Source organism: Rhopilema esculentum, chromosome 15 (genome assembly GCF_057945365.1).
Source record: "Rhopilema esculentum isolate cy_ngs chromosome 15, ASM5794536v1, whole genome shotgun sequence".
NCBI lineage: Eukaryota > Metazoa > Cnidaria > Scyphozoa > Rhizostomeae > Rhizostomatidae > Rhopilema > Rhopilema esculentum.
Window position 1 is genome coordinate 4,598,348 of NC_142829.1, and position 144,179 is coordinate 4,742,526.

At 35.8% G+C, this 144,179-nt stretch overlaps 7 protein-coding genes across 8 annotated transcripts in view; 1 reads left to right on the top strand and 6 right to left on the bottom strand.

Annotated features, from left to right (window-relative positions):
* Positions 1–453: 453 nt before the first annotated feature.
* LOC135685172 (uncharacterized) lies at positions 454–41,743 on the bottom strand. 2 transcript variants are annotated; one of them, XM_065201005.2, is made up of 13 exons: positions 40,897–41,743; positions 38,298–38,419; positions 37,897–37,981; positions 37,637–37,723; positions 35,883–35,985; positions 33,400–33,474; positions 31,932–31,996; positions 29,158–29,233; positions 25,629–25,744; positions 22,770–23,120; positions 11,087–11,197; positions 1,436–8,339; positions 454–559 (listed from the first exon to the last, which is right to left on the bottom strand). In XM_065201005.2, the coding sequence occupies exons 1-12, from the start codon at positions 41,005–41,007 to the stop codon at positions 8,295–8,297; spliced, it is 1,347 nt and encodes a 448-aa protein (XP_065057077.2). In that variant the 5' UTR covers positions 41,008–41,743; the 3' UTR covers positions 454–559; positions 1,436–8,294. The 2 variants fall into 2 exon arrangements, with proteins under 2 accessions (XP_065057077.2, XP_088968995.1); XM_089112869.1 differs by having other exon boundaries at positions 1,356–8,339.
* LOC135685175 (charged multivesicular body protein 2b) lies at positions 2,941–7,250 on the top strand. Its single transcript, XM_065201010.2, has 7 exons — positions 2,941–3,068; positions 3,857–3,948; positions 4,784–4,825; positions 5,034–5,186; positions 5,576–5,678; positions 6,030–6,136; positions 6,896–7,250. The coding sequence occupies exons 1-7, from the start codon at positions 3,041–3,043 to the stop codon at positions 7,001–7,003; spliced, it is 633 nt and encodes a 210-aa protein (XP_065057082.2). The 5' UTR covers positions 2,941–3,040; the 3' UTR covers positions 7,004–7,250.
* A 133-nt stretch (positions 41,744–41,876) lies between the features above and the next one.
* Positions 41,877–83,704, bottom strand: LOC135685169 (runt-related transcription factor 1). Its single transcript, XM_065201004.2, has 4 exons — positions 82,879–83,704; positions 82,362–82,466; positions 63,884–64,051; positions 41,877–48,952 (listed from the first exon to the last, which is right to left on the bottom strand). Exons 1-4 carry the CDS (start codon positions 83,216–83,218, stop codon positions 48,192–48,194), a joined length of 1,374 nt encoding a protein of 457 aa, XP_065057076.1. The 5' UTR covers positions 83,219–83,704; the 3' UTR covers positions 41,877–48,191.
* A 27,845-nt stretch (positions 83,705–111,549) lies between these two features.
* On the bottom strand, positions 111,550–128,335 carry LOC135685259 (putative skeletal organic matrix protein 5). The gene is made up of 5 exons (XM_065201130.2): positions 128,284–128,335; positions 126,342–126,846; positions 124,176–124,203; positions 122,855–123,018; positions 111,550–121,970 (listed from the first exon to the last, which is right to left on the bottom strand). Exons 2-5 carry the CDS (start codon positions 126,687–126,689, stop codon positions 121,425–121,427), a joined length of 1,086 nt encoding a protein of 361 aa, XP_065057202.2. The 5' UTR covers positions 126,690–126,846; positions 128,284–128,335; the 3' UTR covers positions 111,550–121,424.
* Positions 128,336–128,391: 56 nt separating this feature from the next.
* Positions 128,392–132,328, bottom strand: LOC135685260 (PEST proteolytic signal-containing nuclear protein). Its single transcript, XM_065201131.2, has 5 exons — positions 132,187–132,328; positions 130,859–131,004; positions 130,252–130,329; positions 129,851–129,906; positions 128,392–128,933 (listed from the first exon to the last, which is right to left on the bottom strand). The coding sequence occupies exons 1-5, from the start codon at positions 132,275–132,277 to the stop codon at positions 128,807–128,809; spliced, it is 498 nt and encodes a 165-aa protein (XP_065057203.2). The 5' UTR covers positions 132,278–132,328; the 3' UTR covers positions 128,392–128,806.
* Positions 132,329–133,071: 743 nt separating this feature from the next.
* Positions 133,072–141,273, bottom strand: LOC135685258 (ribosomal oxygenase 2). The gene is made up of 10 exons (XM_065201129.2): positions 140,589–141,273; positions 139,153–139,527; positions 138,752–138,871; positions 137,836–137,967; positions 137,004–137,104; positions 136,465–136,585; positions 135,922–136,180; positions 135,194–135,390; positions 134,205–134,459; positions 133,072–133,671 (listed from the first exon to the last, which is right to left on the bottom strand). Exons 1-10 carry the CDS (start codon positions 140,763–140,765, stop codon positions 133,507–133,509), a joined length of 1,902 nt encoding a protein of 633 aa, XP_065057201.2. The 5' UTR covers positions 140,766–141,273; the 3' UTR covers positions 133,072–133,506.
* LOC148958446 (gamma-glutamyl hydrolase-like) overlaps positions 141,273–144,179 on the bottom strand; it is an 8,077-nt gene continuing 5,170 nt past the window's right edge. Inside the window, exons 4-5 of the mRNA XM_089112838.1 lie at positions 142,367–142,583; positions 141,273–141,532 (exon numbers count right to left, since the gene is read on the bottom strand). Coding sequence (XP_088968964.1) covers positions 141,273–141,532; positions 142,367–142,583 — 477 coding nt within the window. The remainder of the gene's footprint in view (positions 141,533–142,366; positions 142,584–144,179) is intronic.

Here is a 144,179-nt window from a genome sequence, read left to right on the forward strand (position 1 = left end):
AGATAACCAGTTAAAATGCAATAAAAACGAACCTTTGTGGCAAGGCTGCAACACAATGGAGATGTTCCTTGGCTTCAACTTCTTAAGCTCCACAGTTTCTTGCCTTTCAAAGATTTTTTCCTCATTTTCAAGCATAATTAACTTTTTTTCACCTAGGTAAATGAATGTAGTGTGAAAAACACATTTAATCCTGAAGCAAAGCAAACCACATCTTTTGTGCATAATTCTACTGAATAAGTGCATGAAGCAAGTACTAATTCTAGTGTTTCATGACAGGGCGAGGCTTTCATGAAAACACAGGGCTTTGGACAAATGAGGCACTATTCTAGTGGAACCCCGAATTTTTCTTATTATAGCATACAACTGAAACCGCTTGTCAATCTCAATATGTTTCTAATATCTTTAGCTATTTAGAATCGAGAAAGCTACTTTTTAAAAAAAAAAAAAATAAAATCACCTGGTTTAGGAGGCACTATTGTCAAAGTATTCCCGCAGTGGGTTTCTAGATCATTAATCGTCGATCTCGATCGGTGCTCTCGAATGATTCTTGCACCTTGACCTAGAAGATGAAGGTGAGCCATTCTTTATGAAGACACATGAACACAATTTGCTCAGTTTCAGATCCCCTTACCAAAAATTATTTCTACACAATACACACTTATTGAAACTAATACTAATCTTCCTTTTCGCATGACGGTGGCACAGATCTAAATTTTTGCAATAAACAAACAAACTTGACAAAAGGCTGATGGGTGACAAATTTGTATTGGCATTGCACTGGCTAATGACAAAAATATCAACATCATCGAGCGACATAATTTGTGTTTAAAAATAAGAAACATCTTGTAAAAAATCATAAAGGCCAATGAAAGGCTGATAGAGGGGACTAAAACTTTACATGCTTGATATGATCCACCTAGGCAAAGAAGAAATCGAAGAAAAATAGGACACGAAACTTAAAATGGCACTGCATTCCTGGAACAGATGAAATTTAAGCGAACGATATCCTTCCGACAGAACCCGAGACAAGTTTAAAATTAGGATGAAATATACAAAGGCCTACAAAAGATTTTTGTTCCCGTACTAAAAAGATGGAGGCTTTGACAACAGACCCCATCAAGGTCTTCGGAGGCGGAGGCGCAAAACATGCAAATTAAATGACAGCTACCCCTTATCTGAACTATCCAGCTATTTGTGCGCTGAATAGTCTCTTCAGGGACTTTGCTAGCATACGAAACAGAGAGGGGGCAATTTTCCTTCTAGATCTGGTGATAAAAAACAATAGACTATGACCAAAAATTCCATTGAAAAACATACAATAATTTTGGGCATTAAAAGAAATGGCCTGTAGTTACCTGTTTATCCTATTGCATTTAAGTCTGTCCGTAACGATTTCGTTCATTTGCTATCCATAATTGAAAATGTGTATACTCACTTGTCGAGACTGTAACCAGAAATACTTGAAAGAATAGGCAATTGCAAATCCCAAATGCATCCATTTTTAGCATTTACTTTTCTGAGAGTATCTGCGGAAGCTAAAGATGATCTTCCGGTTTTTCTGAGAGAAAACAAAATGCTTCCGAGTTCCGATAAATTTACCAATGAGGCTACTGTTTTTCATATATCGTATTTCGCTGCAGGCAGGATTGTCCGTAAAATACAATATCCGTGGAACTTTGGAACGTCACAACAAAATAATGAAATGATTTTTAGTATATCAAGAGAAACAAATGCACAATTCTCTAAACCCGTCCAAACTAAAACGATAATATTAGTCACTCTCCCATCATACAGGTTATGGTCACATAAAAATTTACACCCAAATTTGCAAACTGTTCAATTTAGCTGCGTTTGCAGAAACACCCCGTTCACAGTTACAAGTTTTCAAGCCACATTTGTTGTAACGTTAACCAAAGTCTACTGAATCTTAAATAAAGGTTAAAAGGTGCCCTCTCCTCGACTACAAAACTTTCCAAAAACCTCGTGAAAAACGCAATAAAGCAGACATTTCAACCTAAGGCTAAAGATATTCAAAATTTGGAGTTTTTTTAATAAATTCCCTTGTTAATATTCGAATTTGGTCAATCCACAAAAGATAACACCCGCGAAATTTGCAAAAAATCTCCACAAAAATAAATTCTTGTAAAAAATAATTCCCTTAAAACTCTTAAATATAAAATTATATAATAAAATAGAATATAGACTAGAAATGAGACATGTTCGCTGTTACTCCGAGTTTCGTGCTTGCGCACTCATCAGACAGACTATAATGATTATAGTCTGTCTGATGAGTGCGCAAGCACGAAACTCGGAGTAACAGAGAACATGTCTCATTTCTAGTCTATATTCTATTTTATTATATCTATTGCTCTGTGTTTTTGCACATCGAGCACTGTCACGTCAGAATAGACAACGCAATCTGGAGTAAATATAAAATTATATATTTCATCTTGCTATAGTGAATCCTGTATTTCATGGAAAATCATTTTTGTTACGAGTCAACTTTTTATAAAAATGTTAAAACAATTAAGACTGAGGAACATTTGAAAATAGAACTTGAGAATGTTCGATGTTGTAAGTTATACAAGGAGACTTACAATTTTGCTGGGAAATTTAACATTTAGCAAATTTAACATAACAAAAGATTTTGTCCTCCGGCCTCCCTTTGTCGTAGCGGAGGTCCTCTTACATGAAAACATTTGTTTTCAGTGATGAAATTAAGACAATATATTTCGTCTTCTAACACCCTGCAATTAGGGCTCTGAGGGTTTTTCGTGTTGGAATGTCTACATCCTTTCAAAGCCTTGCTTACAAAAATGAGGGAATTAAAAAATAAGAGGAATATATTTTTTTAGTTTTAGAACCTCTTGAGTCACTCTAAATATTTATCATTGCGTCATTCAACAAAGGTTAACAAAAAAACTGCTTGCGTCAGCAACAACAACATTACAAAAGATATAATCATGGCGGAAGCTTAGCGTCTGGCAAAAGTTGGGCTTGCTACAGAAAAGTGTATTTTGAAAGGCAATCAGAACCGAAAATGTTTTCGAAAAAGCCAAATCCAAAAGGTAATTCAAAGTTTTATCTACTAACAATTGTTTATAAATTGTCAAAAGTCTGGTAATGAATGAAGAATTGAAAATTATTTCCAATTCTTATTTAGGCCAGCCTATATTGACGTTGGCAATCTTCATGATTTATTAGAGATCCAGCGAAACATTTTTCTGGTTATCTTTCATTTCATTTTATTTTATTTCAAACTTCTTTACCATGGTAATCCCGCCAGAAAGCCGGTTTTTTTTCAGGGGACTGAACCATATGAAATCCAATCTGATTTTTCTTTTGGAATTTATATTTATATTTCCAGAACTAAATGTGCAAGTTAGTTCTGGAAATAAGAAAAATGCAACAGTGCCTGTGAAATTCAGTATATTAGGTGCACAATTTACGTGAACTTCTATTGCATGTCAAGTATAAATCAATTATCTGAAGTGATTGTTAATTTTTATTTTGTTTTCATGCGTTTTAAGTATAAAGATATAAATTTATAATGATTTAAAGAAAGAGTAAAGATAATTTTCCCTTTCTGTGACACAAACTTACAAGCTTCTGATATCTTGATTCTGGATATTTATTATGCATGTAACTTTAAGTTTTTCTTAAATTGCGCTTTCTATTTTTCTTAAAACCCCATTGCTGGCAGTTTCATCTCATGTGCGAGGCTTGATTTTTCAATCATAAATAATAGTTTTAAACATATAGAAATTATAATTAAATATGTTTAAAATTCTGTAGTTTCCTTAGCACACAGAGAGGATAACACTTTGCTCAGTGAAAATTTAATTTTATATTTTAGAGCAAGTGAAGCAGCAAAAACGGCAGCTTAACAAAGTCCAAAGGGAAATGACACGGGATAGAGGTGCACTTGAGAGGCAAGAAAAGCAACTGGTATCATGAATTTTATTGTCTTACATTGCATGCAAGTTTCTTATTTTGTTAAGATTTTGTTTTATCAAAATAAATATAAATTGTTGCTTCTGAAGGCTGTGTTAATCTTCTTTGGTTACAAAATGCACTTCCCTAAGCAATAATTTTGTTTGTGTAGACTTAGGGCACATAAGTATGGAAAGAGTACTAGTCATAAGTGAAATTTTGCAGTGACCAAGGTCCTAAGCTGACTAATTTAAAAACAAATTGTTAGAAAACTTTGCATCAATTCTTCAGAAAAATTCCGGAAACAATGATCAAATGATTCACAAACAATTATGATAACATTTCTGTTAGTGCTACATTTCATTGTGATATTTTACAAATCCTGCAAAAAATTTTTACAAAACAAGTTTGAAGCTGTGGTTAAAAGTTTTTCTGAATCTTTTCCTCAAAACAGCAAACTGAACCTTCAATTTTGTTTTCAAAATGTGCAAAAACTCTATAAGATGGCAAATGAATTTACCAGACATGAGCAGCGGTTTCCAAACCCCTTTACCTAGTTGCCATTTCAACAACCATGCTTTTGTACCCCAAATGTACCTGAATCAATTCGTTATAGATTTAAGACAAACAAAAAGAATTCTGTATTTGCTTCACTTTAAACTAAATTGTGAAAATACATAAAGTATTGCATTTTTTTAAATTGTCCTTCTCATAAATACCAATACAGATATTTTATATTACATAAAGTGTTTTGATAAAAATAAAGAAGAACAGTAACAATTTCATGCATAATATTTTTTTAATGTATGCTCAAACCTTACCTTATATGATACTTTTTCTGAATCTATAGGAAAATGAAATTAAGAAGGCAGCAAAGGCTGGAAATAAACAGGTATTTGACTATTTATTTGTCTTTTTACACATTTCAAACCTCTGATTATACCAAAAAAACTCTGCTATAGTGAACATCAAAGAGCTCATGACATGCCACCCAAAGGAAGTGAAAAAATATTTTAAGCATTACATTTGTAATTTCCTTTTGACTATTTGGTATAGATATGGCTGTATAAATTGTTGTGCAATATTTTCTTTTCTTGTAGCTTGCCACAACATTGGCAAAACAACTTGTACAACTTCGAAAAACAAAGACACGCAATCTTGCAGCCAGTGGAAAAATAACTGCTGTTGGTCATCAAGCAACAGCCATGCATGCTACTCATAAAATGGCTGGATCAATGCAAACAGCAACTAAGGTTGGGAAATTGTTTTTTATGAGTTCTCTTGAAAGAAAAAAGATGGGTTTGTTTGGTAAGAGCTGAACATTTTTGGTGAGGTTTTAAGAATCCAGGTATTCAAATGGTAACAGTGGTTGCAATAAATTTTAATTTTACCAACTGTATGAACCACCTTAAAAAATTTCATTGTACATCACAACAAATTTGATAAGGAGTCACTATGTTATGACAAGGAGCAAATACCTTGTTTGTAAAAAAGAAACATTTTCAAAGAGAGTCGCTCACCCTCCAACATGCCAGAGAGATATATCACATGCCAGACAGATATGTCTGTTAGTCTATACCTCAAAATATGCATTTAATTATTGAGTGAAAATCAATATTTTCTTGTATATTGTAATTTTCAGGCAATGGGTGCCATGAATAAACATATATCACCACAAGAACTGGCTAGAACACTTCAAGAATTTGAGAAGGAGTCTGCAAAAATGGATATGTCAGAAGAAATGAGTAAGATGCTGTATTGAATTATCCTACTCTATTTCTATCTGGTCTTAGTTGATACCCAATATTTTTTTCTGTTATCCAATATGAATTGAAAATATCTTTCTATTCATTAATTAAACATTTTGTTTTCAGTCAATGGTATTTTGAGCCAATGATTTTGTGAGACCCTGTGTGTTAAAAAACAAATTGCGTTTAGGTAACTTGGTACCTTTATTGAGTTTAAAAACAATAATCAAAACCACACAATGATCATAATTTGTTCTTTGAATTTTTGCTGCCCTTCTGTAAGTAAGTATTGATTGAGATCTGATAAATAAACATTTATATTTTCATCTTTTTATTTCCTCTTTATAGTAAATGACACATTAGAATCAGTCTTCGATGAATCTGGAGATGAAGAGGAACAGGATGCCATTGTCTCTCAAGTTTTGGATGAAATTGGTATTGAAATCAGTGGAAAGGTAATGTGAAAATTTCTTTTTTGAATAGCTTGCTGTAAGGGACAACGTAATGATTCTAAAACAAACCCCTTAAGATCATGAAATTAAAAAGAAAATAGATGACTCTGCAATAAGAAATTTAGCTTTCGTTCCAATACCTCTGCTCCATTCACAAATAAAAATTTATCAAAATAAGTCAGGTTTTGTTTTAAAAAACATTGCAGTGCACAAATATTTATTTTTCATCTGAATGGCAAAAGTTAGAGCTTTTGATGACACTGAATAAAGATGGATTAAATTTGATCCACAACTGGTATATCTTCTAACTTTACATTTTCGGTAATTATTGCAATGTTTTATACTCTGAGAAGAGTCAGTTCATAAGCTTAAGGATAGCTAAATTGTTTGCTTGAATTCAAAGCCATTTTTACTACTTTTAAGTAGGCTATGATTAATAGATTTCTTTGTAATTTGAGGAATGTCTTTGTAACTTGAGGAGTGTCTTAGTAATTTGAGGAGTGTCTTATTATAACTTGAGAAGTGCCCCCATTTACTGTATTTTCCCCTACTCATTTACTGCAACAATATATATTTGGGTAAAATTTCCATCCAAACTGGAACTGCAACAGAAAATGTCACAAATGTTTATGAACTGGACCCAAAATGGTTTCTAAATTATATTATGTGTCATTTAGTTGAAGAAAGAGTGTGCAAACATTTACAACCCAAGATAGCTTACTTTTTATGGATACAATAACATCACTACCTTACATTTTTCAGCTGGCAGGTGCACCAATGGCTTCAAAATCATTGCCTAAAGCTTCAAAGGCAACATCAGATGAAGACAAAGAAATTGAAGATATGCTTGCCAAATTAAAAGCTACATAAAAATAACACTTATTTAAAACCATTTTTTTTAAAAAAGACACTTTTCCTCTTTTAATAACCATTTTTTTTAAAAAGAAACTTTTCCTCTTTTAATTTTGTTATATTTCTGTCAATAGGTAAGTTGTTTAATGAATTGCACAAAGTACTAATTATCCTTTTGCAAACTAATAGATAGAATAAAATTTTCAGGTTTTGCTGGTAAATTGTATGTGTGTCTGAATACAAAGAATCTCACTGATAATTGAAACTTTCATGCAATATAATCTCACCTTAAGTATGACAAAAAACTGCTTGGTAATTTGAATGTTTCCTCTTTTGAAAACAAAACTTTTCCTTTCATAATTTTTTATGTCTGGGCCATTTTTGGCAATTCAAACTTTAAACAGGTTAAAAAGATTCTCTTGAAAGTTCCAGTTATTTGACAAATAAAGGTGAATCTGAGCCCTGTATATGATTGGTACAAGGGGATGTGCCTGTTAGAAAGGTCACTGTCCTGGGCAAAACAGGGACTATATGATAGGGTAACCAGTTCATTTCCGTGAAACCCTTTCACCTCCAGATATCCATATATCATGTTGCCATCAGATATCCATTTGATTGAATGTAACCACATTGATGATGTTTATGTTTTTGTAGTGTTTGGTTTAATTTTGCAAAAACGAACTATTAGCCAATAAAATCATTCCATGACTACTAAACTGTTTCTAAATAATATATTGTAATGTCTTGAATATCTACAAAGTATAACAACACAAAATATGTTTCATCTGCTGTGACACTGCTTATTGTTTAGAAAAATATTTACAGGAAACCTCACAAGCATAAAGTACTAAGTTTAAAAACATCTCTTGTTGCATGAGTTATACAGTAGGCTATTGTTGCCATTGCTTACCCATAGCCTGACAGTTACACTGATAAGAAATTGCTCTCTCATTCTCATTTCAAAGTTTAATGGCTCTTTAAAGTTTAATGGCTCTTACTCTCATTTTAAAGTTTAAAGCCAACATGGAACATCATAACAAAAATCCAATATCGTTTATGTTTTAATAAATGAGGTTGGTCTTATCTTGGAGTATGATCAAATGTTTCATTGCCTTACATATACCTTGTTTTCAAATAGGCCTGAAATTTTGCCAACAAGACCTCTCAAGGAAACTAAATACCTCCAACCTTGGTAAGGTTATGCTGGATTCCAGTGACTATTGGTTTCATTTTTTCTGGTTTCCCATTTTTTGAGCTGGTGCCAGAAGTTCAAAGTACAAGGAATCCACCATATTCTTGAAAAAGAGGATTATAAACACAGCGTCCTTTGGCCCAGAGATGGTCTTGAATTACTCTGAAAGAAGAGAATTAAAAAAAGTTACCAAAAAATCTCGGCATTTAATTTTGTATTTCATGGAATATTTAAATCTAATAATAGTTCTAAAATGTTCAAAATTGCAGATAGCTGCTTGTAAGGCTCACAAAGAGATGAAATGTTAATGTTCAATAAACAAATTCCATGCTGATAACTAATTTTGGTAAGATAAAGTCATGTTAGGGATAGGCTCTGATATAAGAGAACAATTAGGTATTTTATTTGCCAAAATCTTTGCCAGATCAGAAGAATGATATCAATGAAATATTCTATCATTTTACATGATAAGCAATGAAACCCCAGTGTATCAAGCCAGCTGAACTTTTTTCTTCACAGGATAGGATATCGTGCCAAAGACAGGGGACGAAAAATCCAGGGAATCTAGTGAAATCTATTGTTTTTGGGTTATTTGATTTTTTTAAGGGATGTCTCCACATTTGGAATAATTTTTGCCGGGAATGGTTTGCACTGAGATTATTACACAGGGGTGTGCAAAGCAAGGAAGAACAATACAATGCAACAATAAAATACTCCAGCATACTGTCCAGTGAAAGAACAAAAAGCAGTTGACAGCAGGTGATTCAAGCATGCCAATATTATTAAAGACACACTCGTCCATGAACTTCGGATGTAAACAACAAGATTCTAATGTCCTACACGGCCTAAAAACGTCCTGGAGACCCACAACTTTTGTATTGAAACCTTGGAGACCTATCGAATTTGTTACCAAAAAGAGATAGCTTAGCCTCTCCAAATTTGTCCATAACATCTAAATTTGTTACAGCACAAACATACCGCTTGTTGGGTAAGAATACTAGAATACAGCATTCTGTGCAATTAATGAAAGTAAGGTAGGTCTTTAAATGAGACAAGGAAACAGACTGATTGGCGTAATTTTAGGGGAAACTATAAAAAATTCAGTAGTGGGAAACTATAAATTGTGACCATTGAGTAAGGTTATACAGATTTTATGGCGCATTACTCCTGGAAAACAAATTCCTCCTTCATTTCAATTTTACACTGACATACTTTCAGATGTCATTTCCTAAAGTTTCCTTCGTGCATCATTCACTGCTCCTTTGCTAGAGTTTAGAACTTTTTCTACATTCATTTTTCCGTCTGCTTTCATGTGAAAATCTTGGTAAAGGAAATTTTTTATCCGTGCTTTTCTCATACACCCAATGCTTTTTATTTAATTCCTGCATAATATAACTAAATAAAACAACTAAGTCAACTCTTCATTAATATTTTAACGGAGCTCGCCGATACCGATGTTGGATTGCGAACATTGTCTCATTTTTGTCGTAATATTAAAAACCCGAACACTTCGGTACGTGTCGTTAAATACTGGATGGGCAACGAATCAAATTCCAGGATCTGCGCATAAAAGTATAGAGAGTCGGGAAGCTAGCATAGGTGTGCACCAAGGATGCATTCTCTCGTCATTTCTGTTCAGCACCTACATTAAACGTGGGGGAAAGATTTTATGATGCTTAGAAAAAATTCTTGGCTCATGAACTGAAAGTTTTGGCAGACATGTTTTTTAAGATTGAGCAACGGTAACCAGTAAAGATAGCGAGTAGCGACCTTTAGAGACTTGATGCGACTGGACTTATTCAGTGGAAAAGGAACATTCATATCGAAGGGAAAACTGGTTGAGCAGCATAGTTAGCATATGTGCCAGATGCAAAAAGAAAGGAAAATTATGAATAGCAATGGCTGACCAAAGGAAAAGGAAAAGGAAAGGAAAAGAATAATAGACGGTTAGTACATTGCTATACGGAGTAGAGACGAGGACGCTATGCCAAGAGCATATACAGTGTAGAATTATGTTGCTCATGCTTAAAGCAATATTGTAAGACACTTTAGGGTCTGAATAGTGTTCAACAGTATAGTGTTTTCTAGGTAATGATTTTAAATTCTGATTGTAGTCAGCTTGTCCTCGCATTCTGTTAATAAGATGGATTTGTCTAAGATTGAACCTGCTTGCATAAGATAGGCTTTGTTTATGTATACCAAGAGGTTCTAGATAAAGTAGACAGGGTTTTAACAAACAAAATCTAGGTAAGAATCGGTTGAAAGGGATCCATCATACATATAATCAATTACAGAAAGCATCAATTGATAGGACATACATTTAGACATGAAGACGTGACTCTTTGGTATACACCAATGAAGAAAAGATCAAACGTTATCACTTTTAAGAAATACTTGGGGCTCAATCTCTTTGGTCAGTTATGTTGTTATTGTTTCAAGGTTTGTAATGTATGCAGCAATTCTCTCGCAAAAATACAAATATAATTTGAACGGTATGCGTGAAAAGAAACAATTTATTGTCGAGAAATAAAGATACAATTTTATTTTATTTTATTTATAATTCAATTTATATTGATAGATTAGAGTCTTAAGCTAAATTATATCAGGGGATCCTCTGAGAAAAAACTTACAGTCAATCAAAGTTCCTCTAGTTTGGTTTTAAGCAAGGCATGATATTTGCATGGTTCTCTAAAATCGTTTGGTAAAAGTTTACTGTTAAGGTTTGCAAGCAGCATAATGCTTGTTAAATCTTGTTATAGAATTTAGAGTCATTTATTCATCTATAAAACATGTTTTTGGTTATGAAAACTGCCTTGTGCGAGGCCCCTGTGTTCTATTCGGAGTACAACATCCCTGCTTTGTAAGTACATGAAACTTCGAGCTATGTTAAAGTGATTCGCATAACTTACCGAAAAAGGTGTCATGGCGCCGTGACTTTGGAAATAGCGGCGCATCGCCTCTCTAATGTGACTGGGTTGTATACTGTCTATGGTTGGTTCAATACTGCTTGCGTAACCGAACTACGAAAAAACAAAACCGCATCAGTATGTTAATCCAACAGGTCCGGAATATCACTAGACAATAATGCAACATTTTTAAATACTGATAGAAATCTAAAGCTAATTTTTTCATAGATCTTGGAAAGCTCCAAATGACTGCAGAAAATTGCAATATACTTGAAAATTTATAAAATTTATGGACAAACGAACACTAGTAATCAAACAAAAACCCTAAAAGAAGAATGTCGGTCTACAGAAGAAAATTTGTGAACAAGTAAAGAATGCAAATATATTAAAACGAACATAGATAGAAAGCATTGCAACAGAAGTGCAAAGAGAAGACATGCATAAAGCCAGCCCTGCAACATGAGAGGTCGTTATAGGGACACTTGAAAGATGAAAGTGACACCCTGCATAAAAATCCAAGCTAAAACAAAGTCATGCTATATGAAAAAGAAACAGAAATGTACTTGACAAACAATACAGCAAGGGTTTGAAAAAAGCAGAAATTTTCCAGCATACTTATAGCCTTTTCGTTTGATACACCTCAGAGAATAAAACCTCAGAATAAGGTTCCAAATTAACAAGATGAAAAATATATACAAAGTTGTGCATCGAAATAGGCCAATCAGAAACATGCAAGCACAAGACCGGTATAGTTGCCCAATCAGTACCGCGTGCCTATAGGAAAATCAACATTGGAGTCCGAAATTGAAAACGACCTCCTTCTGTCTACACAATAGCGGTTTTTTTATTTGCATGCAGATCGATTCCAAAACTGCTAGATGAAAAGGCGACAAGGCTCTGCCAATTATTGAAAACATATTGTCATTATAAACTTTGGCAAAAGATATCTAAAAGATGTTGTCCGATGGCAGAATCACTTGTTTTAACGGTGTTTCTAGTGCAGCTTTAAAAACGGAAACTAACAGAGCCAAAACAAATGAAAGTCTTCTTGTTACTTCGCTTATGAAGCTTCGACAGTCTAGCACGTATTGCAAATACTAGATTTCATTGAAGTAAATAAGACGTTTGCACAAAGATTCATTTCAAAATAAAACTTGAAGACATTCTTTGATAAATGAAGATATTGAGTCAAACAAATCAAACTCATAAGCTGCAAGTTAGATTGGTCTTATCTTCTTTTCACTATTAAAGGCATATAACAAGATTACTTTAAGTATGTTAACGATAATTGTAATTTAACGTTCCAATGTTAATTGCCGAATGATGTCTAAAATTATCTCTTGAAAACAGATCTATACTGTCAAAATCTTGTCAAGTTGATCAGTAAATCAGAGATCCTCCAGGCAGTGTTGTTAATTTGAAAAAATTGTCGCTCAGTTTGCAGATAGAAATTGCTAAAAGATGTATGCTGTCAAACTCAATCTACAATGCCTGCCAAAAGTACTTGGAACACCCACCAATTTACGCTGCATTTGATATCTTTCATTCCTTTCATGAAAAAAATTTGCTAATTCCGCCCCCTTCCCCCTCAAACAATGTTGATGATTTAGAGAAATATCATAAAAGAAGCGCAAAAGAAAGTGCTTCCTAAAATCCTAATCCGTTTGATAGTAAACCAACATTGTTCCGTGGGGGAGAGGGGGATGATTGGTTTTGACCTTGGAAATTGATGTCAGTGTTCCAAGACTTTTGGCAGGCATTGTACGCAACTATTATGCCTAAAGGAAACTGGAAACATATATGGAATACGCGATGTTATCACGTTTCTGGGGGAGTGGGCGAGCTCAGCGTATAGGATAACTTTTTCAGACTGTTCTTCCGCCACGTGGCACATCTCCTGGCACCAAACAAGGGCCAGATAACACAAAAAGAAAATTCAATGCGCTCTCAGAAAGCAAGGAGGTAGCTGTCCGTTATTCTTTCTACCTGTTAAGTACACCGTATGCGATGGAATTTCACACAGCTCCTATCACGTTTAAGGAGTGTGTGAAAATAGGTATACGTAATAGCGATTATCTTCCCTTTTACGAAAAACAGCAAGAGTTTATAATTCGTATAATAACTTTCCGCGAGTGCCATGCTTTCCTGCTCCTATGCGCCTCATTGAAAAATGCAAAGGGGCAGTTACCCACATGGGCACAGTGAACATTCACATTTTGTTGGCTTACGATAACAATATCTGACAAATTCAGAAAAAGTTGCCAATTTTACGAAATTTTCTAATAAATTTCAAGGTTCATGGTTGGAGAAGGATATACCCCCTGACCTCAGCCACTGCCGCCCATTAAACATTCCGCACCCTTTCCAACATTGTTACATACGTACAATAGATTTCAAGAAAACAAAGAGTAAGCTACTTTCAACAATTACATTTTCCTCTAGGCCTTAGGCACCTTTGAACCCCAGTCTAATTTAATGACCTGGCCATAAACACATTTGCGAAGCACTAAACCATATGTACTGCCACGGTTTGGTAATGTCAACCATGAAGGAACAGCTGCTAAGGTAATCACAGTATAGTTAAAAAGATTATCGTTGGTCGCTCACTGGGATAATTTAACAGTTCAAATATTCTGCTTAACATTCAATGGAAGGAAAATGTGATTGGTTTTCAAACAGTCATTTAAATGTTATCGAGGAAAGGAAATGAGATAAATGAAACGAGATGAGAAAACAACCAAGGCGACTGGAGCTTGCCACGGTAACGAGGAATGTTTGAGAAAATTGTCTTCCAGCACTTATTAAGTGTTCCAGCACTTAACTTCTTTAAAGGCTGCAACTGACAACAGGCTGGTATTGTAAGAGTGAGCTATGTATAAAATAATGCAAAGACCTTGCGATGCCTGCCTCTGCTTGGTAAGGTTATATGAATTCTCAGAAAGGTCTACTAGCATAACCCCTTTGCATTTATTCGTCTGCATTATGGAAGACCAAAACGAGCAGAAGATTGGTAGAAATATCAATCTAGGGCATAACAAACAATCTGCTTGGTAATAAACTACGCCAGAAGACAGACAGCAAGTGAGGCAAGGAGAAAGAATGAAAATGAAACCTCTGACAATTCACTTATACCGTTCCAAACAGGCTTGGAACTTCTTATTACATATTGATGGTCGCCATCTTACCTCCTCGTATTAGAAGTCCGAGACTTAAGGGGGCTGGGACCTAATGACTGCAACTGCAGCACTCATTTGGTGAGCCAATAATTATTCGTTGCAGAAAAGATCTAAAACTGTCATAGACTGATTCACCCTGGCAAAACAATTGCTGAACACAGTATAATGATAAGAAACAAATTGGTGCGCTTGAAAGCTGCCTTGTTCGGTACAGTTTGACAAAATCTAGGCTGGCAATTTCTTGGAAATAATATATGAAGATTTGTTGCAAATCAAACAAAACTCGTCGTGATCTGATTGGCTGGAAATCATTCGACGCGGGAGCGTAGAACTAGTGCATCTCAAACGCAGTCGCGGCAAAATCACTTTGATGGTCAATTCGCCACGTGGAAACCCACTTTGATATTGAAGAAATTTTCAAAATTGTTCTAAGATTTGTGGTTTCAAACCACATTTTCATTGCGATTATCGAATTTAATGAATGCTAGGAAATCTTTGAGGCTAAAAGCGTGCCCTCCAAGAAAACATTTATCGGCAAAAGCACGTGTAAATCATTTAAATTTGCCGGTAATCACTACATTATGCCACAACTGATAACCTCTTCTTACAGAGACTTATTAGGCCCATTTCAAGGTAAAAACCAAACTGTCAATTACCTACACGAGATTAATAAACGCTCCCACAAAATGGCGTGTGGCCGACTCGAAAGATACTATACGTTACATATACATAAACCACTAGACATCAAACATCTTAACAACGCTTTGTCCTGTCGTTTTCTCCAAAGCAACAGTAACTACGAACAAAAGTCTGTCTATCAGGTTCTTCTTTCAAAAACGATTTTTTTTAAATACAATGAATAGACGCCACGGTAAAGCCAGTTACATTCACTAGGAAGGCTATTGTGTAGAAGGAGTTTGTTTTCACCTCGTGCTCCAGTGGTAATCTTTCTTAAGGCACACGGCACTGATTGGGTAACAACACCGGTCGTGTGCTCGCGCATTGTTGATTGGCCTATTTATTTCGATCCATATCTGGGTTTATATTTTCTTGCTTTAGTTTTGTTGTAAAATGTTTGCTTTTTCCAAGAACAGTTGTAGTCTGTAAAATTAACCATTTTTTACTCAATTAAAATCAAGAGATTTATTTACGAATGAAACGTAGCAAAAATATTCTTTTTTTATAAGAACCAAAATCGCGTTTAACATGCAAAACCTCGCAGTCAACAGGCTCCACGAAGCATCACCAATCAAACTGAGCTTTCCTATCAGACGCTATGGCCAATTAACCTAGGTTCACCTTACCATATCCACCTTACCAAAGAAATGAAGCCACAAGAAACATACCCTTGGAGCACGCACAAAGCGATTCCTGAAAACTCTTGATCAGCGGCAGCAAAAAACATGCGCAATCAGCTGAAGAAAGCTAAACATCACTAATTGCTCGACAGGTTTTTCAATTTCCTAATATAGTGCCTTCAAAAGCTGAAAAGCCAACTCATAGAATATAAAAAGACCGAGCTTTACAGATAAACTTAAGATGAACATGTATACTAAAATTCATAACATTGTAAAGTCGATTTGAGATTCAAAATTTTATAGAAAAATGTCACAAAGGTTTGATAGGGCCAGAGCTTGTGTTCATCTGGACACATCTCAGCCAATTCGTAATACCTTTAACTGATTTTGCAGATTTAGAGGTATTTCATGATGCTCTTTCAGGATATGGGAACAAATTTGAAAATCATGAAAAAAGGTTTTTGTGACATCATCATTTGAAAACTCTATCAAATATAGCAAGGTTGATAGCCAGCTTTAAGGTTGTTTGCGAAATAAAAAAATCATTTATAGATCGGAGATCAGTAAAAGTTCAGAAACAATTTCTACACTTGAATAACAAAACTGTTCAAAGAAATCTGCTACTGCTATCCGAAATATGATTCGAAACTAGTCACAGAAATACTTTTTGAGTCACTTTTTCCACCGCAGCCGTCTACAATATCTACAATACTTCATCCCTGGATTCAGCTCTCGTACCCAGGGTAGAAATCTACGAGATTCTAGACACACACTAAGGCAGCCTTTCCACTAGCCCGGGTTAAAACAAAAACGGGTTAAAAGTTATCCGTTTCTGCGTCGCGTTCCCACTAACCCACTTGAAAAACAAATAAGTTTGAAAACGGGTCTCAGAGTGGGTCAGTTTTAACCCGGGTATCTTAACGCCGAAACCCGGATCTGACCCACTTGCAACAACAGCAACGTTTAAGAATTGAGATGGCGCCAAAAATCAAAAAACAAAATCCTCGATGTCGATGCTGCTTCCGTTTGCCTACAACAATGGAAATTGAAGGATTATTGACGCAAATACTGATTTCTCTCACAACTCTGTGTGCGTTTTCGAATATTTCACCCTGAATACACTTTAACCCGGCTTAGTGAGAACGATAAAAAACGGATTAAAAACGGGTCGAAGAAAAATGCCGTGTCAATTGACTCACTTTAAAAACGGATAACTTTTAACCCGGTAATGTTTTGACCCGGCCTAGTGAAAAGGCTGCCTAAGGAAAATCTCAACGTTAACAGTTACAAAAGTACCACTTGGGCAGCTCCACAACTTTTTAAAATATTTAATATCCATATATTTGATAGTCAACATAAACATGAGAATTATGGAGTCAAAAATCGTAAAAATCGAGAAGTATTAACATGTATATAGAAATTAAGCGGTAAGAGCTTTTTTATTTCCACGTCAATCATTATGATGGTCATGAATAATATTACAGCCAAAATCAGCGGTAGGAAAGATTTGTGAAAGAAATCACTGTTTTGTACGTCACAACATTTTGGAAGCCTTTGTAGGCATTTTCTTAATAAACAATGCAATTATACATTAGTTGGAGTATTTCAAACTTAATGTAATTATTCTGACAAACAAATTGATGACGAAATACAGAGCTTAATCCCTGGAACAGGTTACAATATCCTATTCATTTCAAAGTAATTTCCTTTCATAAACATTGCTTTTATTACGGCCTACTAAAAAAGCTAATCTAACCACTTACTGATTGATGTACACGTTACTCTCTTCTTTTTCCCAACCGTTTTCAAAAATCCTGTTCTAAAATTTATTCATCCAATCAGATGTACATCAATCCACTTTATTTTTCTATGCTATCACAATTATTCGATTTTGTTTTCATACATATCGTTTCCTTCCTTTTCACATAAGAAATTAAGTAACTCTTCCAATTATCAATTTGATGTTATGTTATACTACAGGTTTCAGTTCGTTCATTCATTAGTTTATTAAAGTATAATATAATACCTGTTTATGTAAGAACAGAGAACATAATTCTGTGCAGAAAGAAATTGATAGAACCCAACTTTCGCAGTTGTTGAAATAACTTATTGATAGAAAGAGCATTTGTCATTTCGATCCATATAAATTTAAACATATATATTAACTTACATTCTTTTATATAAGGCGAATACTAATACTTTCTGTGTTTATCCTTGCTAAGACTTAACAAGCCCAAAACGCCTATCTATCACTAATTTAAAAAATCATTTTAAGAGAGGCTTCGAGATAACCTAACATAACAAAATGGTGGTTCATCTACAATCATTTTCAAAAGTACTTGGAACACCAAGCAATTTGCTTTGTGTTTTTGTATTTTTCAATTATTTTCCCGGGTACTCCTATTTCCGCAAAATATCATTAAAGAAGCGCAAAAGAAAGTGCTTCCTAAAATCCTAACCCGTTTCATAGTAAACCAACATTGCTCCGTGGGGAAGAGGGGGATGATTGATTTTGACCTTGGAAACTGACGTCAGTGTTCAAAGACTTTTGGCAGGACTGTAGTTCTAGCAAGAACAAATTATTCAAAGGAACATTGATATTATTTCAAGATATGATAATTATATACTATCTCTATTCATACTCATAATATCTCTAAGAACTAGTTTCTCAATACTGACTTCTGATTTAACTAAATTATATCCCACGAACTCAGTATAATGCAAGAGAAATAGTTACCGTATTTCCTCTAAAGAACGCCGCGGCGTTTATTACAAACTCCAAATTTTGGATGCGGCGTTAATAGAGGGCGGCGTTCATCAGAGAGCGGCGCTCATTAGAGGAAATACGGTAATTGGTTCGCAACAAACGTCTTCCTGTCAAAATAATATGTTGCATTGCGTCATCAGCTAGAAAATGTTACGTCAGCATATAAAACAGACATGAAGCCAACCAAAATAATAGCTAAATATTTCCGCGACGTAAGAGACGATATTCCTGTGTCTTGACAATCTTGTGTCTGATTGGGGAGGTCGGAAATTCCACAAAGCGTTTCCTGGATTGGATGCATTCTTGTAAGGGCAAAAGTGACTCATTAAGTGCCAGGATCAGTAGTATGGTATTTCTAAAGGGCTAAATTTGAAATTCTGAAAAGTTAAATGCCTTACAGACATTGGCAAACCCCAGAATGAATAATTGGCAATTGCGGGTCAAACAGTAATATTGGATCAAATGGCCAAAAAACCTAAATCTATTTAGAAACTGTAGCCTAAGCAAAAACATTAAAGTTACTTAGGGTCCAATTAAGTGAACAAACTAAAAAAAGTGTTTAGCAAATAGAGCTAATTCAGTCTGAAATGCATGCAAGGTTCTGAAAAGAGTTATTTATACATTGAAAAATGAATACAGCTTATGTCCCAATGAGTGTCTTTGATACAATGTTGTTTTTTGGAATCTTTTTATGGTAGTATTGTTATCATATTTCAATGCTTAGTTATTATGTCAGAGCTTGCAGCCTAATTTATTGACGTTCAGCCATCATAGACAAAACAGACTGACTTCAAATTTTAGGATCCAGTGACCAGGCTTTTTGTATGCAGTTGCAAATTCAAATGGAAAGTTCTAAGAGCTAAGAGAAACTGTGGCCAGTGTGTTTTTATAAAAGGAACAAAGAATTTAAAGAAACGAAGACAGATTTAGTGTTGCACCTGAGCGCTATGCAAAGAGCTCAAAAATTAGCTGAAACACCGAGCTTTTTGCATAACTCCAATCATTTAGGATGAGTCACTGGATATATAGAGGGCGGTGTCATATGCGTTTCGGTAACCTTACGCATCTCGGTCCGGGTACACAAATTCGGTCCGGGCATGGCAATTTTGGTTATGCAAAAACGTACCCAAGCACCTAAACAATAGGGTACCATAACAAATGGTGGAATTTAGCATGCAAAATGGTCTAGGTACACGAACGAATGGCGCCGACTACAAACCCAAGGGCCTGTGGTCCGAGTCCCTGGCATGACCAAACTTTCGACCAGAGTGTGGAGAGTCGCCAGATATCTGTAAGTCCAAGCGTAGGAATCACGAGGTGCGGTCAAATCGAGAGGAAGGACCATGACACTACTCGATAAGCATAAGCTTCTCAGTGTCCTTAAAAACTACCTTCGGGTGCTAGGTAGAAACAAATACAAATAACATCGCACTACGATGAAATCACACGATTTCAAACACATTGCGTTTCACAGTGTTGTACTTTTGCATAGGGTACCAAAACGCATTTACACCGGCAATTGCTAAGGCCGTTCTGTTCGCGCGCATCGTGCCAGCATCCTCGTGTGCGCCAGGTACGACTAGCCTCGCACACGCTGGATGCAACCAGCATTACGAACCGCAAATAGGAATTTAAAAAATCTTCCCCAGGCAAGAATCTTCTTCCCTGTCGGTAAATGGTGTTTTATCTTAAACTTAAAGGATGTTGACTGGAATCCCTTAAATTTCGTAAACAAAATGAAAAACACGATGTGTTTAAGAATAGAGCGTGGCAAATTCATTTCACGGAGCTAAAAGATTTAAACCGTTTCCTAGTGTATTAAAACCCTGCAGATTATAACAAGCTTAGAATAGCAACAGAGAATTTGCTTTGTTTTTAACTCATAGGCTTTAATTAAATACTTTTTCATAAACTAAAAGCCGTTTATGCGTTTGGTATTAGTATGCTTCGAGACATGCACTGAATAACTTCGTTTTATTGTTCCGAAACAAATCTCGTTTCTACATGAAATTCTGCAACAGCTTAGCTCACCCAATCCAAGAAAGATTTATCGATTTTGCTATAATGCAATCGATTAAGCACAAATGCATTTCCTAAGGATTTTGTGCCATTGATAGGATTTAAAAACCATCAGATCCTATACCACAACTACAAAGAAGTAGAACAAATTTAAGTACAGGATCTTGAGTCTGACGTTGTTATTATACGCAGTTTCTGAACATCTCCTGGTTTTTTAGATAATTCCAGTTATGTGAAACCTTAAAATGGGCAACAGAACAGTGAACAAGTTATGTCGATAAAATGAAGCAAGAGCGAGGTTTCAGGGATGTGTTGAGTTATGGGGTGGTGAAATCCCCTGATTTTATATTGTTACAAGCTTTTGAGTACATGAAAAACTTGATATTTTCGTTATTTTGAATAAGCACTACACGAGTCACTAACAAAAACAATCCTTTTAACAAAATTGAAAAAATCCTAAACAGGCGATTTTGAGATTTCGCATCATACATTTCTACCTAGATACAGTGCCTTTACAATTAAAATGCACACAGGCGCCACAGATTTGAGAAGGTGACACGCTCTGTATATGCTCGCAACTCAGCGATTGCTTAAGCGTTCCTCTAACAACTGGATCAAGGATGGCACTCGCGCAATTGGAGACAAAAGTCAGAGAAAGCTTGAAAATAGTAAGAGTAATCTGGTTTGGGATAGGTGGGGCTTGAGTCAAAACGGCACAGAAAAGAATAGCCAAAAAATCACTGAATTCAATTTTTATAAAAGAAGGGAGATTTGGTTAGTGAAAATGAGAGGTAAATGTTGCGAAATGATGAAAATTAATGCTGGCAACAACAGTAATTTTCAATGAATATTGCTGGAAACAGCATATTAAGAGATTAAAAGAGGTTTGAAGTAATATGCTAAGCATAGCAGTCTTAGTTTTCTGAAATATTATGGTATAAACGTAAGAATATAAGACATCATATTATAAACTGAATCGATGCTGTATTGGAAAGCTGCAGATAAAGTCTGCATACACATTACACTGTGCATACAAAGCATCTTTGAACTAAATCGTCGAGTTTTGTCATTTGAAGGAGCAAAAATGAATTATGATCAAGAGGTACAAGGGGTTACTGAATAGAAAAGAACAAAGCAGAGGAGCAAGAGCAGAACATTATGTACTAAATTGAGACTTCCCGTTATAAATCAAACGCAATAATTTTTTTAAATAGGAGGTCTATCTGCATGATATACTGAATTTTGACAGCAACTGAATAAGCATATTTGAGGAATCTATGGCTTATTCTTTGATATTGTACCAAATTGGCCTGCATATTAAACCAATAAAACGGGTGATACATTTTGTAAACGCGGTTGCTTGCAATAGAAGCATCACCCTGAAATATATTAATCTCACCGATTATGTTTGAGAATCTTAAAATTATGTCGATGACAATTATGACGATCATCTGTCAAGATGTTACAGGATTAGCATTTAGTTTTCAGTTGCTTTATTAAATTGTATCTTGCAAATACGGTTAGAAAAGCTTATTCAGTTAGGTTTAATCCTGAAGATATAAGATAAATAATCGATTTGCATCATTCGATACAATCAGATTGTAATTAGAAAAAATCTCATCCTTACGCGAAGTGATAGCAGCCAAAGGATAAAGATATGGGTGTCAATAAATTTGACAACAAATGTCTTGTAAAAGCAACTTTTTCAATTTAAAACTGATTCGATTCACATGGCAAATTTCGAACTGATTTTTGCACCCCCAAAAAGGAAAGTAAAATGACACTGGCTAGTAATGGTAAGTTCGGGACAGGTAAGTGTACTCTGTGGCTTTTTTGTCCCATAATCATAATATTTGGCCTAATACTATATAACGCTGTTATATTGTTTCGAAGGATGGTAATATTTTCAATCATTCTCAACTACATTTTAATGAAAATGTTAAAAAGCCCTGTTATAATGAAAAATGGCAACAAAAACTAGTTTGTCCTCGCTTGGCTTATTCTAATCCACATTATTGTCGTCGTTTAATCAAATTCATAAGGAAAAATCTTGAAGAAAATACCTCACGGAAACCAGAAAAATTAAACCTTCCAGAGCCGCTTCAAATCGACTATGAAGCTGCATATGAAACTCAAAATATCGATTTAGGAACTGACAGTAGATTCAAATTTTTTCCCAGCAATTCTAGCAAGCTATTTCAAAGCCAAACAAAGTGATAAAATTTCAAAGGTTGCAGCATAGTCAAAACAGTATATGACAAAGCAAGACCGCATAGAAGCGATAGTAGTACTCGAGAAAGAGGCTACTGCTGTTGCTAGGCCAGAACCCAGAACCAGAACCTGTTGCTAGGAATGCCTTAAGTCAGTACAATTGAATTGGCATGCCAATGATTAGTGTAGACAAAAAAACAGAGGGAAAAGCTTACCTTAGTCTTCTTTTTCTTCGTCTTTGATGGCTTTATCAGGCCTGAAGAAGCAAGAGAGGCGGTTCCTAGTGACGATGCGAGGCTGCCCTGCGCAGGGGCAATTAAACTTGTGCCAGTTCCTGTTGACGATGCGTTGTTGGTGCTGTTGCCACTGTTGGCTTGTGCAGCGGTAGGAGTTCCTGGTGGTGTATGGCCTGGTGTGGGAGCAGCCGAAGTTGACAACGATTTCTGTCCAGCAATTGAAAATATTTTCATCAAGTTAGTTTCGGGGTTTATAGATGGAGGCATGGCTGCCTTGACAGGGTCTGTCACTTCTTGATCTTGTTTTACAATCAGTGCTAGGTCAACAATCTAAGGAGAAAACAATTAATCATTCAAATTCACACAGAGAGCCGAGGTTCATACCCTTCGCTTTCGTCTATAAAACAACCAGAGAAACACGACAACTACAAGCTGCTATATATTTGCAAACATGAAAAGAGTATTGTAGCTAAAGTACAAAAAATTTCATTTAAATAAGCAGGTTTGTTCATATGCTCTTACAACCCAGTCAAAAATTTGCTTAATGATTAGGATCACAGGCTACAGATTCAAGGGACTGGGGTTCGAGTCGCTGACATGACCAAAAAGGCTTTAAGCCTGGTACTCACTAGGCGATTATCACGATTATCACGATGACGATAACGATTAGGCTGTAATCGTCTTTATCAACAGTGATTACATCAAATGTAATCGTGTTATGCCCTCTAATCGTGATAAAACCATCACGATTATCGCGAAAGGATATGAACATTTCTTTATATCTATTCGTGGTAATCGTGATTCGATGACGTTAGTTCAAAATAATGTGAAGAATTTTCGAAGGAAAAGGAGTGTCCAAGGCACTGTGTCCCAGGCACTGTGTCCAAGGCAAACGAAATAGTGTGCGTTTTGTTTAGGATATCTTATCAAACATTCTGATTTCCAAATGGAGAGTGAGAGCTTGGAATTCGACGAGAAACTTTTTGAAGCTGTGAGAAAATATCTGTAATGAAATTCGCGGTCGTTCAGTCGTAGTTTTTGAACCAATCCACGATATTCGCTAAAAGATCTATTTTTGAAAATATCTCTGACCCAGAACCTTCTCGTCTTTCTCTCTCGATCTTTCACCTTTTCTCTTCTCTCCCTACGTTTACTTAAGATATATGCAGCGCTCATCATTGCAAGGAATTTTTTTACTCCTGTGAATAGCCATTTTATGTATACGATTAACGCGTTGATGAGGGCATGATTTGATAATCGTTATCGTCGTAATCGTGATAATCGTGATAATCGCCTAGTGAGCCTATCACCAGTTGTGGTCATGTCGAAAGGAAGGACCAGGACACTGCTTTATAAGCATAGCTTCTCAGTGTCCTAAAATCTACCTTTGGATGCTTGGTAGAAACAAATATAAATACAATGACCCATAGAAGGAGCCAATAGCCCATGCCTTGTCCCCAGGCCACAACGCTTCTGATGTAAATACTTATCAAGAGAAAACAGTTACAAACAGCTTTTACTCCAACTTACAATCACAGCTATGAAATGACTGGTATTTCCGCTCCCTGGGACTTACAATATTTTTGTATTGATAAAAATCGAAAATGAAGTTTTGCTGTTTTTATACTTTCATAAAAACCCAGTTTTAACACAGTTATCACTTTATTTCAGGCTTACACGAGACTAATCGACTTTTATAAAGATAAAAAGTAAATTAAAAAAACGACAAAAGATTCCTTACAAAATAATACATAACAAATAGCAAAGCTTCAGTTTCAAACAAAGAAGTACTAAGAAAACCCTCAGTATTTTACAGTGGATTTAAAGGAGTGGCATACGCGGCCTCCTTCATTAGGATAAGCTTTTTCGTACCAAGAATAACTGCTATATTGGCCGGGTTCTGTTCACATTCTGATTAAAACCAAGGAAGTTTTACAGTTAAAAGTAACCGAAAGTTTTCGTCCTTTGAAAAAAAGCTAGGACAATCCAGTCAAGCTAGGATATTGGGTGCTAGGTATATCTAACTTAAGCAGCTTTGACGTCACTTCAACAAAGTATACACTCTTTTTAATAAGAACAAGTATATCCAAGCTCAGGCTGACTGTTCTTAATTTTTCGAAAATCTGAGGTTGTATTGTTCTTAATTTGTTCTTAAATTAATAGGGTGTAAACAGTGCAATTGCTAGCTCTTTCGCTCTAGGAAGAGTGTTCAGGCCTCATCTGCCAACAAAATGAGTGAGACAGCCTTCACTTGCCTGTAAGTTTGAAAATTCACCGAAAAAGCACCCACACGGCTAAAAATTTTTTAAATTAAACGTTGTTCAAAATTGCATCTTACAGTAGCTCAGCCTCAGCTTGTTCTTAATTTGTTCTTTACTTTTGACCAATTATGAGGCACTTGTTCCTATAAAAGTGCTCTTATAGAAAAAGAGTATACTTTTTATCAACATGTTTAGACACATCTCTGGAAAGCAACAGCGATGGCCCTCTCAAGCTATCAATAGCTCCGTGTTTACGTTGAACCGGTCAGTAATACACTTTTTAATCATGAATTATACAAAAGAACGGTAAGATGCCCAATTAAAGAAACAATCCCTTTTTCATATTCATAAATCCTATCTTCTAAAAGAAACCCTTGAAAAATTCAAGAGATCACCTGAATGGAAAACAGATCATTCAACAGAGTTTTCTAATGGTAATCTCACTGATAGAGGATTAGGTTATTTTTGCATTTATTAATCACAGCCCTAACTTAATTTTTTAGAAATTCTATGTAAAAACCACAAATACCAGAAATCAGTCAGGAACTCTAGCATAAAGTTCAGTTGAAGAGCATACCTGTCCTACTGTTTCATATGCCATGTAGCTGAGAATCTCCATGACAGCTCCACTGGGCTTGACGTCAATCAAAGATGATACATCCAGCCATTCTTTGAATTTCCCAGCCTTTTTGTCTAAAAAGATAGCTTGTTATTACAGTCTAAGAACAGCCATTAAAAAATCCTGCAATCAACAATTGACTCATAACTGTGTTTGAAAATACATTAATGCCCGTAAAGCCGTATTTGTATTGGATTCGATTTTCAAAAACAATTTTGAAACTTTTCTCCAATTGGGTTAAAGGATCTTCCGAAGTGTATTTTTACCACATACCAATTTCATTTCAATGCCACCTCCATAAGAATCACTTAAAACACTGTCATTTCGTGTTCAAAAACTTAAACAACTTAACGTTGATATCGTCGAAACCTCGTTATCAAATCAAACATCATAATCTACTAACAAATATCACGGGTGAGAGAAAAGTACATCAAAGGTTTTCGAAAATTTTTGTTTATCTTTGAAAGCAAGATATAAATAGCGCAAAAAATAATATGTCTTTCTTCTATGTTACTAACGATCTTTTAGTGGTAGACAACTTAAAAATGGCTTTGAAAAAAGCAAAAATTTGAGTATACTGAAGTATTTTGTCTGACACTCTTTAGAGCATAAAACGTCAGAACATAGAAAGTAAAAAAAACTGCTTCAGCTAGGAAAACATCGCTACAAATTTAGCAACATTTCTATTTCATTAGTGAGCGGGAACTTTGAGAATTTTCAAAATTAATTTCAAGATAATGGTTTAATTGGAACAGCTTTGAAAAAAGCAAACATTTAAAAGACTATGATTGAAAAAATGTTTGAAGTGTGTCACGCGAAAAGCTTCAGCATGTCTTAAAATGCTTGTTTTTTATCAAAACAAATTTAACATTTGGTACAATATAAAATTGTTTATTGAAAAACAAAGTAATTTAATGTTTAAAAAAACAACGCGTAAAAAAGTGTTGGAAAACAACTTGGTTGAGAAAGACATAGATTTGAAAAAAGTTAAACTTGCAAAATGAAAAAAGTCACCGAAAATGGCTAAAAAGTTTAACAAAAAAGCAGCAGCAATTCGTTGGCAAAGCATGAAGCAATATGCACTGGCCAACAAGTTCTTTGACGATAGAAAGTTTATAAATCCTGGATAAATAAAATCCGTTACTAGTTGCTCTTAAAAGTGATATTAAACGAACTGTTACTTTATAAGTAATACTCTGTTCTACTTTAGGGTGTGCATTTACTATTTTATAATATCATGCTATGGAGGATAAGGAGCATAGTACTCTTCCCAATGGTATTCTTAGTTACGGAGCTTCACTTTAACTATTTCGAGGACACAAAGCTTCTTATGTTGTGCGGTGCTTTTGAGTAAGAAATTAATCAATGCTGATGTTATCCCTTGGTTTAAATTTACTTCAGGTTTTCTTCAAGAAAGACTGGTTGTTATTCTATACTTCTACTATTTGTAATAGTTCTACAACTATACATCTTTGGCTCAAATTAATTTTTGTCATTAACATGAGCTTTCAAACGGACAAACGCAATATAGGGTTCTAAAGTCATGACGTCACAAAAATCTATTTTTAGAAATTTTGAATTTAGATCCCCTATCCTGAAAGAGCACCATGAAATACCTCTCAATGTGCAAAATCATTCAATTGTGTTACTGGTTGGCAGACATATGGCCACACGAGCACAGGCTCTTGCCCCTGTAATTTGGACTTGGTTTATAACTCTTTGAACCAGGCCCGAATCAAAGTAATCCGTCAGTAAACTTTAAATCTTTCACTAGTCATATCCTATTCAACTCTAGAAATATTTCGATTGATTTTGCATATTTTAAAGTATTCCGTGTTGTTCTTTAAGTTATTAGGTTAAAATTCAAAAAATTTTAAATTGTTTTTGTCACGTTACATTTAAGAACTCACTTGCTCACTTAGAGTTCAATCGGCTCAAAGCAAACAGTAAATTTTAAAATTCATAGCCAATTTTAATAAAGAAACCATATTGCATTAAATTATATTAATTCATACCGAAAAATTATAGCGCTCTTTTGCAAAAATGTTTTAGAATGGGAATATAAAGGATAAAGGACTTGAATTGAACTGTTGGCTGTTTAAACAAAGAATAGTGACAAAAACAAGGAATTTTGGAAAAAAATTAATTGGAAGTGGTTAAGTAAAACTCCAATAATGACAGAATACACCAAACAGATACAGTCAATTAAAAGAGGTAATCAGTTTTAGCCAGTAACGATAATTACGCCAGCAGAACAGAGAGAAAAGTGGGTTCCTCTATTACAGACGGGATTAGTTCATCACTTTTGTTACATGCGAAAATGGTACAAAGACTAAGCCAAGGGTCTTATGCCTATGAACTAATGGACGTTGCAATTAAAATCACAGATATCTCTCCCTTGGGCATACAGAAAGCACAAATCTCTGTTGTTTTGGTTTCACTTGATCGACTGTACATTTTTCCCATTGTTAAATATTTAATTAATTTGACTCCCACGAAAGTCTTGAGATCAACGTGAATCTCATAAAACTGTGTCAGAGCTTAATTGACAGCCTAGAGGCAGATTCGGGGGCGCTATTTTTTGCGACTAGCAAAGGGTCTTTTGCAAAGAGTCTAATTAGCAATCAACTCGTTATAGAATGCAATAGTTGAATTATTTTCGACTTTTTCAGAAGAGGATTTCTATACGATGTGTTTAGCAATATTTTCACAAATAAATCTATTGGTAGATAATTGACCGCCACTGATTTTCACAATATCTTCCTGTATGCTTTAACGAGTGAAAAATAACTACATGAGCAGGCAAGCCTATAGATAATACAAACACGTAGGGCTAGACCTGAGGGGTTAATTAGGGTACCTCGTGTTGCTATGATTGGAGAAGGAGGTAACATCGCCAAGGATATGTTTTAGTAGTGTAAATTAAACCCCTGGAAACTTTTCACTCTAGATTTTGTTTAACAATATCTCACAGAAGAAGCCCTGCCGGTAAATCTGGAGTGTATAAACGAGAAGACTTAAGGCGTAAGTGTCTACTGGGTTAAAAGCGCAGGGACCATAGGAACCACTTGTGCTTAAGCAATATCACTGTGACGTCAAAAACGTATCATATCGTACTCTCGATGGAAAATAAGTATTTAGACAGCTCGCAAATTCAGCTGAATACCGTCTGTCACTGAGTCTTTAAAAATGTTTAATGAAGAGTCTTTGAAAATGCTTAAAGAATCTTTGAAAAATACAGTGCCTTGATTTCACGCATCACGCTAAAAGCAAATCAAGCATTGAAGATACGGTTTTGAAGAAACGGTTTAATATTGAGTATATGTCTAGCAGCCGACAGTATCAATCAAAATCAATGATACGTTAAAGGAAGAACAATTTGGTCTACTTTAACTAGTTATAAAATAAATGAAATATATAAATTCAATAAAAAATTCAATTAAATAAAGCCATTTAAAATCTTAAAACTTGGTATAGAGATACTCACTGAAATTAACTTGCCTAGCTTCTGTGTACTCGACATACGATTGGCGGTCAAGTGATTTCGCAAGTCGTTCAGCTCTCTGTGGAATTCAATATATAAATGAATGTTACTACCTTTTATTGTACCGAGCTTGGACATGAAAATTGAAAATACTGCCGTAAGATGCAAACAAGAATTTTATTTAAAAAATAAAAGTAGCATTAGATGCTGTTTTCTGACCCTTCGCATGTTCTTTTCCAAAAAATGGGAAAAGGGTTTTGCGGACAACGAGACGAGTTATTGAAAAGTGCAATGCTTTAACAACGACCAGCACTGAAATATTGGCAAAGTCGAGAAATACTTTAGGACATTACAGAATAATATAATATATTTTATAATACCATATCATATTACATCACATAATATAATAGTATATCATATTAAATTAAATACTATCATTTTATGTTAGACTTATTTATATTACACTATACTATAATATATTATATTATATTATATTATATTATAATATTATATTATAATATTATATTATAATATTATATTATATTATATTATATTATATTATATTATATTATATTATATTACATTATATTATATTATAATATTATGTTATATTATATTATATTATATCATATTATCTCATATTATATTATATTATATCACATTATATTATAAAATATTATATCTTATTTTATTATACCATATGACATTTTATAACCTAAAATCATATCATATTTCATTATACTATTTCATATTCTATTAGATCATTTATTGTTAAATTACAATATAAAATATTATATATTTAACTGAATTATATTAAACTACATTACATTGCATCATATCATATGAAAAAACGAAGAGCAATATGCAAAAACAAACTATGGCTGAGATGGTCAAATGGTTAAGAAGATTGAAATTAGACAAGAATGGACTGACGGGAAGACTAGTTGACCTCTAGCCTGGAAGTTTAGCCGTCATATCACAGTGAATAAAAATCGAGTCAACTTGCACGAGTGACACGAGTGACCCTTCCGGTCATTTCTATTCTCTGCCAATATCTACAATGCCTGCCAAAATTTCGTTGAACAACCAGCAATATGCGTTGCAACTTTCTATTTTTTATGTCTTTTCTTGAATACCGCAAATCCTCGAATTAGCCCCCTGGGGGCTTATTTATTTTTGATATTTTTGGACGGGGGCTTATTCGAGGGGGGGGGGCTTATACGAGGGGGGAGGCTTATAAAATGATTGTAGACGTTAAGAAGACATTATTAAAAGATCTTGTTTATTCTAGTAGGAATTTTTTTATGAGCATTTAATTAATTACTACCAAAAGTACGAATTTGTCGTGGTAATTCAATAAAACGCCATAGGCAACATCAGATGGCAAAATCATCAAATTGAGGGGTCCAATTCGATAATTTACGGTAGCAGTGGGGCTTATTCGAGGGGGTTCTTATTGACAATTTGTAGCTCTAGGGTGGGGGCTTATTCGAGGGGGGGGGCTTTTTCGAGGGGGTGGGTACTACTACTTTAACACCCTTCCCTACAGAACAATGTTGATAGTCATCATTCATGTTGCAAGAAAATCCGTTCTACATATCCTCCTTCATTTTTCGGTAGTCAGCTAACATTGTTTCTAGGGGAAGATGAGGATGGCTGAATTTGCCTTTGAAAACCGATGGTAGTGTCCTTCTGGCAGGGATTGTAGCAACAAGTCTCTAGCTGATCGCGAGTTATATTCCATAAAATTCATTTACCCGAGCTGACTTGTGGTAGATCTCTGGTAACACTACATTTCAAAAACAGTTAAACTATTTTCTTTATCTTTCAACAAAAAGCAATATAAAAGACATTTTTTGTGTTTTTATCTTACTGTCTAAGTTTAATGATCAACGACTTTGGAGCAGAGCGGCTAAGAAAATAAGGATTTTGTTTACTGGTTTAATTCTCCAATTTTTGGACACTTATTCAGAGGTTCATAACCTCTATGTACAACGTCACTCAACCATATCATTGTGCGGACAAATTTATCACATGTTATTCTGCCCATAGACAAGGTATCCTACTTCTTTATTCCTACAACAAAACGTCAATAAGCCTTACAAGATTGTGCACGGCTAAAGGCTACTTATGCCAGACTTTCGTCTGTCATAAAATTATCTCGAAATTTCAAAATAAAATTGTTGTTAAGCCAAGGTTGACAGAATGGATCGAGATGACTGACGATCTTAAAAGACAGTAACTTTCTTTAAATGCTTAAAAAATCTATTTACTTGAAGCTTTAATTAAAGTTCGTAGTAATCAAGAGACTCTGGGTCCTCAAAGAAAACACTTGATTCAAGGTCTTAATGTAGAGATAGCTTAATTGTTAGGATCAGAGATAACAGATTCAAGGGTCTAAGGATAGATATCCTGCCATGACAAAGCTTTCATTTTGAAAGCGGAGAGACACCAGTTCACTGTAAATTCAGGTGTAGGAATAACGAAATGTCGTCTCATCGAGAGGAAGGGCCAGAGAGTTGGTCGACAATAATAGTTTCTCAGTGTCCAATAAATGGTCAGCTGTCTGTTAATTCCAGGCATAGGAATCACGAGGTATGGTCACATCGAGAGAAAGGTCCAGGGTACTGCTCGACAAGCAAAGCCTCTCACTGCGAGGAAAACAACCTTCAGATGCAAGGAAAGAAAATAAACAAACGCCTACGTCATACGTGATTGGATCACATTGTCAATTACGTAAGCATAAGATATATAACATGTATATGCCTTTATGGTACCTCAAGACGTTCTTGTCGCACCCTATCCTCGTATCCATCTTGGTCGAACAGTGCTGTAAGTTCACCTAAAGCATGCATAATAATATCATAACTGCAAGAATAGCTAGGCTTAAAGGTAAATGAACCAGATGTCTAATTATAGTAATTGGCATATACAAAAAACTCGTTTTCTAAAAATGAAAATGTCGGATAATTTCCAAAGGTGGGAAAAATTATATCCGGATATGGATCGAAGGGTAATGTGAGAAGAAGAATGTCGCTTTTCATTGGTTCTTGTTTTTGACCAATCGGCGACAGCTTGTAGTGATTTTAATATTGTAAAACAGACCATATTCTCACTCTTTCACTGATCATGCCATCACCATAATACCTCTTACGTCGTTAACGGTATCACATACCACAAGACATTCCCTTCATCATCGTTTGCAGCTTCAGACATCTAAGTCATGCTGACTCCTTACCAAGTCTAGATCTTTCCTCCCATAATGCATCATTATTACATCATCCCAACACACCTGTAGTCAGCACATTTAAATTTTGATATTCAACGGTTATAAATATGTGTGAATTATATATACTGAGTTCGGTTAGAATTAAGACACGCAACAGCCACATCGTGTTCTCTGTACGTTAAATAAGACCCAAAGCTACAGGAATCAAGATGGGAAGCACGGCAATTCTTGCTACATAATTTCGTTCCTATAAGCTAACCTTTCAACTAGCTGATAGGCTAAGGGAGAAAACGAACTCTTTCTGTCTATACAAGTCGGGACCCTTTGTTTTGATGTAGATAAATTCCAAAACACTTACATGAAACACTTGCTTGCCCAATGATCTTAAAATTATCGTCACTAAATGTTTTGGCGCACTTTGAATAGTAGATTTGACCTACACATCTGAATCACATTTATTTGGGCATTATGATTTTTACAAAAAACACTGTGGCTGTCATTTGGACATTATTTCTGCTTTACTTTGGACATTTTCCAACATTTAGACTTCGAAGAGTGTCGGACGGATAGTATTTTCTATGATAATGTGTTATGCGTCGGACAGTAAGAGCTTTTTGCTTTTTTAGAATAATTGAAAAGCATGCCGCCCTATGAACCTTATGGGATATATGCTTGTCTGAAAGGCTGGATGGTGACTTAAAGTCTAGGATCATTGGCTTCCAATCGCAAATGCGCTCGTTTTTGTTTTACTTTGGCCTGCTGATAGGTCATAAGTTGTTTTCGTTGAATGCTATTTTTCAAAGACACTGTAAAAGGAGAAAATGTCTGCTATCAGTGGCCAATGATTGGCGAAACTAACTGTGGAGACCATCAAAGACACGAGAAAAGATTAAGCTTTTGCTTTCCGTGCTAATTTTAAATCTTTTCTTACCCGGCACTTGCTACCTCTTACACTTACTCTTCAGAATACAAAGAAGAAGCGTTCAAAGGAAAAAAATAATAAAACAATCGTTTACCAGTGTCGTCAATAGAGCTGATAAAATCGTAGGCCAGTTTCAATCTTTTGTTGTCTGATTTCCCTGTGTCTCCAACTACAAGTAATGAACAATACAGGTTACTACCATGTCAATATTATATTCTGCTAGACTTACTCTACCCGTCGCCATTAACACTATTGAATTGATGCAAGGTTGAATTGTTAGACCTATCAAGCTGTTGTAGCGTCCTTTAAGTGAGGCTATAGTGAAACTGTGTCTTCTTGAGTAGCCCTAGCATATAGCATACCTCATGTAGAGGGTCACTACTGATAAACACGTTGGGAACGGTCAGTAAGGGAAACAGTAGCAAGGCGCTCGTGTGATGGAATCAGTCTTTGAATTTAGCAGAAAGGATTTTACATAGGAATTCGAGATTGTGAATAGTACTATTGTACAGTTATTTAGCCTACTTTTGAGAAACACGACTAGGGTTGTGATCGGTCAAAATTCAACAATAGCAGGGTTGATGCTGAAAATTTAACAATAGCAGAATTAAACAACGATCGAAACTGAATCAAATACTGATGGCTGAGATTAGGATAAAATAATGTGATTGACACAAAAAACGGGTGGGGCAGAGTTAAGCAAAAAGAAAAAAATCTGGGAAGAGGAAAATTAAAAATCAAGGCGTGTGATGCAGTGTTTATAAGAAAGGGGAATATGGGACAAATAAATGCTGGAATACGCTGGAATAAAGGAAATATAAAAAGAATAAACAGAGAAAAGAATATGCAAGAAGACAACAATTTAAGAACAATCAGAAAAGATAAAATGAAATTGTTCAAACTAATGATTTCTACAAACATTGGAAGACATTCGTTCAAAATGTTTACTCTTATCAATCTATAATTAGATAAATTAATAAAAGGATAATAAAACTGAAAACTAAACATCGCGACCGCAATTTCTAGTAAAGAAGCCGCACTGAAGTATATTTAATTTAGATATTAACAGTAAACGCACAGATTCGAATCGGCAATAACCTTATATCTGGCGTCTTACTGTTTGATTTTGATGGGAACTCAATTGATTAAGAAGGAGATTTCGAGCTGAATTGTGATATCAGTGAAGTGGATTTAATTTATTCAATTTAAGGTACAAAAAGCCCAATAAAGAGAATGTAAATCACATTTTTCATTGTCTGTTGAATAAGCGACAACAGTAATTCAATCGAGCAATAAAAAATGAATAAACAACGGATAAAATAATAATAAGCAAATATAGAATAAAGGAAACATTGATATCATAAAAGCAAAAACGCCGAAAAACAGCAAATGCATTTTTGGAAAGATAGCTACTAAAAAACTATAAATATTTTATCCTAGTTAAAGAAATATTGCATTTAGAATAAATGTAAATTATACTATAAAAGGCAAAATGATACTTGTATTCATTGCACAAACATTTGATTGGAAACAAAACTACAGCTAAAAGAAGGGCACTATTCGCAACTATAAAATCCGGTTCCAAGAGGGATAACAAATGCAAAATTTATAGAAATAAAAAAACTAAAGTCAACAAAATCACACCATCTGCATCGTTATCAAATACACACAAATCATTATAATTAGCCAGTGCATTTCATCGTTTATTACTACAGGCTGAGAATACCAACGACAGAGGAAAATGGGGTAAGAAAAAAGTTGATGCTGAGTTTAATCAAGACTTACGTTTAAACTAGAGTTAAGACTCCATTAATTATACTGGCCCTAACTAAGGCAAACTATTAAGTATTGTAGTAATCAAGATTTACGTTTTAGCTAGAGTTAAGACTTCATTAGCTATACCGGCCCTAACTAAGGCAACCTATTAAGAGAAGTAGAACATAACAGGGGCTGAGGATACAAAACTAGTCTCAAGAAATACATCCTATTTCCTTTGAAATGGAATTGTCCTTGAGAGATTATAAGTTTTCGTGAGGTTTTTTCTATTCCCGTGGTCAAACAGTCATCAGGGCTTCTTAGCCGTAGATGAAATCATGTGGGAAAAATGATGGGCAAAAGGAATTAAAACACTATACTAGAGATAATTTGCAAGATCGAATAACCAGAATCTAAAACGATACAGCTGACCTGATACTGTAGCTATTCTAACAAGATTCTAAATAAATTTCTGTCTACAGATGGGATTTCCAGAAAATCTTACTCAAACGTTCTTTCAAATGAGTTCCTAACAAAACTGGTACATAGTGACCGAGGCACTAGCTTTTTGAACGAATTCACAGGTTTTATTGTATCAATTCACAAAGACTACTATACAAAACCTATATCGAAATTAAACGAACTCCCATAACGAAGATTTTCTAAAACTCCAGCAGCACTAATACTTAGGTAAATAAGATAGTTCTTCTATTGACACAAGGAGCGTTAAATTACCTAATAACGGTGTAACGAGGGAATCTAAAACTCGTTGCTAATTCAATAGAAATGATGCGAAAAAAGGAGAGCTGAATAGGAGATTACCGGCTGATTCTAGAACTTCATCTTCGTCTTGAGATGCGGATTTTGTCGCCCTGATTTTTGAGTCTCTAAAATCCAAGTAACGGATCACCCGCCTCAGCTTTTCCTAATGAAAAACATTTAAGAATCAACATCTGTTTTGTACTGTCGACACTGGTGAAAATATGACAGTTTTAAGGTCAGTTTGGAATTCCTGTCTATTATCTCAAATTGATAGCAAAAACCATGAATTCCAAAATCCAGGGCCTTTATGCCTAAATAGGTTTATCATTTTTGGTTTGGAACCTTTAAAAAATTGGCTCATTGAATCAACTAAACCAGGTAATGGTGATAATGAGCTTTATCTCTCCACTCCATATGAAAACCAGTTGACAGTCTCTTATCTGTCACTGAAAAGCACTTGATTCACGAAGTTATTATTTCCTGATGATTATTTGAAACCATTATCTAAAGCCAATAGAATTACTGTCATCATTATATAGATCACATCTCAACATTTCTTTTAACACAGGGCTAGTTTGGCTGTAAAACAAGAGCACGGTAAGAATTCAGTTAAAACCGCTTATCTAGTCTTTGCTATGATACATATCTTTTTGGCCGTTGTAACATCCTACCTTAGAGATGGGACGCTCTTAGATACCCTATATGACGAAATCAATTGACTTGTGAAGAAATGTAACTGGCCTAGACCCCAGCCACTTGTTTGTCAATGGATTGATCTAAACTATAGCTAACTGAATAACCATTTGGATGTACAAAAATTCATCCTACTTTTTAGTTGCAAAGTAATCTATTGAGGTCTATAACTACAGCTTGCATTTGATACCTGTAAGATATACTGACAAAAATTTTTATATGAGAAGACGTCTTGACCTGAAAAAAGGTAACTTGCTGCTTTAAACCACTCGCTTATTGTCCTAGAAATTTTCGGAGATTTTCAGAATCTTAGAGATTCTTACCAATGGAACAGTAGAGAAACAATTAATGTGAAGGTGAGTCAATGCTCGCCAGTATTGAAGTGTCTATACGACTTCATTTTTCCTCTTAATAGTTGCCCCTGTCAAATCAATGTCAGTGTTGAGTCAAACGGGGAGGGAGAGGGGCTGGTTACAGGTGGCTGGAAATACTTTCCAAAAATAATATTCGTAGGAGTTTGTACAAACAAGGGCTTTGAAGACTGAAAACATTAGTTTTCACGGCAAGAAAACGAAAACTTGAATTTTTTCTAGAAAGAGGAGAGGGGACAGCAACTCCTCCGTTCATCGTCATTAAAACACGTTTATCCCGCATATAAAACTTGAGTAAGAGCGCTTTGTGTTTTCTATTGTCTTATTTCTACGGCTATTTCTAAGGCTAAAAAAAATGATGCATTTTGGTGCGGCGTGACAATAATTTTTCAAGGAAACAACTTTGAAAACCTGTGAAGATTTTGTGTAATTGCTCCAACAAGTTTTGCAAGTAAATTAGCTACAAATCAGGCCCTTTTGGAATCATTTTCCTTAACAAACAGTTACAGGATTTTTTGGACATCTTTCTAACTTCATTTTATCATCTAGTGTCTAACTTCATTTTTCCTTTCTATGATTTCATTAAAAAACCTCTGCAATATTGTCACTGTTCTTTCTCATTCTCATCACTTTTGCCAACATTTATAGCTAGTGGATGGTTGGAGTTACTTTCCATATCCAAAATAACTATCCAACATTAGTGGTAATTAGATGATAACATTTACAATTCAGTACTTTATGAGAACTAACTTTGTTTCTTTTCAGCAGGAAGAGTATGTCATCAATGCTCATGAATTTTCCTCCTCTCATGCTGGTAACATCTGCAGTCTGTACTAGCTGTGGAAAAGTGCAAAAAATGATGGATAACAATCTAGGACGAAAAACCATCTATGAACATAAGGTCCTGTATGTAACCTTATAACTTCTATTCTGTGCTGTGAAGAGAAAAGCTTATTGCCGTGCTTCAAATAAGAATATAAATACAATCATGTGCCAATTTTTATTCTTACCAAATTACTCATCTGTTGTCGTACAATATCCTCAACTAAGGCAATAGATTCTTGGCATGGCTTTCTGCAATCACCAAAAGCATACCTAAGAATGAATTATGAAATTGCTTTGGAATCAAAGAAATTTGACTAAACAGTTAGTTTTCAGTGTTAGTTCTACCATCAGGCTAAAAACAGTATCTAAAGTGTGACATCATTAATAAATTTTCTTACTTTTGACCACATAACTCGATGATGAAAATTGCTAAATATGCAATATCAGTTAGACATGTCACAAACTGGGTAAGTTGAAGAGACAAAGTTTGTGGGGATTGTTGTTACTGTGGCAGTTCATTAAGTTTCAAATGATAAAATATTATTGTCCTAACTTATATAAACATGTAAACAAGCTTTTTACTTACATCATGCTTGATATCTCTGCTTGAAACCATAGCTTTGTTGCTTGCCTGTTTGTCAATGGTGAATGGGAACTCAAAGAACCAGAGCCACTTGGAGACAAGGGATTGTCACCTCCTAAAGGCAGCTATAAAATTTTGAAACCAAAATCAAATTTAAATGCAATAACAAACAATATTCAATTTCAGCTTAGGTTGAATTTCAAGACCTATACAGAATTGATGTCAAAGCAACAGTCTAATGAGGCAGTCTTCAAAATCAACGTTCTCAAATTGGGCCGAGCCTCAATCTCAGTTGTAAAAATTAATTTCATTTCATGAAAGCTGAACTGACAACCTAAACCCAAACTGAAGTCAATTGAATGATTTACCTCTTGTATTTACTGTGTTAAAAAGGACCTACAAAAGTAAAAATGATGCACATGAAGTCCAGTTTTTTCTCTATTAGCAGGCTTAAGATTTTGATCTATCTAAATTTTTAGTTTGTACACAGGCCTTGTGAGAATCTTAATCTTTGTAGAGCCTCAACTGAGCACTTTGGAAAAATTTCTTGTTAAATTTAAGAGCTTACTAGTTCTATCAGTGTTAAGTGGTAGTTGGAAAACTAAGGTTTGTTTAATTGAAGTGTAACTGGCATTTTCGTTAAAACAATAAGATTTGTCAAATGCATCAAATGCTTTGAACAATAGGAGCATGCCTTTAAAATTCTAAATAAATGTTCAGAGTTGCTCAGTCAATAAAAAATGATTTATTCTTTATCATCATCATCTGTTTCAAAACGAAATTGCAATTGACAACAAGACAAGAACTTTGCATGTCCATGGCCCACCAATGAACGCCACTCAAAAGTAAAAGAGGAATGGCTGCTCACTACAAAAAGAGAGGCTGCCACCATGTGGCAAGTGAAAGTGGTAAGAATTTCATGAACATCTGCAACTCAGTTTATAGAGTGACAAATAGTAATAGAATACACATACAAGACGTAATGAATTACAGACCTTATTTATGAAATTCAAATTACTAGTGCGTAAGGACAGGCGCCCGATTACACCCTACAGGCAGGTGGGAGGGGGGAGCAACAGTAAAAATTCCCTTTTAACTTTTCAAAAATAACACACTAGTGGTCTACTTAGCAAATTTCTCTAACTCATAAAAAGCAGCAGTTAAAGTTTAAATTTCCTTAAAACCGGTGAGAGGTCATTAGCCTGCCATTATTCTAAAGAAAAAATATTCCTCAAAAGAAGTCCAGCCAGCATATGCCAGTTTTCCAGCCTGGACTTACTTGTTTTGTTTTTAAAGAATTGATCATTCACAATAATTCTACTAATTTTCAAAGTCTGTAAAAATTGCAACTTTCAAGTGCACCACAATGGTGACCAGCCTAGATTTCATAAATGAAAAAAACCAGTTGTTCAACTTGCTAATATAAAAAGTTTTGTCAGACAAATTTCTGGTGGAAAAAATTTGTCAAAAAAAATTTCAGACACCTTCCCAGAATTTCATTGCGAAAAAATTTATTTGTGGATTTTAACACAAAGATAACAACATATACCAAAAAACTTAAGAGGCAAAACCAAACAGGTTGCTTTATTTCAATTCCATAGGTACTGACTTCTTAGAGACTTGAGAACACCCATTCAGAATTTTGGTCAATCTGTAAGCAGCTTTTCAAACAGAACAGCATGGCAGGAAAACCATTTTAATGTTGCATATTTATTCAGATTATGCGAAGTTGGGGTCAAAAGAGATGCTTCCAGTATTCAAAGAATTTCTATGCTATATCTATATGGCACCCTATTTAACACCAGAAAAAGCCCTTTTTAGACAAATTTTTTTGAAGTTTGAAGGGGGGAGGTGCTGCTCCCTCTTGTCTCCCCCTCGCTACATCACTGAATTCAAACTATTTTTATTGAATGATGGCAGAAATTAAGTTAGTTTAAGAACCGACAATGATGATGATGATGATGATGCCTAAGATTAAGATAATTATAAAGATGTAAATAACGTAAAATGTGAATGAGTTAAATGACTTAATTTACATTGAATAGATTGAAAGGATACATCAATTTGAATAGTTTTTCTACGCAAATTCTCAAAAATCTTAAATGCAAAAATTGTCGTCGTGAGCAAATTTTGTCTCATTTTGAATTTAGTCGAAGAAAATTTCATCAAAATATTTGTCCCAAATTTTTCACGACAAAATTGCTTGTAGTTAATGTACTAGGAAACTGTTTTGAATGTTGAACATGGATCCTAAAGGAACTGAAAGCCCTCATTTGGAAAACTGTAAATGGTACATATTCTTTTTATACGTTGGTAACAGACTTTTTAACAGTTTAGTGCACCAAGAGGGCGAGGCCACTCTATAAGGACAGTCATGCGCTCGTTACACATTAAACTAAACGCCTTTGGTGACTCTTACAATTTAAAAGGGTATCTAGTGTGCACTTTACTGAAAATCTGAGGTTGTGCACGAACTTGTGCATCCAAAGAAGTGTACCTAGGCACATGTGCCGTGAACATAGCTTCCATTTCACACTGGATGCCATACGCTGACTGAAACGACCCTAGAATAGGGGAAAAAAGTACGGTGCAATTTATTCACCTTCACTTTCGGAAGATCTCCAGCAGCTCTTTTTCCACCAGCTCCTTTGATTGACTTTGCCTTTTCAATCTTTGCTCCAGGGTTTTTGGCTGCTTTTGCTGATTTGGTCATTTTTACTTCTATTACTGAACAAGTCGGAACGAACGACAGTGACTTCTTTAAAAGTGTAGGCCCATGTTGTTGTCTCGATGTGAAAACGAGGCAATCAATATAACTGTACGTTGATCGTTATTACGATAAAGTGTCCTTGTGATACCCTGACAACCGCGGTTATTATTATGAAGTTTCCGTTTTTCTTGCAAAATTCAGACCTTCCAAGTCTCACGCATTTTGCGTGAGACACGCATTTCGCCCTTAACTCACGCTCACACGCATCAATGGAGAACTCTCACGCATTCTACTAACATTTTTTGGTGTCTTCAAATTTTTCATTTTGTTTTTCAAACTCAAGCCTAAACCTTTGTTTCTAAAAAGGTTTGGCTACGGGATGGAAAATGACTCCCAGTAGGGTGGCGAACACAGCAAAGCGGACCCGACCTATAAGGTATTTGCTTTTTTCAAAACTTACTCATTTCAAAAACTGAAACATGACAGGTCTGAAAATTTCAAGAATGACTGCGAGAAAGTATCGTTGTACTTGCTTGAGCAAATTTATTTTTATTGGTTACTACCTAAAGCTTACTCTTTTTAAGATTTGGTACTTTCCTGTACAAAAGAAGTTTGAAACATTATTTGTAAAACGAGGCAAGCTGTTTTGTGGTATGGAATTCTCAGGACAATGAAAAAGTTCATACTTCTAAGGTTTCTGTCGCAATCGTAGACTTTGAATGAAATGAACAAATTTTATCTTTGGATAAAACAGCGAGTTGTCAGCATTACAATTATACTAATATGCCTGAGAAACAAAAATTTTCAACTTTCCAGAACAAGACAAGGTAAACAACTCTTGCAGACACTATCTAAAGGAAAAAAAAAGATAATAACACTTTAATAAGTTTTCCATTTTTCATTTACTTCAAAATTCAAAGTCAAATACCTAACAAAAAAGAGAACGATAATATAACAAATAGAATAAGGGTGATTATTTCTCACTGTTCATTACCCTGATAATGTTCAAAACTGTTATATATAGCAATACATTTTGCAAGCTATCTTTACCATGACGATAATTAAAATTCTATAAAATTTGTAATATTCAATGTCAAATATTGTTGGTCCCTGTCAAAGCATACATATACATATTAATTAAATTGCTTGAAACACATTTTATCAAATGTACAATGCCATACGCTGCTAATATATACAATAGCATACCATTCTAGCACGTCTAAAACTCTAGTTTAATGTATTTTGAAAGCTGACGCTTTTTAGAGTCCATAAAAGGAAAACTACCCACAGAGCGAAGAGACCTAGCAGAGCTAAGACAACAATACACCATTTTACATGATTTGTTCATCAAACAAAAATCCGTAAAATGTATGAGATATGGCTCCTATGTCTATATTTTTAATTATATAGCCTTACCAACGCTGCTGTTATCTATCATTGCGACTACATAAAAATTTCTTAGATTACAACGATTCATAGACTACAAAGGTCTGATAAAGGAGTAATAGTGTTGTTTTGAATCCCCGTCTGCTCAATTTGTTTTTCTGTAAAAGGACTGGTTGTTACAAAGGCCATTAGAAACTTGTTGATAAAGAGATATTTCAATTGAGCAAAAATGTCGAAAATTTAATGTGCATGCCCTTGTTGAAATTGAAAATCGTTATCGACAAAGCTAAGTGTTAAAAGCACGCGAACACTTTTTGTCCCCTTAGAACATGCCAGAAATGTTACTGCATGAAAATTGAAGTGGCTCTCAAAATATCTGTTTAGGTTTAGCTGGATAAATTAATGAGGGGTTTCTAAAAGACCTTCAACCTTGCTAGGCGTGTTAGGTTTTATCAGGTTGACATTATACAAAAGCCACCGTATGGGTAAGATCGATTTCACCTGAGTGAAGCATAGATCTACATAATAAGAGTTCTATCAGTAAGGGATCATTACAAGAAACCAGTCTAAAAGACCTTTGTCCAGACAAGAAAAACAGACTCATTCATTTAGATAAATTGGTTATAAGATGAAGGCTACGTATTCATTAATCAGTTAAGGGGTAATAGTATCAGACTGGTTTTGAGCGTCAATATGTTTCTAAATTGGTGTTACTATCAAAGACAAAATTCTAGGAAAAAATTTACCAAGACAATTATCTACGTTCTGTCTTACATACATCTTCTAACGAAACGAAAGTGCCATGAAGAGCTAAATCTAAATCCTACAAACAAAACATAAGTTTTATTTAGGCTTTGGTGAATTTCAACGGACAAGGACTGGTGGCTGAATGATTTTTGGGACAAAGAAGAAGGGGATACTGGTTTTGGCATAGTGACATCAAAGGTGTATAATCTTTTGCTAAACAAGCAGCAGGCTACATAATGGCTAGGAAAATTTTACTAATAAAGGGAGTAGCATATAATGTATTGGAATGTTCTCAGGGTAGGTCTTGCGAACAATTTACTAAAAAACAATAATATCAGTCCTTCAAAAGTCTATCTTCTTTATCTAAATGAGAGATAGTATTTTATCTCAAGATCATTCAAGATAAAGTGGTAGTAATCAGAAGGACAGAAGTGGTAGTATCAGCATTCAACGGTGCTTGACCGGTATTTTAACTGTATTATCTATGCAGAATTTGATTCCAAATGCTTGTTATGCCTTCTTGAAGTATGTTTCAATTTTCTATGATATGAATGCACCCAGAATACTAAGCCTCTTTGGTTTCAAATTTTCGATTCAAAACGTGGCTAGATGTATTAGCCTATTTGTTCTAGGAAGCGTATTTACAGCTGAAGATTTTTGGCAGCAGAAAACATGATCCTAAAACCGTGTTGTGGTGGGCTGGCTCTTGGCTTAGTAGGGCAAAGCTGTCGTCTAAATTTCTTAACCTTTTTATATTTAAACAGAAGAAGAAAATATGGATTCTACCACAGAGGTCTTACGATCATCCCGAATGGCTTTACTAGAGTTATAGAGCTAGCAAAATGGAAAGTATAAAGGCTTTTTACATTTTCTTCTAAAAAGCGAAAAAATGACTGCAAGGCACTTTTAGCCCATAACTTCAAGATTATCAATTTCATCATGGTTCTTGGACTGGAGAAGACAAAGATGACTTGTTGGCCAGATTTGGTTCTCACTAACAAGATGGTTATTTAATTCTGCATGAATAGAGAAACGAAGGACGAACCTAATTCCTTGTCTTTGAATTAATTCAACATGATACAAAGAAATAAACTTTTATTTAAATAGTAAAGAAACTAATGCCAGGTTAAACCAGATATGCAAGCGAACAAACAGTGAAGATTTGGCCCTTCAGACACGCTGGATTATAATTTTGGTTTGTATTTCATTCCAATTGTGCTGTATTGAGTTACTGTTGGCTATGGGCCACACAGTGAATACTATAGCAGGAGGATGCTGTCAACGTTGGAAGAGAACCTACATAAAGAGAAGAGACAGGTAATACCTAACGGTATCAGCAGGTCTGTGTTGTCAGTTAGAAAAAGCAAGAGGCAGTTGTTGAAACTTTAAAAGATGTCACATCAACAATCAGACTGAGTCTTAAGGCAGAGCCTTTTCAGATGACAACTTTTCTACAGCATGGGTTATGCCCGCCTCAACGATAAAGCAAAGAATTAGATACAAGAAATGGGTTATGCCTATTTAGCAGATCGCATCTATCGATATTAGCACCATTATTTCATTAAGACCAGAGAACCGCAAACAGTAAACAGTGCAAAGGCCCTCCCAAGATTTGTCGCTGGTGACTAATCCTGAAATATACCAGGAAAGCTGCTGAATAATTCTGGGGAGAAAACAGAATTTTGGCGATCTCTGGTAATCTAAAAAGAATCCTTAGATGTGTAAAGGCCAATGCTGTGGTTAAGAGTGTAAACACGAACCGTTAGTGGAGGTTACATTCATAGAAGACTTGAGGATTAGACGGTATAAAACCAATGCAAACTGTACTTGTTAATAGATTACATTCTTTGACAGAAGCTAGGCTTGAATTTGTAGGGTTGACATGTTGAGGCGAAGATGACAGAAGGAGGTTTGGTAATATGACAATAGATACGAAATTGTTTCGCTAAAAATTGGGTTCATGGCAGGAAATGTCTTCGTCAGCGTTTAGGTTGTGATTGCAACATAAGGGATTATTAATCTAGTTGGCAACGTATCACCTGCAGACTTTTCAACCATTTGGTCCAAAATTCCCGGTCTAGTTTTCTCTTATGAGTTTATGATTCATCAAACAAAAGGCAGTTTTGAATGTTAAGGAAGAAAATGTTATTTCCTTACAAGATGACTCTCATAGCTAGATACTTCAAGGCAGATATACCCCGTATATAATTGGTGACTTCACTATTTTAAGTATAAAGGCATTTGCATTTGCACCTCTTCATCCAAACGCCGGTGTACAGCCGACCAAACGAATGAAATGCGGATGATTTACGCAGAAAGCGAATGTATCGGGAGTAGAGCGTGTGAACAATGCATGGACGAAAACAGGAGAAAGTAATAATAAGCTGCAAATCCTTTGAAGTGAGAAAGGCCAGAGTTTATTATATTTAGCATGTTTCACATCTTTCAGCGATGTCCATTCTTGGCCTCACCGTGTCTTTGTCAAGGCGTTCCTAGAGTCACGTGACGGAAACAAGGTATCACTTACGCTCCTGAGATGAAAGATCTTACAAGCGCTAAGACTAAAATATCCATGTCTTTAACTAGCCTCAGCCATAAACAGCCTCTAGCTTTCAATTCTTATAGGCTGAGCTGCTGGGTTGAGGGTATTGTAGACCTAAACTAAATATAACTGGTTTAGCTGTACGCCTTCATAGAAAGTGATATCACAAAGACCATGCTGAGAAAAACACAACCACAAAGATTCAAATTCAGTACAGTGGCATGTATATTGGTTGAAGCTGGAATTAAAAATGGTTACAAATCCATTAGTAAGGAAATATGTTTGCAATGGTCTCCGTAACTTAAATCGTTTAAAACAAAGGGTTTCATTGACTGTGCAACCGACCGACCCAAATCGTTTGTTCTTACACGCATGCCCACTTGCGCGCTCTGTAGGTCAGATCTGTATATCTCCTGGGCCATTTAATAAGAAAATTACACTATATATCTTGAAAGTGCTATAATAATTAAACTTTGTTTCAAGATCCAAAAACAGAAACCGTTAGCTTTTTGGCCTGTGGTAAATTTTGCGTGAAACCAGGAACTCTCTGTTATATTTTTAGCTTTGTCAATGTAACTTTCATTCAAAACTTTTCATGAATGAGAATAATGGCAGCCAATACACAGGATAGTGGCTCATTCTTATTCCGGTTAAGGTGGGCCACGTCTCTACCGGATTCATGTGTCTAGACATGTTTTGGTCAAAAACCGAGAAAATCAATTACTTCAAGAAATTTGTCTCTTTGTAATATCTCATAAAGAAGCTCCTTATATTCTAATATATTATCAGACTTCCCATCAGCCATTGCGAGGTGTCAGCGATATCATTTGAATGGCTATACTCCATTAAAAGAGCTTCTCCGGGATATAAACGTGTTAGAGGCCTGGTTCCAATAAGTTCTTTATGAAATGTCTTCATAACATTTCCGCTTTTGCACCCAGAAGAGGTTCTTGCATTAAAGGAGGCTGTCAGTGAAGTAAGAAGGACCTATCATTTATGTTCAATTTTGTCCCACTAAGGGCCTGATCTGTGAGAACTCTGTGGTAGGATACATTATTTAAAGAAGAAGAAGTTGCATAATTCTTGTACGCGATAGACCATTCCACTGAAACCTGAAGCAAAAGCCTGAGTTTTAGTGTTTTATTCTGTTACAAATGTAAGTTGTTTGTGACTGCTGTCAGACTCAAGTGTAAATGACCAATTGTTCTGGCATCTGTTTAGGTGACTTTATTAGACACTGTAACACTTACGCAAAGGGATAGATAATTCAAAGGTAAAAGAAGGGAGTTATTGAAACAACAGGCAACAAGCATTTTGGAATTTGCAGTTCAAATTGTTTGTCTTTGATCAAGCATGTGTAAAACAACTAACTTGCATTAAGCAGCACGGAAGCAGTAGGAATCAATGATTGATTGGAGCTAAGAATACAAGATACATTTTTCCCATAAATTCCAACCAGGTACTAAAATTTCACCAAAATTTGGTGCTATAGGGTAACTACGAGCCACTGCCCCCAGCCACTTTGCCCCTACGAGAGAGCTGTTTTTTCACACGTCTTGTCTCGACACTAATTGCACAATAAAAGCTAGTAATTTATACTATCATTTCAAAGTAGTTTTTGTCCTGTGAATATAACCCCTGCAGACCTATAACCTAACTTAATATATTCATATACTATACATGTGAATAAAAACACAGGACATTTATATTGAAAATAAAAAAGTTTAAATAAATGTTTTTTTGTACACGTGGGTCTCTAAGACGCTCTGTCTTGATATTCAGGTGCGGTTTAGGGCTGAGAATGTGTAAAAGACGGTGTCGCATTTTCTCAATGAGCTTGCCGCAGCAAACACGTTGGTCCGGAAACTTCAGATTAGGGGATTCTCGGTGAACCACATTGTCGTGGAACGAAAAGGTTACATAATTACTGGAAAATTTAAAAAGCAAAGGTTCACCATTGCTTGATAATGCCAAACGATTAAGTAAATTATTTGGTTGGATAATTCTGTTGCTAATTGCTGCTAATATGGATTCGTGAACTAATCTTGCGTTGATCAACTTTTAATAGATTCTCAAAACTATTGGATTCAGGTTAGATTTAAGCCTCACTACTGTAGCTAGGCTTGCAAAAAGGGCTGACTTATAAATATTTTGCTTTTTAAGAAACTGTCTATAAAGAACCAGCGATCGCGTTTGCCGAGATCGCACGACGTCAACGGAAGCCGGTCTTAAAGATCACATTCTAAAGCAGGGAACAAATATCTTAACCTAAAAACCGCACCTAAAATGACAGAAAGATTTTGAATCCTAAAGCAGGTATCCTGCATGTACATTGCTTGGTATCCAATTTTACTCACCGCCAACATCTGGACGCTATGCGTCCGGACTTTTCTCCTTTGGGTCCCTGTAGGATGGCCAGTGATTTAACTATATGCCAGAATCTGATCGCCGGTACGGATCTTTTTAGGGTAATTCGGCTTTTCCCGAGAATTGACATAATTAAGTATTTATCCTAATAGGGTCTCCAAACTTTTGGTGTTGAGCTATTTGCATTTTCGTCTAGCTCTTCGACATGGTGTCCATTCACCCCTGTGTGATTCGCAAGCCTCGAAATGTCCGCATAAGCTTGCCTGTTAGATTTACTTCCCGGATAGCTAGCCTCAAGGATTGTCTGATCATAGCCTCCTGACCCTCTATAGAATCCGTAGGTTCCGACACTTGTTACCGCACTTTGCTCCTCCTCGTTTGTCCGGTTTGGTTCGGTTGGTACCGGGTATCCGGCTTGTTGACGAAAAGGCAAATTTAGGCCCCCGGAGGGGCTGAGACTAATGTAATTGTTGTTGCTCATTCCGTTATTTCCCGATATAAATGGATTAGTGTTCGGGTAAGTAGATGGCGTGCCCATCATGATGCCGTTTTGAACGATACCGGTTTCATTGGCATTCGTCTGTACCGCTTCGTGCATTCCTTGCGAAGGCGCCAGCGAGCCAGGGGTCTCCGAAGATGATGTTGGCGTACTTCTTGGAGATGGAACAGCAGCAATTTGAGGATAGCTACCAGATCTTGGATCGTGATAGCCAGCCTGCATCGATGCGTGTTCTCCTTTTCCGTCAGTAATTGAAGGTTGCATGGAAGGATACGTACCAGGCATCGATGAATGCACAAGGGTATAAGCATCAGCTGCTGTATTTGCTGGTGAAAGGCTTTGGCTGTATAGTCCTGGAGGGAACTGGTGAAATCCCCAGGCAGGTGGGGAGCGGATCACGTTCATGTCTGTGTAATGAATGAACAAGAAGATAGAATAAACAAAGCGATAGGAATTTTTCAATCGTTTACGTTGATGATGTCAGTAACTTGTGATTCCATTCTAATATAAGCATGCAATATACTGTCATGATAAAGACAATAAACTAATAAGGCAAAGAACAGAAAAACTTTCAAAAGCCAACCCTTCTTAGACACAAACCTTCATTTCATTTCCTTTCAATATTTGAACAGTGGCCAAAAGAATGGCGAGTCTTACTGTTCCTAAATGACTTTCGCATACCTTAAACCAGTTTTTGAAAATATTTGAGAGGTGAAAGCTTTTTGAGACAATATACTTATTATATTGCAACGTTATATCAACGCTAATTGCAAATTTAAACATTAATAATATTTTTTTAATCAGTAAAAATCACAATATCGGCTATTCCAAGAGAGACATTTCATTCAAATTATTCCATCTATACAGACAATGTCACAGTAAGCAAAAACACAAATCTAAATAGAAAAACAAAACAAAGACACAATTTTCTACTACAGAGACTTGATTATTGAAAGAAGGTTTTTTAGTGCTGCTTCTTACTTAACTTAGGAAACTGATTCATACAACAGCCGTTCACTTCTCCCTGAAAGGCACCCGATATTACATGGAATTTTCATACTCTGTGAAATTTAATGATGTTTATGGCTAAACACGGTTTTCCCCATTGCAAAATATTTGATTTAGGCTTGACATTAACACAAAATATCCGATACAGTCTATTCAACAGCTTCACTCAAATTGCTATAAATCATCTCAAGGTTTTATTGTGCCGCTATCAAGATATTTCCGCGCAACTTTCATTAAACCGTGCGGTAAGCAGATATCAAGGAGCTGAGGAAAGAAGTTCCGGTCACACATGGTCAAGATATTTTTTAAGGCGCAGCGCATAAACTGCCGACTAGAATGGTTAATGGGCAAAAGCCCAATTAGCAAGCACTAAAGATTTACTAACAGTCGAGAAAAACGTCTGTTTCTTCTTTAATTGAAGGTAAACACGAGGGATTATTGGCATAAAGGAAGGTGAAAAGATTTCCAGACGCGAGAAGGAAGGTGGAAAGTTTTCCAGACGCGAGGTCGCACTCACTTGCGGTGAATCTCAATCCTGTCCAGGACATTGAAGGGAAGTGACTGATTGCTACGCTAAGTATCTGTAAACGCAAAGCATATGTGCACATTTCTGGCAATGATTGTTGCTTGGTTTGAGATCTGTTGCTTGGCTCGAAACTTTTGAAGTAGCATAAGTTGATCAACAGTTTTTGAATGCGGCCTATGGAATGCATTTGCATATATTGTTCCAAACGACAAAAGGGGCAAGTCAGTGCAACATGAAGTATTTCAAATTAAGGTGGTCACCTCAGGAGTTAATAATTTCATTAAAAAAGCCAGTGAATAAGTGACCTCTAAATCAGTAAATAATTTCGCCTTATTTGGAAAGAATATCAAATTTATGTCGCTACAACGTGTCGATAATGAGCATTGCAGACAACTGCATAACGAAAGACTTGCTTGTTGCCTGTCCATTTGAGATGTAACCACTTGTCCGCACAGATAGTCAAGCAAAACGACAAGACAGTGGATTCATTGCGTTTAATTACGAAACTGATCAGAACAACAGACCACCTACATTAATTCTTAATTTATTTGAATACAAGGTCTACACAGAAAATAACAAAGGTAGTGATTAAGGACTGGTTGAGCCTGCCACTATAAACATAATGAGGTGCAAATAAAAGTTTTACAATTCTGTATGCTGAGGTTTATAGGCTTGATGTAGTATACAAAGCCGTGTTATTCCTTGCACCTAAAAGTAAAGGGTCGAGTGACTCAGCGACGAACGAAAACAACAAAGTATAACCTTATTAAATAAGCAGAGAAAATATGTCAAAATGACTCGAGATAAAGCCTGCGAATTGAAAAACGCCCAATCCATTTATCTTCAGGGCTATGTGACACAGAATCACGTCTTTTATTGAATAAACATATCTGTGGAGATAACATCGTTTTCATTGTGCTAACATTTGAACAGTATCAACCAACAATTGTAAAGCTTCTTAAGCCTACTCAAAGTCAGTAGACTGAGTAAGTTCAGATCTGCAGAATTCCTTGATATTCACTAGAGCCAAATTAGATTTCTTATTTCAATTTGAATTGGGGTATGCAGTGTATTGTTGTCGTAGCTACAGTTTTTGTCTTATCTCCTCACGTTCACTTTAAGGTAATTATGCTGGGCGTCTACCAGACAATCCCTCCTTTCAAGCCGGCTCCTGATCTGCACTGATCAAGAGATCCCTGCAATTACATGTATGGAAAAATACACTGAAATTTTATCAGTAGCAGTTGCAAGATAAAACCAACAATGCTGGTCGATCAAAATAGCACCATTTAATGCTGAATATACACTTTGAGACATTATAATGACCCACCGTGTATTTCCCAAAGTCTTATAAACAAGCTTATAAAAGGTGCTTGTGCATTTACTTTCAGTCTAGAAAATTTTCAAACTTGCACCTGAAAAAGCATTATTTGCTAGAAGCTTTCTGAGTGATATATAAATTCGATTTGCTTCAGGCAATATCTCGTTAATTCTACTGTTCTAAGAAACACTTTAGATTTACTTTCAAAATTCTATCTATACATATTTTGTTCGCATTTGCTACTTTTATCCTCCCTTGACTTGAAAATGCTATCTGCTATCTCCAAACATTTTCTTAAAGAACTCTTTCACACCGTCCCCTGAACAAAAGCCAGCCAAGAGAAGATTCGCACATGAAACAGAGGCCAGCGTTTTTTTCTTTGGGGGCTTTGAGGGATAATAGACAACGCATTGTTCAGCTTCGCTTGTTTTGGTAAGCAGCAAGGTACAGATTCCTATGTAATGAAAGCTCGTGAAAAGGCAATTCGGCATTGCTTGATCCTAGCATTATATTGCTACGATGTTTACATTTGCAAACTTTGAAGTTATTGTATAATTGTAATGGTATTAGGTTGCATTGTCCTGGAAGTTAATCCTATCTCATTGGATTGAAAAGTGCGCTCGAAAATCCGATATCTGCGACATACATGTCCTATGAAGCGAGAATATTGATAATTCATTACATCGATATCCCCCAAATGAAAACTGATACTGTTAAAAATAGGAAGTTACTGTTTTTTGGCGATTACGCTGCTTAATTGCATCACAGGGTTTGTTTGTGTCCATTTCTTATTAGAAGAAAGATTGCATTGCACCTTTAGAGAATTTTTAATTGATTATTAAATATACGGCCGCAGGTAAGTACTTATGAGAATAAATGATTGGATCTCGCATTCCCCCGCTCCTCATAGCTTTGAAACTTTTAGCCCTGTGATGTGTGACTAACTAATTTATTTTGTGAAATGTTTGAACTCCATAGCTCAAATATAACACTTCAAATATATTTGCAGAACAACTCAAAACATTTTAACACTTCCCAATATAGGCATTTTTCTCTCTACAATCAGTATGCAAAAGACTATGGAAACCAAGAGAAAAAGCTTGGTGTAAGGATTGAATTTATTCTAAACTTTTCAATATTATTCTCGCATGTCCTATTCTGTGGCGATCGATCTTAAGGCCAGGTGCAGAAGGATATCACTAGAGCAATTCTGGAAGATACTACTCGACCTAATTTTATACCTATTATATAAATCCAACCCATGCTTTTTAGCCTGTTATTGTATGAAATTATTATTGGTGGCCTGGGTTTTTCACAGCAACGCCGAACTTGACGGTCCTGGGGAGGAGGATGTTATCATGGTAATGGTTAATGATCTTACAACAAGAGCAGGGTTCTAGTGCTGCTGCGCAGGTGTGCAGCCCAGCGGCCGAGATTCCCTTTACTTACAGGATAATCTTACAGGCTCTAGAGATTTTGTTTACTAAATTTTATAAAAATTTCAAGCGAAAGACAGATAATCCAATTGTAAAAGTATATCAGTTTTGGACCTTGCTGTGTTAGAAGAGTAACACCAAATTCTGCTTGGACCAACGTTTCTTGATCTTTTGTTGAAGGGATTGTCCATTGATAATGTTTTGTGACCCAGACGGTATAAAGAATTCGTATTGGTGCCATTTGCGAACTCGGAGATGTGTTTGACACCAGTGGGGTCATCAGGATTAAACTTTACAAATAAATTTGGGAGAAAATTGAAAGCTGAAAAACAATATTGATTGGAAAAGAATTCCAAGAAAATAATCATCTACCGAATAGATTTCACCTTGACGGTGACACCCGCATGTTTCAAAATGGAATAGAAAATATGCAATTTTGACGCTTATTTTCTGTGTTCTTCAACTTTTATTGACATTTTAAAAAAGTGGCTAATGCTATTTATTACCTTGCAAACGCCAATGATATTTTGCAAAGAGGCAAGAAATTTCGTTACTCTACGTCTTTAGATGATCGATCTTCATTAAACAGAGAAAAACCATACGATATTTTACAATTAAGAAATAACTAGTCTATGCAAATAAAATAATATTTCTTATCTGGGTCACCTTAGTAGAAAGTCAACACAAATGGAAACATAAAACGTAATGGTAACTTGAAGCTTGTTGAGGTTTGGTCGTAATGAATCTTTAAACGAAATCTCATGATATAATTAAAGTTAAAACACATTAGCTTGTAAATATGAGACTTCCCTCGATTAAAGTATAGTTAAGCATAATTATTGTGGACATGACCGTGCAGATGTGATCTTTATTGTCGATGACCATGATCATGATTGTAATTATTACAACTGTATCAAGACTTGCGTTGGATTGATTATAAGACCCCTGACTGAACCTCATTTTATGAGGTGTGACGTCATAAAAATACTTTTGGAATTTTTGAATTTTGACTACAAAAATAATGCTTTCGCAACTGCTTATTATAATGAGATTATGTTGATGATTGTGTTTAATGATTGAGGATAATCATGATTCCTGATTTGTCTGTTTCAAGATAGTGATTACTGATGATTCTTGATTTCTCTGATTCAAGATGGTGATGATTCAAGATGGTGTTTGGTGATGATGATTGCAGAATAAAAGCAAAATTGGCTGTTTTCTAAAGAATGTCTCGATTGCAGTCAAAATTGTTGTACCACTTGAATTATTATAAACTTAAAAGGTTTTGCTAAAGATTTTTGAGCAGTGGCTCTTTCTTGGAAGGGGAAGATTTTTCAACCTTAAACATGATTAGTTTTGCAATGATATTTCGGCTTTACGATCTCAATAAAATAGAACCAATTTTGACTGGATATGTTCTTTGAGAATTGAGAGAATAAATCTGAGCTTTCGAGTATGTAAAGTTATATAGGCCAGACGAATGTCGAGGGTGGTGTTCAAGCCTATCAGTGTTGACAATTCAATGACCCAGAGTCGCGATACACTTCCAAAATCATAATCAGCTGATATAGCATATTTTCAAAGAAGAAAAGCATAATTACTCGAAATAACATTGCTTAAGTGAAAACACGCTTTGAGTCTCACTCTTTCTCAGTGAATAAATAATCAGGCAGGACATGTGTTCGCTACGCTCCCTCTGCGACTGGATACATAATATATTAACTCCAATCTAATTTAAGTCGTTGAAACAATGAGGCAAAACACAACTTAATGACAGCTTTTATGAATGTAGCCAAAACTATTGAGAAAATAGTGTATAAGACCTAAAATACAAATGCATAGGGCCAGTTCCATAAAGCTGACACCAATTAATAATTCATGCCCGCTCACAATTGCAAGAAGCGAGAAACCGTAAACTTATTTAGCAATTTTCAATACGGTAGATAAAAAAGCAAGATTCTTTCCAAAAGCCGATTTGCTAAAGATTGCGTCGGAATGAAATTTTAATGTCTGCATTCAATTAGAATTCAAATCCTCGAGATTTCTTTAGCGATTCCATAAGAAAATCGATGCGAAATGTGTTTCAATGTCATCTTTTTCTTTAAGTCTAACAGCTGATCTCCCAGCGTGACTGGCATTGGAAAAGTAAAAGCTAAGAAAAAACGCATTTTCACAAGACTAATAGGCCCTCCAGAGGCCTCCTAATTTCACCATGACAGCGAACATATGTTTGAAAGCAAATTAAAACGGAGATTTTAACTAACCACTGATATTATTTTGATATTGGTCCATAAGTATGAACCGTGGTTATTGCTATCCTACAGCAACACGACATCCATTTGCTCTAATGAGTGGTCAAATTATACACTCTTGGGCGGACCTCTTGGTTTCCGGGCGCGTGGCTAAAACACCGACGTGAAAATCGTCTCAGACTTAACCCTGGACAACCACAGTTTGTTTTCATATGCGCTTCTCTATGATATAGTATATCTCAGTGAGTCTAAATGTGAAGAGCCCTCCATAGAACAACAGCAACAACTTTCAATATCCTCGATACTTCAGTACAGTGTTGAGAGGCTGTTTGTTAGACCAGTTTTAACTGTAAGGAAGGTGACTGGGAAAAACGAAATTCTTTGCATATGCGGGGTATTTTTAACTATTTGCACGAAAGAACACGTGTGAAGAAAATTGTATTTACTTTTTCATATAGTCAAATACATATCTATCCTTCCATGCGTGAATGGCACAATCGGGAACTTATTCAAAAGAAAAGACTTCGTATATCCAACCGTATTTTCGTTCTATAAAACTTAAAGAACAAACTAAAAAAACTTGAAACATTATTTTGGCTCATATAGCAACTGATTAAGGAAAACACAAAGCCGGGTTAGGCTTGATTATTCAAAAAAGGATTTATTGAAATGCTAACAGTTTTAATAGCGGAAGAATCTGTGACTCAAAGCTCAGATTTTCTGGATGTAGAGCTTACTTTTAAAGGAGATTCCTGAAATAAACTAGACAGGAAACTCATCATAATTTCTTCCCGATGACCTCACTATGACGTCATAATTAAAGGACAGATCCTTCCTTCAGCGCATTGGAAGGCGGTACTCACTTTGCTTTGATTTGCGTTATTAGAAAAATAGCATCAAAAATAACACAATTAACGATGGCGTTATCACAATCAAATGAATCTAAAATTTAATGCCAGCATTTCAACTAGTTTATGAGCATTTAATGCGGAAAAATAACAATATATCAAACAACATCAAATATTGGATTGAAAAGAGTATATAATATTAGAGTGGACAGGAAATTTGAATTGTGAGAATTGTACAGCCAAATAAAGTAGCCGCTTTGGCACTGGGAGTGAAAGATATGTTAGGTCATTGACAAAGGTCGAAGACACCCATGATAGCCGGGAGGCAAATCATTCTAGAGTTGCACAGAATCTAGGCTGAATATTTTAAAAACATTGTGTATGACCCTATTGAAAGGTATACTTGTCTCCGCACTGAAAATGATAAGCCACAGCGGACCTCACAGGAGACCATCGGTTGGCAACAAACTATCAGTGAAGGTGATTGTCATTATGTCACGTATAGAACATGTGGCATTGCGGAGCTAATTATCCAACATAAAACGTTTCCTGTTTGGTCTTAGTTTTGTTTTCAACGTCTTTTTCCATTTAGAAGAGCAATCGACGACTCAAATTTGTAGGAATCATTATTTTTATATATGTCTTTACTTGGACTTTTTCAACTCAAAGCAAAACAACTTTTTCATGAAAATCTTGCTACAAAAAGGCAGTGCTAGTTAACTTTAAATCATGTAGGCTAAGCTTTAAAACAAACGTGTACATGCTTGTTTATGGACACTTTTCTGGCTGCACTATAAGAAAGTTAAGTTGCCACTTTCTTGAAAATTGAAAACAAAACAACTGAGTGGATTGGAGAAAAACTAGAACTTCAGAAACTGATTCCCGTGTGTTACTTGAACATAAATATTGATAGATTCCGCATTCTCTATTCTCTTCTTAAAGTAGCTTTTATATATATATATCTTAGCTATTAAAGATACCTTTTCTCTATCAAACACTTTAGAATTTCTATGCAGAGTTTATAATGGAAAAGACTTCCACTGAGGTAAAATATAAAATGCTTTACTACAGGTTAAGGAGGAATAAAAATTGCAAAACACAAAATAAAACCCAGTAGCATTCATAGAAGAGTTTGCTTTGAAATGTAAGAGGGTGTGGTATCAATAATAATCTTGACATATAGTTTGGCATATCACAATTAAAGCCAAGACTAAAAACATGATGAAAGAATGCTGTAAGAAAAATGCATCTGTGCTAGATGCAATCAGATCATCTGAATTAGCATTGCTTGCTCCGATGAAGAATTGTCAATGCAATGAAAATTGTCTGTTTTGGCTGCAAAATGAACCTCAGCTTATTTTGCGAATATAAAAACAATCTGTTAAATAAACAAAAACTAGTGATTAAACAATAGCAGGCAGTTTAGAGGAATTTGGGTGGGATTTGTGGTAACATGCGTTTGATCGTGATGCTTTAATACGAATCAAATACCTCGCATCGAGGTGAAACTAGCAGAATGCTATTGCGGCGGATTATGATTTACATGCATTTGTGCTCGACAAAAACTTGTCATTTAATCCCTGGCAGCCATCCGGTGACGAAAATCCTACTTAGCTGCTACACGTCTGTAAGTTTAATGTGCAACATCGTGGCATTAACCTATGTGATGCCTAATTGTGACGAGTTCATTACAAATTAATAAACGGTAGAGCATTCAACGGCAACTTGAACCAACAAATTTCCTATGAATATGCCATAACACAAATTCTAATGTCGATTTTAGCTTATATAAGTTCAAAATGTGCAACTCAACATCATGTGTTGTATTGATCGGTGGTATTTTGATAGAGAAATCGAGGCAGTTCTTTTGTCATTGCTTTTGACGATATCACTTTACTGCTCAGTATAATTCATTCTGCCATGAAAAATTTCTGATATAGGAAGAAATCCAAAGACCTCACTTTCTCTCATGCAATTATGTTATGTCAAAATTGTTATTACCACATTATTAGACCAAAGTTAGTTCAACCGAGCAATGTAATAGATAAATACAAGATCTACATATTCATGCTGTCAAACCAGGAGAGTTTTCAGAAATAATCTTTTTAAAGTTATTTCATGCGTAGAAAGAATTCGTATCAATTTGAGTACTGAGTAAACTTGAATTATTCGTCAACAAAAGAAAGTTAACCTCATCTTCATTCTTATATTTCAATTTGACTAAGATATGTCTGAAGCAAGAGTTCAGGAGTCCAGCACCAATGCATTTGGGTAGATCAAGAGATATGTTGTTGGATTGGAAAGCTCTTTCAACAACCAACATACACATTCATATACAATCTGAAAATGTTTACTTCAGGAATAGGAAGTTGGCTTCTTCTAGAGGCCAAATTTGGCAAGACAAATGCATAAATCTCCAAATAACCGTTCGTTTAATCCTCATGGAAAGATTTAGGTGAAAGTCACATGCCAAGTTTACTCTGATAGAGTGGAAAATGTTCAAGGGAAAACAAACTTTCTTCAAAAACACACACAGAATGGGTCGTGTTCTTTCAACAAAGCTGTGTCAGCGTGTTGTAGAATTTTCTAGGATGAATTTCTTTGTGCGTAACAAGTTACTGATAATGAGGCCTAGATGTGTGTATTTTAAAAAGTGAATGAATACTCTCCCGTATGGCTATATTTCCAATTTATATTCATACAGGCAATTAATCTTTAGAGAAAGACACTGAGGCAATATTTCAGATTGTAAACAGTGTCTTTTAAAATGTTATCACATCAAAATCAGCACTTTTCTATCTATACTGCTTCTATACTATCTATAATATATTTTTTTTTCATTTTAAATATCTGAAAGGGTTTTACTGTGGACCCAATGGACCTTATATTATCTTGATTTGTTTTCCAAAAGTCTCAGTACATTCCATAACCTCCCATAAACAATATTAGCAAAAGCGATTTTGCAAGGAAGCTTCTGAAAATTTTAATTAACTCCTGAATGAAAACGATATCGATGATGCTATTGTATAATCCTTGACAAAGAAAAAAATTTACCACTTGTTATCTAATATGAAACGAATTTTCCTTGAAATGATAAAATGCGTGTTGAAAAAGTTTGTTTTCTTGTTAAAAATTTTCGAAACTATAAACAAGTTGAACGGTAACCAGGATGCAAAGAAATACTTCAAATTGTTTTGTAATGCCAGAAGTAGCATTACCTCGGTGTATCATAGAGAGTCTAACCCATTACACAAAGCTTAGACGCAATCAAAAGCTTACCTTAAGGCAAGATAAGTGTATTATGAAATGTCGCAATACTATTTGAAATGTTGGTCACAGTGAAATGCGAAAGACATAGAGCGCGCCTAAGAAGCAAAATAGATTCATTTGCAATAATCAGCTTTGATCAACTATCCCTTTTGTCAGAATGCTTTTCCTGAGTTTATGTATACTATTGTTCAGTAGCATTTGCCAAAGAAGAACTTAATGTTTTTGCAAATCTCTTCAAGCTATTAAAGGGAAGTATCGTGTGAAATATCTGTTTACGAAAAAGTAAACAAGGAGCCTCAAGCTGCCAAACTCATGTAAGCAATATCGCAAAGTGAAGTCACTGATATTAACCAATAGCTCAAACTTTTAATTTTTGACAAGAGTGCAAATCTTCATTTCAACACTCTAGAAACAAACATGACAAACTATAGTAGCGCGATAACTTTTGAAATAATTGTAGCAGCATTTACCAAGATGCTTGAAAATATGCCGAAAGAAGAGCAAACGATCTACCCGATGCTTGTGGAAATCTCGCGAATCAAGTTTAGTTGCTAGAGATTTTAAGCGTTCATCCTTTCCAACATTCTTTTAAATTTTAAAGATGTAGAGATTTTGATGAATTTGATGATACTCAAAAATGCCTTTGTTGAGGGGAGAGACAGAAAAATCTTCAATTCGTATGATTTATGAATAAATGACAAGCCTTTATCTCTTGTTTTATTTCAGATCTAATTTCGCTATGTTCAAATAAAGGAAAAATTAAAAAAATCTCATTATTTCTTGTCCAAAAATCTAAATTCCTATCTACGCCATTTCCGTTCTCTTCCTGTTTGTGAATAAGGCTTTTTTGCAGACATAAAAAAGTATCCTCGAAAATTTTCTAGTGAGACCCAAACATGATAGTCTTTAGCTATTTGTTGCTAAGGAGAAGATTTTTTGATTTCATGACTGATACAAGGATCCCCTCTGCAGTAAACCTCACGTGCAATTAGGCTAATCTCGTACCACATTTTAGAAGGTGCATGCAATTCTTAATTGAAATGCGATTGATACACAGGTTCACGAGTATCATAACTCTTTGTGGCTATTGATGTTAAAGTTCCGAAACGAATCTTGTCGTGTAATAGGCACGCAATCAAAGGACTCAAGCTGATCCTGTGATAGCATCTACACGGAAGCATTTGAAATTGAAAGGGGGAAATAAGCAATAGCAACTGGAAGGTATTAAACTTAGATACGTGAATACCTCTTGTAGCATTGTTTAAAGGCAAATGCATAAGAGGAAATTTCGTTTTAATCAAGGTTACCCTGACACAACAAAACTTCAACGTCATAAGATTTAAATTGCTTTGAAAGATCCATAATTAGTAATTCACCACAAGCAAAGCCCACAGATACAGTGCAAAAAAGATAAGACCTTACAAAAACGTTCTAACTTTAAAAAAATCCAAGAGCCTTCACGTAGAGGAAAGAAAGCAAAATTCTTAAAAAAAATTAAAGAATGACGCTTAAAAGGAGATTGACAAGTTACAAGGAGATTGGCAAAGTCAAACACAAGATTCCTTTACGACCAGTTTTAACTGTGCTATAACTTATAAGCCACATACAATTCAGCTATAGATAGTCCATCTGACATCTAAATAAATTGCAACTCGATAATAAGAAGTGACGTTATGAAAGATCTCATAAACTCTATATTTGACCCATGTTCCTTCATTGTTAATACTTTCTTTCACTAACTGCGCTGCAACGATATCTTTACAGATTGCTCATGACAATATCAGTTACTTAAGCCTACAGTGCTAAATGATAGCACATTTCTGTATTATCCAATGGTTACTGATCTTTTGCTTTGTCATCAAGACGAAAAAATTTCATAGCACATTGTACTGGTGTATGCGCTGATTTTCAATACACTTGCCATATTTAGAGGCAACGCGCACTAAAATATTGTGTTATCAACATTACATTATGAGATTAGCTATCGTTTCTATTGAAAAGATTCAAAAACATGATTGATATGGGTTATAAGATAATTTCTGATTTAATATGCAACTCATACATATTTAAAATTTGAAAGGCTAGCAAAGAAGGATAGTATCTTTCTGTTAAAATATTTCTGCTCTCAGAAACCTAGCTATACAGCATATGGAAATTCTTTGGCAAATATCTGTATTTGATAAATATGTTCTTTAATGGCTTTGTAAATTACTAATTAAATATAGCAAATCTTTCAATTCTCCTTTCTCTTGTATATTTTATGAAAACAGCAAAAAAGATATCTTAAATGATAGATAGGCAAACCAGAAAAGGGCCTCAGCATTTTATTTTTCTTGCCAACGGGACTTCCGATATTAAGAGAAAACTGATAAGGTCCAACTTTAGCGGGCAAACATTGCTTTGAAAGTAAAGAACCAACGATTTACAAATACACTGCTGGCCCTAGTAACTACTGCATATTGTCATCTAATTTGTATCGATTAAGTAAAGATGAAACACTTTTAGGCTGATCATTTCATTCAATCACGGGGAACTTAGAAGTGGTAGCTTTTGTCATTCAAATCAACACAAATTTATAAATAACAGTTTCAATTTTTTGCAAATGTTATCTCCAAGGGAATGACAATAAATTATATACAATATTTGCTGGCAAGATTTAATAACTTGAAACTTTTGGAAAAGAAGGTCTAGTATTTGAAGAATTTTTGAAAACATGATCAATTTTATCCTTGTTTTGGAAATACAGTATCTAATTGCTGCAGAGCTCATTATTAATCAAAATTTCCTAAGAGATTGTCTTGTTTTTAGTAATGCACAAAAAGAACGTTCTCTTCTTAGTTTTGACATAATTTCCTTACAGCAGAGGAGATCCTCTAATTTAGATATTTTCTAAAGAAACAAAGTGAACACAAAGAAAAGTATGTAGTTGACATGTATTTAGAGTGGAAATTTATCATCTTCGCTGGTGACAATTTTTTCAGGCTTAAAGAAACATTTTGAAATGTTTCATAAGCAAAGGCAAGAGTGTTTCTTCAATGTATACACTACTCAATCCGTTTTAATAAACAAAGGAAAAAATCGTGAATTTGCGGTAAGGACAGGATTTAAAAGTTTTCATTATGTCCACGCTAACAGTACATTGAACACTACCTAACAATAAATAACAAGGCCACAAATTAAGGTCTTCATTCTTTGATGCATTGCAAATGAACTTTACTTTGACTTTGGTTTAGTCCTGATATTCAAAAATTCCAAAACACAGTAAAGCCAGATTCTCCTTGTCAATTCATTTTAGCCTACTCATCAGGGGTCACTCACAACAAATTTGCTATTCTAATCGTGTTAAAGCTACCGTGATATTCTCTAGCTCACTCCATCGTATACAACATGCGCCTTTGAAAAACAGGAACCTGTTGCTAATCTCGCCTTAGTTCCTGCCACAAACGTCTTTCATTAAATTTCTTTATTTCATAATTCTCGGGTCTCGTGCTCGGTTTTTCACCGCAATTGATTTTATTTACTTCAGAATACAAAACTGTCTTTGTAAGAAGATACAAAAACAGCCAAGTCTGCGAAAAACGTCGAGGTTATTTCTTGTAAATTTGGACCGAGTAATTAAACAATTGCATTAGACTTCGCTAAAGATGAAGTTACGAGACATCATGTAGAAACTTGCTAATGACTCGCAAAATTGTCTCTCTTTGATTATGGCTTACATTATCACATTTCATATTCTTTTTTTAGGGCAAGTTTATATTATAAGCCCAGGCAAACTGAAATTCAACATTGCCATTCCTGAGTTATGCAGTCTTAATATTCAGTGAAAAGTTATGTTGAGTCACGTTATTAGGTGGTTCGAAGATCTTGAAAATTGAGCAGAGAGCTCTTGAAAGGCAGTATAAAGTCGAAGAAACTGGGAATTGTCTAAAGTCTACGTTAAAGAGGCGGTTGTAGTATTATTGCAGCATTATTATCATTATCATTATTATTATTATTATTATTATTATTATTATTATTATTATTATTATTATTATTATTATTATCATTACTATTGTAAGACCAAGAACCTCCAAGATGAGAAAGGAGCAAGGCAGGCAACAACATGGTGCGTTCTAGTGTATCCCGCAAATGAGAGGTTCGGGACTAATGTGAATTGGCGTTTGATCATTGTTCTATTTTTATACTAAAACTTTCATTAAGTTTCAAGGAAAAGCAAATCTTGTTGACTTCAGAGAGGAAGAAACGATTAATAGAGAAGGTTTTGAATGATGCGAAATCTTTTTACTGTTAAGTTGTTATTAATAAGAGTTCCCAAGATCTTTGATGCGGCAGCTCCTAAAATCATTCTCGCGTCGAATAAGGTAAGAGAATAAAGCAGGTTGTACTTTTAATTCCATTAAACTCAGACTGTCCATGTTGCTTTTCTTTGAGTTGTCGTGTTAAAAGTCCTATCCATTTTCAGTTTTCCTAAGTTCGAGTTTTCTTGAACTCTGTTCAATGAAGTCTGTAAGGTCATAGACGTAAAACAGCAGAGAAAGAAATGTGTTTATACTGACTTGTGCTCTCTTGTTGTACTGAAAATCATAAAACTTGCTTAGCCCTGAGATTTTTGACTGAAAACAAAGCGCAGCCAAGTTTGCATTTCACAATTTTGGGAAATATGGAAAATTGACTCACCTGGTGCAAGTGGATTAAATCCAGTTGGCTGCAACGAAGGAGGGTGTAACTCTGCGAAAGGCATGCTGGACCGGAAGCCATCCATCGGGCCCAGTTCTCCAAATCGTGTAGGAAATCCGAAATGATCGAAACCGGGTTGGTCGCGGTCATCTGCTCGAGCTCTGTGTCCTGTGCAGAGAACAGACAGAAGGTTACAATATAGAAACGAGTTAAACTTAATGACTCTGAAACCGCACACACCGAGTAGATCATAAAAAAAGCCTTTTTAAAGTTAATCTAGCATTCAAAATTTTCCTATATAACGAGAAAAATCACCATAGCTGTTGACTAACTGCTTTTTACTGACTTCTAACAAACAATACATTTTTAGTTCTCGACAATCTCTTTCACTGTCATAAACTAATTAGTATCACAAAATGCAATCCCACTAAAATTATAGCAATGTCCCTTAGGCATTTCTGTTAGACAAGCAGAACATTACAGGCCGGTATCAACAACATGGTTGTATCGCCGGTCAGTGCGGTGATATAAGAGCAACGAGTTTAAATTTGTAGAGTTTAAACGAGCTTCACTTGTTCTACTCGGTACCTAATCTGCAAGTTACTAGGAGGAGATGGAATCTGCGAATTCCTGTTCTCTTAATTTCAAGTCATTTCAACTCAAAGCTATGTGCTTTTGTATAATCCAGGCTGAGACGGTAAATAGCCTAATGTCTTTCATTCACATTGGCAAGGAAAGACCCCTCGTCGAGGGTTAAGCATACATGGAGTCATGTAAGATCCGAAGCCGTGAGAACTCTATTGCCTTGCAAAAACTCATTCTTCGGGTAACATCTTGATATATAGCTTAAATTTATAGCTGACAGTTGTCCTGATTCTCTGAAAGTTACGCCAAGATTTCATTCATTAATGTACATTTCAATGGCCTTTAAGCATGATACAATACAACTATGCACATTTAAAACATAATTAATAGATATGCAAGAGACAAAATCAAACTTCGAGCTATGTTTAAGCGCCATCAAGTAAAGCCCAAAGCTGTTTCTTTAGTGTTTCTATAGAAGCAATTGTACCGATGAATTGGATTAAAATTCTCGTGTTCCTTACAACAGTATTTTAATGATATTTTTTAAAGATTTGCTTAGTATTACAAAATAAAAGGCATCACAGAAGTATTTTAATAGTATTTCAGAATATGAATTAAGTATAGAATAAATAGCGCAGTCAGCAGGCCATTTTGAAAATTTTATAATACTAACAAGGATTTTTTGAGGCCGAAAAAAAACGAAACTAAATATGTGTAGTAGAAATAATATATAAATTCTTCAATATCTTTTAAAAGGGTTGACATTAGTCCTTTTCTACACGAATGTAGAAATCCATAAAAATCACTTTATTACAAAGAATATTAAAGATCCGTCAATGACCAGTGCTTTTTGGCTTGTTTGAAGCATTTCTACCGTCTCTGATTTTTAATAGATTCGAAAGATTCAGGGACCTAAAAAGTCGTCCATCCAACAACAGAAAAACTGAATAGTTTGTAAAAGAGTCACTCATTCAAAATATAGAAAGAAAGAAAGAAAGAAAGAAAGAAAGAATGAATGAATGAATGAATGAATGAATGAATGAATGAATGAATGAATGAATGAATGAATGAATGAATGAATGAAAGAATGATTGGATGAATGATTGAATGAATGAATGAATGAAAAGTATACAATGATAAATTAAAAAAATATATCAAAGAATGGGTTGGTGATCGAATAAAAGAATGAAAAAAGAAACGAACAAATGGATGAATGAATTATTAAGTATAAAATAAAAGTTTTAAATATAACGCCCAAGTGAACGACGATCTAATAAACGAACGAGTGGATGAATGAATAAATGAATGAATGAGTGAATGAATGAATATTAGCTTTCACAACAATGTTTATAAGAAGAAGTATTTTCTTTGTCTACAAACATAATAAGTACTTTTGTGCTTTAAGCAGAAATGACGTGAATTCCGTTAAACAGTTAAAAAAAAGAAATTGTTGAATAAAGAATTGTGTAAGCCCTGAATTAGAACTCTTATAGGAAATCAAATTGATAAGATTCGATGGTGACGTATTATAAAGGAAAACTGGAATTAAAGCCATAGAAGCGTTACAGTAGGAACATAAAAACCAATTTAAGGTAATTATGCTTATGATGTTATGTTTGAATATATTGTTATCTTTTTTAGAAGTGGGGCGGGACGGGGGCTGGCAGATTGTCCCAGGTCCCGGGCTGATAAATTTTCCTAAAAATCAAGACGAAGGTCATAACGAAGGCAAGGAAAGTAACTATCACAGTTTTAATGACGTCATCACGGGTCCTATCTTTCCTTTTGCCTTTGGCCTAAGAAAACCTCTGATTTGATACATGTAGATGGCATCTTCAAAGGAAAAATTGATCGGTTTCGAACAATAAATTCCCAATGGATTAACAATTTTTGCGCCTTCTCAATTAAGAAAAAAAAATTAGTTTTATAATACTGAACATTCCCTCTATCTTTCACGTTTGATAAAGTCTTTAACCTTTCTACAACTCATATTTTTATCTTTGCAAAGTTTAAGTCTTTATCAGTAATTTCGGTTTAATTAAGAGCAACTTATCAACGACCTTCGGACCCTCGGAAACAACACCGCGTCATTTTAATTCGACCGCTTATGTTAATCGTTACTTCATTTGGTTGATGACGCAATAACCATCAATGTTAAATATTTTCTGGTGGACTGTTATGAGAGCTGTGGCCCGCTACCATGATATGTAACCACTTTTACCACTGAGGAGATAATTGTCACGTGATATTGGAAGATCAGTTAGCATTAACAGCCACATTAATGCAGTTGATCCGACCAGCTATGGTTTCATTCCTATTGATGAACCATAGAAAGTAACTTATCTTTAACAACGTCTAAAAAGAGGGGGCAATTATTAGACACGCTTAAACTATTTAACTAGAAATGGACACTAAAAATTTCATAGTTTATCCCAACACAGAAAGATTGCAAAAATCTTTAGGAATGATTCTGTATTTTAATACCTTTGGACAACATCTTCGAAGCAATATTAACTTTATATTCAATGAAGTAGCAAAAATGGCCTCGTCATCAAGAAGTCGATAAATTGATCACTGCTTTATCTTATAGAAAGTTAAAATGCCGTTTTCGAAAGAATTTAAAGGCTCTGGTAACATATAAATTTTATTGCGTGGTTTAATTATCTGAATATGTGGTGTGAGTATGTAATATTCGCTCTTGTCCTTCAAAGATTACGATCAAGTAGGAATGAATGAAGTTAAAAATTCCGAAGCCTGCTTGAACAAGGCACTATTTTTTAGTGCAAATATGATCCGCATTAGAGCCACGCCCCGGAAGGGACAACGGAGCGTATAGGGATATAAAAACGATCCGGAGTCGATATTTTTTCAATTTCCTATGAAGGGTCGTTTCTAATAGAAAATGATTTTATCCATTCACGGATCATTGCAATCATTTGTGAGTCATTCCACAAGACGTCAAATGGGGTTGTGAAATTTGTCTTCTATAACTTGGTTGTAAAAGAGCCAGTTTGTTAAAAACTTTGCGTTCAACGGCGGAGCTTATAGAAAGACGGCTCCATTTCATATTTGAAAAGTAGAAATTCTCAACCAAATGTACACTGTATACAAAAAGCCAGCTTTCTCTCTGCACTTTTCGGACACTGATGCTTTTCGGACAGTGGCCATTTATTTACACGCATGTAAAATTTTCTGGAGCCTGCTGCCATTGTAACACAACCCACCCGGCTAAAAGTTTTCAAAACGAAAACCCCCTGCTCATGGTTGGCATTGCTTTAAAGTACAAAATGAGAAGCTCATAAACTTAAATTAGGCTCAATGATACCAAATTCAACGCACACTCAATCACTTCAATGCAGGAACAGGTTGTACAAGCAAGTGCTAACTAACATTTCAGATAACCGAGTGGCTTTTGAGAATGGAACGTTTTTCTATCAATCGACACGCTGGTATTATTCAAACGATTCAGACACTTAAAAACTAATATCATCCACGATTAATTCGTGTCGTATTTATATACTCTACGTCTCACTAAGGTGGCAGGAATATCTCTTCGTCAATGGCCCATTCACAAAATATTTGCCAAAATTATTCCATACCAGACAAGTTGATTCTTGAATATTTGACATAATTACAATAAATAAGCATAATCAGTCAACCATTGACTGGTCGTTCTAACTAACAGAGGACAAACTCACGTTAGCACTTAAATTGCTTTGAATGACCGGGCCTAACATAACATCGTTAAGCAATATGTTGTAGTTTTCAGATAGCGTTAGGAAAGAGTTACGTCTGAACGACAATTCGACGTTACTAAGCATGCGCAGTGATGGAGAAGATAAAATGCTATAAACATGCTACATGACCCTCAACGTCATACTGTATTCCTCGTTTCCTGCTCAGCACATTGCTGTATTGTCGAAATATTTCACCCTTGCACCACAATTTCCTTTGAAACTTTGAATATCTAGCTTTTTCAACTTTCTTAGGTTTGAACTTTTTTGATTTTTTTATGAACCAGGCACAACCTTCTTATGAAATATTTTCTTTTAAAAAACGCGTGTACTGTGTTCATGCATATAATTAATACTTTCAAGGGCATACTTTTCTTGCAAAGAAGAGACCGAATAAAATCGCTTTGGTTTGACCCACTGTTGAACGTCCGTGTCCTGAAAGCCTGGCATATGGTGACTGATTGCAGGCAATCGGTCTGTTCAAATGAAAAGCGGATAACTATGATATCAACGGAACGTTAATTCAGGTTCAGCGCTGTTTAATTAAACTAGTAAATCAGGGGTTTATAGGCTTGCTGAATTATTCAGGCTTTGATGAATCCTGATGATTCCCTTTTACGAATTGTCATGATTATTATTATAACTCTAAAGCTTATCGGTTACGATAATCGTAATCATTTGAACGACTTAGTAAACTTTGGTTACATGATAAATGAGAAAAATAATAATAATGTGCACATTCGTGATCTATAGAAAATTATACCTCTTATTTTAAAGATTTTCTATTTGACAGTGATACCAGCACGAAAAATTAACATGTTACAGTGGACTTTGGCTCTGTTGTGGTAGGCAACGCGCAATTTGTTGATATTGATAAGTTTAATCCCAAATAGAAACGGATCGCAAAGCCAAGATGATCCACCATCCATGTTATGTGCAAGTCCGCTGGTGGCGAAGGCTGGTCTCATGGAAGGAATCCCTTTTATTGTGAGCTGGATGAGCCCTTGAGAGTTTCTACTCAAAATAAATTAGCCAACGTATGCGGTAAACCCGATTCTTTGTTCTCCACAGTCAATCGGATAGGCTAGTGAATGCATTACAAGGACATGCGAATAAACTAGGACTGAAGCATGGCTTGGCCTTGTTATGGGCAAGTGGTTTCTGGCTACCTGACCTCTGCGGTCAATGTTGGCCTAGCGTTTTTTAAAAGATCCGTTGTAGTAATCCAGAAATTGCTGAGAAGAAAGCTTTGTTTTGATGAGTCTTTCTGAGCTTGTGTTTTTCATTTTTGGTTTTTGGACCTTTGGGCTAGCTGCATTTCATAGACTTCTAGGGTTTTTTATCATATCGATTATACTATTTGATGAGATGCATATCAATAAAGCATATCAATAAAGTGGATAATGTTTACACGTTGACATATCATGATGACAATTAATGAGGATAAAAATTGCGATAACTGATAGTGACTTTATGTTGATTTATGATGATTAATCACGATTATGATTATCACGATGAATGATGGTGATTAAGGTGATTTCTGATAATGATGATGATGAACTAAGATTTAGACTTGATGCTTATAATGACTATGGTGACAAACATGCTGCTGTGTTTTGCATTACACTATAGAGGTTATATTTGATAAGCATTTCATTTTTGAACAAGCCCTTTTTATTAATGAGTCTCTCTAAATGCCCTTGTACTCTGTTGGTAGATAGAAGATGACCAGGAAGATGATCAATTATAATGGCCGCTTTGCAAAGCTTTGGCCCAAGAAGAAATCGGACAACCCACGAAGAACAATTTTTCGTGATTGTTTAATCGATAAAAATTCACCACAAACGAATAAATCCAGGCCCATCTTAGTTCGTTACCTCCTCTAATACTCTATGGTAATACTACTCCTTGCTAAGTGTCTGCGCTAAATCACGTGCAGTGAAGTGGTTTTAAATTCCTCATCACACATTTTAGATTACCTCAGAGCAACCAAGTTGCCTGCAGAAAGGGATGATCCTGTGACAAGCCTCATGCCTCATTAGCCACGACAACTGAGATTTATAATATCCATTTCCCATAGTCAAACGCGGAAGAATAAATTTTGCACTTAAATTATAAAGTTTGGTTATCCGTTAAATTCAGAGCAATGCAAAATTTTCAAGATCCGGTTTCAAAAAATTAAAATTTAGCATCGTCTGGTTGGACAATGTGTAAATAATAGCTTGTTTAATAACTGTAAGGTCTATGTCATATTTTCAAAATAGAAGTGGTGAAGGTGAAAAGGGGGAAAAATGTGACAGCTTTGCATTCGTGGTGGTTCTTAAAACTACTTTCTAATTACAGTGTCCTTATGGTCGCAGTCTCGTTTTTAAAATCTACATACATATAACTTTCCTATTGCCAACAAAGTTTTGTCTCAATTCCTGATGTAACAACCTATGCAGAATCGACTAGGTTTCAGTTTGTGTTTTTGTTTGATAAACTAGTATATCTTATGGATTGATTAAATTTTAATGCACTCTATGGGCTAACTACCGCGTCAATAACAATAGTAAATTAGGCTATTTGAAACCAAGGGAATTATTGATAGCCAACCCGCAAGCATTGAATCGAGATTTCTTGTTTAACTGTGGCTTTGATTCTGCAACCAGAGTATCACGGTGCCGGGAGAATGAAATTGGCCATTCGACAGTTAAGAGACAGTTTGAAAACAAGCTATTCACAATCAATGAAGATACAAGCGTCCATAACGTGGCAGATGCTATCTATCAAATCAAATGCTCTTTGATAGGCTTTTATTAGGAGCTTTACGATGGCAAGCGATCCACTGAAATTGATACACGTTCGTGGCTAAAAATTTATGAAAATATTCTCTGCTAAAAAACTTTAGGGGGTAACAACTGAAAGGTGAAAGCAGGAATAATTCAAAATGCAAAATTACATTTACCAATGACTATGGGTTTAATTTACAAGGTTATCTTGAAAATATGTCTGACCCCCTTTGATATTCTGTAATATCACTTAATACCTTTACCTTACATCGCTCTTCATTCAGCTGTGATATCTACATCTCTAAAACTTAAACTGGCCGGCTTACAGGGAAATCTTACGGATATTGTTTCCAATTGTGTTTTATTGCAGCTTTGCAAACTAATTCAGGCCCGTCGGAACCGGGGGGCTGGAGCCCCCCAATAATTGTCAAACTGTTGTATGTTTCCTTTTATAATGGTGTACTGAATGAGAAGGAGAACAATGGACAGCCCCCCTCCCCCCAATATGAATTTCGTTTCGACGGCACTGTAATTCCAAATTCTTTAGAACTGGCCGTCAGTCAACCAATGTAACTTCTGTTTCAAACAACGAACAAATCATAACAGTAAAATGTACAAAACGTACATCTTCAGCAATTACTTTGGTAAACACGACTTTCATTTAGAATAAAAACAGTGTAATGATACTATCAAGCTCAACATAATTGCCATTAAAAATAACACAATTATTACATTGCTGAAATGCCAGAAATATCTTAGGCCATTTGTAAGCGTGGGCCTAAGTGAAAACAGTCAAACCTACTTTCTAGTTGCCTTGCAGCTCTTTTCTTTGAATTATTCACGCGTCTAAATGCCTTAATTTTCGCGCTCGCCGAACAGACGCTGTGAGTACCGTAATACGCTTCCTAGGAAACACGAAGGACAGGGGCCTTGCAGCTCTATGGCTGTGCACACGTTGGTTAGTGTTATGTAAATACGAGACTAAAACCTACAACTTCAGGGTCAAATGCCAAAGAAATTAAAAATGAACAAAATCTAAGCTATGAACCTAATCTGTTGTTGAAATGCAACTTAGTTTGTGGGCTCAAAACCGCGCTCAAGTCGTTCGAGAGAACCACTACAAAAACTTGTTTCACACTGGACAATGAAGCGGTTTAAAATAACAGTCGACGCGGTCGAGTTTGAGGAGAGCCACTACTGTTGTTAATTTAACCTCTGCCGTGGTCGAATACATTGGTTTTATCGATTTACTAAGAACATTTGCGGGTTTTGATTATTTGTTAAACATACCAATTGATATAGGTGATATTTGGTAATAAACAAAAAGTAATGAACTCGGCGGCTTGGTTAGGCCACTGCTTCCACTACAGGTACGAGTGTCGAGTTTAGAATTGCAATGACCGCCTCATTGTAACCATCAAAGCTCGCGTGCGAACTGCCAAAAGTAGTGTAATTCTGTTTTGCAAAGCTGGTATGGTCACGGCAGTGTCCAAAGAATAGGCCAAAGTTATGAACGATGGCTCACGAATTCGGATACACGGTAATGCAGTTGTAATTGTATACATAGGTAATGGCTTAAAGCGAGGCACTTAGCACGGCAGTATCGGTTGGGAAAGTTGTGAAACAAACAAAGTTTTTGCTTAAATTTTTCTTTTACAATTCTGGGGTTTTAAAGGATTCAGAACCAGCCTTGACCAATTGTATTCAAATAGAAAACAGCTTACGCACTGATTCTGCGAAGCAGCTGGCTCTGATACACATGCGCCCAAACCCTTGCTTCGGTTATCTACCGGGGATGGCTTCAAATCCTAACTTCAATACAAATCACTGCAAGCGAGGGGCAAATCACTCTAAGATTGTTTTATCTGAACATTCCCAGAAATCCTTTTGTTTTAGGGAAAATCTCGTACGCTATTTGCAAGAGTGAATCACCCCTCGACTGCAAGAATCTTTTTCTGTATGCAAAATGAAGTCCAGTGGCGGACTTTGCTGTAGCTATGAAAGAGAGTAGGGGTAACTGGGGGACAGATTGTGCTTAAAAGCCAGCAAACATAGCTGCGTGGCAGTTTGTATGCATTTTTCAAATGCAAAGTTCCTCTCGACTATTGCGCCTTTACTAAAAAACTAGTGAACCCCTATCAGCTACTCTGAAAAACAATAAATGGGCGATTGGACAATCATTCGAATCTTCTGGAATCAGGAAGGAAGGTCTAGGTGATAGGTTTAATGCTTCTAACCTATTCGTAATAAATGTGTCGCTCGTTCCGCCCTTTTTTAAAATTAGTGCCAAAGCTTATGATTAGAATCTAAACTGCCCCTGGAAACAACATATTAAAAGTCAAAAACAAGTTCAATGCTTCCACTGTAGAAATAGCAAAGAAATTTCCATAGCAGACCAAATCAAAGCTATGCTCAAGGAATCTAGTGGTTTTAATCATGCATTCAATTTGTGCTGAGAGCTGAAAGGTTGGCAAAAGAGATTTTGATATCTTACGAAAGAAATTTTGCCTGTTTTTGTAATTGTTAGAGACAGTCGTCAAAAAGCCCCTGGTTTTCCCATCAACTCTGTCAGAACGCCGCCAAGTAGTGGCACAACTAAAGGTCTTTTAAACTGGTAATTAAAACAAGTACTTTGTTACTGTTGTAAGGGAAAATAAGGAGAAAGTGGGATTTAGTTAAGCAGAGAACAGTTCTTTAGCAGATGGCATTCCTGTACATTGAAGCAGCCCGAGATAAGACGCCTTCGCTGGACACCAATTATGTTTATCTCCAGAATATTCATTAGATTTCGACAAAATCTTTTCTGCAAGATCGAAAGAGTTTTCAATGATAAAACAATGATCTCGTTAAGGACTTAACCCGCTTATGTATTTCTGTACCATTGTAAAAGCGTTTTACGTTATAACGTCGCACATTGCAACATCTGGACAATCCCCTATTAGTTACTATGAATTATTTACCGAGTCTTAGGCTTCTAGCTCAAAATTAGCCGCCTTTCCATGAAATTCATGAGTGTCGACCTCGCCATGAATATACATAGAAAATTTACTAAAACGGAGCGTTGCCTGTTAAATTAAAATCAATTTGTGAATACCGCGAGCACACGATCCGAGACTTCCTCCCATATGCAACTAAAATGTAAATAAAATGCAAAAGCAACTGCAAAACGGGCAATGTTAATACATTAGGGGTAATTCGTGCTCTCAAGCGGCAACAAAGAGAGTAGAACTTAATCCCCATAACAAGGCATTTTGTCGAGTCTAGGTCGACCTAGGGTCGTTTTAGAGTTTTCACGATTCTTACACCCTCTGCTTGTCCTTGCCTGTTCATGTTGAAGCACATTATGCAGATTTAAAAATCATGAAATATTGAACTCCAAACTTTTCTTTGTACTTCAGCTAACTAATAGCAATTGTTACCCGTTCTACTAATGTTTTTTGTAATTTGGAAAACGAGAGTTGCACGTTTAGGGCCAATACTGGAGAAAGGTTATTGCCTCCTTTCACCCGGAATGGTATATATCTGGGAGTTGGGGTACCAAAAAAGATAGTACTATAATTACTCAAATATGCAAGTATCAAGCTATGGGGGTACGGGTAGCACAAAAACAGGGATGTCTCAGAGCAACGAACTATTAGTAGCCAAAAGCACTTTGCCAAGCACACCCGTCAATAGCACATTCCCCGACTGTTCGGTCGTGGATACTCTCGAAATGAATTTGTGGGCAACGACTTCTTTGGTCAGCATTATCCTTCCCTACCCCATTCTAAGCTTTGGTTACGCTAGCCGAGCGATGAAAGCATTAATTCAAAATACGAATACAGATATAGGAAATGACAGTCATTTGATACTTGCTTTCGCAAAGGCTTTTTATGATGATAAATTTAACTGTTGTGAAATTCATGAGCATGGTTCGTATTACACACAGAATATGTAATACCATAAAAGCTGGTTTTCTATTTTATGCTAAGAGTTTTGAAGGGAAGCGAAGGCTGTTTCAAGTGAAGTCGTGGACGGAAGGGTACCTCATTATTTTGCTGAACGGATTTCCACTTAATTCCATGCTAATTCCATCGCAAATCTCAAATCGTTGCAAATACAAACCGTGTGTTTACCAGCTTGGAGAGCTGCATCACATGCGAAAATACCTTCTCGTCTGATAATCAAAACAGACTTTCCTTCTTTTCTGTCTACAGCAACAACCAAATCATCTATCTCTCCTGATATCTCTAATATGTTACGATACACTTGTAAAAATGCCGGTGAATGCAAACAAACGCCCAAAAAATTTTCTTTCTTGAGATGGAGATTCAGGTTTCACTAGGCTAAAGTTTGAGCATTCTCGTTACAAAAATTGGTAACAGATCTGCCAATATTATTGCAGTGAGGTTTCTGTACAAGGCGATCATCTTATGAGTAGCCATATTGATAAGACCTCAGATCCAGTCTCCTATTTAAGTCTCAGTTTTGTTCACTAGGGGTGGGAAATTAGGCCAGTCAAATATTAACATTTAAAGTACTAGGAATCGAAGATGTTCGGACCTAGAAACTAGTAGCCAAGATAATTGCTATACTCATGTCATGATATATTGACTATTAGTGTAAAAATAAAATAAAAAACTTCTTTAGTTGCATCATAAATTCATCTTCAAAAGTTTAGGTATAAAACGGCAAGAGCCGCACTTGAAGGCCCCTCCTTTAGAGCTCATGTGCAAAGCAAATATCTCCATGCCACAAAAATTGGTTTGAACTCGCTCGACCTGGTTAGTGTAGGAGCAATTGGTCGTGAAAAATCAACATTGCATGCGTGAGACATTAGGTTTTCACCCACAAAGTGTTTGAAAGGTAGTCAGTGGCACGCAATCCATGGTCAAGTGAACCCATTCTAGGGGTCAGCTTCAAAAAGGAACAATAAACCAATTCCGTGCGCGGTTTTTCGCAAAAAAATCAGTTTAGCCGTGAATAATAACATTGCATTGAACACTGAATAACTTCAGGAGACAGTAATCAAAAATATTCGATGAGGTCCAAAGGAGATGACCTTCAATAACAATGTCAATTGAAACACAAGAATTTTCAGTTATTAAAAGTTAAACTCAAAATTACAACGAATGCAGTCTCCCAATTATTTATCAACGGTTTAGCATGTGACTTTTTCACGATGTTTTTTATCCAGTATAGATTGTCTTTATTTAATTCCAACCCCTGGGTTATAGGGGCGGGAAATATTTTTTATCTTTCTTTTCTACTGTAATCACAAGAATACCATATTTCAAACAGATACAGAAATACCATCCACCAAACATACCAAAGAGTTGTTAGGCTTCTGTTACGCCACAATTAAATCGACCTTTTCCCTCGTAAATTTGATAAACAGCTTCTTAGCATCTAGGACATGCACCTTTTTGGTGCCAGTTATGCCTTCGTAGGATTTTAACGTTATGTCGATTGCATAATTTATCGTAGGTTGATCGGTACGATTATTACAGGCTATCAGTACAGCCATCACGCTTTATTTTCAACACGAGACAGCGAGGCTACACAACCCCATCCCCTCCAATTCCAGGTCTCCCTCCGAAAAAACACACACTTTATTATAACATATTTCTACGGTCATTCAAGTTGCTGACGATTCAAGTACCTTATAACGTTGCCACTTCGAACAAATATAGAAACACAGAAGGCTGGAAAACAGTCGACGTTACCTGCAAAATTTGGCAGCGTTATCCTTCTAACAACACTAGCGAATTTAAGTGAAATAAAATGATTTTAGAAAGCCCTGGTTTGAAGGGCCAGTGCCTTTGATAAATAGTCTCAAAATGGTATAATGTACTTTTGATCCGTCTATTGACAGTTGCATTGAAGGAAATTACGACCAAACAACATCTATTATTCTTAAATTGATTCTCTTGATTACATTGTAATTGACTTGATCTCTAGACACAACGGGTATTGTGGCAGCCGCTAGATCTATAAAAGTTATGATGGCCAACTAGGACTATCAAATTCCCAATATATAATTTATTCGGGTATTTGCCAAGAATTACTGAACAATGTTTGCTGATTAATTTTGCAAAGTTATGAAAATAAGCATTTACCAACAACAAGACTCCTTGGCCCATGTTCCAAAAATAGCACCAGCATTGGCGAACAGAGGATAAAAGCTCTTTTGTTTTCACTCCTCGTCGAAACTGTTTTTCATTGAAAACATTAAGTCACACAAAACTGATTAATCTAAAATATGTCCATTGTCTTTGAAAGAGTTACAGCAAAAAGCCGAACAGTGTTTTCGCTATTTTCAAGAAAAGAATCCCTTGATTTCTACATGTATTTTTTGATGAGCCCTGGAACAACTGTTTCGGTCGATCTTTTAGAATAAAAAATGATACATCGCTATTAATTGCCTCAAATAGAGACAGTGAAAAATTGGAATATTGTTTACCTATCAGATAAACAGGATATTTCAGGGAAAAAGGATAAATTGGATAGCAATATGGTGTAATCTATATTTACAAGCAGAGCGCTTTATGCTTGTTCTCCATGAAATAAACTAAAAGGATCTCTTGATACCGGTGTCAAAATCTAGACAACTTTTAATGAAATAAATTTGGTCTTTTTTATTTAAGCACAAAGGGGGGAGTTTGTTAATTAATTGTTCCGTTTCTAGAATAAATATAACTTTTTACGTTGAGCATCAGTAAAACATAAAAATAGAAATATTCTTTGCAGGAAAGTTAATAGCATGCAGACAACCGCCCTTTATTCGACTCGGGGGCAAGGAGCTAAAGTTTTCCAAAGGTTTTAGTCAGCCCCTACCTCGGTAGTCACGCTGTCTCGGCTACCCCAATAATGTCGGTACTTCATAGATTAATCATGAGCTTTTACACTGACTCGGTGAAGTGGATGAGTAAAAAAATTTACGGCTAGCAATCCTGGGGCATATATTTCTATGTGTTGCATACATGCCGCCAAAACCCCTCCATGTCCACACACAATTTTTGCCACGAGTAACTTAGAACACATAAGCAGTTACATTTTTTTTCGATCTATTTACAATTGAAGCCGAGTTGACCCCTTTCCAATGACGTAACGGAGGTCCCCCGACTTTTAGGGACCCCAAGAAAACATCTTTTTAGTATACTTGCATTCATAATATGACAAAAGAGTTCAGAAACCAGAGCCTGCACGATATCTTATTCCAATAACCAGAGGGCCCTAAACTTAAAAGTCCCTAAAGGCCCCGGCTGCCTCCGTTATGCCACTGCCCCTTTCCCCCAAATAATGTTGGAAATAGCCTCAACAATCCTAGTTTCTAAGATACAGATTACGTACAAATAGTGAATGACGAAAAGAATAACCTAACATTTTTTGAAAGGGGAAACGAGTAACAGCTCATGTTATTAACAAAAATGCTGTTGGGGTTCCAAGACTTTTTGGCAGATATCGCAGATTCATTTTGTTTGTTTCTGTCCGTAGTTTCGTACACTATTTGTCGGCAGTTCTGTAGAGGATAAACATCTTGGGCATTCGTCTCTAGCGTCACCCCTACAAAAATAGACTCCAATCATCCTGAAATTTAGGCCTAGAATCTACCATCTACGGTCAAGTCTTGCACGCCATTTAGAACAAGAGTGCATCCTCAAAAAATGATATAATGACACAAGTACAAACTTTACAAAAAACAGGCTGAGCGCTTTTGAAAATCTTTTTCATTTCATTTGCTATTCATTTTCATCTTTGCCAGTAAAAACACTGGTGTTAACACAATTAGGAAAAGGTTTTTACATTAAACTTGGCTGTAAAGAATTATTTAGAGACCAATTTAACTTTGTGGTTTTTATCTTCGTTAATGGAGAGGTGAAACAGGAAAACCTGTTTTTCATTCTCTTAGAAGTGGCTTATCACTGGAAACTCTTTCTTTGATCGAACAAAATTCTGACTGTGATCGAAAAGCAGTATGAACTGACCTCGGTTGGTGTACTCGTAAACCACAAGAGAGGCTACGTTCATTGCAAATTGTAAGGCGAAAGTGCATGCCAAGTTAAAGTCTGGATGAAAGATTTTTAGAAAGGTAGGGAAGGATGAGGATTTGCGGTGACATTGGTCAGCCGAGTAAGAAGAACATTGAAGAAGTATTGTGCATTCACCTAATTAGATCGATGTCTTTGCTAAAACCCCAAAAGCAACTGAAGAAACAAAACAGTCCTAAGTATGGGCTGCTTCTTCTTAATAAATTCAAGAAACAAATTAGAAGGCACTTCTGACCAACTGAGCACTGAATCACTATATTTCGTTTAGAAAGCATTAGTATTCTTCAAGATTGTATAAATTCGTTACAGAATTCCCGATTCAACCGCAATATACTTGTTTTTAGGAGTTTCTCGTGCTCGAGCCCTGTTTTCTGGAGCCCTAATATCTAGAACCCAACTTCCATACATTTTGAAACGTATCTTATACAACAATAAATCGATCAAAACTTAGCAATATCGGGAAATTGTAGAATTTATCGATTTTTCTGATGCATCAACTCTAATCTTGTAAATGAATTTGAAAATTTGAAAGCATTGTTAACAATCAGACACCGAGTACCTCGGAATAAGTGATATCAAACTGAGTTTGTCGAGTTACCTTTGGACACTGTCACTAAGACTTTATATTTTACACATTTATTTCAGGTGGCCCTTTGAAACGCCTGCAGGAATAGGCCACAATAACCCAACAGAATACCCATTCTCCCTATAAATCTCTATCTGGACCTCTGAAACATTGAGAGAACAGGTATTCTTAATGAAATAACACACAAAAAATAGAAATATCAAACAATTGGCTAAATATCAGTTTGATTTGAAGATGACGTTAATAAATTTATTTCATTCGAACTCGATTTCTTAAGCACGATCGAAGTCAAAGCAAAATCAAATGAACAGACAGTATATGTTGCATTCATATGGGCAAGCTTAAAAACAGATAGTTCTACAGTACCCCCAGAAATTTGCTTAAACAGCCAGTATATGGTCAAAATTGCTATACTGACTGTAGCATATTTAAATTGATCTATATTTAAAAACCATTGTAATCTGCAATGGAATAGAGAGGCTTGCTTTAAGTACAATTTTAGGCCTTGTATTGTAGAGCAGTTTTAAAGTGCGCCCCCCACTGATGTCTCAAAGGTTCTATAGCAAGGTCCTAAATAACATTTCTGATTCTACAATAGAAGTTGCCAGACAGTATTTTTATGCAACCTTTCTAGATATTTCGACCACGAGTACCCTTACGTTGCATTAATTGAAAATTAGCGCGAATTGGAAGATATCTCCGGAAGGCCTTTACCGACTTGAAATCGAAATTCCGGAATTTTTACCAATTATAACGAGCAAAGGAATTTGATTTTGGTGAAATAAACTGGCCAATGACGATGACGATCCGGATAGAAATGGCCGATTGAATTCTTGTATATTACTCAAGAATAGTTAACAACGTCGTGCTCAATTGATTACTTAAATAGGACAGTGTCTTAAGCACTTAGTCGAGAATTGATTGGACAATATCCTTAAATACCACGTGCTCTGCCGTTCGCTGGATGGTACTTGAATATCAGCATGGTTTGCCGCGTAGCAAACAGCTCAACCCGTGCTCTTAATGAATTGCCATGCTATCCGGAATGAACTTGCTTCAAAGCCATGCTCAATACACAATTTGTTTTCAAGATGATTTTCACATGCACAAGCTGAATCACCTGTTCACATTCATTCCACCTGTTCGAAATTCCTCTACTCAAAACTGCGAGTTCATTGCTTTTCTAATAAATCACAAATTTCCTTGCAATTAAAAATTGATATGGAAGTTTCTTTTCTGTGCCTTCGGAGTCACATTATTAGTATAGAAGTTAATGGGACTAGCCTGCTAATCCATCTTACATTTGTGCGTCTCAAAGCAAAACAAAATATAAGAAAACATTCACATTGTTGACTACTGTTTTGTTAAGAATATGATTTTTTGATAGAAAATTGATATTCGTTCAGCAAAGCAGACGTTTGTTGAGCTTCTTCGAATTCGTGAACAAAACATCTCGGGACAGCTGCGCACAGCCAGAGCCTGTCTTGACCTTGATAACGAATAATTTGCATTTACTGTAATCCTAAATGGTGTAGCTGCAACTGTCCAAACAGAAATAGCATTCCGATGGACTGGTGACCCGAACTTGTGACTTGGCGAGCGCCTAGTCAACAGCAACGCTGCATGGGCGGGCTCTGTGATGACTGTGTACCTAATGCATAATTTCGAATTATTCTGGGGGTGTATCGTAGTAACATGATGGGATGCGCGTTTCTAAAGCCTTATACCCCAGTAGAGAAATACACTGTCATGATACACTCAGATTGACACTAATTATCGACATCAACTCATTTATCCCGTAATGCTTCATTAAATAAAGTGTTCGTGTTTCTGTCGACTTCTAGATCGATTTCCCACTCTAGTAAATGATATAATGAGCGAATCGAATTGGATCCACCTGATATCTTTAATGTTTGTACATACAAAATGTATTATTTGTAAATTTTTGGTTTGTTTGTTTTGTCCACTAACCTGAGAGCAAGTACCTAAGAGTAAAGAGCTGATAACTAAAAAATACAAGCCCTCGCTCCAGTTACTTTGAAGCCTGCTAGTATTGATAACTGTGTTTCAGCAATATGTGAGATGTCTGCTAGCCGGTCATTTTGTTGAATGCAATAAACTCGAGTGTACAAACAATTCTAACTTGTTTTGTCACGTTTAACAATCTAGTGCAATGTATTGTATGTAATTAGTACTGCCATTAAGCACCTTGAAATTTCAGCAGAAAATATTACTGAAACTGATGTGGTTCCGCTTATGACATTGTTGCTTAAATCTTAAAGAAAGGTTCGGTTGGGATACCCATGGTACGTAAATGTAAACAAGGGATTTTAGCTCTATGGGCTGGATTTAAAGCGATGTAACATGCCTTGTGTGGATTTTTGTCGACAAAGAATAAAAAGAGAATGCCCATTTTGAGTAATGTTTTCACTAGAATTTTATTGTTTTCCAAAGCAGTTTTTTGAACTGGAGTCGCTCCGATGTGAATATTTCACAGGGGCAAAATGTAAGGCTGAGAAATAGTAAATCGAGACATCTGCAGTAACTTACTGAGTGGCATACTAGAAAAACTCGGTAACCGAAGCTAGTTTGTGTCCCGGTGCTATTCTTAAACTGAATAGGACCTTATCCCTAAAAATCCCCAAAGAATGTTAAACTCTTGCTAAGGTGAGTAAAAAATGCAGGTCGATTTAGATAGATCTGGTCACTATCAAGACAGAATCAGCAACAGAGTGTCCTGATAATGAAAATGAGAAGTTCATAGACACTTACTTCGCGGTTCGCGAGGTCCATCCACGGTAACTTTGATAGCTCTCATATAGGTAGCCACTTGTGGTGGATCTGTGTTGACTGTTATCGTCATAGAAAGGGTTTTACCTATAGCGACAACGAAAAAAATACCTTAAACAGGTGGTGTAGTAAGACAAAATTATTTCAATGGACCAGCGTACAAATAGATGGCCACAAAAGTATACATGGTCCTACCGCAGTCCACAGACCAACCAAAGCAACCTTAATCTACATATGAGATCACTAGTGGCCTCGACGCCATCCAAGTCTGACGATGACATTACATTGTACACACAGAATCATAGCGAATATTTGACAAGACATATATACAAAATATATATACACACACAAGGATTCGCAAGGACAAAGCGAGATGGGATTCCCCAGTCTCACGTTTGGAGATTGGTAATCCGGGTTTCATGAAAACACGAGACCAAGTGAGAAATTACTGTTATTATAAATATTGTTATAGTTGTTGTTTCTGAAGTTGATAACTCACCGCGTCCACTCCGTCCTACAAATCTCAGATCATTGAATCTGGCTACTTGGTTTTTAATTACGGCCGTTGAATTCCGAAGCTCGGCCGAGTAGTTGTCATCATTTCCAGCCAGAATAGTAACCGTAAGTCCGTCAGGAATGTCTCCGCTCAAAGCTATAACTTTAAAAGCTACTGGCAAGGTCTTGTTACATCGCCAATGAGATGGCAAGACGCTACATACGAAATTCGGTGAATCAGTTTTGACAAGTTCGCCTGGATTCTCCGACAAAGCGTCCAGCATTGGTTTATCGGGCTTGTATCTTGCCCGCATTTGGGTTGAGTCGACTTTCGTGGAGGCCATGACTTTGTTAGTATATTCAAACGTAACCGCAGTCTACTACCACAACGAGCTAAGTCTGCAGCCTAAACCGCTCTGTGTGTCGATGACGCGGGCTATACACATTCACGCTCGATTGGCGAACACGAATGTTACTTAGAGCTAATCTACGTATAGTAGTTTGTGACGAGTAAGAATACCGCCCCACAATGCCCTGTGTGACAGCTGCTCACAATACGTTTCATGCACTTTCAACGTAACTGTCAATCAAACCGCTCCGTGCTCCTCCCTTATGCACCGTGTTTAGTTTATCGAACAGACAGCCTTTGATACTGTTATGAATTTGCTTTCGAGACCCACAAGCTCTCTCAGCATCAAGTAACTCGCAACAATATTGATCAATATCCTGCCTTACCGATATTTCGCTTAATTTCAGATCAACTTGTTCCCACACTTAACCAAGCACTCGTTGTTTGCAATTAACTTTAAATTGCCTTCGTTCGCCGGTTTGTTATCGTGAGGCAGCTATCGTGCTAAACCCCCGGTGAATTATCGGATGAATTCCTATACATGCTTATGCATTATACTGATGAACTAAGGTCACACGAATCCGGGGGGCGGGACCTGCTCGTGTTACAGACCCAGTTATTCGAAATTTTCTCTCAGCAATTATCACCAGCTGAATAATAGAACAACCACAAATCCTAAGCCCATAATAGCTATAAATTTATGTTTATCGAACTTGAGGGGAGACCCGCGTCGCATCAAACAATTCATTTGTTAAATTGAGAAGCTCGGCAAACCACATTTGTCAAGTGCGCCAAATTCAACCGTTTGTGTGCACATGCCCAGCAAAAATTTTCCAGCCAAGCGAGTTCAGCCACTAAAATTTGTCTGTTACAGCAGAATTCAGATTGCAGATACAGTTCAATAAGCGTCTGAGAATGGCAAGTATTCCAAACAAACGCTCAAACAATCCGAGCTTGTAACCTCTAGGTCATTAACACAGAGAAATATTACGCGAATTGACAAGAAACGCTCAAACAATCGAATCCTCTATTTTCACAAAAACACTACAGTAATGTCATTTATTTTCGAAAAAATGCTGAACTAATCCCACATATAATGAAATTATCACTTTAAATAACTCAGTGCTCATACTTTCATACCTTTTTCACAAGTTTTAAAAAGTTTGTTAGTATCATTTTATTATCCTCGATGATCTTAAGCAAAGGTTGTTTGATTGGAGAGGAAAACAAGGTTATGACAGATTTTGAGGAAAATAACTTCAAGCAACAACTCTTCAAATTAAAATTTGATACTGAAATTCAATATCACTTTGGCATCATCATAAGAAGAACCGTTTGCAAGAAAGAAAAAGGTGTCATCGTTTGCCTGTAGCGATTGCAACATTCACTTTGATTGGGAGCCACTGTTGAAAGTTACTAAACATTCAGCAGATGGAACATGACACCTTTTAATATTTTGTGAAAAAATTACAGCCTTTTCTTATAACATTACTGCTAGGTTGCTTTATCAGATTGGAGACTATTTTCGTCACCCACCTTAATTTGAAGGCGACTTGGCCGATTCAAGCGGTTAATTTGTCACTCTTCTTCCAAGTTATCTGATTTTAAACTACTTTTACTACATTTACCAAAAACTATACCATGATAAAGCTTCTTTCTATTTTAATCAATTTGATAGGAGACAAAGTCCTGCCGAAGCGAGCTTCATAGCCCGCAAGAGCGTATAGCCCTACAATTGCTCCAGGCCTGGCTTGGAAAGAGACAGTGAGCCAACCCCCAAACAAGGCTTATGACATCAGGTTTACGAGCGAATTAAAAGGATTTCAGCCCGAGGGTCAAGTTTCGAGCCGATCTCATTCTCTAAATAATGTATATAATTATGATGGATAAACAAGAAAAGAATAAACATTTGAATAATTTTTCAAACAGAATAGGATTGTTCACGTTATTTACATTATGCATTTCATTGGATATACTATATACCTACTTCTTTAAGTATCCAAAAAAGTGTTTCGTTTTCAAAGCCAAGAGTCCCGTAGCAAATTTCCGCTGCAGATGGGGATGATTCAATGCTTGAGTGGGAAAACCTGTGGATGTGAAATCACGAAATGAAGTTTTCAACTCTTATGGGCCCAAGAAGTAGCTCAAAAATTAGGATCGTCAAAATATGGTACTTCACCACATTTCTGATCGCTGAAAAGAAGAACCATATTTAAAATTTCCTGGGTTAGAAAATCAAGTATTTTAGCATAAATAAATTTGGTTTAAAATTATGTAAATATAATTTGGCAAATTATCTAAATTCTACTGACTTCAACTGACTTCGAAGCCTTTTGAGGCATTAGATAACTATCCTCATTTTCAACAAAGATTTTTGCAAAAGACATTGCATAAGTTATCTTTAAGGTTTTATCACACTTGAAATATTGCCTAAAAATGAAACCTCGATCAAACCCCAATAACGGTCCCTTGTAAGCACAATCAACTTTTCCCGACATCCCTTACATTGGGAAAAGACACGTGAAAGCGAGCCCCAGCCTAAAGACGACACTTAATGATGGACAAATTTAAACAGTGGCCAATAAATTTCGACCAAACAATTTTTCCTACGGTAAAAGAAATAAACGAAACGAAGTGAACCTCAGCCAATGGACAGCGTTAAGGCTTAGCCGATGTATTTGCTTTATGGAAGGGCTATTTATTACTATTTTACAAGATGGTGATATCATTGTCCTCAAATGATCAAAATTGTTTGTTACGACTGATACAATTGTCCAGTGGTATTGTTCTTATGGGAATTCTGGATGTATAAACAGAAACATACATTAGAAATGTTAGTAATACATGGGGGTGCAATCTTAAAAAGTTAGGATGAGGGGCAGTGCTGTAGGTAGCATCTTAAAGCCACACCAAAGACCACACTCTTGACCAAACCCAATGCACTTAAACTCTCTTTTAAGATTATATGTTGTGCACATGAAATCATTAAAACTATACACCGACTCAAAAAGACTGATGCAAATATGTGCTTGGTTGTAAAGGGGGTTGATTACCCACATTTTTACAAGCGGGCTGATCTCCCTAGCCTCCTCCGTAGCAACCTTGGTAATACAGCTCGATGAAATCTAACCCATTAAAAAACGTAACATGACTACGAAATAGAAATCATAACATGACTACGCAATAAGCGCCCTTATCAACAATGGCATGATTGGGAACGCTTTCATGCAGACCCATTTATGTCCTCGTTTAAGGATCCTTCCAGCCTTATCATGAGAACAGCTAAATCCTGTAACTATCTTTTCCAGTTCTGTGACAATTTGCAGCCTCTTTTAGTAACCCACCTAATCAAAGGCCTTATTTCGAAAAGATTCTATTTGTCATCTGATAAAATCCCAGGTACATGAAGGATTAGATCCACGATTGTAGCAACAAAAGTTTTGTTAATAGCTCTTTAATCAAGAGCGTCTGCTTAAATGCTAACATCAACAGATAAGATTAGTTTGGGTTGTTCGAAGGATCAGAAACTTGAGTCACGGTCCAGACATTGATTAATGGTGGAATAAAGAACCAACTCATGTTAATGAAACATTGCAACATAATACAATAAAAACAATCCACTAAATACTGCATGAGAGAGTATTAGCCTCAGGAAAGGGGCTCGCTAAAAGTGAATAGGAAGGGGCTCATAGTAATATTTGGTATATGCCACACATAGTGAATCACCTTATGATACTCAGCGGAGAAGTATCTTGCTACTTCTATAGATAGTCACGTGGTTTTTGCATATAACACTGTCTTTCCCTGTGCGTTCTTATGAAAACGTCATTTTCCTTTAGAAAATGAGGTAGCAGACCAATGCGTGTCAGGGGGTTTATCACCAGTACAAGTTGCAGTCTTTGAAAAGGAATGACTTTCACAAACAGCTTGAGTTTCAAAAAGAAGAGCTTATTTAATGAAGATACGATTTGGAATGAATCATTTATTTAAATAGGCCTCTGATAGTGTAATGCCTCAAAGTAGCACGGAAAAGCGGAAGCAGAGCATAATTAAGTGCATTTCGTCCGGCTTTCCTACAGGTATAAAACGTCGGTTAATGACAAAAAAGTAAGCGGAAATTCATATCATGACGTGGACCTAAAGTAAAGCGAGATGAAAATTGCGCAAAAGAACTTTTATAAAAATAGTGTTATGTTCACAACCGTTCTGGCTTTTAGACACAGCTACTTTATGAATGTCATTTCAAAACGTGACGCTTTTGACAGTTTTGGTAGAAATCAATAGGCCTCAACGCAAATTGATGAATTTTCACTGAACCAAACATTAATGTCCTTTTTCTCCATTTATCTACACTTTCAAGCTGAGCCTTCGCATCCATCGCCATCTTTGCGGAGAGTTTGCATTGAATTGAATGGAGACTAATTAAATTGAATAAGGGATTTTCTTGAAGCAGAATCCGCTGGATCATTTTGGGGGTGGCCGTACCATGTAACGTATATACTTTCGTTAAAGATATCAAAATAAAAGACAGTTATAATCTTCTTGGGTGACTTACTCGTCTAGTCAAGTGATGACTAAGCTTCACCTGAACAACACTGCGTGGGTTATAGAAAGGAGAGTATTGACAAAAGGCGTGCTGGACAAGTGATATGAGCTTTTTTAACGATCAATTTAAATAGACAAGGATATTATTACCCGTAGTATATAGAATGAGCATTATATCGAGTTGGATGAAAAAACTTTGCAGGTTCTTTAAGCGCACTCCAGGCTTCTGTCATTTCTTGCAGTAGTGTAATGATGTCATTATTTTCTGTCTTTTAAATTCGATACAAATTGTAGCACCGCTAAAGGGGAGTTTCCAGCACGCATCAGAATAAAACCAAAATCAAAGAAAAAAAGAGCAAAAAGACTGGCTTTATGTAAATGATGACGCAGTCTGCTAGGATAAATAAAAAACAAATCAGCTATAAGTAGTGTTTAGCAAAAGGAATTGAAAAAGGAAGAAAGAATATAAACGAAAAAGAACTAATAGAAAGAGGCTAATCAATCTTGGAAATTTGGTAAAATCCCTTAAATTTGTCAGAATTTTAGAATTTCTTTCGCCCTCAAAATTCAATGTCCAATGCACCATTGAATATGCGTTTAGTAGAGAAGTACATCAATGTATTTTGAGTGGAAAGGCAGCAAAAGCTATACCTTATCTTGACAATTAACAGTAGTTCTTCTATACTGTGGGCTACTTTGACTAACGGAGTCATTAAACGCCAAAACTTGACACAATTAATAGCCTACCTTAATGACTTAATGACTAGTTGAAAAAAGTAAAGGAAATTCTTACGGTTAGTCATGCAGTATATAAAGAAGCTATAAACTTTGGTACCGAAGTAATAAACATAGAGTTGATGAAGTAAATGAAAATCATTGGTTTTATAACCAACAGTTAAGACTTCCTTGTAGTAGATGTGACGTCATTCAAGCAGACAACACAGAAATGGAATTAATAATGCCAGTCTAAAATGTCTGGCACTTCAAGTTAACAAATAGTGAAAAAATAATTGATAAGAAATAGAGATTTTAACATTGAAAAAAGCTACAGATAAATTTAAATGTTTTCGTGTGCGACAAATCCCTTGAATTATCAGTGCTTAGAAGAACGGTGAACGCAAAGATTGATTTGCCTTTTTAATAACCATTTGCACACATTCATGAATGTGAACCGTTATTAATAAACCATCGTCTGAAAAATATCAAGAAAGGTCAACAGAGGTGATGGCTGCAAAAACCACGGACTTTACTCTGGTCTATAATTCCCTCAAGCAAAAAAGGACGCAAAAATTGTTTGAACGGAAATGACCATACCAGAGGTAAAAAAAAGCAATACGGAAGACCTACCAATGAACAATAATTTCATTTTATAAAAGATTAGTGCGTTCTTGAAGATCAGGTTGAGGAGAATTCTAATAAACTCAACAAAATTACTTACTAAATTTATGCTTGATAGAAAATAATCACAATTTCTTTTCACTTTTGCTGATCACAATGAATCGATATTTAGCTACATTGCAAATTTGGGTAACATTATTTGTGTCAATATTTTATCTTTTTTTTGGACAAGAATAGCAAGATACAAGTGTGACGTCACGCTATTGATATATTTCTACGTCAATTGCTAATTACGTAGCTGCTTTCAATTGAGCCATTGATTATAAATCCTAAAACTTTTCATTCAACTAAACTTAGTTTCATGTAACTAAACTGGTCTATTGGAAAACAAGTTGAGTCTGCGCGCAGTTTATTGATTAAGCAAGAGTCTTTATATTTCATCATATGTTCTTTTAAAGAAAGATGACTATAGAAATTTGAAACGCTGTATCGCTGTATAGAGTTTAAGAGAAAAGATTTGAGTATTCACAATTGCAAGAAACTCGTTTGTATAGATTTCTGTTCAAGGAGACCTCCAGTAAGACACCTCCGAATAACAGATGCCAAATAACACATTTTTCCTGAAATCTCGTTCTAGTAACATCCAGCCAACTGACACTCTCCATAACGAACAGTTGCTCTGTTCGTAGAGCGGACAGTAATTTTAATCCCAAATGGACAAAGATTCTAGTCTCACAACGGACAGCAGTTCTAGTTTCACAAAGGACAGCAATTCTACGATCCCGGACAATAATAGTTGAGACTTTTCCAGGAAAGTTGATATTTTCTCTTTCCTATTAAAAAAAACTCCCCTCTCCTCCTCTAATAAAATGTTGAACGCATGACTTTGAAGGGGGGATTCGAATTTATGGGGGCAACGTAAAGTAACAAATTGCAAAAATTGCATTTTGTCTCAACAAATTTTGTTCGGGATTGCAGTCCTTCAACGGATAGCAATTCTACTCCCACAACGGACAGCAGTTGTAATCCCACCACGGACATCCATTCTAGCCCCATAGCGGACAGCACTTCTATTCCCAAAGCAGACAATACTTTTAGTCCCACAACAGACAGCAATTCTAGTATCAAAACGAACATTAGTTCTCGGCTCACAACGGACAGCAATTCTACTCCCACAACGGACAAAAAGTCTACTCCCACAATAGACAGCAGTTGTAGTTTCACAACGGACAGCGACTCTAGTCCCACAACGGAAAGAAATTTTACTCCCACAACGGAAAGCAATTATAGTCCCACAACGGACAGCAGCTCTAGTCCCATAATGAACAGCAGTTCTACTCCCACAACGGAAAGCAATTCTAGTCCCACAACGGACAGTAGCTCTAGTCCCATAATGGACAGCAGTTCTAGTCCCACCAAGAACAGCTTTTATATTCTAGTTAACTATAGTACCAATTTTGCAACATTTAACCCCCACAACAGAGAGCAGTTCTAGTCCCACAACGAACAGCTTTTCTAGTCCCACAACGGACAGTAGCTCTAGTCCCATAATGGACAGCAATTCTAGTCCCACCAAGAACAGCTTTTCTATTCTAGTTAACTAAAGTACCAATTTTGCAACATTTTACCCCCACAACAGAGAGCAGTTCTAGTCCCACAACGAACAGCTTTTCTAGTCCCACAACCGACAGCAATTCTAGTGCCACAACAGACACTATCAGTTGCTAATTCTATATTTGTATGCATTTATGGAGTTGAATAAGAAAATTGTATAAATTTACAAAGCATGTCAAGAAGAAAGAAGAACAATCTATGATCACTGCTTTGTTAACATGTATTCCATGTTGGTTACTGATAACAACAAAGAATATTTAAATACATCGTACAAAGTGTTGCAAGAATATGAAAAGCGTATACCAAAGCTGTTGACATTATCATATTAAATTAGGCATTAATTTCAAGCATGATCAATGGTATTATGCCCCAAAGGTAAAAGGTTTGATGAAACTGTCTTGATCTTAGTCATTGTCATACAATTCCATTTGGATCAAAAGCTAGAGCATGTGATCCTTCTAACAGAAGCTGAGAATCTACTACAATAATGCAAGCTAAATAGAGTCCCTTAAAATTGCATTGCCTGACTTTATTACCAGACAGTTTTAAAAACGACAACTTTCATGCAAAGATACAAGAAAATTCTGATGTTTCATATTGTGTCTTTGTTATACTATAATAAAAATCAAGGCTTTTTTAAGTAGAATTGAACCACTACTTCCTTAGATGCTGTTTACAAAGCATATGAATCCAAAGATTTTCGGTGAATTGCACCTGATAATGTTGCGCAACTTTGCAAATGAAATACGATAAACAGTAAGGATGCTATTCAGAGCCTTTAATTTAACCACATTTGACAAAATCACCAACTTAATACACAAGCAAATTTTTCTCAACTTAGCAACATGATATCTAAATGAGCAAGATGTTACTGTCAATAAAATTACATCTCCAAGAAAAGGCCTTGGCTAAATTGGGAAAGTTTGTGTTTCCCGGGTCATTTATTGCCACTAGCATAGTTGGCTAACGGGACAAGCCTCTGTTTCAAAAAAAATTTACTCAAAAGAGATTGTGACGGCATCAGTGACGCAAGGGCCGCCTTATAGGTCAGAAAAGCTTAATGATATAATTACATTTTATGTTTGTGATTAAGACTTTACATCAGTTCAGAAAAACTGAAGACAAAATTAAAATGGCAAGAGAAAATTAACCAAAAATAAGCTTTAAGGCGCAAACAAACGGAAAATAAACTTGTACAAAGTTGTTTCCATTCTTGTCTTGAAACAACACTTGCAAATAATGTTTTACTGCTTGTGAAGAATGTTGTGTAAGTCGTGAATGAAAGAAACGTGTCAAAAGTAAGCAGAAAGTTGCAAAATGAAAATAGTAAAGAGAATTCTTGTTTAAGTGCGTTATCCCAGCTCCTTTCACTCGCCTACCGACCCAGTATCACTCAGAAACCTCATTTTGTCAGACACTGGTTTGAATCTAATCGTCGAAAAGATTCCGACAACCGCCTGGATCTTCATATGTTTCAAGTAAATTTTAGATATTTTTCATTTCTCGAACTAGTACAAAATAATTATTTGCATCATCCTTCTTACTGGCTCATTTTTGGCCTCATCTGATGACAAACTTTACCATTGTTTGGCCATCATTCAACATTTCAAACTTAAAGCGCCTTGCAATCACTCGTGTATATTGACAAGAAATTCAGGAGAAGAAGATGGCACAAGGTACTATACCAATTGTCAGTTTATAATCTTTAGTTTAGAAACTAAGCAGATACCTGCTGCAACAAACTAAACATTTTCATTCCACGAGGAACAACTTCATAAGCAAAAGCATGATTAAGATAAGAAAATAGAATAGAAAAGACAAAAAATAGAATTCTTAGCCCAAGCATTGTCCATAACAGATTGTCGGAGCCAAGCTGACTTTGATAAATATCCCTAATCATTATCTTGATTTAGTGAGTTGAAACAGCAAAGAACTCTTGAGGTTATCCTGTAATAAAACTGAATAGCAATACACTCTTTTTTTAACAAGAATAAAATAAAATTTTTCCAGCCTCGATATTCTTAAGCAACTTTCGTTTTGAGCCTGACAATAGTCTTATACTATTTTCAAATCTGATATGGTTTCAGGGGAACATCGCAGGCTCTTTGATAAAAACCACGCTTTTTGAAAACGAGAAATCTTAGTTCTACGATTTCTTATTATGAAAACCCCAAAACAGGCAACTGCTGAAAAATGAGACAGCAATATGCGAGCTGAGGCTGAGTAATATTTCTGTAATTATTCTAAAAAATAGGATGCTTTCGAGGCTGAATTTTCTTATAAACAATATTCCTATAATGAGTTACTTTCTCTAAAAAGTGCATGTACGGAATAACTCTTTGAGCCAAGACCGAAATACAATTTTTCGTTTGGGGAGTCAAGCCCTGATAAATAAGTAAATAATCAACCATGTTTTACAAAAATAAAAGTAGCTTAAATTTTTTGCGAAGGCCAAGGCCCCCAACGCCCCCCCCCCCCCCCGGTATTGCGATCCTTGTTATTGATAGATTATGGGAGAAGTAAGTGTTAAAGCTCAATCCCCCCTTACTTTTTTGGATCCCTTAATCTAGTAACTTTTGTGGAGAGCTTCTATTTCTTGGTACCCCTTGCGTATCACTCCTTGTCGGGCATTATATAAAAATATAGAAAGCCTAGTTGAATCACTAGCATAACTTTGCAAATTAAGAAACCCGAATTTGAGAGTCAAGGATCACTCTTACATGTTGTCTCTAAGAGAATAATATGAATTATGAAATAACGTGGTAAATCAAATAGTCATCACTTGGTAGTTAAATAAACCACATCGAAATGAAGTTATTCAAGAAATCGATACCTGAAAGTTGAGATTATGATGACCAGGTTTAAGCCAGAATCTCTAATACAAAAATGTTTTCAGGACAAAAGAGAAAATGGTAAATTTCACTAATTTTTTAACTGCTCAGCAGGACCGTGTAATACTTTTGCATAAAGTATTAAGGATCACTCAATTTCAGGTTTCTCGCGTTTATTCGCTATGATAACAGATGTGTACAACTGTCAGGACTTACTATAAAAAATCAATTAATGACTGTAGTTTGACTGTAGAATGATAATGATCGATGACGTCGAAAGCTGTACCAAGAAGATAATGGGTGGAACCAAAGGTGATAGCGCAGAGGAGGGCCCAATAAATCCCAGGTTCATTTTGGAGCTCTGGCCTGGAAGACATCCAGGCAATGCTAAAAAGTACTCTTTTTACCGATGTTCCAGATACTTGTAAATAATGGTTACCCAAACATACGCTAATTTATATTGGGGTTCACTTTTTACCAAGTGCACTAGATTCGCTGCTCTACAGGGTTCTCAATAAACAAGAACATTGCTTGCCTTGTCCGAGAAATAATTACGATCTCTTATAAAGATTGGACTTAAGAAATGGAAAGTCTTATTAGGAGACCACTAGCGATTTCAAGCATGGTCTCTGAGAATATTTAGAGCCCTTTTGAGGTCGGTCTGATCTTTCTGACCTAAATCGAGGCCACCTCGTTTGCAACAAAATTTAAAATACCGGTACATCCAATTAAAATCCGGACAGAAGAAACAATTGGAACGAAGACAGAGGAAAGTTGATTATTTCGAACTTATCGCCAGCTTCTATATTCGCAATGAATGCTGAATTTGTGAGACAGTGCCATTAAACCTGTCAGGTTAAATGGTATTTAGACACGGCAGTAAAAGAAAATTTGCACAAGTTATGAATTCAAAGATGAATCAAATCAGAACCATTCAAAATGCCAAGCGGAATATGTTTCCACAGGGCATCTAGATATCAATTATCGCTATCAGAAATATTTATCTACAAGTATTGGATAGAGTTAAAAAAAATATAGCACTTAAGTTCTTTTGTATAATTCATTTTTATAAAACAAAATTGCAAAATTGTACGGAAATTTTATCAATCGGATTATATCAACGAGGGCCAAACAATTAGCTATTTCAAGATTGTGACAAAACTTTGGCGCCGAAAAAGTGTTTTCTCAGTATATGTCAAGTGCAATTTTTGTATACAACAATATCCTGATAATAAAGCTAACAAAAGCTCAGGAATGTGATTTTCGTCAGAAATTTCCCACAAGCAGGGAAGAAAGAGGTGATTCTTGCAAAATGTAATGAAGGCAATGAGGTAATAGTGGCAATGAAGGGTTTACCCCCAGGCAATAAAGGTAAAATTCGAGCAGCTTTGCACCTGCCTATTTTTAAAGAACATGTCATCAATAAGCCGTACCTCAAGGTCTAGTTGCATGAGAATTTCTTGGAGAAAAATAACTATATCTTGGGAACAGAAGACTTTATCTAAGATGACTCATTAGCAGTTTAAAGAGAAGCAAAAAGGGTGTGGTCGTTTATCACAGGAATATATCGTAGTACCCGAATTTTTACTTAATGCTCAAAATGATCGTCCTGGGTTCTCCTCTCATATTGCAAACTGCATAAAATAGAGATCATCTCGGCATAAAAATGAGCTGTTATTTCTCCAAATAACATTTGAGCTTAGAAAGACCAGTTTCGGAACCAGCAGCTCTTCGCTGGCTCAGCCATTGCATGTAGTTTATTGTTACTGGGTTCTTGAACCTAAATTCGAAATGATGGAAAGCTAACTCATTTATTCCTCGTAGATACTCGCTAACAGGAATCTTGAAACTAGATCAGAATCACTTAGCGATAAAAACCACATTAGTATTTCATAAATTGAGAGATTTTATGACGTAGAGTCTAAGCGGAGTGTGGCCTTTACTGTGGGATACGTCTTCGGTGACAATATGTTTATTTTACCGCGGTTGACTTGCCTCTCGATGGCCAGGCCTAACCACAACAGCTAACGGTACTATCGTCGATATGAAGGGTGAAAACAACTATACACCAATTAAATCGCCGCTTCCTATTTGAATATAAATGTTGAGGTATACAGTGTTATGGATAGGAAAACTCACAGGGGAGGGGGGGGGGGCGAAAAAGCATTTTTTCCGAAATTTGGAAATAACATAACGAAATTAGAATTGAAATAAACGATTCTTCTGGTATATTCAGATATTTATATGTTATATTCCGCCTTAAATTCTCTCCTCTCAAAATGAAACAACTAAGAAAATTACAGCCATGTCATATTTCTAACAAAATCAAAAGTTTTCCGACACATATTATCTTAGTCTAACAGGGGATTTTCGCCCCTCTACCCCCTATCCACCCAACAAGATGTATGTGATCTAAAGCTGAAAATATTATAATTAGTATTATTATCATTATTATTCTTTACACACCACATCCTTTTTAGCTGACAAAGAACTAAAGTATTAACTAAAAGAAATATAACTGCTTTTCCAAGGGGTTGTGTTTGCGTCGCTCTTTCTCAAGAACTCCCTCAATCCTACTAAAGGAACTCAGTGAGGCAATCTTGTGTTATATTTCGACATAGTGGACCTAGTAGCTTGAGAGCTGAGACCTGATCTTAAACACGACACAAATGACCAACAGACATTTGTTCTCGTCTGAACTACGTTACAATGTCAACCTATAGACTAACACTTTGCTGTAACCTATGACTCAGGCTAAAAGGACATCCGGAACTTAAAACCATTGATGTAAGAAGTATATTTAATAACAACATTTATCTTCATCTCCGATGACACATGACGAAAAAGACAAGTGAGAACCGCACCTGGTAACATTTGCTATTAGACTCCAAAACGGCAAGAAGAGAACTGCTCAAGGATTTAAAGTCCTATTCATTTGGTACATCGACAACACTTTGAAACTTTGACTGAAACTTTGAAGACATTGCAGACATGACAGACAATCTCTACATCATACCGTACAGATTTGTAGAGCAGGAATATGAAAGCTAGAAGTTTAAAATAATATGAACAAAGTTATCCTGAAAAAATAAAGATAGAGAATGGGACAGTGTATACAATTCTGAAAAATTGCGGCTAAATATCTGATAGTTATTTTTTTAGAGTTGAATGCTATTTTTCTGCGAATTCGAACAAACTAATAAAAGGGGGTCCGTCTTGCATGATATTGCAAGAGGCCTCTCGCGCCCCCTAAAACCACTGCATCAAGCTAATGTGCTGTAACCAGGGGTGCCGCCATAGAAAGTGAAGAGGGAGCTCGGCTGAAGGCAACTTTTTAAAGCCACACCCATGACCACACCTATGTTGTGCATATGAAACCGTTCAAACTATTTACCCACTCAAAAGACTGACAGGAAATTGCGTGTTCACGGAACATCTATAACATAAGAAAGAGTCACCAACACAAATTCGCCCAACCCAACATGCTCGCTTCTTGAGGGAAGCTGAGCCGAAATTTCTTTGAATTTTAGCAAGAGGGCTGAACCTCCCTGGCCCCGCTCCACGGCACCCCTGGCTGTAACGATCCGATAGTTTAACATGCATAGATGCGGCAGCATTTGTGGACTGGGGCACAGGCTAGTTCGCGACCGCCTATTGGCCTGATTCAACAGGGAACTTGCATCGATAAATTTTAACAATCTCCACCGAGCATGTGCGAGAAAAGGATTGCTTCCAACGTAGGGATGTGTGGATTATTTGGGGCAGTGCCGCATTTACCCATGAGCAACTGTGCCCCTGTCCAAGGGCCCCTTAATATTTCTTGATCTTAGAAGCCGCAAACAAAATTTTGAAGAAAATGAAGAAAGTTTCGATATACCGTTATTTGAATAAATAGTAATACTTTCCGGCATAATGGCTATACATCAAGAGAAAGCAGAAGTAGCGTTTACATAAAACTATTAGATAAATAAAAAACTGTTCGCGAAAACTACTCCACAAAGAATAAACCCTTTTGCTTCAACTTTCTTAGCTAAACGCCATGTTTCTTTACTTTAATGATTTATAGTGCCCGTTTAGAAATGAGAGAGCTTTTCTGGCACACATGATATGTTTGTTAATCGTTTCGTGTTTCTAAATTTTCCTTTTATTAATGTTTTGATGATTTCTACCAGTTCATTATGGAGCCCCTATCAATTCTGAGCCCAGAGCCAAAACAGGACTAAACCATCAAAAACTCTTCAGTCAAAAAAACATACAAGATATTTGCTCATTAAGATTCTCTCATCATTTGCATATGCTCTCAATGGGCCTTTTGAGCCTAAAGAAGGTGTGATTCCGAACAGAAATCGCTCCTTTAGTTGCACTGCAAGTGAATTTATGAATATTTGGTGTCATCCGAAGGGGCTTTCACTACATGAAATCCTCATAATAGCGCCTTATGCTTTCAAACCTTCTGCTTTCAAACGAAATAATATCCTTCTGCATTTAATCACATCTCCCAAAAGTCCATACAAAATCTTATGTTTCTGAAACAGTTTGAATGCTGTTGAGAAAGGGTGATATATCACTCGGTAGCATCTACTTTTAGCCCCAGAACAAAAATTTTATTGTTGACTAAGTATTCACTCCTAAATTTTAGTCTACATAGTTCTTCATTATTGGAGAAGGCGATAATGAATATTTACCTAAGGAGCTATCGATTCGTCTCGAAGATTTTATGTCGTTTAACGAACTCAATTTGCAAAGGAAAGTTGCCCCCATAAATCACCAAATTCTGGAAACTAAACTAGCATGTATTATGCGCAAGTTAAATTTGCAAGAAATATGATATCATATGACTGCATTAAATATTAGTGGTTAATGTAATTCCTATAGCTCTTCCTACAGAAATTCAAATTTGGTACAATCAAAATAAGGAATAGAGGACATTTTCAAAAAATCATTTAATTCTAGGTAAGGCTGCATGCCTTTGTCAGAAATGTATCAAACCCTTTACGTCACAAAATGCACTCGTTCCAGATCCCGTATACAAAATTGAGACCCGAAGGCGCTAAATTCAAATCATGAAAACAAAACAATTGCTAGCCCTATTTGATTTTAAGAAACATTTTCAGAATCAGCGATATCTAATTAGCCAGCAAAGAGAGAGAAAATGTTCGATTCATAAACCTTTAAGCACCACATGCGACCATTTTCAATGAATCATTTGAAGACCAGTTATTGGTGTGATAATGATTACAGTGGTCCTGATAACGGAACAATGAAGATAGCTATTCTTTACATTCAAGAAATGATCTACTTAAAAATCATAATTGTAACTACGATCTTGTTGATAATATAAATAACTGCGTAAGTACAACCTTGGATAAAGGCCATGATGAATAGTGTTTGAAAAGTAACAGAGCACGAAGAATTCACCCCCCACTCAGACGGTTCAAATCTCACCTACGTCGTGTTTGAAAAGCAAGATGAACAAAAAGAATTTACGGTAATTTGAGGAGATGACCAGTTGAGGAAATACGCACAAGAATGTGCTTCTAATCCTGTGAGAATATTTCATTCAGTAAGGATAAGGAGATCTGTCCGTAGTCGCTTATGATTTAATCAAACTGGTCATGTTCGTCTACCAGCAAAAACTGTTGTTTATCTTCCGAAAATCTTCCATCACGATCATATTCACCTTAAAGCCCTGAGCCTAGTAATTGCGCTCAGTGACAAGGGTAAGAATACTGTTACAGTTGTCGTGGGAAATTTGGTGCCATTGTTACCCGGAGTACCAACACCCTAACTCTATCACGTGAGTTGCAGCAGGAAATCTGCTACAACTCTTTCATGTGTTTTATTGGAAAGTGCCTTTAAAGTATTATCTAGCTTTTTAAGAGATAAGAAAGTTTACTGCTTTATTTTCATAACTTTTGAAAAAATCACAAATATTGAAATTGTTTTATGTCAAATGAAAAATTTCAATGGACAGGCAAATAAATCAGTATTCAAAAGCGAAATTTCAACATACAAATTTGTATTGTCTTTTTCTTTTTTCTCTTGGCTCTTTGCAATTTTAACTGTTTTTCTAAATTATTGGTTCACCTCAAGTATTTTCTTCCATCAGACAGTCACGATACCCTCGCTTTTCAAGCTTTGTGTATAATTAACAGTTGCCTTCAAAAATCTTCAGAATATTTCTGCTAAGTTAGCTACAAAAGTCCAATCAAGTCGAGCATTTGATTGATAAAGGCACAAATGCTCGAAATTTCTGACATAATCAACAACAAATTAATCAGCTCAAAGTTGGAATGTTTTCTAAATTCTTGAAAGGGGATGCTTGCAGCATAGCGAAGCAATTAATTTGTTTCCATTCCATTAGTAAATTTGCTTCAAGCATTGATCTTTTCAGTTGCATTTAAATTTTTCATTTTATATGACCAGCTAAAAATGATTTGTTGGCATTTCATTTGATCCTTAATACTGCAAGATTCTCCTCTACTCTTAGGTGCCTAATTGCCGCCCCCGCCCCCCCCCCCCCGCTAATTAATTTTTGAAAATGTTTCCAACACCACCCCCGCTCTTATTAGGACCCCCTCCAGCCAAATGATATTGGCACTTTTGTGTCAATTACTGTAGTGAAAAAAAATCAAAACTTTTGCAATTTATACCGGAAAATAAAACGAATAATACAGCTGAAGTTTGAGGATGTGTTTTGGGAATTTTGTAAGGTCGTATTGAAGGCCCTGTTACCTTAATCAAAACTCTCAGTGACATTAAAGAAAAACTCACAATTTTCGGTTATAGTGATTATTTTGTAAATATAATAGCCACATGTCCTGCTCCCGATCTGATCTAATGCCCACAATCACCCGAGCCCACAATAATTCCTGTCGCCAAAATGTTTGTTTTATCAATTTTCTTAGCTTCTAAACGTTTTGCATAATCATTTGTTCTGTTGATATAGTTTCTATGAGAAAATTGATTTTAAGTGCATTTTGAGTATTCAGTATATGTAACTTCATAATTTAGACCCCCGGTAATTGGAACCCCCTCCCCTTCCCCGCCAATCATTTTTTAACATAAAATCCGACCGCCGACAGGCGAAATACTCTACCTTGGAAACGCCCTGTACTGAATATCAAAGGATACTTTGAGATATTATGAAAGAGACACAAGCGACAAACAAGAACATGCAAGTCACATTGGACTCATATTTTTAAATAAAACGATAAGTTGCTATGCGAAAAATTGTGGTTTGGAAACTACCCAAATAGTGTACTGCTTTACCGTAAACAAAAAATTACCGTCACACCTATAAGGTGTTTTGAAATGGAACCTAAAACATTCTTGATACTGAACAACTAAAGAGAATAATGAAGGCATTTATCTTGTCCCAGTTCAACTACTGCCCTCTTGTTTGGATGTTCTGCGTTAGAACACTTAATAGTAAAGTTAATCGTATTCACGAACGGGCATTGCGTATAACTTACAAAGATATGAAATCAGATTTTTACACAAAGTTACTCAGAGACAATACGGTCCCAATCCACATCAGGAATTTACAACTGTTGATGATTGAAATTTATAGAACAAAATGGGAGCTCAATCCTACTTTCATCAAGGATATCTCTATTGAAAAACACAGTACTTATAGATTAAGAAGCTACCACAATCTACTACTGCCACAAGCGTGCACTACGTGCTCTGGCTTAGAGACGATATCGTTTCTAGGGTGTAGATTGTGGCAGGAACTTCCCAATGACATGAAACAATCAGATACCCTCTCCAGCTTTAATAGGACAATAAAATCTTGGAATGGAGAGGAATGCAACTGTAGACTGTGTAGAACTTTCGTGGCCCGGGCTAGGTTCTTGAAAGGATAAATGTGTTCTATTGTAAATGCCAAAAAAATGCTGTAAAAACATTGTAAAATCTGTATATATGCATTTATACTTAATTATTTCTTATGTTAGATAAATATTTATTTTTATTTTTTTATTTTCAAACAATTCTACTTTGTGGTAGGCTTGAATTAGCCTTTGTTCTGTAGCTATTTTATACGCCTACATTAAATGAATAGATAATAATAAAAAAAATTCAATTGGAACCTATCAAAAAGCTTTTTTCATCGAATGATAAGTTGGAAAAGGGAACAGAAAAGGTAACGCAAAGAAAATAAAAACATTTTTCTACTGACTCTCTTCAGATTTTGAGCGTTGGTTAATGTCAAAAACGCAAGCAGAAGTTTCTATAAAGGAGAGAACCGAAAGTGACGCGAGAGAAAGAATGGTGCGCTTGATTGGTTGGAAGGAAATTTCAAATCTTGGGAAAAGTTTGGAGCTCAGCTGTAAAGAATGCCAATGCTTGTTTTCAAAATCGCATGGTTTTGCAATCAAGTATTGTTTCATCAAGGGATATGATTTGTTAGAATCTTAGAATTGCAAGAAACATAGGAATAGTGACTTTCCTTTCCTTACACTGCGATGGTCCCAGATTTAAGTCTAGCGCACGCTGCAGATTTTTATCAGCGATGCAATCTTTATCATTAAGGTGAAGAATCGTGCTTTTTGCGGCCATAAATTGCGAATGACTTTTGTCGTGAACGACAGATTCCGAGATCACAAGTGCTGGATATTCTTTTTGTAGCCGACCATCAAAGACAAAAGTCGCGCAGTGTGCCGTGCTAAGCGATATTTATTTCGCGCGGCTGAGCAAAGCTACGTTTCAAGACGCTATCAAATTAAAATGGCAAAGGAGGAAATCAGTCCGTCGTATTTGTGTGTCCTCCTTTTCGATAACTGGGGCAAAAAAGGCTCAATATTTTGGCAAAATGTTTTCCTGACACTGAAATATTGTCAATAAATTTCGTTGATTTTGCAAGCAAGTTCTTCGACTAAAAATCATAGAAAATTTGCTGCTTTCTTTTTTCAATTCATGAATATGGTAGTCATATTTCTCTTTCCTTTCAAAACCTTCTTCTCCTTCGTCTCTACAAACTTGTTTCTTGTGATGTGTTTTCATTTCAAATCTGTTTTGAATTTAGCGCCAAAACAGCCCAACTGCATACAATTAAATAGGGCTGCGCTGAACCAGTATGCATTCCTTGATTTCGGCGCTAGGAAGTTCTGGTGTGTTTTAGTCGTGGGTCCAGTGAAAATCTGACTGGAGCAGGAGGGAGAGGCCAGGAGCTACACCCCCAAGAAGAATTCAAAATACTACCCGCTTTTTACATTGGCATAGATTGCTTCTTTTAACAGATTAATTTTAACGCCTTTTAGACACTTTATACACATTTTTAAAAAACTGTCACAAGAAGAGTTTTTAAAAAGATATGACACGGGTGCGGGCAGAAGAAGATCTTCCCTGCGCACCATAAGGAATGCAGAGTGGACGCTGAGCAGCAACATGTGATAAATGCAGAGTGCTTCAAAGAAAGATTTTATAGAACGACAAAAATCGCATGAATCGCTGCTAAAAATCTGCACTGTGCGCTAGGCTAACTGTATCAAAGTCTAGATAGTTGTCAGTTGAACTGAGATCGGGATTACCTGGCATAGGAGCGAAAAATCAGCTTGTGGAACTCACTTTATCAAAGGAAAAATAATAATAAGCATGCGAGATTGCTCGTTGTATGGATAATCTTCTTGAAGAAAACTATTCAAAATAGATGATGCATTCAGAGAAAATGAAAACAACGATAAGAATGCACAATCAAAACACTCGCAGTTGAATCACTGTGAATCACTGTGAATCGCTTTTTGAAAGACCTACCAATCAGTCTACCAGCTAAGCTAGCTGTAGTTTGGAAATGAGGTCAATATACCCACTTCAATATCTTTCTTTCAAAAAACGGGGGTTGCAAAAGGTTCTCGCATTGGAGAATTGTAGAACTGCAAGTCTTTAAAATTTCTAGTCGGATTTCTAAATACAAATCTGTAGGGCGCACCGAACTGTAAAAAATTACCATACTTCGTTTAAAAATTAAAAATTTAAAAATTACATAATATAAGTTTAAGAATTAGTGTACATTCACAAAATATACACAAACTTCTTCCCAAACCTTTCTAAAAAGGTGTGCATGTTTCAAAAATATAAATACCGCTATATAATAAACATATTTGAGGCTAAACCTCGATCTGAAGTCGAGAAAAGTATGTATATTCTTTAGAGGTATGTAAATTTGTTGAAGTATCTTGTCCAGCTCGGCGGTTCTAAAGTCTGAAATTTATTGATTTCACTTCTCAAAAGGTGGCCCATGTTCAATACACTATTCTATGACTGTTTCGTGCGTTTCTTAGCTTAAAGAACAAACCTTGAAAGCGAAAGACAATTTTGCTACAGGGCAATATCAGATAGAAACACGCCCCACGTAATTGCCCCCTAGGGCCATACTAGTTTAACACGAACTTGACTGGAGATTTTTCAATAGATGGGGCTTAGGCAAGAAAGGGGCATTCAAAAAGTTTCTGACATTGGCTTGAGAAAACAAATTTTGACAAGCCTTGCTTTATTTCATTGTTGACTTTCTGTCAAATATTTGGTTTATCGTAGACTGAAATCCATCTTTGCAAAATTTGCATGTTAGGGCAGAAGCTTATTTATGGCTGGGGGCTTACTAACAATCTCTGCTTTTAGAGTGGGGGCTTATTCGAGGGGGGTTTATACCAGTAGGTCAATTCAAGGGCTTTTGCTGTGTCAACGTCCTTTCTAATTTTTTTAGGGATGCAAACTGGGCCTTTAAATTTGCAAATAATACCTTTATTATCCACCTTTTATAAACATAGACTGTGAAATTTATTTTAGACCAACATGAAGCTTTTAAATGTTGACAAAAAAGAAGTGGAAAAACAGAGATAGATAAAATGATGTAGTAAGAAACAGAGGGGAAGCTTTTCACAACGACTAAAAACCCTCGTACAACACAAAGCAACGACAAACTTTTCAATTGTTCTAACTTGTTTAGCACGCAGTTATTTAATTTGATAGAGCGGAGGCATCTTGTGTGGACCTCCTTTCCATTACATTAAGAGTATTCTAAGCCTAATCATGCACTGCAGAGCATTGAGAAAAGTAGGGAACCAAATAAAGAGAGGCATGACTGGTGGTTCATTTTTGGCACAAAGTGGGGAAAGAGCCCCCAGCCTTCCTGCACTACGATCCCTGAGCATTATTTCTCTGATATAAAATGATACTGCTATCACTAAGTAATGCCAGAACACAACTAACTAGTGCACACATCAAAGAAAGCACTTTTAAACTTTATTAATGTTTATTGATTATCATACAAACCCATGCATATCTAATATGTGTTTCTATTTACCACCTGAACCTTTTTCACTCTTTTTTTCTCAATTTTCCAGTCATCAATAAAATAAAAGCTCAAATTTATGAAATTCATTGCAACATTTTTTCAACAATCAACAATAGACTCTATGATAAATGATATAGGCTCTAAATATTGAAACTCCATCGCTAGATAATTTTCGTGAAAGCCAGAACGTAAACATCACAGATAGTACTCAGGTATTAATCATTTGAAATCCTAATCAAACCCTCCTTCATAATTGTTTCATGGGGAAAAATTTACTTCACGTTCTTATTAACTTATCATGAAAATGTACCCTGTTGCGCTTAAACTTTCTGTAGATTTCTCTTCAAAAATTGCTTACAATTATTTACAATTATTACCCTTATTCTAACGTTTTATGCTCTGAGGAGTGTCAGACGTAAAAGCTTTTAGCCAATATGCTATAAAATGTTTGCTTTTTTCAAAGCTATGCCAAAAAACTGTTTAGAATTATTTTGTTGAATTTATCTTGCAGAGATTCTTGACAATGCCTATGCTACCCCCATATTCCTCAAGCATCTAGGGATCATAATATAGACAATCTATATTCATGAACTTAAAATTTCATAGCCACTGGAAAAAAGGGGGTGTTTGCGTGCGCGTGTATGCAAATTTTCATCTTGCACCTGCCACTAGTGCCATCCGCGAAGGCTCTCATTTGACAATGAAATTGATGAACTCATCGCTCCATACAACAGAGACCCAATCTCTATGCAAAAATCTCTACATAAAATTCCCTCTAGGTACAGGACCGTCGCTTTAGGAGGGGGGCGGCGAGGGGTGTTACACCCCCATGAAAAAATCTGTTGAAAAAGTAAGGAGTTTTTAGGCAAATAAGGATGCTTGGTCGGCAAATCCAAAACTTGTTGACAAATGAAGGATGACTCAGCCAGGTTGTCGGCAAATGGGACTATTGTATGTGCTGTATTCTAGATATGAAATGTCATTGTAACTTTTCAGTAGAATGTATCAGTTATAAAGAGGCTCTGGCACAAACTTATTCTAGCCATTGCGAATAAATTATGCAAAGAAGGCGATGCAAGACATGTTACTTTTGAACAGTGAAGCTCCTAAAATTAAAACAATATTGTTCAGAGGGGGAGATGGGGGATAATTTTATGTATAACATGCATGATAAAAACATGTCACAATATCCTTACAAACAAGTACGGTTAAACATGCATGCATCAAGACTGATTCTCGCTTTCTGACTATTCATTGTCAACTTTTCAATAGTCCAAGCTTTTTTTCGTGATACCCCTCTTATATATACATGAGATTTTACCGGGTATAATCACACCAAATGTTGCTTGAAAGCTGTAACATTAAGCGGAGTGACTGTAAACGGAGCTGAAATGAACAGATCGTGACTGTGAACGATAAGCGGAGACGAATATAGAGAGATCTCTGACAGCCCCGAGAAAGCGCTTAGGATGCTACTGTAGAGACGGCTAACAAACTCTTTAAAATTTATATCGGGGAGTTCTAACATATTCTTATTAAACGGTGATCTTCTCAACGTAGCGCTTTACAGAACGCTGAGGGTATGGACTCATGCAAAGCCCTCCGGCACTACTCTCTTTGTCATTTCAGGTTTCAGTCCATGGGGATGAAGGGAAGACAACCTTTGCCCGTATGGGAGGTCTAGGAAGAACGGGCTTAACATATAGGTTTCACAAGATTTAGAGTAGCAAGTACTAAACTTTTTGATACCATTTTTAAACCATTCGCTCATGTATAAAATTTCCTGAAGATCTTCAAGAACCCCACTTCAACCATGAGAATTATTATTCTTTGTTATAACTGATACCATTGCCTTTGCATTATCCGCATACCTCAGCATTAAAATAACTGTCTGGAGAAGTTATGTTTGCCTCGGAGCTAGCAACATTGAATACCATTCTATCATTGCCGCCGTTACAAAACAGAAAATTGAGTTCACTGTACACAATGTTGCTGATCAACGCAACTATGTTAACATGCTTGGCGCTGCTGCTCCGCGCTCGTGCTTTGTGTCTGGACAGAGTTTGGTCAAACTAAATGTTGTTTGACTATGGAACAGTATTTACCTAACTTTTTGACCTTGTGATGACGATAAGAATTTCCTTGCACTTAACGTTTTAAAGAGCAAAAATGACCACATGCAAAGACTATGATACCACAATTCTTTCCATATTATCAATAAAATCGGTAATTGAATCCAGCAGCCGCACGTGCACTCTCGTTCCCAAAGATGAGCAACGTGTCCATTTTTAAAAAACCTTTTCAAGGAATTTCAAAGATCATTTGCTAGTTTTCTTCGGTCAGTTTGTAGAGAGACTGTCGTGTTTACTTCTCCCTATTTCATGTATTGTATATTGATCAAAAGTAGCTGCAGATTATGGCACGTGACCAAATAGAGAGGGTACTCAGAAAAATTGACAAAATTCGGGATGCCTTGCTCTGTTTCAAAGAAACACTCTGCCATAACCTTTTTATTACCAGGGTAAACTCTTTTTGTTTGATAAGAAAAAATCCATAAGAAACTGAGGCATAGCATGAACAAAGATATAAGAAATCATTTTTCTAAAACCCTTTTAAATGGTTTTTTCCGACTTTAAGAGCCCTATCTCCTGTTTAATTGACAAAGACAATAGAATGAAGAACTTCTTTTAACTAATCAACTTTTTTAGTTCAGTCAAATTTAAATTTACGTTTTTGTACTTCTAAAAACTAGCTTTTCGGTAATTGCAGTTTGAGAAACATTTAAGAAATTTTTAGCAATAAAATCAACAAAAATTAGAAAGAGCTGAATTTTAAGACCCTAGCTTGATTGCTTACGGAAAAATGTGTTTCCTTCTTGTTTGAATAAATATACATACTACAAGTTTTTACATGCTTTCTATTACACCCCCCTCCCCCCTCCCCTTCCGAACAATGTTTTATGACAGTTAAGAAGTAAGGTGTGGTCTAATGGATGCCTTTCAGATACCTATGATATTCAACATTGTTTTCACCAACTTTGTTTCGGGAGAGAGGAGTTGCGGTCTATGTTCCTTTTTACTTGAAACTGTTAGTTTTTCTAAAACAACACTTAAGCGACAGGGCGTTTCAAGGTATTTTTACAAAGAACGTAAGACTCATTACAACACGAGGACACAAAATCAATCATACGTGCAATGGAATAGGGAAAGCTTATAAACTAACAAAGAAAACAGCTTCAAAACAGACCAGGCTCAATTTGTGGTAACATAGCACCTTGCTTTTCCGCACCTGGTGCCCATACCATGTATCAACAGACCTCTAAGTACTGCAAAGAAACCTTGTTATGAGGAAGTTACTGCTTACCAAAAACCTCAGGTACTATCTGGCCCGAACCAGTCTGTGCGACCGTCGATACATATAAGTCTACGAGGAGGCCTTACGAGCATCGAGAAAAAGTTTCTAACAAATGACTCAGCAAATCCTGTATTGTAGAACACTCCAGCCAGCTGAGAATTTCCATAGACAACTTAGAAATAACGACAAAATGATATAGCGATACCACAAACAGGGAGTGTTATACGAACCTATACTAATGAACATATTACTTATGCCCTCTTACTTACTCCCAACATATTGTCCACTTATTTGAATGTTTTGCAGTAGGAAAAGAAATAGCCGGATAAACCGGATTCATGAAAGGGCACTGAGAATAACTCATGATGATTATGTATCAACTTTAGAACAACTTTTGATAAAGAATAAACAGTAACTTCTCATAAGAAAAATTTACAATAACTTGCGATAGAAATCCACCTTTTATGGATGAAATATTTTCCACAAATAAATGCCCATATTACTTAAGAAACTCCCAATTCAAACAGCGGAGCCACATTACAAAATATATGGATTTAATACCGTATCATACAGATGTAGCCAAATATGGAACTTAGTTCCAAACGAAATAAAATGCTCCCCAACTTTTCAAATATGGAAGAAAAAAATTTCGGAATTTTTATCAGAATTTTCAATTGTACTTGTGATCTTTGCAAGGAATACATATGCAACATCGGTTATACTTGATTTACATTATACCTAGCGTTGGTAATTCAAATTAGTTGGTTTTAATTAGCTTGAGTATAGCTAGAGATTGTACAAACTTTATAAAAAAGAAAGAAAAAAACACATAGCAGTATTTCTGTTACAATGTACCATTACCAATATCGTCACCATCATTGTCATTATTATCATTATTATCATTATTATCAATTATCTTCATCATTATTAGCATCACTTTTGCCAATTAGAGACACCATCGTTACGTCACCCCAATACTCCAATCTCTTTGTAATCCCCAAACCATCTAACCTGCATGCCGACTTTACAAATAGGATAAATTTCCTCTCTATGTAAAGTCTGAACGCAGGCTACACATCATCACCCATCCGATTTTCTACCCCTCCTTCACTACAATCCAGAGTTCAGAAAGCCCCTTAAATTTCCTCCGGATAAAATCTCGCCGTATTCGCCTTCCTCAAAATTTCATTTCTATCTCTCCTAAGAAATAAATTTAAGTAAATTCAAAATGGTACTTTGTCAGGTGAAACGAAAGTTCAAGCAAAATTTCTTTCATTTTGTATACACTTGTCAAGTTATGCATTGACCTTCAGCAAAACTGCTGCAGCTTTGGGCAACCTTCCTCCGGCTCACAGCCGTGGAACCGTAATGTTTTCTGGATTCTGCTACAATCACCATCATCTTAACCTTTCAAGCCTCAGCGAGGCAACTAACACGTCATTATCCACAAGACATATCGAACTTTAACATACTATTTTAAACCTACCGCACACACATTGTTTTTCCTTTAAGTAGATATGAGTGAGTCCTGTATGCCGTGACAAGGGCAAAATATTCATAACCAAAATAATTTACTTATTGTTGATTTGCACTTGCCAAAACTCGGCAGATGCAGTGATTTTTTTCTCTTAACTGCATCTTTACCAAGCAGTTACCAAGCTTTTTACACATTAAGTTTAGGCCTAGGCTCCAATTTTTGTCTGCCTTGGTTTCGAAACAATTCTAACTTTTGTTCAGTGGTATCGTCAAGAACGTTTCAGTTCAGAAAATATTGCTTAATAATATTTGCTTTCGTTAAGCATTATTGCCTCCATCACACAATTAAACATCCAGTAAGTTTTCGTCGTGCCTATTAAAAATATTACTAAAAATATACTTTTCATGCAATTTTTAGAAAAAACAATGTCGTGGACAAAAATATAAGTGACAAATACTTTAGTTAAAGGGACGAATGCCTTTTTGTGCTGGTAGGAGATGCAGTAAATAAACTAACAATAAAATTACTAACCTTGTAACTTATTCAATGCAAACGATCCAGCAATACGTGTGGCGTCCGGAATGTCCAAAATTAGGCCCGTTTTCAAATTTAGCGGGAAATCTGTTTTTGAAATCGAGGTTATTTGGAGATGACAGACTTGAATAGAGCTGCCACTGGAAACAATTTACATTAGTTGCAAGGTACAGAGGTGGTGTAAAAGAGGGCTTTTGAAATATGAATTCTGCAAACAAGGACGTAAATTTGCAGACAATTTGTGGGGGGGGGGGGGGTGAGAGGCTCAAAATTTCTGACTGACAAAGGTCAATTTAAATTTTTTATGAAGGCCTAAACTTTAATAGTTTTTAACCAACAAAACCTTATAAATTTTTCAATTACGTAAATAATTATTCAGCTGTATGATAAAGTTTCTAGATTTTCTAAATTTGGAAGATCGAGCAAAAAGACTGTTAGTTTAATTAGTGCATCAAAACATACGTAGCTCATTGCTCCACATTATTCTGACCCGTCTCCGCTGATAAAAGACTTTCGAAGTTTTGAACGTCTTCAAGTTCTAGATAAAGCATTTTCTATCAGCAGAGCTTCCCTTCATATTTTAACGATGTGTAACTTACGTATGAAAAATCCCAGCTATCACAATGAAAATGCAATAAATATTTACAAACACAAGTATCAGTTTTATAATATAACATCTAAATTTAAAACAAGACTGCATTAATAAACTTTTGGTATATAATCTAACCTCGAAATAGATTCTCATTACTGTTAAATATTATTTTAAAAATTCTATTTCATATCCCGTTTTTAGAAGCAACTTGGTGGAATGATTAACACACTATCCCCATTACCACGATTGTAGTTAAAAATACTTGCATTTTCATACCCAACTTCATTTTACTGTATTGCGTCACCTATCATTCTTTTTAGGGCTGCCTTTTACCAAACAACTTTTTTCTCATGAACTAATACTTTTCTTAGGCTTTTCTTTGAGCTACAGTTTACAAGGTCATTTGGATCAAAACTTCAGTTTTTACGAATGATTCATTTTTTTCCATTAACCTAGCTTTCTACCAAAAGCTTTAAGTTTTCCGACTGTCCTTAAATTTTCCGACTGGATAAAAGATTGGGGGTGTCACACCCCACAAACCCTCACACCCCCACACCCCCACACTTCCCAGTACTTACGTGCCTGTGACTGCAGACTCTTTTCACAAGTAGTACATGCATATTAGGCTTTTTCTGAATAATGCGCTAGGAAACAGTAGCGTAGCCAGGGTTAGAAGATTTGAGGGGCAGCGAGGAATCCGACAGCAAGGAGTTCCGGGTGTTGAACCGCGGGAAAATTGAAATGCGTTTGGAAAAACTATGGCTTTTTAGGTGGCAATGGCTGGCTACTCAAACACAATAACCACCATATGTTGTGTAGCTTTTTGTTGCTGACCCTAATCTACAACTGTCTATTTCCTTCACAATTCCTATCCAGGGCCAACATCAACGGGGAGGAGGGTTGGCGTTGTGGAAATGCCCCCCCCCCCCCTTCACTTTTTGCGAAACAAGTAGTTTTAAAGCTGCAGTAAACGGGGAAAGAAGCCTTGGCCCCCTACTTTTGCTAGCCTAGGCCCCCCAATTTCAAATTCGTGGCGTGAGCCCAGCTATCACGTCTATATTCAGAATTGTGTCAGACGAGGGAGCTCTATGTGTAAAACTGATTTTCAAAAGTTGTTTTAAGGATTGAAGCGTTTAATCTTTTTGTTTCTATTTTATCAGGTATGTCAAAGGACGTGTAGGACTTTTTTCTATATAAACCATAAATCTAGGGGAAATTTTAGAATATTTCTTACATTCGTTGGCTTGCAGTCGTTTAAAACTTTTTAACTTTGTCCGAAGTATCAAATATCTATGAAATATAAAAATTTGTCGAAATATACCTCAAAACATAAAGCAACGAGCTCCTTTGCTTCGCTCAGTTGACAAGACAAGCCGACCTCAACTCGGTATTGCCTACCAGGGGTATCGCTAACGGATGGTGCTCTTCCCCATATTTTGTCCGTCTGCACATCATTAGTTTCTCATCCTTAAGTATATCTATAATATTTTCGTAACAGTTTTAACATATTAAGGTATCTGTAGCAGCTCAACTTTCAAGGTATGGCACTGAAAATACTACAAATTGAAATTTTAGAATTCTGAATATTGAAATAGAAACACGGCATATAAAGTTATTTATCTTATGACCACGCCCAAAATGAGTGAGACATGCCCTTTTCGGCAAAAAGCAATATAGTAACCTTTCCAAAGAAATGTTTTGCTTCACCCCCCTGTTGCCCGCCTACTTTTACAGTGCTGGTTTCGTGCCTGCTATTTACTCGGATGAAGTTTGTACTCTGGAGCTAAAAAATACAATTCGATATTCAAAAGATTGCTCAACAATTGAAATATCAGTCAAAATAAGTCATTTTTCTTTATATTGCATCATTTTTCATCAATTTGCCTCATTTCTACTATTAATATATCTAAACTTTGAACTTGATGAAGGTACCACGTTGATTGTCAACACTAGTATCATAATTCTATATCTTTTCTATATCATAATTCTAGTATCATCTTTTTTAATTTAAAATGCCACTTTTTCAACCACCTTTAAAAGATTTCATCTTAGGGAACAAGCCATTTAATTAGAACGATGATAATAAAACATTTACCATCTTTTCACCAACATGGCTCAGCTTTTTGTATGTTTGGTTGAGGTAAGTCTTTTAAAATAACTGTACAGATTACTTCTGAGTTTCTTACGGCTGAAATCATACATGAAAATTGAACATTAACAAAAGAGCACCAATTTCTAACAACAAACATTAGATAAACGGAGGGTAGATAAACGGATTGAAAAGTGGGGGGTCTAAAAAGTGGGGGGCTAAAACCGATAAAAAGTAGTTTGACTGGTGATTCATTGGAAATTTTTTTTATTTTCGGCAAACTTTAGGTGAGCAATTTCCCCCAGCCCCCCTTCTCCGCGGTGTCCGAGTAAATCCGAAAGATTTCTGCATAGCTACGTCCAATTTACATAGCTACAAACCTTAGAATATTGTTTTAGAAGCTAGCTTCATAGCACCACCCCTCAGTTTCTGTTACCCTAATTTTTTGAAAGTTTTAAACGTAAATTATTGGAATCAACTGAAAGAATAAATACTTTAACATAGATTTTAATATATGGATTGCAAAATATCAAGAGTAATTCCTAAAGGTTGACCTTTATGAGTTGTTAAATAATCATGAAAGTTGTTTCTATGTTAACACTAATCATCAACACAGTGCAGCTCTTGAAGCACTGAAAAGATCCCCTTCCACTGAAATGTTCATGAATTTCTCTCGAGAAAAGTTTGTCAACAAGAACTTGATAAGTTTCTATTAACAACAAAAGGACCTCAAATGTCAGGAAAATGCAAATTATGCACTTGCCGTTTTAGCTGTTGCTCCTTACACTGTTTAACTTGCGCCAGAAGTCTTTGCATTTTGAATGATTTGCTTACGATAACATTGTGCTCTGTATCCTCAATCAAGACACTTTGAATTGCAGTAAATTGCATTACATATCATGTTGCTAAAATATCAATTGGCATAGTGTACTTAAAGTATTTTTCCTTGGTATTTTGTTGGTGGCCAAAAAAGGCTGTGAAAAATGAGAAGTGAAGACTTTCCTTTCAAGACAAGGCAGAAAAAGATGTTATCAGCATACAACTTATGCAATAAACAGTGTCAACTATTCATGCCATATGGTAACTCACCAAAAAGAGAAATTTACGTAAAACAATCAACTGCAGAAAATGTTAGCGACAATCATTTGAAACTTCACTGGTTCTTAAAACGTTTTAAAAACCTAATCAGAATTTAGGAACTTTAACTTTGGTAACAACACAAAAATTTATAGCAACCTTTTAAAAATCCTTTAGCTTTGGTTTCTATGTGCTGTATTTTAAACGAAAATGAATATAATTCATATTTTATATTGTATTCTAGCCCAAAAAGGCTGGAGCAAAATTATCGTTTTCATTTATATCAAATTTCTATCACTTCAATAAATAAAAATGAAAGTTAGGGTCAACGAGGCTCTGATTTATTTGGTTTAAGACAGTGATGGCATACTGCCCTCTGAAAAATTAGGTATTGTTTATAAATTAAACTTGAAAATTTCCTTGATCATAATTTAGTAAAAAAAGTGAGAAAAAATGACGCTAGACTGCAAAAAATCGTAATCACCGAAGAAAGACTGCTCTGTGTAAGGCTCATAAAATGGCACAAACGTAATTCGATGCAAAAGAATAAAAGAAAAATTAATTTGAATAGAATTCCGTGAATTTTGCAGAAATCGTTCCACACTCGATAGGATGAAATTTTAATAAAGGGATGAGTGTCCTGTTGCTTTTTTGTCTATTCTAAATAAATCATATATTAAACTGTGCTTCTGCAAGAATATAACTGTGCCAAAACTGAGCAACTAAAGTTTTAAAATCTCTAAGATAAAAATCACTACTGTTTCTGTTCATTAATGATTACTGGAAAACAATTTTTGTCTGGCTCGTTGTATGAGAAAGAAGTTGCAAGGAAAGCGCTGAAATGCCAAGTGATCTAGTTTGTATATAAACTATTATTGGACAAATATTTCATCTACAAATAGGGACACGCACCGATTTGAATTTCTCATCTTGTAGCCTGAAATATTGCCAACAACTTTTCGTTATCTTAATGATTTTGATGAATAACAAAATTTAAATGGGATATCATATCTAGATTTAACTAGTAAAAACAGTAGATTCAACTTTATCATTGTTCCGAAGCCAAGGTTATTGATCTTGCAAATTAGAGTAGATATCCCTTAGATTTTCGTTGGTATCTCCTTTAGTTTATAAAGCATACTACAATAACTAATTTTACAATACGTTGCTCAATGAATTAACCATATCATCCCACCTTGGCAGATGGCACAAAGCATTGGGAGGTTTGAAAATAGTCTAAATAAATTTCAAACAAATTTTTTGGTGGTATCGAGAACTTCTAATTATCTGAACTGTTCAGCGACTACTGGGTGTTGCAAGGACATAGACGGGGATTGTATTAATTACAAGCAAGTGCCAATCAACTGACGTTTCTTTCTGACCTACATCAGGGGCCGCGGAGCATATTATAGATTGAGGGGGCTAAAACATTTTTGGGAGGCTAAATATGCTTAAAACCAAGAGCAGCGAAAATTTTGTATTGTTTTAATTACATTTTGGAAATCATTAGGGGGGCTAAAACCCCTGTAGCCCCACCCCGCTTCCGCTTTCCCTGACCTACATCATTATTCGATGAATTACTAATCGATGTTTCTGAACTCCTGTTGACGACGTCATCAACATACAAAACGTATATGCTCCTGCTTCGTTATTACAGAACATGGGCCGAGATAGGTTTCGAAATGTTAGGGGAGGGCTGCCTTTTGAAATTAAGTAAACACAGTAGCGCAAATTAAAGTCTTTCAAGTACGCACTATAATGTCCTTAGATAAATAAAACTGATACCCGATCGCAAGTGGATCGGATGTACTAAGTAATTGTTCTGTGGCGCATGAGTCATAGGCAGAGGACAACTGCGCGGTTATCTTGTTTATAGTTCAAACTAAATGGCATAAGAAATTTATGGGGGCTTAAGCACCCTAGCCCTCTCGGTTTCTCGGCTCTTGTTGGAAAAGGGCGAGATTCTAGTCTTTCGTATAATGTGCAATCTATGCAAAATCATTCTTTTGGTGTCGGTTTTATGAAATTTAGGGGGATAACAAAATGGCTAAGGTGAAAAAATGAATTACGTTGAGTGTTTTTGGCATCTTTCCGATCAAACTTACAGCGAGCAGAACAAACCTATAATCCTAGCTTGATGCGCTTTTGAATCGTCTTTTCGCTGAAGTGGAAAACCTATATAATTTCTTTCGTCAATATCACATCAGTTTTGGCGAGCTGGATTTCAATGTTTCTGTACTCCGGGCTAGTAGCTAGCCCCCCCTAATGTATCACATGACCCCGTACTAATAATGGTCTCCTTAATTTGATGTCATTACCGCCTGCTATTTTCAAAAATTATCACGGCAATCCAGTCCAACTCAGGAATTACCGCGCAGTTTTAAATTCGAAAGAGCCCAACCTCTATCCATGAAGCAAAGTACTGAATATCAATGCTGCTAAACTCACTGAGAAATACTACAGGCCAACCTGAGATGCACACTCAACAATCATTCTGCGTTTTTTTCACTGTAACCGCGCAACCGCTACCCGTAAAAGAAGGCGTAAGGTACCACGCACTACTGTCATATTTACATGCCTATCATAAACCAATAATATAAGGGTGCTTTTACACGAGAAATTTTGGAACGGTTCCAAATGGAAATTTTTATCTAAGCGATCCCGTTTTGGTACGGCTAGCAGTTCCATTTGGAACGGTTCAGACGGGTCCTGTGTAAACGAAGGCCTAACTGTGCTCATTTTAGTACGGTTCCAAATGGGACTTTTTCTAAGCGATCCCGCTTTGATACGGCTAGCAGTTCCATTTGGAACGGTTCAGACGGGTCCTGTGTAAACGAAAGCCTAACCGTGCACATTTTAGTACGGTTCCAAATGGGACTTATTTCTAAGCGACCCCGTTTTGATACGGCTAGCAGTTCCATTTGGAACGGTTCAGACGGGTCCTGTGTAAACGAAGGCCTAACCGTGCTCATTTTAGTACGGTTCCAAATGGGACTTTTTTCTAAGCGATCCCGTTTTGATACGGCTAGCAGTTCCATTTGGAACGGTTCAGACGGGTCCTGTGTAAACGAAGGCCTAACCGTGCTCATTTTAGTACGGTTCCAAATGGGACTTATTTCTAAGCGACCCCGTTTTGATACGGCTAGCAGTTCCATTTGGAACGGTTCAGACGGGTCCTGTGTAAACGAAGGCCTAACCGTGCTCATTTTAGTACGGTTGCAAATGGGACTTTTTTATAAGCGATCCCGCTTTGATACGGCTAGCAGTTCCATTTGGAACGGTTCAGACGGGTCCTGTGTAAACGAAGGCCTAACCGTGCTCATTTTAGTACGGTTCCAAATGGGACTTTTTTCTAAGCGATCCCGCTTTGATACGGCTAGCAGTTCCATTTGGAACGGTTCAGACGGGTCCTGTGTAAACGAAGGCCTAACCGTGCTCATTTTAGTACGGTTCCAAATGGAACCGGTCTCGTGTAAACGCTGCCTAAGCCTTAATACAGCAGGTCGACAGCCAATACGAGCTACAACAAAAACACATGCAGGAACCCTGCTAGATCTAATTCTCTAACGATCATAAAGAATATTCGGCTTCGTGTGAATGTAAAAGCCTATTTTTATACACTATGCCTTTCTTGAATCTGATTAAGGGCGTTCATATCCGGGGCCAAGAGCGTAACTATTTCAAATATTCGATACACCATGAAATATTTCCTTTGCTGATAAGGCTTTGAATCAATTAGTGTTCCTTCGTAACAACATTTTCAAGATAAGATCATTGTGGCAAATGCTTACGTAGATGAACTTCCATCACTTGTTTTACGACAAAAAGCCATCTCAAGGCTAGTGGAGACAATGCGTTATGACTAATTTGTATTGTCTTAATCTGGGATGAGAAATGAACTGTTCTTGAGAACTGTCCAGAAATGGTACATTGAACAGAAAGCTTCATAAAAATACAGAAATTATGATATACTGCAGTTACATATGAGAAAAAAATGTCAAACCTGCTAGAAAAATTCTGGAATTTGCAAAGTCAAAGCACTGAGAATCAAAGCAATGTCAAAGCAAAGAAAATACGCTCACCAGTCAATTTTGTGACCCCTGTGGTGACCATCTCTTCTCACTTGCATCACATACTTATAAGAGCATGTAAGCCACAATGCAATAAATCTTTATATACAGCCTCGGCGCGAGAAAAAAGGGAGTATAATTTACATGAAGATGCCTACTCAATAATCATTAAAACAACTTTGGCAATTATTGAAAATCGAGCGACAACCGAGAAACAGGAGTAAAGGAAGCGGAAGTTGGAAACAGAGCAAAAATATATCGACTGTTAATTTTGTACCAATATTTTCGTGAAAAGTGTCGATAAATTATAACTCATTTTCTATACTGGGAAAGAAGGGAGGTATCTTTTTGGTTATGCCAATAATCTTCGTACATTTTTTGGCAGAAATCCATAATTATGTATACTCGGAGTAGCAACTTGCAACCGTCTTGATTCTATACACAAAATAGCGTGTACAGCTCTGACTATACGGTATCGAGCACTTAATGACAGACTGGTAAACAGCAATTTTTTTTACAGCTGAGTATACAAATAAATTTACTAACTAGTAGTTTTTGTTCAATACTTTGAAGTTTTATACTCTGAAGAGATGTCAGACAAAAAGTTTCAGTATGCTTCAAAATGCTTGCTTTTTAAAAGCCATTTCTAATAGCATTTAGCTGACTTGACACGGGTCATTCATTAATTAATTGACTGATTGGTTGGTATGGCTGGTTGGTTGATTGATTGGTTGCTGCAGCATATATTTTTCGCTAGTGTTTAATCACTGCTTCATTATAATTCGAACTATGACCCAAAACGCATTCGCTCGAACAACGATAATTTAAATGGGTAGAGAACTTCCCTTTCAACTGTAACATTTGCGTCCCATACAATGTAAAACAGAACGATCGGGGGTTATTTCACGCCAAAATTTGGCTAGCAGTTTTGTATGTAGTGTTAAGTGAAATTGAGGAACCCTAACATAGCTGAAAAGTTATAGATGAATATGAAATCATGTATATGTGACTGACATAAATAGAGCCAATATGCTCTTGGTAAAACCTAGAGGTATCAAAAACCTAAGCTTCCTGATTTATAACCTTCTTTAAAAATAATAAAAGCAGAATATTATGACTGGAGAATCCCACAGCACCCAGCAGTTCATAGTTTTCAAGCTGTTTCCACTATCAAAAGGTTATATAGATACAGTCATGGAACACCTGACAGCGTGCACTTGTGGGGCATGGCATAGTTTATGCTAAAAAGATAATAACAATCAAACAAAGATACATAAATACAAGGCTTTTGTGGGATTTTTCATCTGCTCTTCTCCATAAACGAAGAATACTAAGATCCAAATAATGATGAGTAGAGAATTGAGCTACGACCTAATGCTATAAATATTGAATAGGAGTATTGGTTTGGGGTTGGAATACCTAGTGAGTACAACAGTGCGATGAAATCATCGAATCTTGATGAGGGGATTACGAGCAGTTGGTTTCAGATGCAGAAGCTAATCTTAAATACATACTTAGATAATCCAGGACCAAAAGGAAGATAAGCAACAAAAATACAGATATTTCAATGGCAGAAGACATTGAAACCTAAGTTAAGGTAGGCCCTTGATTAACGTAAAGTACTTAAGGCAAACAGGAGCTTTAAAACAACTATGATAGAAAGTTGAAGAAAATGAATGGAAAGATATGAATGAAATGAAGTAAAAAGGTCTCAAGATAGACGTAGATGGAGCTGATTAGCAAAATACCCAAATTGTTTAAAGTACATCAAAATTAATGAACTAAAACAAGATAAAGACAATACAAAACAGTAAACACCCTTGAACGGAGATCAAACTTCGGACAAATAATCAAAAATTTCATTCCTGTGGTCGAGGACTTGAACGTATTTACTCCAGACAACGGACACACCGCTTCAGAAAACAATAGCTCTGGTCTCGCTGAAGACCGCTACGTGGTGGTTTTAAAGTCTTAAAAGAAAAATTCTTAATGGTGGGAAATTGAAAGTTGCTAGGACAGCCTCTTGAAAATTTTTTGGCTGCTACAAGATGAAGAATTTGAAAACGAAAGAGATGAAAAGAGCCGAAGGAGGTAAAAACAAAAGAAGACAAATAATAAAAAGAACGTGACAAAGGAGAAGAATATTAAGTATAATATGAAAAAGAAGTAAAAGAAAAAGTGAAGATGAAAAACTAGAAAAAAGAAAAAATTGAAGAATAAGAAGATAAAGAATTTTGAAAAAATAAGAAAAAAGGAGGAGGGAAGGAGGAAAACAAAGAAAATAAAAAAACGATGTACAAAAAGAAATATTTTTTGCTGAAAATGACAAAGTTCTAAGAAGGAGAATAAGTGGCAATCTACAGTATCAAAGCCAAAGAGGCAGCTGCAAAGACAGCAAGGACTTACTGCTTCATAATTATCCTTATAACTTCTTTCTAGAACGTAAAGCATCTACAAAGAAGGTAAAATTCAAAAGTAGAATGTTCATGATATCTTTATACCTTTACCCAACAGAGACCTAGATATTTATTCATTTAGAATGATTTTACTGTGATTATATTTAAAGATCAGGGATTTAATAACATTTATGATACAGCTGAGTGTATCTGAATCAAATGTGCTTCGTAATAAGATGCTATCTTGCCCTGTGAGTACCTGTATTTTGTTTTTATGTAGCACCAGTATCAGCATGTTGCAATAAGAAATTTTACAAATAATATTTGGGCCTAAATGTAATTTTTTTTTGCATCACTTGCATATCATACACCAATTACCCTTGTTGCTCCAGTCATTTCTTAGATTTTTACAATAACAAACTAGTCCTATAAATCAACTAATAACTGGACTATATCATTTACATTAATTATCCTTTATATGTTGATGACATGCACAGCGGCAGTGTTTTATTACTTGCTAGTAGGGCAACTTTGTGCATTGTGGTAAGGGTATAATAGTAAACGTTTTCAGGTACCTTTTGATATATTGCTAGTACCTTGAAACAAGACTTGCTTTTATGTGAGCGACTTTAATAAAATATTAAGATAATTTGTTTCGTGAATAGGCCTTGCAATAATAAACTTTTCAGAGAGTACCCTTGTGATGATTCGAATTGGATAGAATTGTACAGGAAAAAATTATGACAAAAGGCAATGAAATACAACAAACAAAGTTCAATACAACATAACAAATACACAAAATACAACATGACACGAAACAAGCCAACACGACACGACGCGACACAACACAACACGATGCGACAAGAAACAACACAACACCACATAACGGAACACAAGGTCACACAACAAAAGTTTATATAAAACGCGGCAAATCAAAAGAGAGTGATAAGAAGTAAAATTAAATTAGTCATATTTGAAAAATGAGTGATCATTTGACAAGTAAAAATCCCATCACAGGATAACTTTTATCTCCGTTGTCAGCAAAGCAAGCGGCGAAATTGCCACAAGATATTGGTATAATTGCTGGATTGCATAAAGATACCATAGTTGATCCAAACCCGATGTATGACTCTGGTGTTAAGCAGTTCGCTTCTTGATTGGCTGCTAAGCCGATCCGAATTTTGAGTTCATTTCCATCGCCTTTGACATTAAACCCTTCACGATCACAGTATGACTGCAAGGACGAGTCAGCAACAAAACCCTTCCAGGTAGAACGCCCGAGAGCCGTTGAAACATAAACTTCATTTTTAAAGATATCTTGCAGAGTGGAGTTACCGCCCAAAGACGTTTCATTAAAATTTAGGCCAATCCATTTCATAGAGTTACTGCGATACATACCCATGCACAACTTCTCGAAACGAAGCAAATTAAATGCCGGGAATTTAGCTTCAAATGAAAGGAACGATTTTAGACCCTCTTCTGTGTTGTAGGTTTCATTGTTCTTCCAAAGCAATGAAGAAAACTCGAAAGTTCCCTGAAAAAAGCGAAATTCATAAAATCAATTTGATAAATGAAATAAAACTTGGGTGTTTAGTTGCTATTGGGAAGCGTATGGTTTTAAAAACAAAAGCATGAAGGCTCTCTTCAACATAGACTATTCTGTAACAGATAGGTGAGAGCAATATTTCTTGATAAATGCGGCAGCAAAAACTTTAACTATTGCAACTTGTCTCTAGTCCATGACATCCTGCCCTCTGAAGCGGAAAGACCATGGTCGTTACTTGCGCAAAATGCACGAATAAATGCTAAAAAAGTCAACAAGTTAAATGATAAAGAGAAAAAATAAGAGAAAAACGAATTGTAGAAGCAACGACAGAATTGATCTTACCAAAGGAAAACGAATCAATGAATTCACGGATGAATAAAAGAATGAAAATGAACGAATGAAAGAAAAAATAAATGGAAGGAAGAAGGAAAGACAGTAACAGCGAGTAGAAGAAAAGTCATGAAAGCGAAAAAATTCCAAAACGGACGTAAGGAGAAAGGACAACGACTAGGCAGATGTAATTTGAGAACTAATCGAAATCAGAAAAACGCACGCACACGACCGGTATAGTTGTCCAATTGGTACTGCACGCCTAAAGAAAAATTACCACAAGAGTCCAAGAGAGAAAACGAACTTCAGTTCGAAAAGCTTATGGTATGTTGTAAAATGTTTGCTTTTTTCAAAGCCATTTTCAAATTCTGTAACGTCAAAAAACTGTTCAAATAAATTTTTAAAAGTCTTAGAATTTTTCATTTCTTTACAGTATATAACGATAGGAACTATGTGCATAGTCAGCTAAGCAATTAACAATGTTGAACTAACAACAAGTAGATTGATGCAGTGAATATTAAATCTTAAGAAATAAGTTATACCATGCTTCCATTCATTTTCAATGCTAATGTCCAGCCACCTTCACCACACCCTTCCAGATTTTCCATGATACAATGATGCTTCCCATCTTTAAGACTGTATACTCCACTGACAGCCGCCATGTTTTTTTGATAGGCATCCTTGCAATCTTCATACACTGGTTCAACTGGAACAGGAAAAATAATAGGCACAGTGTTCACACAGACTCCATTGGTAATATTTTCAATAGGCAAGCAGCAATTTTTTGCAACCATTATAGTCACGTGCTCGCGTTTCTGATTGGCCTATGTCGATCCACAACTAGGTATATATATATTTCCTAGCTTAGAATTTTCGATCAATGCTTTGACATTCATACTCTAAAGAGTGTCCGACGAAAATCTTCAGCATGTTAAAAAAATGGCTGTTTTTTTCAAAGGCATTATCAAATCTTTTAACATGAAAAAATTGTTTAAAGTACGTTGTTTGTTAGTGCTGACAGCAAAAATATCCAGCTCGTAGAAATACACTATTTGTTGAAAAATTTCAAAGAGCTATCAACTATTTTGATTAATCGCTTTATAGTACTAGCTAAAGTTTGAAAACAGCAAAAACAGATCGGATCGTATAGTATAACTTTGTTAAAAATAAGCCTCTTGCATTATTTTGATATAATGCTTACATAAAAAGCTTATTTTTAGCGTTATTCATAATCTTTCTCACAATTTTGATAAAAATTCTCGAGCCATTTACTTAAGTTTGCGAGCTTCCGAATGCTGACTGATTAGCTCGTGAGCATAACGAAAATAGAAACAAATTCATTAAATAAATCAAAAAGAGATTATTTTGAATATGCTAGGCATCCAAGCAGATTAGATCATTTGTAACAAGCCGGGGAATCATAACCGCTCTGTAATAAAAGGAAGGGTTCTTCAAGCGGTCAAATCAAAATCGTGCGTAGTGTTAAAGGACATCTGATACATCAACCGTTGATCGATCTGGACACAAGGAGCTTCCTTCGTGCTTCAAAAGAAGTATACTAGACCATTCCTTTATGGTACTCATTACGATGATTATCATTAATTTTTATCCCTAATTTAAGCAAACAAGCTTAAAAGTTTTGTTGAAATCCTTGAAATAGATAGTATCGTTATCAATTATGAACAAGGTAACAAATTACAATGAAAACACTCTAGACTCACACTTGCCATTATTTGACACCCCAAAACCGCAAGCAAATGATTTTATCCCAACATTTTTCTAAGGTGAAAGCCATGTACTGCGAATTCAGGCATAACATGTTCGTTCTTTTTAACTAAACATTATTATCAAGAAAAAAAGTACCTGGTGTTGGGAGAGTGACATTCAATCGCTGCAAAAAGAACAGAAAAATACTAGTAATAATAGAATTCGTTTAAAATTTCCATCAGCTGAGTTCTAAAAGTATTAAGATTTGAAAGTAACCAGTAATAATAGTAATGAAAACATTTTTTATTTTATATTCTTCTACTTACAACAGTAACCTCACTTTACAGGTAGTTACTATCGGCTAGCCTGGTGACAAGTTTACTAATTTTACAAAAGTTATAACATTTAAATAAAATCATATGAGTGCAAAGAATCTTTAGAAGGAGAGCAGTTCAGGGTTTGTCCAAGTCTTATTGCGCATACAGAATATATAATAGGATGTGCGTATAATTATTGCTGACAGTTTTTTAATTATAAAATTACGGTGTTGGTAGTCAAGTTTTAGTTCATCACACATATCGATGAAAGAATCACAGGAGTTACCAAAGATACAGAGACAGCTGATAGATAGATTAACAAAGTTTACTTTTTTGAACTTAGGGCGTAGTTCCTTTATAAGGGAACGGTACTTCTCTGCTTTACGCGAAGCGTTATTGGTCAGGTTAGTCTCGAACCCAACAGTTAATTCGATGACATATAGACAGTTAGAAGCAGTTTTGATTAGCATGTCGGGACGGAACGAATCGCCAGTTATGATACATGGTGATAAATAAGCGGGAATGTCAGCATATATGAATACATCTCGGATACATTGAAATGATGATGCAATGAAGTGCAGGGCAGAGTCGTGCCTCCAAGTAAAACGCCCTTGCTCAAGGTATTTGTTACATCCAGCTACGACATGAAGAAGTGATTCAGGCTGAAGGCAGAATGAGCAATCTGGAGAAGAGCTAATTTTCCATAAGCAGAGGTTGTTCCTTGTGGCTAGTGTGTTGTTGAGATACCTTATCGTAAAGTTGAAGATGTTTTTTGGAAGTTTATTTTGAGCTGCAGACCAGAGTGAGGTTAACTTTGTATATGAATGCTCAAGCAGGAATGAAATGATGAAGCCTTGAGATGTTAACTGAGTTCTGAGTTTTCAGTGTGCTCATCCCTTACACATTTCAGTACCGCCTTAGTGTTCTTGTATGCGTCGAACTGTATATTAGGTCCATAATTGGTGTTCATCCATAGTGATTTGATGTTTTCGTTGGGCGAAGATTTGAGTGAGTTTCGAAGAACAATCTGGCACTGTTGAAACTTTACGGAAGGAAGCAGAAGCTCAAGACCAAAGTGTTTACGAGAAAGAACTATGCAACTAAATGTCGAAGATAATAATAATAATAATAATAATAATATCTTTATTTACAGTTGGTTTGAGCAATAATTAATATACATAAATAATTATGCAAAACTAATAAATACCAGCTATCTATATACATAAAAAAGTACAATATTAATCTACATATTTACATATTTTACAGCTACATTTGCCTCCATTCCAGGCATGTATGCCTTTTTTAAATTTGGATACGTTTTCCACATTTTTGATCGTATCAGGCACGGTGTTCCAGAGAAGGCTTTAACCAGATTTAATATTTGACACAACTGCTTTCACACATAAAGATACTTTTGACGATTTGCGCTTGTTTTAAACCAGAAATGTGTACTTAGTATCTTCAGTGCGTTTCCACTTGGCCTACATCATCTGCTTCCCAGACGAAGAAACTTCTATATTGTTGAGAGATGTACCAGAAAGATAACTTCACGTATAAATAAAACTCCTCAAATTTATCCTTCTTTTCTTTCTTTTATCACAATAAAAACAAATACAGAAAAAACTCAAGTTGATCATTGTTGAGATGTAGGCAAAAAACATAACGTTATCGAGTTGCCTCCACACCCAACATTACAAATTTTCCAAAACTTTGCGTACACTATAAATACACAATACAGAACAACACAGCACAACACAGCACAATACAATAGAATACAGTACAATTTATCCTTCTTTGTGCAGTAATAGTACTTCTAGGATTGATAGGCAAGTAAAGAAAAATTCCAACTTTGCCAAACAGTAAACTGCACAAATTTAGCCACGAGGCAACAAAACAAGACGCATGCGACCTTTTTGTATGGTTACAGAGTTTTTTTGAAGGAAAACGAATGAAGACGTTGAAGGAGCATATGGAAACCACTTCAAAGGATTGATAGAATAATTACCTTAAATATAACTGCTTTCCATCCAGTCATGCCTTCAACAGATTGACAACTACTATCATGTTTGGATAAGCCAAAAATTTCACAGTTTTCGATGTTACCATTTTCGCCACTGGCCTGTTTGTAGTTCAAAAGAGCGCATTGCTCATTTCGGAGACATCGATGGTGACATTGAATTTCACTGGCAACCGAATATAGCTTCTTCTCTGCATTCGAACATTCAAATTTCACATCAAGGAAGATATTTTCTGCATAACCCTGATCTCTGTTGGGGTCTTGGCCTGCAAATGAGACCTCAGCAAGCATTAACGCAGTTATAAATTTCAGTAATTGCCGCATCTGCATAGTCATTCACTCCCGAATCAGGACAAAATACTTTGTGTTTTGAGCTGATCTAAGGTAGGCTTCTTTATGAATTCTTCCTAGATTTAATTGTACTAAGCTGTTTGGAAACTGCAGCGTTTTCATGCAGATTGTCGATCCAGTCAGGAACGTATCCCATTATCATCTGGCAGGAATAAAATGCCATAATTTGCAGGCTTCATTGACAAAATCTGTTGCAAAGCTGGCGGAATTCTCCCCTTGCACTGTCTCCAGGCAGTGCGACACTAGGTGCTTAAAAATGTGTCAAATTCATACCTTTGGTTTGGTATTATAAGGTCCACTACACACTTTTTTCAAAGAATATCTAATTCGTTGCTCAGCCTCGATATTCTTATTTTTTTATTTTAAGCCTAAGATTATTCTTAAATTATTCTTAAGCGAGACAAGATGTAACTGAGTCGTGTTAAAGACCCCACGGCCGGATATGTCTATTTCAAGACATGTAGCGTGGAACTTGCATTAAATTTGCTTTCCAAAAAACTCAAATAAGCAAACAATTTAGTTCTTGATGAAGTTTAAGCCTTGCATTATTCTTTAATGCCAGCGATTTTGCGCATTAATATTCTTATAGACTATATTCTTTTATATAAGTGTGTAGCCATTATTCCCTACAAGATTTGCTTGGAAATTTTGTTGCTGTAGCCTAGTGAATGGCTTACATTTAAATATGAATTCGGCATCTTGAAGTGCATCGTAAGTTATATTCAGAGATGAAGAGCTGGGCAACTTTTCAGCAAAAAAGACACAACAAGATTTGCGCTAAATTTCATCAGGGTTTTTTGCAGAGGCATTGTTGCTTATGGGACCAATACATCCTAAAAATTGTCATTGATCTATTAGCTGGCATTTCACGGCATGTACCGAATCATTAACTAACAGATTGTTTGCGATAGATGATTTCATGTCTGGTATTTCTCTCTGGGCAAATCACGCTAAGTGCTGAATTCACTACACCTGACTTGTTTTATTAGAGAGAGAGAGAGAGGTTTTCAGAGATAACAAACTATGAGAGAAGTTTGATTCAGATAAAACCTTGTGTTTCGGAATAATGCAGAAACGGAGGTCACCTGTTAGGATAGAAGTTGACAAAGATCGGGGGCGCTAAATCTTGCCATTTCGCAACAATGTGAACGCGTGGACTGGCACGTCATTTTTCCATAAAGATGATATACACTTGATTTGCCAAGTAATGCGATCTCATTGGAAAGAATCATAACGATATAGACGAGGCAAAAACACTAAATTTCTGAAAAATGATTGCTTATGAGTTTCCCATTGAAAACACGAAAAAGGATCGAGAAAATGATAGTGGTCGTCAATAAAAGTCAGCTTAAATTAATAGAGTTTAGAAAGGATAAATGCGAAAAGTGTTAAAAGAAGCTTTCTGCTAGGCGATAGATCCAGCGCCTTAATGGTCTTCATGTAATGGTCTTCTGAAAAGCACTATCTTTTCATGCAGCTTTTTCATAAACATTTTCTAAGTATATAAATATTTTCTTAAATGAGTTACCAATTGCTAAGCTATTTTTTCAAGAATAAGAGTGGGAAAATAAAAAGTTACTATAATCAAGTGCTTTATTTAGGCGGGTATTGAAATCAATATGTAAATGTCTGGAAACAAAATACAGCGCTTTAGGTTATTAGGAAACAACAATAAAATAGGCCAAAGTTTCATCAAAGTCAAAATGATATGAGACGAGGCTTAACAGCTATTGAACATAATATCAGATGAGGCTAAAAGCAGTTGAACAATGAAAAAAAGTAAAAAATTTATTGTAACTTCCAATGAAAAAATCTTTTTAGTAAAGCTTTTTAAAAATTAAAAAATTCACCGTAAATTACCATGGTTTGACGGTTTAAAAAGAAAAGTTATACATCTGCAAATTGTGTTTCTTGCTAAGCTCAAGCTTCTACTCACAGGGAACTAATGGTTTATAAATACATGATATCAGCAATATATTAGATAGACCTGTGAAGACCAGTTCCACATAATCTTTCATTAAGGGTTATCTTGATAGACCATGTTAAAAACAATCTAGCCCTTGGTCTGCAAAGACAGGAATGATTGCTGCATAGAATAGTGTTCACTTTTCAGGGGGTTTCTCCAAATGTATTCTAGGCTTCATTTCACGGTCCCACATTCTGTTGCGATTGACAAACCCTTGTTTACCTTTGTTAAATGAGTTAGGACCAGCTGAAGTGGGGGTTTCCCTATAAGAAAAACAAACAGGGACATTAGAACATCACCCAGATTCTTCTATTCTTGGCACCAAATTTATAATCTGTCTCTACGCAGAAAAATCTTGAAATTGACAAGGAAAGGGTTATAACAGCTTACACGGTCTAAAAACAACAAATATTTTCATGTGATATATTTTGGCAGCTTTGATTTAAAAATTTGACCATTTCAATTTTTAAATTAATATACTTGAACCTTGTTTTTTCCTAGACTACACACTTACTTCAACTCATAAGGACCAATAACTTGTTGAAAAAAATTATATTGTTTTTATAGCAAAGTTTATATTGAGGCCTCATATCACATCTGGTGACATGTTCTTCTCTGATTTAGTCAAATATAAATAAAATCTATTCATTTTTCATCTGATGAAAAATTGAAATTATTACAAGTACTGATCCACCTAAGATTCCCCAATAATTTGATAAAAATCGTTTCAATGAAATTAAGTATATTCCTGGGTATAAAATTAAGTATAAAATGTCATCAGAGGATTAATGGTATGAACTCTTGTACAAATCTTATAAATCAGAATATTGCAGTCATTAGAGATGATGGTTTAAGCTTGATCACCATTATTTTAAACAATATTTTCCTTTGCAGCAATATATTTTTATATTTTCAGGTGCTCATTGAATTGTTATCAATGATTGCTTAAGGCACTCCAGGCAAGGCCTGATTCCAGATCGACTCTGATTGAGTGCTTTTCCGGGCAAGGCCTGATTTCAGAGTTCAGCAGCTAGAAATTATAACACCTGAAAGGCCTGATTTCAGAGTTTGACAGCTAGAAATTATAACAGCTGAGATTGATACTGCTTACATTGAGTCCAGATTTTAACAAATTGTTTCAGAATAGATAGTTTTAAAAAGCAAGTTTATAAAAACTCACCTTCCAATATTCCTCATTCGCATCCTAGCTTCTTTTGGCATTTCTTCTTCCTCACTCTGAAAACAATTAAAGTTGAAAAGTAAAAAAAATGACAGAGTAGTCAGCTTGACATGATAACTGTCAATAGGATTTCAAGCGTTCACATTATATATAGTAGTCTATCAGTTTGCTGCAGTTATAAATGGATTCAAAGGATAGCTTAAAGGTATAAGCACCAATCAGATTAATTTTCTGGCATTTAGACTGTACAGAAACTTCACCAAATATTGGCCACAAATCAATATTTTCAGATTCAGCAAAAAGAACAATTGTTTACACAGCACAATACATAGCACAATGTTACAATATTGCATTATATTGAAAGCAAGAAATCTGTCAAGTAGTGCCACTATCAAACTTACATCAGAATCATCTCCAAAAGCCTTTGCAACTGATCCCTTCTTTTCTTGCACATTTGTCTCAGTTTTCTCTTTTTCTGGCTGAAGGAAAACAAAGTTGAAGACAATGCGGAAGTTCAGTAAAACAGAAAATGAAGAAAATGATAGCAAATTTAAAACTAAAATGCATTTGACACCACGGTGACACATAGATGCATATTTTGGAAAATTTCAAACATCCACAGGGTAAACAGACTTTAACAATTTCACCTTGCATATCTCTTTCAATAAGAAGTCTTTAAGTTTTAAATTATTTATTCATTTATATAATTATTGAGTATAATCAAAAGAATCTTGATTTTTTAAAGAAAGGTGGAAGTGAAGTTTCTAGAAAAGGGAACTACAGATAGAGAGAACAACACAAACATTTTGAATAGTGGCAAATATGGAGGTGAAGTGAATGTAAAGAGATATTGATAATGAAAGAAATGGAGGAAATAAAAAAGATGGAGGAAAATAATTTGGCAGAAAGATAACATGCTTCTAATACTTCTATATCACTTTTGTCTAAGACGATCAACTTGGACCTTACTGGATAGTATCTACTGAATAATGCAACTTGTGTTGTTACCTTGGAGGCAAATGCTAATGAGACACCAGAAGAAACTTTGCTTGATACTTTTACAGGCTTCTGTTCTACATCTGATTTCTTTTCAACCTCGTGTTTTCTCTTTTGGCCAATATTCAGTTTAATACTGGTGCTTTTCTTTTGAGGTCCTAAACATCAACAGTAACTGGAGAGAATTAAAATCAATAAGCTCAATTTGCTTTTGAACTATCCAATGAGAATCAACACTAAAATTTTCACAAAAACAGAATGATATGCTTTAAAATGAAAACTTTTAATAGCTTCCTGAGAAGCAATGCTAACTCAACAATGATAGTTTTGAACCAATCTGTTTGCTGTAAGAGGAGAAAATTAGCATAAATTATCATTAATTCAAATTTGCTCTAAAGATGCTAATTGCATTTGCAAAGAATACCAGCACATATCATTATATTTTGTATTTGTTTCTACCTAGCATCTGAAGATAGTTTTTAGGACACTGAGAAGCTTATGCTTATCAAGCAGTGTCCTGGTCCTTCCTCTCAATGTGACCACACCTCATGATTCATACGCCTGGAATTACAGAGAGCTGGCGACTCTCCTCACTCTGGGTGAAAGTTTGGTCATGCCAGGGACTCGAACCACAGACCAGGTCTATTAAAGTCAGTGCCTCTAACAACTGAGCCATCCTCGCATCTGAGCATATCATTATGTATTCAGATATTACTAGCTACACTTTGATATGTAAAACAGGGCTGTTTTGAGTTGCATTCAGAATTCAAACTTAATGCAATTACAAGGCATTTTCAATTCAATATTTTAAGTTTTTATAATTAGTCATTATTAAATATTTAGTTTCTGATGTTTTAATATCTTCTAATGTAGATGTGACTATGTATTCAAGTTTTGGAAAATGTGTTCAGACTGCTTCCAGAAACCTTACAGCTTTACCAGGGTGCATTCCACGTACTTAGGATCGTAGATCTTTGGCGTAAACAATTTAACTGCCATCGTAAAATGCCTGTCGTTGGTTTTCAAGAGTTGCAATGCAAATCCTGTCAACGGAATTGTTTAAAACGAAATGCGAAATCATCTAATATTCCTTTTTCTCATTTTGCTCTGTAAGTTCTGTAATTGTCAATTCATATTTTCATTTAGATCTTTAGTGTTTAACATTTTTGAAGACCAGACTTAAGCATTTGATGCTAGAAATTATAGTTGAAAAACCAATCATTGTTTCAAAATTATATTAGGCCTAGCCTAGCACGTCACGGCACGAAAAAAAAGAGGACAATTATTAGTAGAGTTGTTGAAATTTCAATTGCTCATGACCATCTAGATGATAATAATACCTTCCAATGCAGTTTTTGGCTTTTCAACTGCATCTTTTTCCTGACCTTTCTCTTTATTGGACTTGACTCTCTCTCCAGAGCTTTCCGCCATGTTTCACCAACATTTGGTTTGCTCCTCCCCAGTAACCGGACCTCCGTCAATGATAGTCAGACCACAAAACTGTGACGTCATGCCCAAGTAGACAAATCTGGTGTTGCAGAACACTTCTGTAGCCCAGAACATACCATCAATGACCTTACTGTAACACCATTACTGAAACTCAACGACAAACGAGAGAGTGTCCGAGCAATACCTCATTGGCCTGGCAAACACTCTCACACCGAACGGCATGAACAGAACCACTGACCGTTAACCTTAAAGCAACATTATCATTATTTCATATTATAGTACTTCATCCCCATTACGTTTTCATTCCACCACCACCACCACCACCCACCCTCTCTCATTCACCACCCTTCCCTCCTCTACCACTGCGCTGCATTCACACCATTCCACATCAGCCAAGCCGACACCACCATCGCCTCTTTTAAATGTGTAAATTTTTAGCCCGTTAACTTTTGCTCTGATGAAGCCCCGTATGCCCGTATACCGTGTATTTATTGTTGTTTATTCTCGGCGTATTGCGGTGCTTCATATTTGCTACATGGTCAAGTTAACCGTTAACCGTTTTTCCTTGGAAACAACTAACAATTTTGATTTCATTAATTAATGATTTGGGAAATGGACCGTGTTGAAGAGCCTTTGATGAAAAGCAAACTTGGTCATTTTCCGTAAACTGAGAACTGTTCTTTTCATCATTATCTCTCTTAAGATGATTATTTGTTGTTTGAATTATTAAACTTGTATCCTTTAGAAAATAATTGAATCCTTTATTTTTAAAAAGAAGACCAGGTAGACTTTATTTTTTAGACTTCTTTGTGTAAACTGACAATATACAATACTGTTACAACTTCTGCTACTAACTTCAAATGTTAGCACAAAATAAGCAACAAGCGAGATGAAAATTAGGAAAAAATTGAATTTTCAAGTGCTATGGAAATTTCAAACGATTCTAGCGATTCCTTTTAAAATCATTCTAGAAAATGACTGAGCTTGGCAAAATGATTAATGATTCGAATCATTCAGTTTCTTAAATGTTAAGCACTTTTTTTAAAGATTTTGTATTTCAGCATTTGTATCATGAATTGATAGGGATAATTGATTATAAAAAATAAATACTTTTCTCTTGTTATTTATTATATGAATTCCAATTTCGAATTATGTTAAATATTTTGCGTTAGATAGCGTTAAAAATTAGTCCATTCCAGTTCTGACTTGCTTTATTTGACGCTAATAAGTTTTTCTGTCCAGAGGGTGCTGGCCAATTCTATTTTGTCGTTATCTTCAGCAAGTGGTAGGTCTTTGACTGCAACGAACTCGTGACAGTGATCAAGAAGATACTTGATGGGCTTGGCGAAGTGCAAAGCTAACTTGACAGTGTTTGGCTGCAAAAAGAAGTGATCAAACATTATATTGAATCTATGATTTGGATCATATTTCCTTGACGTTATTGTTCCTGGTGCGACAAATTGTTCCTGGCTGTTCTCTTTCAGGTTGTTCCGTGACCAATCAAACAGACGCATTTTTAGATGCTGACTGTTCCGGGCTTCAGAAGGCTCGATTGCATCCTACCCACTTTTCGCGAAATAAAAGAGCTTGAATACACAATCTTTTGCTAAAATCCTGTAATTAGCTAGCCTGCGTCACAGATCATTTTCGTATGGTCTGTGACGCACACTAGTAACTAGCCCTTGCCCCCCCCCCACTTTTAAACGTACTTCAATGTTCGGACGTTATGATTTTGCACTTGGTATAAAAAGACACAACACCAAAATATTGTTCCTTTTACAAGCATCCATTCAAAGCATTGCTTCTTATGCATATAACGAATTCGATGAAATCAATGTACTTGTCACTTGCTTCAGTAACTTATTGAAAACCAAAGAGATAAAGAAAATCTTGAAATCGGATCACTCACCTCTGACAAGCCACTGATCATGTGAGTTTCTCTTGGATTATGCACAGAGAAGAGTAGCCTTATATGTGGACCTTGCAGAATATCTTCTTCCTTGTCATCATCATCATCTTCATCGACACCGTTTTCTTCCATCTCGTCGTCTTCAGTGTCACTTTTCTTCCCCTTTGACTTTCCTTTACTCTTCTTTTCTTTTGACTTAACATTTGTGTCTTTGCTTTTGGATCCTTTCCCTTTTGCTTTCTTTTCAGTCTTCTCCTTTAAGAATAAAGCTTGTTTAAAATGTTGAACTTGTGAATCCAATACGTTTTCTCTCTAAGTACATTTTCTCTCCAAGCATGTGCTTTAGCTATTACTGCAGTGGTATATGCGAGGTTTATTATTCTATTCTTTATTTGTGTCGCATCTTCAAAAACTTTTCGAACCCCAAATAATTTAACTTCTGACTTAAATTTAGGTATTTTGAACCTCCATGGGTGTTATAAGTATACCTTTATTTATCAGATATGAGTCCAAAGTTAACTTTATTTTGCGTTTAAATCATAAAGCAGCCTTTGGATTTGGAGATTATCAATAACATTTTTATCGAAGCTCCAATGAAGGTATTGCTAGACCAAAGACCTCACGGGTCATCATAAAAGCCTTTTGATATCGTTTTTTTATCTTAAGATTTCCCTAGATTTGCAGTAATAATTTTGAAATAAATTCTATCACACCAAGTTAGTTGAACATTCAGGAAAGTTGGTGAAATAAAACTTTTTTGACAAATGTCAAGATTAGACTCACAGACTCGAAAGGCATAAAAATTAAAAATAGTCCAGTTCACTTCATCTGAGTAAACACCCAATCTACCCAGCAAATCCCAATTCTACTATGTAGATCCCTGCTCTATCATGCGCATCCCCCCTCTACCATGTATTCTCCTGTATTCCTCTACCATGTATTAATCTTAACCCCCATTTGACCATATTTACGACATTCAGTGAATAAACCTCTTTGTCTTCAGCCTCGTTCTCCTCCTCATCCTCGTCCATATCATCATCATTTCCAACTATGTCCTCCTCGTCCGTTTCATCTGCAGCCTCGGCATCAAATTCGTCATCATCATCCTCTTCGTATACGACCAAACGTACATGATCTGGGTACATTAGCTTTATGCTACTTTTTTCTGTTGGCATCTCACTATTTTCTAAAATTTTACAGATGAAATAAGTTAAGGTTTGTCCGGCACGATCGTCATCTAATCTAATTCCGCCTTTTCTATAGATTTCAAATTTTTGAAGTAATTTATCAACCAAATAAGCTTTGGCACAATAGAATTTAAAAATTGCACTGAAGAGCAGAAACATATCATACTAATTTACTTCTCAAAGTATCGATTCTTCAAAGTATAACCGGCGGATAATTGCCAATCGCAGTCGTTAATCTCTCACCTAGTTCAGGAGTCCATGAGAGAAAACGAACTCTTTTTATCTACGCAAATCGGGATCATTATTTATCAACCTTCAAAAAGTCACAAACCTCAAAAAAAAGGGAAAACAATGCTAGAAAAAGGATAAGTGATGTTTTATTGAAAGAATCTTTTTAGTATACAAAAAAATTTATTCTAGGCCTTATATTTAATTTCATTCTATTTTTAACTCAAACAAAATTGAAAGCTAAAACATCAAAAAGAATTAATAAATTTATAAGAAGAAGCAAAAAAGCCTGAATTTCTAACCTTCTTCGGGGATTTTATCAAAGGGAGGAAGTCGGTTTGCCATAAAGTCCTCACTTCGTGAATCTGCGACAGTATTTGGATCAAAATGATCGACAACGCGACAAAGGAGATCTTTAAGTTTCATTTTGATCTTCTCAACCATCTCATCTGAAGGCTTTTTAGGAGATTTAGGTTTCTTTTTCTCTTTTGTCTCCTCATCTCCGTTTGCTTTGCCATTTACTTCTGCCTCATCTGAATTGTCTATGTAATCATCGAGGTACTGAAATGAATTTTTAACATTTGCAAGTGAGCAGCACCACTTTGTTTATAGTTTTTCTGTCAGATTAAGTTAGCTTAAAGCTCGAAGTATCTTAAAGCTAGATACTGCTATGGACAAATTTGTTAATATTATCTTCATATTCAGTTATTATTGTTTTCATGTCATAACGTTAGCTTTACCTATGACTTATGCTCTTCGCTTGGAGCCGCCGATATAGACTACTGGCAGCGAAAGGTAAACTAACTTACAATGGATAATTTTCAAACGACAATTAATGAATATACCTTAGCAGTACCAAGTTTCAGAAGGTAGTCCATTGGCAATCCTCTTCTAAGTTCTACGTCACTGGTTATTGCGGTTTCCACCGCAGTGGTTATTCCATCCAAGAGGAAATCTCCCCAAGAGCTAAAAGGCATCAATGTTATTAATGGACAAAAGCTGTCATTGCTAAGGATGTTCCAAGCATCGAACGAAGAATGTAGAAAAATTGTCACAGGCAGAAACAAACGAAAGACATCTTGCTTAAAACTCTAATTTGATAGAGCTCTGATGTATCTGAAATACTAAACATGATTTATTTCTGCCAAAAGACCAGAGATTGCTATGTCAAGGGCAACTTTTGAAAAACTGGACCTTCATCTTCCTCCAGATTCTTTTTCTTATACAATATGTTCAGCAGTATACCTCCTAAATAAGTTTTGAAATATTTATCTACTATCTACACTATTAATTAACTATTTGAATATCTTCTAAGAGACAGTCTCAATCTATAGTTCAGTAAGATGTAAAGTATAATCATGATTTATAGAATTCTTTTTCTTACTTGGTTTGGTAGGTTGAAAGCATCAAATGTGACGAGAAGCCATCAGACACAGCCTCCGCTTGGTGGATTGTTCCTCTTGGGAAATACAGAAAATCTCCTGCCTACGAATTGATGTAGTTTAAAAAAGATGCATCACACATAAATAATTAGCTAATTGGTGACAAACTTGATATGTTTATGCAATTTTCCAGCTCATTTTCGAATAAAATTTGATGGGAGTTATCCAAATCCGAAATGAAAAGTTATTAATAAAAAGAGTTCTAGTTATCAACAAAGTGCTAAGGACATATTTTCTTTGTGAAACAAATTTTTTCCCAAATAGCGCTGCGTGTCTAAAATCTTATGAACTGCGTTTGTAATCGACTGGCTTACATGCGTTTGTAATTGACTGGCTTACATGCAGTGAACACAGACCCAGAGAGAGAGAGAGAGAGAGAGAGAGAGAGAGAGAGAGAGAGAGAGAGAGAGAGAGAGAGAGAGAGAGAGAGAGAGAGAGAGAGAGAGAGAGAGAGAGAGAGAGAGAGAGAGAGAGAGAGTCGAGCATCTTCATCTTCTTTTGATTTGTTATTTTTTTTTATACAAAATGCATTCTTTTCGTTGCTTGCCACTAAACCTTGACAGGAGTTACTGGGATGCCTTTGAACGTAAAAAGAGCGTAAAAATAGCAAAATGCGTTCGTTATAAGCAGCTGAATTTCAAATAGATCGCAATTTCCATTCAAAACGAACGAGTTGTTAAACGTACCAAGATATACCGTTAGGTCTACAAAATGTCTTTAGGATTTACTCTTGTTGCATTTAATTAGATTATATCTAATAATTGACAGTTTCACCTCAAGCTCTAGTTCATGAGTAGCCTCTCCAAGGTCACTTGGTGAAAAATCAGAGTCGAATTCTCTCGCCAGCTCTTGCTGTGGTTTATATAACATCCACTTCTCCTTTCCTTCTAGTTGAAACACAAATGCCTGAAAAAGCAATTTTATAAAAACGTTGCACCATCTATCCATGAATGATTAGTTCACGATTGCACTATAAAAGTGCATATTTGCAGCAATCCAGTTAAATATTTTTTACGCAAAATTTTGCATTAAATATTGGGTCTCAAAACTTCTTTGTAAGTTTCTTTCCTTGTTACTAAGAGATATAACAAAATTTACATATAGAGAAACTAGAAAAAATATTCCTTGTAAACGAATGTATTAAACATTTTTAGGTGAATGTACCATTTTTGAGTATCACGTGATACCTGGGGTGAGACAGCTCTTTTCCTTTATTTAGAGTTTATTTGGTCCAGTCTTGGACCAAATGAAAGAAATATTGGAAATAAAGCTACGTTTTTTGGGATGTTCGTTATTGGGAGATGTCTACTATTGAAAGATTCTGTTGCTAGAAGATGCCATTTTATCAGTACCGTAGAAAGGATAGGATAATTGAGGGGCATTGTGTTTGTGAGATCAGTAAGAAGAGAAGGAAAGTTTATTGTTGTTTATTGGAAAAATGACTACAATGCTTTTTGGATGAGCCCGAGCTCCCCTAACAGGAATAGGAGCTACGCGCCTCTCCTTTATTATATATAGACGTGTCAACTACTCTCAGAGGTCCTTTGGGAAGGTTTCTCTGCACCATCCATATTGTCATTTATCTTATCATTACTTGTGTTTACAAAGCTTTATAAGTTACCTTATCAATAAAGAGAGTAATTCTGTACTGGCAAGCAACGACAGAAAACACATTAAGTAGCATAATTACCTCGCAATCGTCCTGCTGAGGGGAGAATACTTGGGAAGAAGGGGGTGTAACATAGAAACTAGCACCAACATTGCTTCCAAAATGTTTTTCCATCAATTCAATAATTTTCCAGAGCGGATCCTGAAAATAAGCAAACTCACAATAACTCCTATTCAGTAATTGCTACATTAAACCAATTTTTCAAATTTCCTTATGCTACATTAAATTTCTGGAAAATTGTGTTTGCAATCTCTTCGTTTTGAAATCTAAAGAGACCTAATATTGGTTAATCAACTATGTTAGGGCTATATTATGTTATATTAGCTTGTCCACCATTGTTACTTTGACGCTGATAAAAAATACCTAAAATATTCTTAGTAGAAGAAAAATTCATATTCTGGAATTTGTTTGTGTTAACTTACTGAAAATCTCTGTGGTTGTAGCAGCTGAAAATTAGCACTCTTCTTGTCCAATAATTTTTTCACTTCGGCTGCATTTACTATATCTTCATCGTTAACGCTTTCCTTCCTTCCTTCGACAAATTTAGTAGCATTCAAATCAAGGTCATAGCTCAATTTATTCGATTCGATTACTTTGGTAAACTTTTCTTTGTCAAAAATGTTTCCATAAAAATCGTGGTCTCCTCTTTTGATATGCAAAGGCTTCTTTTCCCAATGTTCTTCATTGAAGGTTAAAAGGGTATTGGGTGCCAGCATTGATGTCATAAGAGCAGCATGTGTAGAAAGGTCCAACTTGGTCTTCAAATCTTCGAGCGAGGTTTTCTTGCTGCTCGTGGACTGGAATAAATTGAAAAAAGGTTTTTTGAGATCATAGCAAAATCTTTAGGGAAATGAGGTAAAATACTTACCAATAAGAGGCCCCGATACACGGGCTCTCCCTTCACACAGGGGCTGGACTAGCTCGTAAAAGACAGAAATCGGATTATTGTTGAGGCAGACTGACGCTCCATACATGTTCAGAGAAAAGATCACGCCTTTTCTAAGTGAAAATTCCAAGACAAACAGAAACAAAATAACATGCCTGGAAAGAAATGTTTCCGGAGAAGTCATTTTGAGCTACTTGAGAAAAATAAGATTTAGACCATAAAGATGCTCTTTATTGGAGGGTCGATATAAATGTTAGAATTCTTTATTTTGCCTTGTTTCATCCAATGCCAAAACCGCATTTTAAAAAGTACTGTATCAAAATATTATCTAACATATGTATATTCGTGTGCAAATAGCTATGGCGATCACTGCACGCCTGCAAAACAGGGGGTTTAAATTCTAATGTCTCCATCTACAAGCCTGTGCATGACAATATCTGCTTCAAGAAAATTTTGCATCTCTGCTGCATTTTTGCATCATTTTGCATCATGTTAACCCTCTAATTTGCTAAGATCGAACTGAACAACTCCATGATTTTCAGATACTTGTATCCTCGATAAAATACCTTTTAATGAAAATTATAGGTCTATCTTCAAGTTAAACTGAAGTCTTGGCTTAGTTTGTGTAAAAAATGCAATTTGAAATTGGAAAGTTCTTACCATGAAATGAAAGAAACTCGACTACACGTGGCATGTTCAGCCTTGACTAATGGACAGGCGTTGGATAGGCACGTCCTCGATTACATTGGCAGAATTCTGCCCTATATTTACTTGTCTAAACCAGTTAGAACCAAAATACATATGAGATGAACAGAATCGTTAATCTATCCATGGTCTGTTTGCCATAGTTTCTGACTGCAAAATTCAAAGGAATCCATGCTTTGTCTTTGCCAAGCAATTCTTAAGCAATTTTGGAAACTTATTACTCCTCCATTAAATAATTACTTTGATGCATGTTACTACTCAACCTACCTTCTTGGTACCATCACTATCAATCCTTTTTTCCCGCTTTCGCCTCTTCATTCCTTTCGTATCAGTTTGTTCGCCCGAAGACCCTTTCCTTTTCATCGTGGTGACCTTTCCAAAAAATAACACAAAAGCTACTAACAGCCGCGATGGAAGGTGACTGAAGAAGTATATGTTTAACATGTGACCTGCTTTATAAGCGTGCGTATCTCAGCTCAATATGTTCTTATTGGCTACCTCTTTCCTTTGGGAATATGATGGAAACAAACGGACACTCATGCATTCATATTCGAGCCCAATGAATTGCAGTTGACCCCGAAATGATTGCGCACAACAGTTTGGATTGAAAGTTTCGAGTACCAAAGGGAACGAAGAAGAAAAGAGACAAATGCCCTGGGAATTTCAGCTGGGAACATGCTTGTTTATTTGGCATCAGGTAATTTCAATGAAGGGAACAATCCATGCAGTTCATATCATTATTCATATTTAATTCAAAGATCTTCTACCATATAGATGCTATAATGATAAAATGAAAGAAATACGACAAATCTAGCAAGGATCTTCCCGCTAACAACCATAACTGATGAAAATATCTATTTCACAAAATTTATGTTTCATACTTTGCAAGAAATAGAATAAAAAATTATTTGTTTCCTTTTTGAATCATCCAAAGTTCAAAACATTTCTTTTTTACAGAATATAAACTTGTTGAAACGAAGAACCAGCCACCGCAGAATTTACTGGCTCCAAGTTGTAAATCAATGCTTTGTTTTCTTCATCGACTGAAGCAAACTTGTGACAACATTTCGTAGCTTCGTTTCGAAACAAGTTGGCAATGTACTGGCTTGCTGATAAGGATGGTTGTGAGTGATTGATGTGAAGGCGTTCCTGCCATTCAAACAACGGTTTCTCTGGGTGCCACTGTAGACCATAAATTGGGTAGCCGTGGGCTAAATATTGAAAATAAAGCGATTTAAAGTTAGAAATAAAACGTTAGGCTGACTCAAATAAAAGACTCGAGGAGGTTTGCTATGGGGTATTAAACAGGAAGCTTTATTTAAATTTCAAAATTTGGCACGTTTTTAAAATTTCAGCATTTTTAAAATAATCTAATAATTCTGATACCAATTCATAGTTGATTGTTTCTATTTTGCCTGGCTAATTCGCACAATTGATTAGGTTACCATCAGATACAATTGATATAATTGTCGTTTGCCAAAATATGGAATTTTCTAGTTCCATATAAGGTGATTTTCAGCTGTCACTATGACTTGAGTAATGCAAGTTAAAAAAGAAATGTTTGGGTTGCCACATTGAATTTTATATGAAATACAAATGGTAGCGTGCAGATCTAACCAGTCTTTTTTGCTTGCACAATGAAGGCATTGTGCGTTTAGTCTAGACTATAGTGAAGAAAGAAGTCAAAGTGCTAACAAATACTAACAATCCTTCTAAAACGTGGTAGGGTTCGAATAAATTCACTTGAGCCCGCCATTTTCTGGGGTATTGTTGGACCAGAGATACTGTTGTGAGTAGGTGAGACCATTGTACAGAGGTTTATTCAACAAAGCTTTGACCGTAGAGAAGGAACCATCGGATTGCAATGCATGTCTGTACTTTAGAGGTATCCTTATAAGGAGGTGTCAATTATTGTAGGCTTCTCAAACAAAGCTTTGGCCGTCGAGATCATGCATTTGGACGGCATTTGAAGATTGCCGCTATAAGGATTTGTCATTCAATAACGGTTTCACAAATTTGATATCGAATGCCAATATGTGTCATACCTTCAAATGCTGCTCCGAATGGAATTCCTCTTTTATCTTCGCTAAGTGCAAGCATATTGAAAAAGCTCTTGATTTTGTCATTCGAGTCGTATGTTTTGGTGTATAGACCCCAGTTGTGGCTGTTGTACGTGATGGCTTGGTTCGTCATCTGCTCTTGTAGAGAATATGGAAGGTCTTGGAACATGACGCTCTTCTTTGCATGCTCAGTAAACTGTACCTAATAAATGAGAATAAAAAGTTCAGCAATACACCAAGGCTACATTCTTGATGCAAAGAGATTTTAAGACTGGCATTGGAAGTTTTTCAGAAACCCTGTTCACCGTTCATTGATTAATAGACAGTGTTATGTTCGATTGCTTAAGCTGCATAAATTATAATTATGTATTACTCGTTACCAGCTCTCCAGTTTATTGATGTTGAAATGTAGTTAGAGATGGAGGGCGGATAATGTTATGTTCTGTTAATAAATAAAGATATAGCAAACGATGTTGTGTTTTAATGTTTCCAACCTGAACAACAATATAAAAGACAGCAACAACACTCAGGTATCAGGCATCTGATATGCAAATAGGGAGATAGAGGCGGAAATTTCTTCAAATTATTTGGTAAACAAGTAGGGGCGCTGGAAGCACGGGGGCAGCCGGGGCAGTATAAGAAATGCACATGTTAACCAGTTGTAAAAGGTCTCGACAAAGTGAGCGCTGTTTAGAGAAAGCGAACAGCACCAAATTGCCTTGCAGACTTTGTGTCAAATTACGGTGAACTGAATGGTTTTCCCACGAAATTCTATGGAGTGGTCGATGCGATAAACCAAGTAATCAAGAACTGTTTTGACCAGGAAGATGTTAGAAATTTTATCAACATAGAGAGTGGATTATCAACATCAAGGGCAATCAGCCTGTATATCCGACCACCTCAAACTGCCAACTTTGACAGAAGAACGTAAAGAGCTACCCACATACATTAAAATTTATAATAAAGAAGTTGCTAAACCAATAAGAAAGAAAACAAAGGTAGAAACTATTTGTTTGATTGTGACTTAGAGGAGTGCCATAAAGAATGCCTGCTATAACTACACAAGCTATTGCAAATGTATTATCCTTTTGCACTTTTATCTGCAACTACAGGTCATGCCTTTAGCACAATGTAGCGTATTAAGTCATGGTTGAGGTCAAACTTGACAGGCAACAGCCTAAACAACTCGATGTTTACACAACGACCGTATGGATATTGTACAGAAATTTGTACAGAAAAGGCTGCAATTGGATTCTTTGCAAGATCCGAATGACGACAAGAAAATTTTCGAAAATTGTAGATACCACAGTACTACTTTATGTCATTTTTCTGTTCTGATTAAATATAAATTCTATTATATTAATTTCATATTCTATTGGATGGTAGAAGAAAATAGAAGAAGAGGCAGACCAGAGAAGGAATGGATAGATAACATAAAAGAGTGGACAATGATGGATATTGGTGAAATTATGAAGAAAGCCAGAGACAAAAAGCAATGGAGGCTGATTATGAGGAAAGCATCTATATGTCCCTACGGTCGTGAGACTAAGGGTTGATGATGATGATTCTATTATAATGTTAATATTAGTCATTGATAATGTGCCCTTTTTGAGTTGCTGCCCCACCGTCTCAAAATGCTTGCGGCGCCCCTGTAAACAAGTTGTTCTAGCTATATTCACCGTAAATACATTTCACGTTTTAAAAGTGATTCACAAAATACCAGGAAAATCCCTTCGATGTTAGGTGCAACAGAAAATGCATTCTACAAGACATGAAGTTACTAATTCCTATATCGTAT

Bases quoted from the DNA above. Each gene is read 5' to 3' on its own strand.
- LOC135685175 (XM_065201010.2), top strand. From the start codon at position 3,041: ATGTTTTCGAAAAAGCCAAATCCAAAAG. The intron at 3,949-4,783 runs GTATCATGAATT...CTGAATCTATAG, and splicing joins AGAGGCAAGAAAAGCAACTG to GAAAATGAAATTAAGAAGGC. The intron at 5,187-5,575 runs GTTGGGAAATTG...TGTAATTTTCAG, and splicing joins CAATGCAAACAGCAACTAAG to GCAATGGGTGCCATGAATAA.
- LOC135685172 (XM_065201005.2), bottom strand. From the start codon at position 41,007: ATGACCAAATCAGCAAAAGCAGCCAAAAACCCTGGAGCAAAGATTGAA. The intron at 38,420-40,896 runs GTGAATAAATTG...AAAATTTTATAG, and splicing joins GAGATCTTCCGAAAGTGAAG to CTGCCTTTAGGAGGTGACAA. The intron at 31,997-33,399 runs GTAAACGATTGT...TGCATGCTTTAG, and splicing joins CAGCTCTATTGACGACACTG to GTGAACTTACAGCACTGTTC.
- LOC135685169 (XM_065201004.2), bottom strand. From the start codon at position 83,218: ATGGCCTCCACGAAAGTCGACTCAACCCAAATGCGGGCAAGATACAAG. The intron at 82,467-82,878 runs GTGAGTTATCAA...TTGTCGCTATAG, and splicing joins TGTAGGACGGAGTGGACGCG to GTAAAACCCTTTCTATGACG. The intron at 48,953-63,883 runs GTGAGTCAATTT...TTCATTACACAG, and splicing joins ATTTAATCCACTTGCACCAG to ACATGAACGTGATCCGCTCC.
- LOC135685259 (XM_065201130.2), bottom strand. From the start codon at position 126,689: ATGACTATGCAGATGCGGCAATTACTGAAATTTATAACTGCGTTAATG. The intron at 123,019-124,175 runs GTACTTTTTTTC...TTCCTGTTCCAG, and splicing joins TGTCACTCTCCCAACACCAG to TTGAACCAGTGTATGAAGAT. The intron at 121,971-122,854 runs GTATAACTTATT...CGCTTTTTTCAG, and splicing joins TGAAAATGAATGGAAGCATG to GGAACTTTCGAGTTTTCTTC.
- LOC135685260 (XM_065201131.2), bottom strand. From the start codon at position 132,277: ATGGCGGAAAGCTCTGGAGAGAGAGTCAAGTCCAATAAAGAGAAAGGT. The intron at 129,907-130,251 runs GTAAGTTTGATA...AATTGTTTTCAG, and splicing joins CTTTTGGAGATGATTCTGAT to AGTGAGGAAGAAGAAATGCC. The intron at 128,934-129,850 runs GTGAGTTTTTAT...TTTTTCTTATAG, and splicing joins CGAATGAGGAATATTGGAAG to GGAAACCCCCACTTCAGCTG.
- LOC135685258 (XM_065201129.2), bottom strand. From the start codon at position 140,765: ATGTTAAACATATACTTCTTCAGTCACCTTCCATCGCGGCTGTTAGTA. The intron at 139,528-140,588 runs GTAGGTTGAGTA...AATTTATTCCAG, and splicing joins ATAGTGATGGTACCAAGAAG to TCCACGAGCAGCAAGAAAAC. The intron at 137,105-137,835 runs GTGAAACTGTCA...ATCAATTCGTAG, and splicing joins CTCATGAACTAGAGCTTGAG to GCAGGAGATTTTCTGTATTT.